The 121896-nt window shown below is 35.1% G+C and overlaps 11 protein-coding genes and 1 non-coding gene across 27 annotated transcripts; 6 read left to right on the top strand and 6 right to left on the bottom strand.

Annotated features, from left to right (window-relative positions):
* The first annotated feature begins 1731 nt into the window (after window positions 1–1731).
* On the top strand, window positions 1732–13909 carry LOC100242719 (uncharacterized). Of its 4 annotated transcripts, none has more exons than XM_010650841.3 (26): window positions 1732–1962; window positions 2448–2609; window positions 3738–3903; window positions 4046–4162; window positions 4297–4433; window positions 4520–4679; window positions 6682–6749; window positions 7110–7217; window positions 7365–7480; window positions 8561–8735; window positions 8816–8926; window positions 9010–9088; window positions 9183–9326; window positions 9485–9598; window positions 10422–10543; window positions 10627–10709; window positions 10785–10909; window positions 11006–11126; window positions 11219–11356; window positions 11924–12020; window positions 12135–12260; window positions 12657–12749; window positions 12845–12950; window positions 13058–13200; window positions 13278–13364; window positions 13472–13909. In XM_010650841.3, the coding sequence occupies exons 1-26, from the start codon at window positions 1807–1809 to the stop codon at window positions 13598–13600; spliced, it is 3183 nt and encodes a 1060-aa protein (XP_010649143.1). In that variant the 5' UTR covers window positions 1732–1806; the 3' UTR covers window positions 13601–13909. The 4 variants fall into 4 exon arrangements, with proteins under 4 accessions (XP_010649143.1, XP_059592400.1, XP_010649142.1 ...); XM_059736417.1 differs by having other exon boundaries at window positions 13058–13204; window positions 13282–13364; XM_010650840.3 differs by having other exon boundaries at window positions 10776–10909.
* A 369-nt stretch (window positions 13910–14278) lies between these two features.
* LOC100252991 (ADP-ribosylation factor-like protein 2) lies at window positions 14279–18476 on the top strand. Of its 4 annotated transcripts, XM_010650843.3 has the most exons (7): window positions 14442–14596; window positions 14690–14803; window positions 14911–14983; window positions 15066–15176; window positions 15546–15708; window positions 16905–16985; window positions 18222–18476. In XM_010650843.3, the coding sequence occupies exons 3-7, from the start codon at window positions 14919–14921 to the stop codon at window positions 18357–18359; spliced, it is 558 nt and encodes a 185-aa protein (XP_010649145.1). In that variant the 5' UTR covers window positions 14442–14596; window positions 14690–14803; window positions 14911–14918; the 3' UTR covers window positions 18360–18476. The 4 variants fall into 4 exon arrangements, with proteins under 4 accessions (XP_002267002.1, XP_010649145.1, XP_010649144.1 ...); XM_002266966.4 differs by lacking the exon at window positions 14690–14803 and having other exon boundaries at window positions 14279–14596; XM_010650842.3 differs by lacking the exon at window positions 14690–14803 and having other exon boundaries at window positions 14838–14983.
* Window positions 18477–19074: 598 nt separating this feature from the next.
* Window positions 19075–20175, bottom strand: LOC100247870 (large ribosomal subunit protein uL6m). Of its 2 annotated transcripts, none has more exons than XM_002267008.4 (2): window positions 20042–20175; window positions 19075–19624 (listed from the first exon to the last, which is right to left on the bottom strand). In XM_002267008.4, exon 2 carries the CDS (start codon window positions 19603–19605, stop codon window positions 19297–19299), a length of 309 nt encoding a protein of 102 aa, XP_002267044.1. In that variant the 5' UTR covers window positions 19606–19624; window positions 20042–20175; the 3' UTR covers window positions 19075–19296. The 2 variants fall into 2 exon arrangements, with proteins under 2 accessions (XP_002267044.1, XP_010649147.1); XM_010650845.3 differs by having other exon boundaries at window positions 19075–19614.
* A 1185-nt stretch (window positions 20176–21360) lies between these two features.
* On the bottom strand, window positions 21361–25923 carry LOC100242728 (uncharacterized). The gene is made up of 9 exons (XM_003631830.4): window positions 25750–25923; window positions 25323–25394; window positions 25154–25228; window positions 24625–24708; window positions 23502–23571; window positions 23330–23421; window positions 22591–22632; window positions 22403–22483; window positions 21361–21782 (listed from the first exon to the last, which is right to left on the bottom strand). Exons 1-9 carry the CDS (start codon window positions 25774–25776, stop codon window positions 21711–21713), a joined length of 615 nt encoding a protein of 204 aa, XP_003631878.1. The 5' UTR covers window positions 25777–25923; the 3' UTR covers window positions 21361–21710.
* A 6908-nt stretch (window positions 25924–32831) lies between these two features.
* TRNAQ-CUG (transfer RNA glutamine (anticodon CUG)) lies at window positions 32832–32903 on the bottom strand. Its single transcript has one exon. It is a non-coding gene; the product is annotated as a tRNA-Gln (tRNA).
* A 136-nt stretch (window positions 32904–33039) lies between these two features.
* LOC100265006 (uncharacterized) lies at window positions 33040–45199 on the top strand. 3 transcript variants are annotated; one of them, XM_002266701.4, is made up of 16 exons: window positions 33040–33420; window positions 33592–33753; window positions 34705–34884; window positions 35097–35154; window positions 36213–36263; window positions 36891–36973; window positions 37645–37732; window positions 37870–37911; window positions 37996–38070; window positions 38215–38283; window positions 40321–40436; window positions 41056–41168; window positions 43091–43170; window positions 43471–43591; window positions 44320–44386; window positions 44473–45199. In XM_002266701.4, the coding sequence occupies exons 1-16, from the start codon at window positions 33164–33166 to the stop codon at window positions 44606–44608; spliced, it is 1698 nt and encodes a 565-aa protein (XP_002266737.1). In that variant the 5' UTR covers window positions 33040–33163; the 3' UTR covers window positions 44609–45199. The 3 variants fall into 3 exon arrangements, with proteins under 3 accessions (XP_002266737.1, XP_019074999.1, XP_059592397.1); XM_059736414.1 differs by having other exon boundaries at window positions 33304–33510; XM_019219454.2 differs by lacking the exon at window positions 34705–34884 and having other exon boundaries at window positions 33041–33420.
* LOC100259816 (uncharacterized) lies at window positions 44478–60812 on the top strand. Its single transcript, XM_002266752.5, has 16 exons — window positions 44478–45592; window positions 45700–45861; window positions 46090–46269; window positions 46491–46548; window positions 48069–48119; window positions 49438–49520; window positions 50469–50556; window positions 51178–51219; window positions 51311–51385; window positions 51522–51590; window positions 52768–52883; window positions 58753–58865; window positions 59439–59518; window positions 59719–59839; window positions 60442–60508; window positions 60617–60812. Exons 1-16 carry the CDS (start codon window positions 45336–45338, stop codon window positions 60750–60752), a joined length of 1698 nt encoding a protein of 565 aa, XP_002266788.1. The 5' UTR covers window positions 44478–45335; the 3' UTR covers window positions 60753–60812.
* An 841-nt stretch (window positions 60813–61653) lies between these two features.
* On the bottom strand, window positions 61654–65440 carry LOC100254708 (AP-3 complex subunit sigma). Of its 2 annotated transcripts, XM_002266796.5 has the most exons (8): window positions 65193–65440; window positions 65050–65092; window positions 64784–64845; window positions 63988–64084; window positions 63175–63245; window positions 62408–62499; window positions 62202–62271; window positions 61654–62111 (listed from the first exon to the last, which is right to left on the bottom strand). In XM_002266796.5, exons 1-7 carry the CDS (start codon window positions 65388–65390, stop codon window positions 62208–62210), a joined length of 627 nt encoding a protein of 208 aa, XP_002266832.4. In that variant the 5' UTR covers window positions 65391–65440; the 3' UTR covers window positions 61654–62111; window positions 62202–62207. The 2 variants fall into 2 exon arrangements, with proteins under 2 accessions (XP_002266832.4, XP_059592398.1); XM_059736415.1 differs by having other exon boundaries at window positions 62202–62499; window positions 65193–65423.
* A 929-nt stretch (window positions 65441–66369) lies between these two features.
* Window positions 66370–67425, top strand: LOC100249590 (uncharacterized). The gene has a single exon (XM_002266832.5). The coding sequence runs from the start codon at window positions 66512–66514 to the stop codon at window positions 67322–67324; it is 813 nt and encodes a 270-aa protein (XP_002266868.1). The 5' UTR covers window positions 66370–66511; the 3' UTR covers window positions 67325–67425.
* LOC100265014 (vacuolar sorting protein 39) lies at window positions 67387–85539 on the bottom strand. The gene is made up of 12 exons (XM_002267478.5): window positions 84886–85539; window positions 83733–83944; window positions 82631–82762; window positions 82387–82530; window positions 81260–81372; window positions 80266–80701; window positions 79845–80174; window positions 78694–78915; window positions 78259–78501; window positions 77065–77517; window positions 68448–68546; window positions 67387–68022 (listed from the first exon to the last, which is right to left on the bottom strand). The coding sequence occupies exons 1-12, from the start codon at window positions 85319–85321 to the stop codon at window positions 67822–67824; spliced, it is 3021 nt and encodes a 1006-aa protein (XP_002267514.1). The 5' UTR covers window positions 85322–85539; the 3' UTR covers window positions 67387–67821.
* A 25264-nt stretch (window positions 85540–110803) lies between these two features.
* Window positions 110804–113730, top strand: LOC100259830 (protein AE7-like 1). Its single transcript, XM_059736413.1, has 5 exons — window positions 110804–110958; window positions 111214–111317; window positions 112141–112240; window positions 112445–112490; window positions 113319–113730. Exons 1-5 carry the CDS (start codon window positions 110845–110847, stop codon window positions 113417–113419), a joined length of 465 nt encoding a protein of 154 aa, XP_059592396.1. The 5' UTR covers window positions 110804–110844; the 3' UTR covers window positions 113420–113730.
* A 384-nt stretch (window positions 113731–114114) lies between these two features.
* On the bottom strand, window positions 114115–118577 carry LOC100244435 (uncharacterized). 6 transcript variants are annotated; one of them, XM_010650849.3, is made up of 8 exons: window positions 118305–118577; window positions 118082–118141; window positions 117608–117693; window positions 117299–117377; window positions 116730–116906; window positions 115110–115208; window positions 114766–115011; window positions 114115–114541 (listed from the first exon to the last, which is right to left on the bottom strand). In XM_010650849.3, coding segments are annotated over exons 3-8 (891 nt in total). In that variant the 5' UTR covers window positions 117610–117693; window positions 118082–118141; window positions 118305–118577; the 3' UTR covers window positions 114115–114253. The 6 variants fall into 6 exon arrangements, with proteins under 6 accessions (XP_010649151.1, XP_059592394.1, XP_002266907.2 ...); XM_059736411.1 differs by having other exon boundaries at window positions 117632–117693; XM_002266871.5 differs by lacking the exon at window positions 117608–117693.
* Between the last annotated feature and the right edge of the window lie 3319 nt (window positions 118578–121896).

Below are 121896 nucleotides of genomic sequence, written 5' to 3'. Positions count from 1 at the left end.
TTCATTTTAATAATTTAAGATGGTCCAAAAATCATAAAAAAAAATTTAGAAAACATGGGTAGGTGCGCAGGCCAATATTTCATCAAATGTTTTTGGTCACAATCCAACCGGATGAGTCATTAACAACTTGATCAAACAATTCGGATACCATTCCATCAGTTTTGAAAATAAAACATGAAAATAATTGGTTAAATATTTCATCAATTTATTTAATTTACAATAAATTTATAAATTAAAAATCCTCCTCGTGCCCACGATCTTAGGCCCTTAGCTCCGTTGTGAGGCAGTACATTAGGAGAATTGCATCTCGTTAATTAAGAAACCAGGTCACCAGCCACATTCCTCAGAACTCGATATTCCCGATGTCGTTTCAAGTTTCAATGGAGAACAGAGAGCTCCTCTCACAAGTGCAAGCGCCCATTCATTCGTTGAAAGCTGGTGACTTCATAGTCGTAGGGCAGGCGCTCCAAGTAAAGTAGAGCCACTGTTTATGTTATTGAACCGCGCGCTTGATCCATGAGACAGCCTCTGGCTCGAGTTTACACCGACACACACAGAGCACCCGCTTTTAGCTTCACAGCATGACACGATGGAGGACAGGAAAGAGGAAGTTGTTGTTGACTCTGTGGCCTGTACAACTGACTGGATGGATTCGCCTGTAAAATGGATATTATCGAATCACAAAATGATGCGGGCTATGCCTGAACCATGGTTTCAAAGATACGTTGGAATACGTATTAATATCAAATATCATAAAATGTGCTATTTAATTTTTAGATGAATTACTTTTTTTTTTTCCTAAATAATCTTATGCGATTATTAATTTATTGGTGTGACAAAATTCACGTGGTTTAATGTTTTTGGCTGTGCATGTTACCTTAAATGATAATAAAGAATTGTAGTTTAATAATATGACACGAGTAAATAAAGATTCCGATGATAATATGAAGCGTTTTTAGTTAAAATAATATTTTTTTTAAAATAATTGTTTAGCAAAATTTGTGAAATATTTTTAAAAATATGAAAATCACTCATATAATTAAAAAAATTAATCATGGTATTTTTTTTAAAAAAATTCTTATAAGTTATGGTTTGAATCACCTCTCCCTAATTTTCATATTTGTTTTCTCATTTGATCTCTCTCTTTCAATAACAAACAAAATGTATAAAGAATAAGATTCAACTAAAAATAAAAAAAATAAAAATTCAAATTTAATAGTTTTTTTTTTAAGTTTTAAAAATTTATTTTTTGTATTTTTTATTTTGTATATATATATATATATACATGTTTAATAATTTTTATTTTATTTGAATTTTTATTATATTTTTAACAGGAAAATGCTACATCTTCTAACTATTCTCTCAACCTTTCTTCTTTAAACAGTCTTATATAGTATAAACATATTTATAAAAAAAGTTGGTTCTATATGCCAATAAATCAATGAATCAAATGAGACATATTTTAGAGGATTAATCATTTTGCCTTCCCAGAATCCCCACCACCTCTATCTATATCAAATTTAGGTTTGTTTAACAATGATTTGCCCAGCTGTACCCCATATCATAAGATGGCCCACTTAGGCACTACCCTTAGATGGGCTCATGCAGCCCATCCATAAGATAGATGGAGTACACCGACCCACTACAATGCCGTTTAATGGGCCTGAGAATAGGTGTCACAAAAATGAGAGGGTGGCCCATCTCCATTCATGGCCTTTTGAGAAAGCCCTAGGACAGTCTCCGCTTCGTCTGAGGGTTTGAGCCGCTAAAACAGTTGTTTGGAGACTTGGAAAGTAGCAGAGAAGAATGGATTCTGATACGATTATGGAACCGATGGATTTGAAGGTGCGAGAGCTGTTGAAGGAGGTACAGCTCGACTACTCTTCTGCAACAACAAAGCTCGTCGACGACACCGTTTCAGCCATTAAACAAGCCATCGATACAATCCCTGAAGACTTGAAGGTTTATTTCTTTTAAGCTTTTTCTTCTTCAAAAACCCTAACCCTCTGTTTGTTTCTGAAAAAATGGTGGAACTTTGATAGTGAGTTTTCTATTGTTTTGCTTTCTGAAAATTCTGACTAGTCATTGAATGTTTCTTGATCAGTGGTTTTACCTTTGTCTGCTTCAAAATAATGAAAAATCGTGAAACTGGAAGTTTTGTTATGCTGTGTGCTACTTGGTTACAAATGCGGGGAAAGAAAAATAAACTTGAATTTCCTTTGTGACCCGAGAATCCACTAACCTCCACGTATCTCGAGCTTAATATGATTAGTTCAGTTGAATTTTTATTTTTTTGGAAATCAAGACGACTTCAAAAATTACAGTTCTCTTGACTCAGCAACCAAACCGGGTGTTGTTATGTTTGATTGTTTGGTTTGTTGGTGCCCCTTTTTTTTTCTTCAATGCTATTGTCTTGGACGCTTATTGTGTTGTTGACATGTGAGCAGGTTACAGCAGATTTTGCTCCACAATTTGTCAGAGACATTGGCGCTGATAAAGTTGAATTCAACTTCAAGAAGCCAAAATTATTCGAAATTGGTGGTAGTTATTCAATACGCTGTGTGGCAAAGCCTGATGTAGATATTGATCTTTTTGTTAGGTTGCCAAAGGTATGCAGTGGACTCTCTCTCTCTCTCTCTCTCTCTGCACAAATTGATGCTACCCTGACCTCACAGTTGTATTTATTACTAAATTGATTAGATTGATGTGGTAATGGTACAAAACCTGTGGCACTAGGATCATGAATAGAATGACTGCAAAGCAGGTACATTTTCATATATGCTATGTAATATGCAATTTAAGTAAGTCAGATCAATCTGGAAAAGTGCAGTGAATAAAGTATTTAGATTATGAATTTTAATAGAAACACAATGGTAAAAGGATGAATGCCATTTTTTCTTTGTTATTTTCTTGTTTGATTCATTTTGCGGTTTTGTTCCAAGAGCATTGAAAATGAGGTTTGAGATCTAGGTCACGGCCACCATGGATAACTCAACAAGAAAACCTTTTTTGCCTTGACTTTTAAGATTTTCAAATGCCTTGTTTGCATCCCATCATCTTATTTTTTATGGGATTTTAAAAAATATTTTTTTGATGGGCAATTTGCACCCAATTACCTTATTACATACTTTTCCATGTGTAGTTTGTGAATTTGATAATGAATGTCAATATTAGGAGTGATGAATTGGTTGTGAGGGTTGCAAATAGGGAACTAATGGGTTCCCATGCTTTTACCAAACTTTCTTGTAATCCATGATGATATCATGCATGCATTGCATGCATTGAATTGTCGAAGCCAGCTTTTAGATTTTGATGGAAAAATGATCAATAATCATTGAAATGAATTTTTGGGGATTCAGGAAGATTTTTCAGATGCAAAAGATGGTTAGTACGGGTGATTCCTTAGAGCTAATGGTCCATGTGCTCGAATTGGTTGTTGATCTAATTGTCTATCAATGATCATAACAGTTTATTCAGAAGAATCTTAGGCCAGTACTGGAATGATATTTTCTAAAAATAGAATTTGGAGAAGATGAAATCTACTTATGGTCACATTACAAAAAGTTAGGTCATTACAAAATGATTGCATAACTTGATATATAAATTTTGAGATGATAGTTACAAACTTATGATTAGCAGAAAGTTATTTGGTGCATAAATCCATAAACTGCTCAATGGTATCATCTTCAATCATTATAATTAAGTTGTATATCTCAACATTTTCTCCTTCATGACAGGAGTGTTTCCATGAGAAGGACTATTTGAATCACCGTTACCATGCAAAAAGGTTCCTCTATCTCTGCATAATCAAGAAGTATTTGAACTCTTCTTCCTTCATTCGAAAGGTTGAATGGTCCACCCTACAAAATGAGGCTCGAAAACCAGTATTGGTTGTCTATCCAGGTCTGCTACTATGCCAGATTTTTATCCAAAGTTCTGCTCTTTTTACATTGAAGAATTGTGTAAATGGTCTCATTTTGTTTTGCATCTCCCACTAATTTTAAATCTGCTTCCTTGACTGAATTTTTCCTCTGGGGAATTGTAGCTATGGAGCTTGCTGAAGTTCCTGGGCTTTCTGTGAGAATAATACCTACGGCAACATCCCTGTTTAGTATTTTGAAGTTAAACTTGAAGCGGAACAATGTTTGTTCTTTGAAGCAAGGTTGTATGTTGTCTTCAATTCAAGCATGGTTCTAATTTTAAAGTTTTTTGGTTATATTTTTCATTTTTGTTTATTTTAATTTCTAATTTTGGTTGCACTGAAAGAAATTTGTTCTCTTTTGTGGAATTTTTAAGATGAGAGTACTCCTCAGGCTACACCAAAATACAATAGTAGTATTTTGGAAGACATGTTTCTAGAGGACAATGCGGAATTTGTGAAGCGAACTTTTCTTGGTTGGAAGGAGTTGGGGGAGGCTTTAATTTTGCTTAAGGTATGGTATTATAAATTGGCCATTTTAAGTTGATTCTGTGGCATGATTTTGGACTTGGAAAATGAAGATTGGTTTTATTGATGCAGGTATGGGCTCGGCAGAGAAGTTCGATATATGCTTATGATTGCTTAAATGGATTTCTGATCTCTGTCATAATGTCATACCTTGCAACGGATTCTGGAAGGAATCTCATTAACAATTCAATGAAGCCAATGCAGATATTTCGTGTGACCTTGGATTTCATTGGTATGTTTAGTTTTTCCTCTTGCATAGCAGTCAATAAATACCGCTGACGAGTCAAATTTCCCCCTCTTTTCTTGTGCTGTTTTTGTATGCTGTGAAAAGTTAAGAGAAGCAAAGAAATGAAACTAAGAGCTTGAATTTTGAATCTTTCATGCCTGGAACCAAGAAAATGGAAGTTTCCTCCCAACTGATCATGATACAACTAGTTTAGCTTAGTTGAGGTGATTTTTTTTTCCATTATTTAAGAAAAAACAAAAGCGATATGGAGCATAAGATCAATCTTTTTTCTGTGCATTTACTTATCAAAAAAAAAAAAAACATAGAGCATAAGATCAAAACATTTCCTTTCCTTTTCTCTCTTTTATTTTTTTTCCTTGTTTTCATGTTTTCTCTACAACCAAGGGAGGGTTAAGTTTTGTGAAAGATGTTTTAAGTGAATAATTTGTATTTTTAGAGGTATGGCTTATGAACAATGAAATTTGTTCAATAGTTGGACATGAAACTACAAAAGTTTTTGTAAATTTTATAATTTAATACCTATGTGAGAATTGAGATTCAGTAATCAAATTCATATATAGTTTATTGTCTTGGAGTATGATTCTGTTTGGGCAAAGTGGTGTGTGTTAAATGTAAATGCAGGGCTGATATCCATATAATTCATCAACAGAATCAATTTTGGTTGGCCGGGATTGTGACTTAGAAACCTGAAGTCTCAGGTGAAACCCTAGCAGGTAGGCCTGTGAATGCTTTGTAGTTGTGACCTGGGAGAGACATAGACAAGGAAAGAAAGAAAAGAATAGAAAAGAAAAGAAAAAAGAAGAGAAGAAAAGAAAACTCTGTAGTCATGACCCAAAAAAAAGAGAGGACAAGAAAAATAAAAAAGGAAGAAAATAAAAAGGAATCATGAATGTTCTTTTCACATTGAGGCATGAGAACTGAAAACTTGGTGGTTTGTCTGCCCATTCTTACTTCTGTGTGCACAGAAATGCTATTATTTAATCATCATTTTAATGATTCTCAAAATCTTGAAGCTTCTTTTTGTTTTGAGTAAGACTTTTGATCGTTGGTGTGGGTTCCAAGGTTGGAATTTTGGTAGTCAGTTGATTGCTTTTTTGAGAGATGCTTTAAAGAGTGTTAACCAGTCCATCATCCACGTGTATCGTAGTTCACCTAAGTTGAGTAACTGATTTCCCTAAAGTTAAAGCTGCTAGGATTTGGCCCCACGATGTGGCCCCATACCCCGCATGTGACAGGAACAAACAGTGATATAACTGCAGACAAAAAAACTAAGGGGAGAACTTGAACCTGAAACCCGAAGTTGACAAAAGTTCTGAAACTATGTTGAAGCGCCAACTTTCCTACAAGTTTAAAGCTGCTTGGATTTTGGTTCATGTTGTAACACTCCCGCTCATGTGTAGCCTCATACCACGTGGGAGGCACAGATAGTTGTAGCCGCAGATGAATCATAAATTTGTGATGACAATAATTAAATAGACTAATATATGGGGGGAGGATTTGAACCCAAGATCTCCATGTTCAGTGGTTAACTAGAACTCTGATTACTATGTTCAGTAACCAACTTTCTGAAAAGTTTAAGCTCATAGGACTTGGGCTGCCATATTATGCCGTAACAACTTACATATGGAAGAGTAGGCAGAATGCTTTTTTGGTTTCCAATATCTTATTTCTTATGACATCAGGAACACTAACCTGCCTACCATATTTCCTAGTTCTTTAAAGTGAAAATATGAGAAAATTTTGATCTGGAAGAGAAACATAAGAGAACCATTTAGATGTTGTTTGGAAACAGTAAGATCATTCTTCTGTCTGACATTAGCAACCAAATTTCCATGAGTTCTTTTTCTTCTCTATTCTAACTGAGAGCTAGCTGATTGGAGTGTAAGCTTTATTGAGCTGATGGCAAACATTAATTTTTTTTAATCAAGAATAATGTTTATCCTAATCAAAATAATAAAGGTGGTTATCGTTGTTGTTGTTTTTGCAGCCACATCTAAGCTATGGAATACTGGTCTTTATTTCAAGTCTCAAAGCCTACTGAATATTTCAAAGGAGGTGCACTATGTCCTGACCCTTCATGGATTTCATTTATGTTTTTAAATGGATTTAAATATTTTTGGACTAACACACTGTAAGGTCAAACTACAATGCAGTGTAGGCTAAAATAATGTAGTTGATATATATACAAACCTCTCTTTCAGCCAAATGATCCTTTATGATATTGCTTGCTAGACTTGTGAATATTTAATCTTTTCTAATTGGATGAGATAGTTTCAAAATGCCTTCTTACCAAAGGCAAGAAATCATGTTCCTTTATTTCATTAACTGTTGGGTGTTGAACTGTTGTGTGTCCTGAAAGTATTGATTTTCATTCATTTGCATGTTAGAGCTCATTTATATTCGTTATGATCTCAGGAGTTGCTGGAAAGGAAGCAATATTTAAGATTATTTCCTGTAGTTATATCTGAGTCACTTGCTCATTTTAATTTGGCGTTCCGGATTACAGGAGGTGGCTTTTTGGAGGTACCTCTTGTAACCATATTAAATTTGGCTCCTTGATGAATATATGGATCTTCCGTTAGTGTTTGTGCACTTTTTTCAAGCAACTGCAGTTGTCTGACAAATATGTATCTATCTTTTTTTTTTTCTCCCTCTCAAAAAACATTTCAGCTCCAAGATGAGGCTGTTTTGACCCTTAGTTGCATAGGCAAATGTAAAGATGGTGGGTTTGAGGAGCTTTTTATGACTAAGATTGACTATCCAGCTAAATATGACTACTGCATGAGGTACAGCTTCTTTATTTGATGCTTGGTGTAGGTCTCATGATGTTTTATACTGGAAGAGGAAATGCCAAACTGATTTTATTTTGTTTCTGCTTTTTATTTGAGATTCTAATTAGCTCAAAATAAAAGAATTTTGTCCACAGGGCCTTTTTGACTCCTATTTCAATATGATCTTTTTTTCTATTTTTTTTTTCATGTTACTTTATTTGGTGCATTTATATTCATTTTTACAGTAGCAGCCCAGGAGAATATGTTATTATCTTTAGACCAAATGAAACTTTTGGAATTTCACATACATGGAGAATTTTATTGAGGAGTCCTGTTTGTTTTGTGTCTATCATACTTGGTCATCCTTGCATGTGTCCAAACTTTCAATTAATTTTTTGGTTTCTGATACATGCTTTGCATGCAAGCTGACTCTGGTCAGGGATGAAGAAGAAGCATGGAACTCAGCTTTATCATTAAATATAGGGAAAATATCATTTTAAAGAGAAGAACATAAGAAGGATTCTTAAGGGTTTTGATAATGGTAGAAGCAGGAGGGTGGGATAAAGGAGTATGATTGTGTGTGTCTGTGTGTGTGTGTTTGTACGTATGCATACTGTTTTACTTATGTTGTATATATTGTTGTGCTGTTTTATTTTTCTTGTCTTTGAGAATTTGCCATCTCAATATGCATTCATGCCAACTCTATGCATGGTAGCTGTATTCACGTAACATGGTCCATGAATCTTTTAGAGACTCCTTGTCCATTGGAGAGCTATAACCATCATTGCAATTTTTTCTTCATTGTCATTTGAAATATGTGCCAACCATTCATCTTGATTGCACATATGGTTGGAAAAACTCTGTTAATGGGGGTCCCTTTTCAATATTATGTCAAAAATTGAACCTGGAGTAACCTTTTGATTACTTTGTTGGTACTGAAGAGTTAATTTTTTCCCCATAACATTATGTATTTCCATTGTTGATGGTACTTTTATGCACATTTCATTGATCTCCTATTAATCATCAACTTTCTCTGTAATTTTCAGCAAAGATATGTAACTGTTTCCTTTGTCTCTTATGTGCTTGCTCTTTTAGATTGAATTTGAAAGGAAATAGTGATGTTTATGCATTGGGGTTTTGCTTGGATGAGGAATGTTGGAGATCCTTTGAGCAGAAAGTTCATTTTCTTCTGTGTCAAGGATTGAGTGATAGAGCAAAGTTCATCCGTGTTAGCTGGAAAAATGCCACTTCAGAATGCAATGTGGAAAATGTATGAAATTGGTGGACTAAATTTCTATATGGATTCTATGTAATTTCTATCGAATTGTTCTGACCATGTTATGATTCTAGGGTTTATCAATCTTTGATCGAGAGCCATTGCTCATTGGGATTTCAGTCAGCTCTTTAGAGAAAGCTTTTAGAGTGGTCGATGTTGGTCCAAATGCTGAGCATAAAGATGAGGTATTTGACTTCTGTTCTTGATTTTGAAATTCCAAACATGGCAAATGATGTATGAATTGATGTTAATTGGCATTCTGAACTAGGCTCTTAAATTCCGGAAGTTTTGGGGAGAGAAAGCAGAGCTTCGAAGATTTAAAGATGGGATGATTGCAGAAAGCACAGGTGAGGCAGATACTAATGTTTCTGTTGGCTGCCAATATTCAAGGTTATTGTTTTAAGATGATTGGAATGACGACCATGTTATCTCACTTGCTAGTATGGGAAAGCAAGCAATGGGAAAGGCATACCATCATAAAAAGGATTACCGAATATCTCCTTTTGCGGCACCTTTCCTTGTCAGAAAGAAATATCGTGCATATTGTAGATCAACTTGATTTCTCTCTGGTTAATGGTGTTGGAGGTAAAACTAGTTGGTGACTACCTGCTGATAGTTTTTGGACTTTTTTTCTTGTCTGTGCTAACCTATCAAAAAAAAAAAAAATTCTTTCTTGTCTGTGCTATGGCTTTCTTCTCTTCAAACTGTACAGTGATTGAGAAAAGGATGTGATAATTTTTCAGATTCTATCTCATTTTCTGGAAGTTTGCTTGAGGCATTTGAAGTGTTGTCAAAGCGATTACATCTTCTCAAAGACATTCCTTTGAAGGTGTCTAGTGTGCAGCCTTTAGATTCAGGTTTCTTTTCTCATCTGAAATAACCATGTTATACCCTTTTTCTCTTTTATTTTTTTTTTACTGATTTGCTGCATTACTTATGTTCTTCTACAGGAGGCAATCTTTGATAATAGTAAACAAAAGAAATTTTTTTAGTAAATAATAAATATAAAACCTGAAATTTTTTAATCCTTATATTACCATTGTTTTTCATTAGTTCTAATAATTTACTTGTTGATCTCTCATTTAATTGTGTAATTGATTTTAAGAACTTAGCTATTTCAGTAAGAAACACAGTATGATGTTTAAAGAATTTTTTTATATACAATTTAAAGAACATTAATAGTTGATAAGAATTTTTAGAATTTTTTTTTAGATTAAACAAGAGCCAAAGAGCATCCACAGAAAATAGGGAAAAGCGATGGTCTGAGCTTGAAACAGAATAAGAAGCACGGAAAGTATTTTTTGAGGGCAATTCATTCAATATTAATACATTGTAATTTTCTTTGCGATTGATGACTGAGTCTAGCTTAATGGTAAAGGGTTCAATCCTATATCTCCTAGCTTTACACACACAACATATATTATTACATCACAAACATACAAGTTTGTCTAATTTATCTAAACCTCTATTCTAATAATGCATGAATTGGAAGAAGCTAATCAAATATAATATATGTAATTGTATTATATGTACTCTTGTGTAATTGCTCTCTTAATATAGGTTTTTTGCTGAAGCTATGTTTTTTCTCTTTATTAAAGCAAGATTTTCATATTCTAACATGTACACAGAGTGTTTGATTTGCATAAATCATGGATGCTATGCGCTGATCAATATTCACAGCTTTCAGGTTTACATCTGTCTTCCCTCCTGAACCTCATCCCCTAGCCAACGAAAAGAGTGCTGTTCCTAGATTAAATAAGCTCACTTCAACCTGTATTCAACCATTGGAAGTTATGATTCAGGCAAGATTCATGCGACTAGTCATGGTTCGGTTTTTAATGCTATTTAGAGAGTTTCTGAAGACTTGTTTTTGGCTATTATCTAGTTGGAAGGTTCAGGCAACTGGCCAATGGATGATGTAGCTATTGAGAAGACTAAATCTGCTTTCCTTCTAAGAATTGGAGAAAGGTAGGTCAGTTTGATTTTGCTGATTCACAAAAATGACTGTAATTTTTCTTAAATCTGATGATACAGTTATGTCAGTCTCCAGAACAATTGGGGTATGATCTGCACTGCTACTGAGGAAAATGTGGATGTTTTTATGTCTGGATATGCATTTCGTCTTAGAATTTTGCATGAAAGAGGCCTGAGTTTGTTGAATAGGCAAAGTAAGTGTACTTCCCTTTATTCATGATTACAAAGTGTTGGTGGATTGTTCAGATTGTTGTGATGTTGAACTCATTGAACCTATTTTATTGTTGTAGATGGGAGTAATCAACTGAAGCATATTTCTTCTGTTGACAAGGAACTTTTTACCCGTGGCCAGCATTCTAGCATGATTAATGGTCTACAGGGTTGTTACCCAATATATGGGCCAGTTGTTCGGTGAGGATTTGAAGTTCCTTCAAAATAATTTTTTCCATTCTTATCCTTTGCCTGACATGATTGTTTTATTTTATCTTTGTTTCTTTGTGAAGGCTAGCGAAGCGATGGGTTGCTTCGCATCTCTTTTCAGCTTGCTTGGTCGAGGAGGCAGTTGAGCTATTGGTTGCATATCTCTTTTTGAAGCCTTTACCATTTTATGTGCCTTGCTCTCGGATATCAGGATTTCTAAGGTTGAATTCCCTTTAATAACTTGTTCTACTTGTTTTATACATGCTAATCATGAATTTCAAAGTCCATTGCTTTCTTGATTTGTTGAAAATCATGAATATCAGAAGTTTATTCACTGACCCTTGTAGCCTAATGGTATCTCCTGTCTCCCTATAAAGGAAAGTTCTTGGGCTTAAAACTCCAAGAAAAAATGGGGAGGAGTCTAGCCTTTGAGCTAGGCAAATGGACTCTCTTGTACCACCCAAAAGAAAAGAGGAGAGGGAGAATAAAAATTTAAGTCCCAAAGGTGATGCATCTGTAACACAGATCACGGTGATGGAATGAATTGTGAGCGTTCTCTTCCAGCCCTTCTAGGAGATTTCAGGCACATTAAATTTATATTATGATTACTTTAAAAAAAATGAAGCTAATTTTAATTATTTCAGTTTCTTATTTGTTTTTTCTGTTTACTTCATTAGTTTGTTTTTGCCTGATACATGTGCATGTAATATATGAATGGAAAGTAATATTTAGGAACTATTTCACCCAGTCCACCTTGGGGTAACAACCTAACTTAATTTGGTTGACAGGTTCTTACGGTTATTATCAGAGTATGACTGGAATTTCTCTGCTTTGGTGGTTGACATAAATAGTGATTTGAGCCCAAGTGATGAAAAAGAGATTAATGTAAGTGCTGCAGCTTAAAGTTATTGTTTTTGTGAAATCATATACAGTATTTGTTGGTTCTTTCATGCTACCAGTTCTTGATTTATGAGCATCAATGATTTGTCAATTGGATAGGAGAATTTTACTTCAAGTAGAAAAGGTTATGAAGAAAATGCCCAAAATGTAAACCCGGCAATGTTCTTAGCAACAGCTTATGATAAGGCATCTGAAGCTTGGACCAGATTCTCACCAAACTCATCAGTAAGTAGTTTCTTCAACCCAAAGTTGGCTGCATGATCTTTTCTGTGGCTAAGCTGTACCTTGTTTCTTCATGCTTTCTAGTTAATCAGCACAGTGATTTATTTACTGCATTGCTATGGCTCTTTCTAAGTTAATGAGTTTTTTTTTGGTCAACCTCTTTATGGCTGTTTTTTCACCATTAGAAAACCTTATTCAATGTTCTTTGGTTAAAAAGAAAAAGAAAATCAGAATAATTCTGGTTGGAGACAGAGCAGCTCTATGAATATTAAAACATGGCCACAAAGGACATTCTTTTATATCGGCTGGTGATATAAATAATTATGCCTCGAAAAAGCTTCATTAGTATGGGTGTTGCTCTTTGTTATTCTCTGACATGGAACATCTTTTATTTAAAAGGAGCTTAGAAGGTTGGTGGCCTATGCCCGAAGCAGTGCAAACCTATTGACTAAACTTATTTTGGGGGGTCAAATTGATTCTTACAAATGGGAGGTGAGACACATTGCTCACATGTTAATTCATGGTTCAGGTGTTGTAATTGTTTTTTTATGCCTCTGAATTGTTATAACCCAAATTTGCATTTGCAGTGTCTTTTCCGTACTCCCTTGAACAACTATGATGCTGTAATTCTTCTCCACAGGGAGAAAATGCCTTATCCCCAACGTCTTCTCTTCCCATCTGAGATGAACCAAGGTACAATAGAAGGCTGGTGGAAACCCATATTGCCATTTTATACTTTCTCTTCATTGCAAGAGTGCATAATCTTGGTTCTTGTCTCATAATATGCATATCTTGGGCAGGGAAGCATGTTGCTCAGGGCAATGCTAGCAAGGCTTTTCATCCATTTTTGTTGCCTGAACACATGAAAGGAAACTCCCCAGATTTGAAAGATACGCTACTGGTAGACTTTGATCCACTGAGGTGCTTCATTGGGGATTTAGAGGCAAGTTTTTAGAAATCCTCTGGACTACTACTCTTGGCACTTTTTCTCCTTGCTAAAATTTTCCCAAATATCTATAGGAAGAGTTTCCAAACGCTTTCAAGTTGTGGTACGATTCTCTAGGAGGTGATGCCATTGGCATGATGTGGGAGAGATCATCTTCAAAGGTATAGAAGAATATGTTTTAGCAGTTGCCTATAAATGAAAAGATATGGTTAAAGTTTCTAATACTATTGATATAAACATCATCTCTTTGTGGGTTCACTTTTTGCAGAAACGGGGACGAAGTGAAGAGAATGAGGAGGAAAAAGATCCAGTCAATGTGCTAAAAGCTGTCGGTGAGGTCGGGAAAGGGTTTGTGAGGAGTATTTATCTACTCAAGTCCCCAAGGCTCAGGAACTGAGCATTGCACCAAAAGATAAAAAGAAACTGCTAAACACTGTTTTGTTAGCGTATAATTTATATTCTCATTGGTGAGCATTGGTAACCCATTTTAACCACAATGGGGCTCCACGATTTTGAAGAGCTTAGCTTAATGTTAGAGCGGCATGCTGTTTTATCAATTTTTGTTCCTAGTCCAGTTAAGAGGTAGCAAAAACCAACATTGTGTATATATCAATTTTTTCAAGGAGAAGCTTATTTTTGAAATAGCAAACCAGAATCTTGATATTAACTTTGAAAAAATGGCAGGTGATGCCTATCAATTTTTCTACTTATGTGTGACCGTATGAGCTATATTTCTTGTGTTGTATTTTTGTTGGAGACTTGAAGTAGGGATAGGATCATTGGAAGACAAGGAAGAAGCTTAAAATGCATATGGAAGGAATAAGTGGTTCCACATTATCATCCTCCCTTAAAAATGAACTTCCACAAATAAGCCAATTACAACCTTCATATTACCTCTTACATTTCATCCATATAAAATGACTAAAAAGGGTTTAAAAGAATTTAAATTACAAAAATAAAAGTGGAAAAATATGACTAAAAATAAAAATAAAAAAATGGTTAGAAAAAAAGAAAGAAAAAAAACTGAACTGAATGGTGTCTTGACTTACAAATAATACGAAAAAATAAGTATCATATGATACTTATATGGTGAGCTTATGTAACATAGAGTGTTATAATTCTCTGCACTATAATTTTTTAGAAAATAAATTTTTTTAACTTACCAAAAAAAAAAAAAAAATCTGAATCTAAATTTAATAATAATAATAATAATAATAGTTATAATTAATTAGAATTAAAAGCCCATGAATGTGGCGTTGGAGGGCTCCGGTGTTCTGCGAGAGTGAAACGCCGTAGCTGTGTTCATTTCAATTTCTTTCAAAAGCCACGCAGATCTCTACTCTTTCTCTCTCTCTCTCTTTCTCTCTCGTGGGCATATTCGGCAACGAAACAGGTAGTTTCCTCTCGGTAATCTCTCTCTTGGACAATCTCCTTTTCATCTTCGAAATTTCGAATTAAACCATAGTGGTACGACCCCTTATTGCAGGGGCATACCCCAATTTGGAAGTAACCCAATTTGGCCTTGAGCTTTAGATTGAAGTTATGTGACATGGGGAGGAAGAAAACATTGGGTTCTATTTTCTGGATCACGCTTAGTACTGTAATTGAACAGAAAAATTAATCAATATTATCAGATTAGGGGCAAATCGGGTCTGTTTGCCTCCCTTTCCTTCAGCTCAGATTGATACATCTCCATCTATCTGGCAGTTGGAGTAATGGGGCTTCTCAGCATCATTAGAAAAATCAAGAGAAAAGAGAAGGAAATGCGTATACTCATGGTGTATGTTCAAGCACTCCCTGCATTCCCTTTCTATATCATATAATCAGTGTTTTTGTCTGCTTTAATGGGGTATTTTGGACAGGGGTCTTGATAATTCAGGGAAGACTACAATTGTGTTGAAAATCAATGGAGAGGACACTAGTGTTATCAGTCCCACCCTCGGCTTCAATATCAAAACCATCACCTACCACAAGTAAAAGCTTTCTTCTTCTCTTTCCTCAAGTCCACTAATTACTTTTTGCAATCTGGGTTTTGTCACAAATGTGTTGGGTAACTTTCGTTCTGTTTAATTACTAAGAAATGAAAAGAAAAGATATTTGAATGTTGAATCACAGGTTGAAATCATTGAGTTGAATAGCGCGTTATGTGAATTTGTTGAATTCATTTTTGTTCATTTAATCAATGTGTTTTTTTTTCATTGGTATTCACTCAAGAGATTAGTCTGTGGGTCTGCTCCTTTTGTTACAACTGATATGCTTATAGATTGATCCTGAGGTTTTATACCTATTTATTGGGCATTGGGTTGAGACGCTGAAATTCCATTTTGGTATGAATCTGACAGGTATACTCTTAATATATGGGATGTTGGGGGCCAAAGAACCATAAGATCTTACTGGAGAAACTACTTCGAACAAACTGATGGTTTGGTATGGGTCGTTGATAGTTCAGATCTTAGAAGGTTAGACGATTGCAAAATGGAACTGGATAACCTTTTGAAGGAAGAGGTAGGCACCATTTTAGTTCTCTGTTATTTAAACCATTCTTGTATTCAACTCTGATTTATTTTATGCTGTCATTCATTGGAAGTTCTTATTTGTCTTCCTCATTGTTTCTTACATTGGTTTCTTTTTCCTCTATCATGCAGTTGTTCTTTTGCAGCTGTAGATAACTATTTTCCATATTCCTCCCTCTTGTGTTTTTAATAGAATTATTAGGGTGTGTTTTGAATGCTCCTAAGAAAGGGAACTTTATCATTTCATAACATTTGATGGTAGAGATCCATCCGCTTGCATGGGTGGTCACCATAAATTAGAGTAAAACTAAATGATGGTTGACTCCTGGGATTGTAAAAGTGATTCAATCATCTTAAGCTATTCATATGTGAAGATAATTTGATTACCTATTTCAGTTCTGTCCTAGAGGAGGGATTTGCACCATATTTATTTTTGAAAAAAATAAAATAAAAAAAGAGTGCCTTTCCACAAGATATCCTGTATTGTTTGAGGATACTAGTATAGTAATGGAGCAGAGAACCTGGAAGCTAGGGTTCAAGATTGTGGCTCATTCATTTCATTAATAAATGTTTTGACTTGTTAGTGAAATTTATACATTTCACCCTGCATTTCCTGCATGTTTTCATGATAACCTTTTCTATTATAATTCTATATAATTCAGTGATTTACAAAATCATTTCAGCATCCTTCAATATTTTCTTTTGGGCTTCTCTTGTGCATTAATTTATCCTGCTTGTTGATGTAGTTGCTTGTCGTTTTTTTTTTCTTTTGTAGCTACCTCGGTATAGGGACTTAGGACCCAAGAATTTGGCTCTGATGCCCCACAAATCTTATTTTATTGATCACTAGCCCTTGCAACCTAATTGATTAGTGGGGAAAAACCGGGCCAGGATTCAAAAGAATTAGGTTTCCAGGTTTCTTCATCATTACTACCTCCACTACCTTCTCTCTCCTGCATTAATCATTTATTCTACTTTTTGTCTAGTTTATGATTCTTTCTTGCCTATGCCATGACCACCTCACTGTTAAAATTAAAAAAAGGAAAATGGAACTGAAATAATTCTGAGTCTCATAAAAGGTAGGAATGTATGAGAAAAGGTTTTTACAGCAGAATTTTCTTACTCAGAATATAGCCCTGCTTATGGCTGAAAATGTATAACAGAGCTCCTTATTTTGCCTTATGACAGAGGCTGTCGGGAGCATCCTTGCTGATACTAGCAAATAAGCAAGATATAAATGGAGCTCTTACACCAGCAGAAATAGCTAAGGTAAGGGTGCATGGTGATGTTATCTTTTTAGTTTCAAGATTCTTTAATGTAGCCTTTCTTACCTAGTATGTGAATTTTCAAATATTTGTAGGCCTTAATATTTTTCGAGTGATTAAGACAAACATTATTCATTAATTAGAAAGCTGAACTTCTTTTTCTTGTTTTTGAGTTGTAGTTTTGGCACTTGCTGCATGATTTTCTACAATGACATGTTCTGTTTAGTAGATGGAAGTTAGAACTTATTCTTAAGCTACAAGTGTCTTTTATAACTTCATCATATAATTTCAGTGGTCAAACATTCAACTCAACCTAACATAGCCTTAAGCCCAACTACTTAGGCTTAACTATATGAATTCCCTTTTTTCCATTGAACCTTATTTAAAGTTGCATCCTCTGATAAATACTTGGTCAAGTATTAGTTTGAATCAAAGAACCATTTTGATATTCCTTTGGGATGCCACCAAGCATGCTTGCTTTAGAAATCTTGGTTTGTGAAAGAATGTATGCTCCATGCTCTGTAATAGGACATAAATTTGCCTTTATGTGTCGGTTAAAAATTTATGAGTTTACGTAAAACTGATGGGAACTATTTTCAACATTAGTCCTACAGCTTATACTTTGGTTTCCACCTCCATGACTTGTTATTTTTTCCTTGATACCATGAGTGGGCATCGATCATTTTCAGTGAAAAACCTAGCAGATCTCTGCATATTTATTGGGCAATCCAAATCTAATCGAGATGATTGAAAGTTCTAATCCATTGGACTTCTCTGGAATGTTGTGGTTGCCAAGAAGCAATTAATATGATTGCAAGCATAATTGGGTCAGAACCGATAATCTATGTATCTGAAATGGAGTTGTTGCTTTACCATGTGTTTGTCATCTTATCTTTTGGACTCATATGCCTTACCTGAGGATTGTCTCTATTTCGCAACACCTATACCAATACTTTTTGGATGGTTTTAGAAAAAGTGATTAAATATAAGAATGGCATCGTATGGAGAAAACCTGTGGATTGAATCAAGAATGTTGATTTTGACCATTTACTAAATATTTCTTAGATTGTTAATCCATGGATGAGATCACATAACTATTCAGTTTGTTTGGTTACCTTTTCCCATTTTTCTTCTTGGGTATGCTCGATCTTTTAGTGAATTATAGCCATATGTATTTAGATGAAAATGACTGAATTCTCCAGCATGCAATTTTAATCAGGTCTACATTATACTCCTGCAGGTCCTCAACTTAGAAGCTATGGACAAAACCAGGCATTGGAAAATTGTGGGCTGCAGCGCAATCACGGGTGAAGGGCTTCTTGAGGGATTTGATTGGTTGGTCCAGGATATTGCCTCTCGAATCTATGTGCTTGACTAACTAATGTTTTCATCCAAGACATCTCTATTTGTACGGGACAAGTTTCTAAATGCCATTTACAACAGCTAAACAGATTTTGAGAGCATTTCATATATAAGCCGCCATCTTATTGGGGAATTTCCTTCGTGTCCATGTCGGGGCCGCACCATTTGTGTTGGCAAAGTGGCAGAATACATGTAAAATATAGAAAACAAATGCACACGCCATAATGCTTCCGGCAGGTTTCATGATCAGTTCACAGGAGGTGAAGCAACAACATCTTTTAGAGCTCGATTGACATTAATTCTAAAAAGTATTTCTAATTTTTTTAATATTTAAAATTTTTTATTAAGTTGTTTTCAAGGATAAAAAGATAGAAACGTATCTTAAAATCACTTTCAAACAAACTCTAGATGGAAAAGCCTAACCTAAATCTCAGCAACCTTTTGCCCCCACCTATCCTGCTCATCGGAGACTCTGGGCTCAAAAAACAGTGTCCCTGCTCCATTAAACCAGTGAACGATTTTTAGCAGTGAATTACAAGTCCCCCCCATGTATAGTTTTGATTCCTTCCATGTGAATGAGTCTGTTGGCAGGTAATTACTTCCAGAGTGAAGATTCATTCTTGAGAATATCTTGAGTCGTCTAGGGCAAACATCTATGGATCACTACCAGCAACAAAGGGTTTAAGAATTGCGTATGCTAACTTGATGTTCTCCTTCGAAGCTTCCATGGATTTTTAACAAATTTCCAGGAACTGATTTATTCCCAACTGGAGAGAACCAATGGAATGGTTTTCCTCCAAAAAGCTCGTTGGATGAATGCAGAGACTCTCTGCTAATTTAGAGAAAAACAGAAAATGTTCAAAAAGTAACTAATTCTTCAGATGATTCCCAAACTCCTAAAAAAACATCATCATGCTAGAAATTGAGATCGAAAAATGTGGAACGTATCTCAATCATTTAGATTTCTTTCCCTGTTTCTTCTTGATAACTTCATCAATGTACATGATACCCTTGCCTTTGTAAACTTCCGGAGGCTTACAACTGCGAACAGCAGCAGCAAACTGGTGCACCCTTTGCTTGTCAATCCCAGTGCAGCACACTATGTTTGGTTTGAAGCAGAACACACGTACTGCGGGAGGTACAGTAAGTTCTACCTCGTGGCTGTACCCCAATTTCAGAAACAGGAGGCGACCCTCCGATTCAGCTCTCGCTTTGAACCCCACGCCTACTATCTTCAGAAACCGAAAGAATTTGGCCTCCATTCTCACTCACTGCTATTACCTAAACAACTCACAGAAATTAATATAATAAAAAAGATATCTACATATTGTAAGAAGTAGATCATGATTATACATTCGTCCCAAGAATCACTTTAGAGGAATAATCAAATTTAAGCTGAAGAAAAAAAGGAATCGAAACTGTTGTCAGATAGTGGTATGGGACAATCTCAGCGTTCAACTTAACTTCTAGAATTTTTTATTTTTTATTTTTCCTAAGAAATTTTCTCTAACTTTGAAAACATGGGATTCTATCATAGCATCGTTGAGAAGAAAAACACGAAGAAGAAAGAGGGTAGTGCTAGGGTTAGGGTTAGATTTGGGTTACCTTTTTATTTGATCATTTGTTCATATCAGAAGGGCAAGATGGCAGTACAGAAACAAGAAGAAGAGGAATAAGAATGAGAAGAGTTGAACGAACCTGGATGGTGGCCGCCAGAGCCGATCCCAACTTGTCCTTCACCGCTTCTGTAGCAACTCACCGGTCACCACTACACTTCCATTTCCTCCCGAAACGACGCTAAGTGCAAATTGACTCGCTTTCCCACTGTTTGGCTGCAAGGTTATCTATTTCACACACCCATGATAAAAATATATTTTTCTAACATATAATTGTTTTATCATTTTTAATCAAATAACTCTTTTTCTCAACTTGGAAGTCATTTTTTTATATTTTAATTTATTTTAATAATTATATAATTTTTCTTTAAAAGTATTTAAAATTAAGTATTTTTCTAAAAATATTTAAAATTAAGTTTTTTTTTAATAAATTTAGTTGATTATACTTGAATCAAAATCAAACATTATAGTGTTATGCTTGAATCAAAATGGAATCAATCTTTTGATGATGAAAAAATTGAACAAACTTACTTAAGGTCGGTATAATTTCATTTAAATAATCAGATATAAATTAATTTAGGTTTTAAAGTTTAATTTGATTTTTGAAATTGACTTGAATTTGAAGTTCATATATATATATATATATATATTTAAATATTTTTTACTCAAAATATAATGAATGCATTTAAGAGTTAATTTGACCATTATTCAAGAACAATAAATTGCTGTAAAAAATCTAATATAAAAAAATTATCAAATATTTAATTTAAAAATCGTATAAAAGTTTTACCATGTTGGTTTAATTAAGAAAGAAAAACCGAAAATAAACCTGAAAAAATCATGTTTCAAAATTTACGTTTCTTTCAAACTAATTTTATTAAAAGTATTAATTTAATGATAAAAATAAAATGATTATTGATTTTGTGCAAAACCCTTTTGTAGTCGAGTTAGGAGAAATTCAAACTAAATAATGATGTGATGGACGATAAATGGAAACATTGTGACCTTTTTCAAAATTGGAAATGAAAATCAGTATTTATAAACCAATATAAATAAATCATTATACCACATCAACGTGATACAAACAATAGAGGTAACAATATTTACTCTGAACATATTTATCATCCAAATCCAGAGTTTGGAAGCATTACCAGAGTGATTTTGATGTGAAAAATACCCAATCAATGGGTTTCCCTCAATTTTGCTTTGCAAATAAATAAGCAGAAAGTTACAGCCAATACCTACTTCAAGCTGTGTAGTTCTGATTCTTTCTAAACGAAATATGGATGGATACTGCTTTCCAGGGAAGCACGTCCCAAATTCGATTTGAGAGTTCACCCCACTTGGCCCAAGTGAGGATGTCTTTACTGCTGCAACTGAGATAAGAAAACAAAGCATAACTTCTTATGAAAGCAACTCATGCATTATCACAACTTCATAATATGGTGCACCAGATTCACAGTGCTCCATGAATTGACTAGCATATTTTGAATCTTATGAGCTCCTTGGATGTGGGAGTCGTCAAAGAACATCATCAAAACTGTTTGTTTTTTATGAAGTTGATGATTGAATCAGTTGTGATCTAATTCAATGTAAACAAGAAACATGGGCTAGACAGAATTAACTTGCAGGTGTATGTAATGGCCAGTCTGCTGGTAATTTCAAAGCGATGGTTCAAAATTTTGAGTTCATAGACTCATCTCCAGTTGTTTTCTGGTTCAATCAAAATGATGGTGAAACGATTACAGCTGCTAGAGGGCTTCCTGGATGAGGGATTCTGTTAAAGCTTTCGGAAGTCCCATCACACAATCAGTGCTCCCAACCTGCAGCAGGACACCATAAAATTGATTCTGTTAAAAAAAATGGAGGGAAGCAAGAATGTCTAGCAAGTTTGTATGACATAACCAACTCATCTATCCAAATTGACTTCAGCCACACCTTCAATGGAGCAGTAAGAAACCATATCAATAAGGTGGTGTTTTTTTTTTACCTTAATTCTAAATAGAATTTAAAATTAAATAGTGTTAAGTATTAAATTATTTGTTTTTTTTAATATTTTATTTCTATTAAGTATTAAAAAGTAAAGAAACCAACATGTTACATTTAGTATTAAGAAGTAAAATATTTTAACCCTTTCTATTTGGTCAAAAAAAAAAGAAAAAGTAATAGGTTAATAAAAAGTAAAGAAGCAAATAATCTGAAATCTAAAAGCAAGTTGTTTTTAGCAAAAAGTAAAAAAAACACACAATACCTAAGGCAGTTTTTCAACAACGGCTAAGCTACATGATTCTTGGGACTAAAATATTGATGCATTAATGTTTTGGGAATGGCTCAAGTACTAATAGCTTAGGTTCAGTGCCTGGAACCAAATGCTATGTGTGTGCGCATGCGTTTGTTTGTGTGTGTGTGTGTGAAAGAGAGAGAGAGAGAGAGAGGTGCTTACCACAGATTCGACAAAAGGCAACGTTAGTGGATGTTCGAGCATTAAACCCCCAGCGACATTTAAAGAGATCCCCTCCTCAATCTGAACACAATTCACCATCATAAGCGTGACCCAGGGAATAATCAGCATGTAAAAGAAGGAGCTCAGCAGAAAAGTATAACAGAGAATATCCTTTAACAAACTTTTACCATGTTATCAATGACTTCGTCTGGAATGTCATAAAAATAAACCTGAAACAACGAATGTTAGTCTTGGAAATTTGACCATTAACCAATCAGCTCAGATAAAGCAATGTGAAGTCAAACCTTCAATAAGTTACCACTTGACATAATATTATAATATCTTAATAAGGCAATTTTCAGAGTGAAAGACCCAACTTCTCACCCTTATAAAGCATTGAAAATTCAGAACTGTTCTTTGATACACAGGACAAAACAGGTCAATGAAGCAAAATTCTGACTTTCCACTTCACACTTAAATAGTGGATTCCCTTGTAAGAATAAACATTTATTTGAGTAAAACAAATCTGGGGCCTACTAGAGTTCCTTTCCTTTTCTGTGAAATGTTAAGCAGTGTCATTTTGACAAAGAGGAGATGAGAAAATGGAAAATTGGTTAACCGGGTTCACGCATATAGTAAAACCTAATTGATAAATGTGTATATTCAATTGAGATTGAATTGATTGAGAAAACCTTATCGACCATGCATTATACTGTATTATTAACCATACACACATGAATTTGAATGTGGAAACCTATATTGGCTCCAAAGAGGAAAATCAAAAGAGAGATAACATGTACTTTCAACTTCTCCAATTTAAAATGATACATTTTTTTTATGCAATTGAAGCCCCATGGGCTTGAATTTGACTGATGGTCACTCTTAGAGCAGAGCACAAACTAGCTTTTAAGTATGAGAAAATTGCACCTCTGCTCTTTCCCATCCTCCTTTTCTGGTTCCCGTCTTAAGGTTGGTTACAAGTACAGATCCTACAACTCCTCCATGACTGCCAGAATAGCCTGAAATCCATGAGGATGTGACATTGAGTCCAACTAATTCTTGTAAATGGAAGAGATAACAGGGAAGTCATTAAGCAAACCTTTGACAAATTCGCGTGCTTCTTCCTCACTGGACGGCTTTTCTCTAATTGTTCCTTTATACTCCACCACCTCAAAATCAATTGGATGCAGCAGTCAGATATGCAAATAAATAATCCCCCAGTGAAGACCAAAGTGTTATAAAGGTTACATGAATAAATCTTTTCCCATCTCCACATGTAACTTGCTTAATTAACATCAAGCCACATGGATGCTATGTATATGTATATGAGGGAAACGACAGAAATGCCAACCTAACAAATGCCATGGGCCAGACAGATTTGTACATCAACAAAAAAAAAAAAACCTTCTACCTGACTGCTGTGTATGCTCATGAATTGGAAGAAATCATTAAATGAACTCCTCTGATAAGATCATCTAGTGTGATACAATCAATGGGGCAATGATATCCATCAACCTATATATTATTCCTGAAATATTTTCATTAATTATTTTACCATCAAATAAATGGGTATTAGAATGTAGAGTCATCTGACAACTCTAAATTCTTGGCCTGGTAGCACTCCTATGTGGGTTGAAGGTTTCGACTTCCTCCATTGTTGCCATGTGGAGAACGGGACAACCCATGAAACATCTTGCAAGTGATAACATGAATATTAGGTGGGTAAGTTACAAATAATTTAGGTACACATGACAAAGCATATCTAGGTTAGTATATATCCAAAGATGTGTCTTTCATGGGGCTACAACAACAAACCAGGATTAATGTTGTATGGCCAGAATTATGACTTTATGGGCAATATATTAACTATTTAGGTATATTTTTTCTAGGAGTGTCACCATAAATAAGAAGCACAATTTCATTGGTAATGCTTGATAGTCGCATCAAAGAAGTGGGGAGATTTTGCTCTCCTTCTTCCATCTTTCAAAGATTTGGAAACAAAAGCTCCAAGTACATAACATAAAACACATTTCTTTTATCGTTCTTGCAGTAATAGTAACACAAGTGACCAAAATGTCATTAAGTCCAATGTTGACATATAAATGCTAGTATCTTCTCGCTGAAAATCATAAATCATTGGTGGATAGATGGCCATAAATTTTATCAAAATGAAGTAACACAAACTCATAACAGAGGAATAACAGGAAGAAATTAAAGCTTACTGTGTCTGCTGTAATTAACAGTGTTGGAGGCAAATCCTCCGCTAAATAATCCTTAATTTGAAGCTTTGATAAGATGGCATCTGCCTGAGAAGAAATTTCCATTCATACAAAGTAAATCAAACCTCCTGTACATAACTCTACAGAACCCAAAATAAAAAATGTCAAAAAAAAAAAATCTGGGAAATGGTAAGGGGATACACTGGGGGTCCAGCTTAGAAGATATATGTAAATACAGCATTTCACCACTAAAGGAGACCTTGCTGAGTCATTGAAATTTGTGACATTTGTGACATCTGTAACGACAATAATCACACACCACTATAGAACCTGACAAATTATAAACCTAATTGATAACTTCTATCTCAAGGCTTTCCATCACAATAATTTTTTATTTCACTACCGACAATTACACAAATTACATTGCAAGTCCTAACAACACTACCCATCAAAACAAGCAGGCACGTTGAAACTCTAGAAAGACAAGAGCAACAGAAACCAAATATGAATTAGCTGTTAAGAGAAGTCATACCTTGGCCTCAGCAAGAGCCATGACTAACTCCTCCGGCGTTTCCTTCCTGATACCTTTCTCATCTATGTCTGCAGTCTAAATCAGAACATAAAAGAAAATATAATCCTCTAATCTGTGATATCACATCAAAGAGAGTAAGAGACTGATAAATGGTTGAGAGACAACGTACCACAATTGTGAATTCATATCCCATTTCCGCTAGAATCCGCCGACGAGCCACTGACGACGAGCCCAATATTATCTGTCATGAAAAATCACATTCCAAAACAGAAACCTCATTCAATTAGGGAAAAAAGAAAAATTGTTCCGATGTAACAACTTATCTTGTCTCACGAAAATTATTAGAACGAAAACACTTCTGATAAACTTCGATTTCGGAAGAATCTATTCCATTCGTGTCATTTCAAGCACAAAATATTAAAACCATTTCTTTCCAAAAGTATGGAAAAAGGTCACAAGAAAAGCTACACTTCGCATACAAATCATTAAAGAAAAGAAAGTTGTATCAAAAAGTGGTGAAAATGACTTCAGAAAGCAATCAAACAGAGTAGAGCAGTGGCGATACAACACTAAGCGCCCCAGAGTATGAACCAGACCTTGAATGAGGATCGCTTGGAAGCCATATCTCTTTCTTTCGGCGCTCCTCTTTCTCCGGTACACCTGTCCGATAAAGCTGCGTGCGCGTGTAAATAGTGGGTCCATTCGCCGAATTTGAAAACAGGACGCCAAATTTTGTATATTTGCCAGGAAGGACTTTATTGTTATCTACAAATACGCTTCCGTCTGAAAATTAATGTTCTTTAAATATGGAAATCATGAGGATGGCATCGTGTGGAATAAAGTGTGCTTTCTTTTCCTAAATAGATAAGATTTATCTCTGAAAAGTGATTCATTTTTCTTTGGTATTGTATTGTGTTCTAAAATCAATCCAGCACATTCACGCTTTATTCTTTTGATAAGGCAATTTGAAAGATTTTTCTATATATATGAAATGTAATTTTTTTACAAAAATATCTTTCATTAAATTTTTTACCCCAAACACTATTAAAAAAATTTGTAAGGAAAATTATGTTGAATTAAAATTATATTTATATGTGGACCCGTATTTTTCACATATACGTGTTTTATGTGAAAATTTAATTTTCTGAAAAAGTTATAACCATTATTTTTTTTTTCTATTTTTAGAACAAATGTAATTATCGTTGAAATCTAGGGAAATCCAACTCAAAATCAATCTAAAATAACTTTTAGACAAATTTTAGAGCCATTCTCCTAATTCTTTAACTTCAACTTTTATATATTCTGTTTTTTTTTTTCCTTACTCTTCCTTTTTTATCTTCAAATATCACATTTATTTCACCTTTTTAATTTCTTTTCTAAAAATAATTTAATATTTTATCATTTCTCTTTTTATTAAAATAATTAGAAAAAGAAAAGCACAATATATAGTAATATAGATATATTAATAGACTTTTTAAATTTTAATTTTTCTAATTTAATTTTAATTTTATATTTTATAATTGAATAATTTAAATTTTAAGTAAAAACAAATATTTTTATAATTTAAATTTATTTTTAGTTTTATTTTTATTTTCCTATTTTATTTTATTATTAATAATATAACATTTTAGTAGTGTTGTTGAAAGTCATTAATAAAACTTTTCTTAAAATTTAATATTATAATAACATTTTTAAAATGTAATTTTCGTATATTTGAAATAGAGCAATAATTGTTTTTTTAGATTTTTTGTATATATTTTAGAATTTTCATCCTATATATATTGTTGTTAAGAATTTGAGGCTAATCCAAACTATGGTAATCACCCTAGAGGGGGGTAAATAGGGTGATGGTCTCTTTTTCACAAATTTAAACTATGCAAAAATAAGAGACAATTATATGCAAGTATATAATAAACAAAATAAAGACAATTGCATATAATTTAAAAGAGTTAGGGAAGAGAGAGTGCAAACACGATAGTTTATAGTGGTTCAACACTTCCTTGCCTATGTCCACTCTCCTCAACCTCCTAACCGAGTGAGGGTTCCACTATCTTGAAGTTTCAACCAAGTTTCCAATCTCTTTACAATTGGATTATGGTTCCAATTCACCCTCTTGGACTTTTGGCTTCAAACACCCTTTACACTTCTTAAGAGTTATCCTACTCTTAAACAACCTCTCAAGTGATACCCCTCACTTGAGAAAATTTCTCTCAAAGAAATATAAAGATTGATCTCACAAAAATCCTAGTACTAGAACTTTAGGCTCAAAGATACAAGAAAAACTAGGATTGAATGGTGCACTAAAAATATGCAAGTTATGAAATAATGGTGCACTCAAAAACACTATTCCAAGGCTCAAATATATTCAAGAATGATTTGGGAAGGTTAAGCTTATGAAACAATGAAGATTGGAACCTTTTTATAGAAAAAAAAAGCCAAACTAGCCGTTGGGGGTTCGACAGGTTGAGTTAGGGGTCGACCGGTTGACTAGCCGTTAGGAAAGTGATCGTTGGGCCTCAACCGAACCTCAACTGGTTGAGGTTCAACCTTGACCGGGAAGAGAAGGCCACTGGGAGAGAGAGAAACTTTTGGCCTCCCTCAACCGGTCGACCGGTTGAGCCATTTTTTTGGCTTAACACTCAACCTTTTTCAACTTAAAATCTTTTAACACAAGTTTGAAAATCATTTAACACAAGGTTTTAGTTGAAAACATGAAATCATCCAATTCTTAAGATATTTAAAACAATAGTACTCTTGGATGATTTTGGTGCATAAATAAAGAATGAAATGTATGAAAGTCCTAGTGCACCAACAACCTTACAAAGAGATCTTAAAAAGCTTTGGTATTGAAAAACTCTTCTCTTTGAGGTGGTCTTCTTCTTCATGATTTCTCCTTGGCTTAATTTGTCTTTGTAATTACCACTTTGGAAATCGTCTTGCCTAATCACACTTAAAATATATTCATTAGTTCTAAACCTTACTTTGTTATCATCAAAATCAAGATTAATCAAACCTTGGTTTCACAATTGTTATTATATGAAATAAAAAATCAAATTGAAACCATTCAAAAAATAATTTTAATATTTTCATTTTAAATTGTATTTTGAAAAATAATTTAAAGTTATATATTGATATAAACTTTTCAAATCAAGATTTTATTTTTCATGTGTATTTATTTTTATCATTTTAAAAAATAAATTATAGAAAATTAGAAACCTAAAGAAAAAAAAAAGTAGAGTGCATTGTAGATGATACAACATAATAACACAATTTAAATTTATTTTATACAATATCCATATTCTTTGAATATTTTTGGCATTATGAAAAAACCAAATCCTTCAATTCAATTATAAATATTTGTTGGCCTTTGAGCTAAATTTTACATCTTTTGTGAAGATTACGCCCATTATCAGTTTTATCTCCCCCTAAATCATAATTATCTCTATTTAGAGACAATTATTATTTAGGGTTAATTAAAGTTGATAATGGATTTGACTATTGTAATTGTATTAACTATTGTTTAATAATGTAAAATAAAGGTTTAGTTAGACTTGTTTTTAATGATAACAAAACTAACTTGGATATGATGGTTATATATGAGTGCATTAGGTAATAAAAATTTCAAATGAGACTTTCAAGAAGATATTTTAAAAGAAAATTATGAAGCATAAATAAATAAACATTAAAATCAAAAGAAAAACACAATATGGGTGATACTAAAGAAAATCATCTCTAACTTGCACTAAATCTTGGACAACTTCTTGTAGTACTTACAAGGCAAGCTATGTATGGTTTCTAAAAAGAAGATTTGGTTGAGAAGCAAGGTGTGTTGCAGTTTCCCAAGAATTTGGTTCTTATATAGAGAGTTGTCGAGAGTAAACGCCTCAATCAAATGGTCAATAGATTGTATAGTTTTTGTATTCCAATGGTCATTTACACTTGGCACAATGGTTGGTTAGATGGTTGATTGAGTGGTCAATCGAAGCTTTTGGAAAATCTTCATAACGATCTGTTTGCTTCACATGCATATATGAAGGACATTTGATTTTCATTATTGTTTTTTCACAAACCTAGCATTGATTACTAATTATTATGAGAATGCTTTTGAGTGCACACTCGTTCAAAATCTTGTATTTTCGATCAATTCATTTCAATCCTCTCTGTTTCCCCCATTCCACATCACTTGCATGGATGAAGAGGTGATGTATGACATAAAAAAATAATAAAATAAATAAATAAATAAATAACAACAAAATCCTCTAGGAGTTAAACTGCATGGAACACATCTCTAAAAAAATCCCATTTCAACCTATCAAATGTTTTTTAAGATAAACTTTCACTGCAAACATTCTTCTTTTTTCTTTCTTTCTTTGCATAGAATGAATCACCTCTTGCAGAATAACTATGTTATTAATTATTTGGCGTCTAGGCACAAAGTTACACTGCGTGGGTGCAATGATAGTAGGTAGCAGAGTCTTCAACTGATCCACGATCACCTTAGTAATGGTTTTGCAGGAGACATTGCATAGGCTTATGGGTAAGACTTTTTAGATGGGAGACCTTTGGAATCAACTTGATCAAAGTAGGATTGATCCCCTGAGGTAAGCTTGTATCACGGAAAGCCCTCAATGCCATACAACACAAAGAAGGACCAACTACATCCCAAAATTGATAAAAAAAAAATTGAAATCCATTGTCTCCTCCCATAGAAAAAAACACATTATTTACATCCCTAAGAGTCACTAACTTCATCAAAGAAGCAATTTGCTCATTAGTAAGACGAAAAATAATTGACAAAGTTAACAGGCATACCTCGATTTTCCTCGTTTGCATAGAATTTAAAAAAAAATTGAACCACCATATTCTTCAACAGGTTTACATCCATGATCCAATTTCCATCATCCCCTTTTAAGCTTCTAATCCTTTTTTTTTTTTTCCTTCAAACTACAGTAGACGCGTGTAAAAATTTTGTTCCAATCCGAAAAGGTGCACCGAATTTCTTTCCACTAGGGCTCTTTGAATACCACCCAATCTTGTCAAAATTCTTTTTTTTTAAATGAATTTTCCTAAACACCTATTTATTATGTACTTTACCTTTTCAGTAAAACTTACAAGGGCCTCATTGAGAGGGAGACTATTCTCCCAACTATTCATAACAGAAAAAGGTCAAAATTCCAAATGCGTTAACCACACTACTTAAAACCTAAAAGGCCTTTTCAAAATCAAATCAAAATTGGAAGAGGAATACACCAAGTAAATCAATCAGTAACGAGGTATGATCCAAATAGATACTCAAGAGGTGTGAAATTGTCACTTCTAGAAACAAACTTCTCCAAGAGGCATTCACTAATGCCCTATCAAGTCGGATGCTAATCTTTCTTAAGCCATACCCTCTTGACCATGTAAATATAGATTCAGAAAAACCTAGATCAATAAGCTTGCAATCATCAATCTATCTAGCAAATCAAGCACACTTACGATACACATTATCGGAATCCCTACTTTTCTCCTAAGCCGACTTGTAGGCATTAAAATCTCCTACTACTAGCCATGGCCTATTATGTATCTTCATAAGTTGATAGAACACCTCGTATAAGCGCTCTCGTATTGTAGGGATTGGGCTAATATATACCACCGAGAAAATCCAATGCTCATCCTCAATATTTTCAATGAACAAGTTCACACACTAAGAGTCTTTAAAGAGAATTTTAACTTGAACACACTCAGTCATTCAAGCCTCCACTAAGCCCTTAAGTTTTCATTCGTGTTGAACTAGAGACCCAATCATAGTTTTTGTTTCGAAACTATAAATTTGTTTCAACAAGTTGCTTATATTTTTTTGAGAAAAAAAAAATTCTAAATATGAGGTATCACCTAAAAATTCTCAAGCATGTAGTTTCACTTAATAGATTTTTCAACAATGAAATATCTCATTGACTTGTTGATAATGAAACTCTCATTTGGTTATATTTGAGGAGAGTAAACATAGGCTGAGATTGAACTAAACCACTATAAAATTTGGACTTTGTATTTTCTATTAATTTTCTATTTACTTTAAGCAATTGTGTTATTTTAGGACTATACATAGGAATGAAGAGTAAAAAGGAACATTTCATTTATTTTCTTCTTCATTTTCATGTTCGAATAACTTAAATGATGATAGGAATTAAATCAAAATTGATTCCAATAAAAATGAAATTCCACTTATAAGTGGAATTTCAATTCATCTCAACTAGGAGGTATTTTGATTTTTAGTGTAAGTTATTTTTATAAATAATTTTTGAAAATTATAAAGCTAAAGACTTTTTTAGATAAGTTGTTTTTAAAAAATATATATATTTTTATTTTGTAAAAAACACAAACCGTAAATTCTATGTAAACTAAATTTAATTCACATCTCATTAAAAATAAAAATACATTTTTAATTGAAAATAAATTAAAAAATAAATAGTTTTTAATAAAATATTAACATTAATAATACAATAAAAGTATAAATTATATTTTTTTATAAATATTATAAAAATGTAGATATTAATATTAATTGATTTCTTTTGTTAAAAATAAATAATAATAATTTAAAATTAATCATTTCTAATATATTTTTATGATTTTATAAATATTATAAAAATATAAATATTAATCTGTCTATAGCTCTTATACTTCTGATGGAACACTTGATTATCTTATTAAAGGAAATGTGAGTTTTTTTTAATTAAAATAAAAAATCACTTTAAATCATATCTATGGATATTATTGACAATTTATTCCTTTTTTTACTTAACATTAAAATAAAAATAAAATATTCATTCTCATTCTCAATTCTCACATACCAAACACATCGTTATTATTATTATTTGTTATACCATTGTTTAAATTGTCCTTTGATTTATATCCGTATAATTTGTAAAAATAAACTAATTTATTAGGTGATCCATAGGACATTCATTAGACCATCAAAGTATCGAAGAGGAAGACTGAGAAAATAGAAAAAAAATTTAAAATTTCCTTACAATGTTAAAAGGTGTAAAAATATGAATTTTAAATGGGCAAAAAGGCATACGACTTCTAAATTATATTAATTTTGTATCTTTATCATATGTGGAGAGAATTATAGTAGATGCACCATATATAAACTAAAAATTAATATGGATAGCTATTTCGTCATCCATAAAAAAAAATAAAGAAAAAAAAATAGATTAAAAGTTTATAAATTATTTTTATTTCATATTTTAAAGTTATTTTACTTATTTTAACTCATCGATATAAAAATTTAAAAATTTTAAAATACATAAGTTTTTAACTAATTTTAATTATATTTGATTTTTCTTGATATTTTTTATAAGACAACCAAACATAAAAAAAATTATTTTTTCTTTGTTTTATTTTTTCTTTCATTGGTATTTTTCGAGAACGAAAAATAACTTAAAAAGTATCACATTATGATTTATGGAAAATTATGTGGTCAACTATAAATTTGTTTATAAATTTTTATTCAATGAAAAATGATTATGAAGTAGAATACCAATAAATTTAATTAAAAGATTTGTAATATCCACTTTATATTATAAATACATTTCTTAGTTATATAGTCTACTATTCTATTGGTTTTGATATAAAAGGAATGAAAGACATAAAACGAAATAAAATGTAAAAGGAAGGAATGGCAAAATAAAATAAAAGGTCCCACCGAGATTTGAACTCGGGTTACTGGATTCAGAGTCCAATGTCCTTACCACTAGACCATGGGACCATTCATGTTGCAGTTGGCCTGAAAAGTATAAATATATAATCTATAAAGAAAACTATGTATATATACACGTGTATATTTTAATTAATCATTTGTGTTTTGGACGTTGACGTGGATGGAATGATGGAGAAGAGAAGGGACTTGCTTTGTTGAGTCATTGACTTCAAACCTGGGAGGGGGTGGGATCCACCAACAGTCGTTGCCTGCTTCCTGAAATTGCCAAACCAGAAGAAGCTCGGTGACTCAGCTATAATCACAAAGAAATGTGGCGAAGGTATTTCAGTAGCAACATCAACTCCACGCGCACATTGAAGGAGAAGAAATGGGACGCTCTGGTGATCGGCGCCGGCCACAACGGCCTCACAGCCGCTGCTTACTTGGCTCGCTCTGGCCTCTCCGTCGCCGTTCTCGAGCGTCGCCACATCATCGGCGGTGCTGCCATCACTGAAGAACTCGTTCCTGGCTTTAAGTTCTCCCGCTGCAGCTACGTCCAGAGCCTCCTCCGCCCCTCCATCATCAAGTGCCTCCCACATTTCTCTCAGAGTTTTATTATTCATGTCCTTAGATTGATTATCTACCGCTCTTTACAACGAGACTAATCTTTCTCGATGTAAATCTTCATTGCTCATTTTGTTTTTGTTTTTTTTTTGTTTTTTTTTTTTTTTGTTTTTAATGGAATTTGGGATTGAAGGGACTTGGAGTTGGCAAAACATGGGTTGAAGTTGTTGAAGATGAAAGCGGCTACGTTCACACCCTGTGTTGATGGTCGCTATCTTCTTTTGACTTATAATCAGAAGCAAAATTACAAGGAGATTTCCAGGTTCTCAAAACGAGATGCAGATGCTTTTCCAAGGTCCCATTCTTATCCTACTCATCTTTCTGATAAAAATTATTTATGCATTTAGATGCTTGTTCTAAGATTTCTTGTTATTCTATCCGCGAAACCTGAACAAATTCATGTTAGGACTGCTTTAAACTCCGATCAGTGTGAAGAAGATGCATAAGGAACTCATAAGATTGTGTTTGTTTGATTGAAATTGGAGTTGAAGCAATTCTATCCATTGTTTGCTTGGTTTTTATGTCAGTGAATTTGAATTGAATTTATCCCTGGAGTCTACCAAAAGGAAAAAGAAAACAGCAACATTTCGATTTGCAAATTCCATATAATTAAAATTCCAAATCAAATCAAATTCTTGGCAAGCAAGCATGATCTTTGCATGTCCTTAAACCATTTCAAGATTTTGTTTTGTAGGAAAACTAATGAATAAATTTGATGAGGTGGTGATTAACAGTCATTATGTATTGGAAATTTCTTATTTAAGGTATGTTTTGAGAAGGTCTTAAGAATACAGGGAGAGAGGGTCAGTGGTTACTCTTGATCATCTAAGAGGGCTTGGTGATAAACCTTTGATGCAAGTAGTAGGATGGGATCCAAACACCTCAAGTATATAACCACAAGATACCCTCAGGCATTAAGCACAATATCAGCAATGGTACCCCATTTAAATAAAACTGTACTGTTGCAAGCCTAAAACTTTGACAATCTCATATTATGAATGTTTTAGTTATTTGAGTTCTTTAATTTCATGTTTAAATCATCCTCCCTTCAATTTTTAGCAAATCAAAATAGTATCCCTAGAACATTAGCTTTTCAGCTCCTTCAAAGTTTTGAAGATATCCTCCTCGCCTCCAAGCCTAGTTTATTTCAATTACAAATCTATTATCTCTACTAATGATTTTTAGCACCATGAGTTTGTTATGACTGATTTTTATTTCTTTTCATGCATTGTTTTTCAATTTATAGATATGAAAGTCAACTAATTAAATTCTGTGAAGTCATGGATTTTCTTTTGGATTCACTTACTCCCGAAACATTAAATCATGATTCATCTTTTACCGATCGGCTGAGAGACAAGTTGAACAAGTCAGTTTTTTGGGGTCGTTTTCTGCATCGGGTTCTCTCACTGGGGCAGAAAGATTTGGTGTAAGGACTCCTTTTCTCAATCATAAGCAGGGCCCTTTTTCTGGGATTCCATTCTATTGATTTTTATTGATGGAAGCATGAAACTCACAAACTGATAAAACAGACACAAACATCCTCTTATAATACCATGTCAATTCCTCTCTTGAATAACTTATGGCTGAGTATTTGTAGTTACTTACTCTTTCTTAACAACTTACAATTTATTTTGACAGGGACTTTGTGGACCTTCTGTTGTCCCCAACTTCAAAGGTTTTGAACTACTGGTTTGAGGTTGTCATATTATCTTAATCACTTTGTTTAATCATAGACTTACATTGTTTTTGTTGCTAGGTTGAGATGTTGGATGATTGGAATAGCATTGGTAATGAAATCTCCTTGGCTGCTAGTTGCTTGGGTCTGTGGTTTTGTAAACTACTTCAACATTTAAGACAATCCAATTATAGTTCATCGAGAAAACTGAACTTGTGTTTAGCAGCATGGAATTGGGATTCTGGGATTAGTATTAGTATCCCTGGTTCCAATTCCACTGTTTGGTTGCTTAAAGCATAATTGAGTTTTAGACTTATATACCCCAAATCCACCAAATCCACTTGGTAGCATACAGTGAGATTTTGTCCAGATCAAATGAACCTTCTTTGCAACCAAATGCAGTTAATGTTCAATTTCTTTCCAGATTACTCAAATTTAACTTTTTTTTATGTATGCAGTTATTGCTTTCTATATAATTCAAAATTATGGGTTTGAATGAAAAATTTAATAATTAATTTTTACTGAATGGTAGTTTCTAGCTCTTCTCATTGCTAATAGCTGCTCATTCTACCGCTTTTCCTTTATGTTAAAACTTTGTCTATTTTGAACTTTCAAATTCTTTCCTTATGATGCTGTAACATATCATTGTGTTCTGTTATCTTAGTTTCTTCTCATTCATTAAATTTTACTTGGTGTTTTGTAGCAGGTTTTTAAGAGTTCTAATTCTATTTACTTGATTTTGTGGGTACCCTTTATTTTCTCCTAATTTAAGTTAAATTTCAATCAAGGTGGACCTCATCTGCCTTTCCTATTAAAACATATGAACTTAAATATCCATACCTTGCAATGCCATTACATGATGTATTAATATGCTGCTTCTGCGACACTTCTAATCTTTTGGTAGATTGAAACTGCTCTCTTTAAGTGTTGATTGTTTATGCTGAAACTTTTCCTGCACTCCCTTAGAAAGTTGATTTTTGAAATTTTTTCAAAACAGGTGTTCCCGTGTTAAGATTAGTAAAATTTTTATTTTATTTTATTTGCAAAATAGTGTTTTCCATTTATTTTTCTATTTACAGACAGATGTGCTGAAGGCAACACTTGCAGGGGATGCTATCATTGGGAGTATGGTAGGACTTCTACTCTAATCGAACTCTGAAAATTTGTATGTTACAATTTCCAGCTTGATCCCTTTTGTGTGGCAGAAACTCAAAACTCATATTGTGAGAACATGCATTATTAGCTTCAGGGGCATTTCTAGGAATCTTCAACAAAGATTTGAGAAGTTAAAAATACCCTTTATTTCATGATATAAATGAATATCTAAGGCAAGGTAGATTTTAATTTTCAGTTCCTCATTTGAAATGAAAATTTCATTAATAAAAACAAGGGTTTTAAAAACAGCAGTCTCTTTGCATAATGAGAACTACATAATATAAGCATATGCTGCACTTAACTAATTTGGATTGGAATTTGGAAATGAATATTCACTCATTTGATGAAGTTGGGTGGGACACTAGTATTTAAATGGATAAAAAACAAGATCTTGCTACAAACCTTGCTGATTGAAACAACATGGGAATCATAACCCCACCTTTAAGTATGAAAATTGCTGTTATTGATATGATACACAATATTTTTATGGTTTAGTACTAGATTTGTATGATGGGGTTAATGATTATTTGATTGAATTCAGACTTTTTTGCTTTTGAAGAAATAATATTTAATTACTTGGTCTTTTCTATCTTATCTTACAGGCAAGCATCCATGCACCTGGAAGTGGATATGTTCTGCTGCATCATGTAATGGGCAATACTGATGGTGAACGTAATGTTTGGTCGTAAGTATCTCCACTTTGAAATTTATGTAGAAGATGATTATTTGGGCTGTTGTCCATGCCACTCAACTTTTAGAAAGTTCAGAATGTTCTACCCCACCACAATTTCTATGGATTATCATATTCTGCTATGAAAAAGATATATGACTTAATGTGACTAGTGTGGAATCTATAAACTACATTACTATACAAAATATTGGTTATAGAGAATGGAAGGGACAATAACATGAAATATCTGACCTTAAGGCTTGCTCTTGCAATTAAGAACCTGAAAATTGCAATATCTTCAGCCATTAGTTTACTTCTGGTTTGGTAGATCTTCTCATGATTACTTCTCAACCAGATGATATAGCTCACAAGCAATCTTAACGACTCAAGGAAGAACTGGGGCATTATGCTATTGGGTTGATGTAACCTTTTTAACACTATCATAATAATTTCCCTGGAGTGTGTGCACTGTCACTATTTGGATTGCTTCTAGTGTAATACCAATTCATATAACATTATTACTGTGGCGTGAGGATTTTCAGAATATATTATCTCCTTGCTTGGCAGACATTGATATCAAATTCTAGCTGGCATTTTTTGTTTCTTTTTTTATTCCCATTTTATAAGTTGTCTCAATTTTATGTTTCTTAGAGTTAGTTGGGCATGGGTTAATAATTTTTTTTTAGGCATGTTGAAGGTGGCATGGGTTCAGTATCATCAGCTATAAGTAAGGCTGCTAGGGAGGTTGGGGCACATATTGTGACAAATGCAGAGGTGGTTTATTTTAATCAGTCCACTATCCCGATATGGCAACTTTCTGCTCATGAAGAAACAAAATGCATCTTTTTTCTGGAAGTTTGGTATCTGGAGTTGTTCTCTCTTGACTTTCGACTGTTCATCCTGTTGTTTAGGTTTCACAGTTGATGATTGAAGACTCTGGTGTTGTAAATGGGGTTAGTTCAGACTATGGTTGTTCCCACTGAGTTGAAGTTCTATTAAAATATTTAGACATATTTTTTATCATAATAAATATCTAGGTACTACTGGAGGATGGGACACAGGTGTATTCTTCTGTTGTTTTGTCAAATGCAACCCCTTATAAGACTTTCATGGTAAGAAGTTCAATGTTATTAAAACTTTGGGACGATATTAATACATTAAAAAGAGATGTTTTATGATATATGTAAATGAAAAAGGAAAATGCAGATGAGTTATGACGATTTTTTTAATCAAAAGCTATGATTTTTCTGATTCAGGAATTAGTGCCTCAAAATGTTCTTCCAGATGATTTTTTCCATGCTATTAAGAACATTGACTACAAATCTGTAAGATCCCTCCATTGACAACTTTCTTTTATTGATACATAGCAAGTTCTAGACATATATTTCTTATTGTTCATTTAGAATTTCTGGTCCTTTTCTGTTTCTTCTTCTTCTTCTTCCTTTATATATATATATATATTTGGAACTTCTCTTATCTTATGAAGTAGCATGAATATGCAAGTTGAAATTTCATTTGAACTATCGAAGAAGTCAATCCATAACAAGTGATTTGACAAAAGGTTGGGAGACCATTGATGCATCATGTTGAATAGGGGAATCTTTTCTGAATTGAGTCTCTAAGTAGATGCCAGATCAGAGGTGATGGTTTGATTGTAGCAACAATGTGAAGCTGTATCTGAAGTATTTATTTTCAATCTGATTGATGTTTCTCATCTACTCTCCATTACTCTAAGTTCTTGATTAGCAAATCTAATTTCCTTAATTTAATTCTGATTTATTAATACATTAGACAAAACCTTCAACTTGTCAGCTTGAGGAATAGAGGAGGAAAGAGAGAATGGATAGGCAAGATGAATCCACCAAGTGTCTTATTATTCTTGGAGGACATTTTGAGAGTAAAATCTTCACTAACCTATCAAGTATCTTGACATTACACATGATAGGAGATTCTACTAGACAAATTTTGCATCGGTTTGACCATTTATTGAAAATCCAAGAATAAGACATATTGTCAAAAATTGTAGAAAAGGTGGCAACTAATAAGTTAGGGCTTGCATTTGGATATTACCAAAATTAGTGATAGAAGACAATCTTACTCCTTGTGATTTCAACTTCATTTGCTTTAACTTGTTTTGGTCCTTGTTATCTCCTCTCCACCTTCTTAGAACCTTAACTTCTGCCGCAATCTCACTGATCTAGAAATTGAAAACCTTGAAAGACTCATGTCTTCACTCACTCCCTTACACTTGTCTCCATCTGCCGCAGAATCAAGAGCTTGGTCTTTATCCTCTTCAGGTTTACTCTCAATAAATTTTTATTTTCTTACCCTTGTCCAATTTATCAAATTCAATCCCGTTCTTCCTAGTCAAATTTTTGTGGAAATCAAAAGTTCCATTAAAGGTCAAGGCCTTTGCTTGGTTAGTGGTGCACAAGAAAGTAAACACCAATGACATGCTATAGTTGAGAAGACCTTACAAGTTCCTTAGTCCCCATTGGTGCATCTTATGCATAGGAAGTAGAGAATCGATTGACCATATCTTTCTACATCGCCTATTAACATTTGGGCTTTGACACAAGTTTTTTAGTCTGAACCAGGATGGATTGGGTTCTGCCTAGGAGTATATGTGACATGATGACCATCTGATTTAAAGGTTTAGGGTGTTCCATTAGACGCAAGACCCTTTGGCAAATTGCTTGCATCATTATGCTTTGGATTGTGTGACAAGAGAGAAGCGTTAGGATCTTTGAGAAGTGGAGAATGGAAGAGATGTAGGATCTACTTCACTTCTATTCCACCTTGTGGGCTTCGTGTACTATCGCCTTTAGAGGCATTCCACTTAATGTTATTCAACTTAGTTGGCTTTTGGTTTGTAATTCAAAGGGGATGGGTAAAAATGATAAGAGTTGAGTCTAGTTTTGAGGAGATGTAATCTTTGTGTATCCTTAAGTGGCCTATACCCTTGTGTATAGTTCTCTTTGTATAGTGGAGATGTTTGGTTTTACTTTGATTAGTATTCTATATTTTGTGGGGAGGACCTCTCATCTTTCTACTGTACTTTTTTCATAATTAATATATCTTTTGTTTCTTATTAAAAAAAGAAAAAAGAATTCAGTCCTATCATTAAATTTTAGAATTTGAACTAGTGATGCTAACCTGAGCAATGAATGCCTTTATATTTGATGCTAACTGGAATTCATTATCTCATGATTCACATATAACTATATTTATTTAAAGAAATTATCTGAACTTTAAGGGTGTGGATATTTGGGTGGAGCAAAGGGAAAAAACATGGGGTTGACTGAGAGAGAATTAGAGTTTCTGTCTTGTGTGGTAACTCAAAACTAGCTGAGTTGTAACAGGGAACCACAAAAATTAATGTAGCTGTTGATAAATTGCCTGAGTTCCAGTGTTACAAGTTCAACCATCCAGAAGCAGGTCCTCACCATACAGCTACCATTCACATTGGTACTGACAGGTATGTTCATATGCTCCTAAGCCCTCTCTCTCTCTCTCTCTCTTTCTCTCTCTCTCTCTCTATCTATCTATCTATCTATCTATCTATCTATCTAGAAGGTTGGTGGTGTTCCTTTTATCCTATAAGCTTTTCACTTGGTCCTCCGTGGTCTAGGTATGACTTCTTTAGTCTTGACCTTGAAGTATTGCACTGCTCATGCAAGCACAGATAGGAGGGAATGGTGCATTTGGGTAATAGATGGCTAAAAGCCTTTGTTAGCTCTCTTAACCTTTTTTTTTTCTCAAGTAGATTGGAAAGACGGACATGAAATACATACTTGTTTCTGTTTATGCTATTACTATCAATTTGGATCACATTTTAAACATATGATTTTTTTTTTTTTGATAAGCTAACATATGATTTACCTCACCTTCTTGTATAATTGTTACCAGTTTGTTATTTATTGCTGGGGTATTCTATTCAAATTGATTAGCAGTATTGCTTAACCTAGAAATTTAGGAGTTAAACCATTTCCTAGTTTCCAATTATTAGGTCCTGTGCTGTTTCATGAAACTCTGTTTGACATCCAAGATGATGGCACTACTACACCTGCTTACATTTCTTCTGTTGATATTTTAAGTATGGAGGAGATTGGCTTAGCTTGTCAAGATGCTTGGAATGGCCTATCATCACGGAGGCCTGTTATTGAGATGACAATTCCTTCTTCATTGGACAAGACTATTTCTCCTCCTGGTACTATGAACTGTATCTGCCTAATGCATTTATATATTTGCTAATATCATTTGAGGTATGTTATTAGGTTAATGTCTTTTTTATTACTATTGTGAAAGGATGTAACTAGGAAAGATTATAGCTGTATATTTTTGTGATTAAGGAAAGGATTAGGACAATCTTGTAATCAAGGACATTTGATAGAATTAGGTTAGCAAAATTTCTATTCTTTATACTAGGAATATTTGTATAAATATGTGGGTATGTACAGATCGAGATTAAGGAAGAAATTAATTCTCTTACCTCGAGTTCTTCTTCATTCTACAACTATCATACATTTTGAAAGGACATATAGCGTGTTCTCAAATAAATAAAAGACAAGAACGAAAAAGAAAGATGGAAGTAGGTGAACTTGAATTAGCAACCAATTTATTGACCTACCAACTTCTCAATCTGAAAACAGTGTTGCCTGAGCTTCCCCACTTAACTCGTTTTGCATAAAGAAAATTGTCACTAAACCGAAGGAAATTTTTGCTTTGATTTAATGATGACCCTTGAACTAAATGTTAGGGTGTTAGTCTTAAGTTGGCATCCGCTTGATATATATTGTTCACTCATTTCCAAACAGGTTAAGCTTTTTGTAAAATTGTTGGCTTAAAATGGTATTAAAGCCTTTGTTTTGAGGAAGTCATGAGTTTGAACATTACCACTAGTTTATTTCCCTCATTCATTGAACCCATATGCAAGCTAAAAATAGCTTCTTTATTTCCTCCATTCATTGAGCTTATGGGCAAGCCAAAAGAAGACTATCCATAAGGCAGGCTGCCAGCATTTACTAACAACTTAAGTTTTTTAATCAAGTTGGTAGCTTAATGCTAACATATAGAAAGCCTATAAAAACACACATGGACTCTCTCCTCAGGCACAAACATGCATGGAAAGAGGAGGGGCAAGGAGGTGGGAGGGTCCAATCTCCTACTAAATGTGACATGATGTTGTCTTTTATGTTTTATGGCTTATAATACTGGCTTGAGTTTATTTTTTAATTTATCATGGAAATAACATGGGAGCAATTCTGCTGTGAAAACCATTTGACATTCACTATAAGCCAGATGTGCCAAAAACATTAAAGATGCTTCAATTCTTTTTTCAGTAAGATAAGCTGGATAGTCTTCTTCTCCCCTTTTTTTTTTTTCTGTTTTAGATATTGAAGCCTTTTAACGCTGTAGATCATTAGTGCATGCAACAATTTGAAATAAGATTTATTTGGCTTTGAACTAAATACAAGGAACATGCCTGGAGACTTCAAGTCAGAGCTATAATCTTTTGGTTTCTGCTTTCTGTGTTTACTCTGAAGAGGGCAACAATGAAATTCATCTGTTCTAGAAACAGCGAGTTTCTGTCCAACCTGCTGTTTTGCAACAACAAAAGTAAGGAGAAAATGATGTAGTCTTGATGCTGCATTGAGGGCATTATTTACAAAAATGAGAATCTTTTCAAATCACACAATTGATCCTGTTTATTGTGTTACATGCACGCAAATCCAGGAAGTGTAAATCTACTCTGGCATCTTCTTGAGGTTTATTTTAAACAGTGTATGCTGCATCATAAATACTATGCTGAGTCATATATACATGGAATTTTCCAAGTTCAGCTTCCTTTCTCTGGTTTATTCATCTAGATTGAAGGAGAGGGTAGGGGTACAGTGTTAGATTAGCAACTTGAGGGGTTATTGTATGTATTTATGCAAACTACATAGGTTGTCCAAGCAGTTAACATTTCCCTTTGATTTTATTCATAACTTCTGCTATCATGGTTTAATGTACTGTGTTTTATTTTCTTATTCACACAACTTATTGGAGTATGCTAGACTAATAGATTGTGATTTCTCTGTAAAATGATAAATCCATGCATCACATCCAGAGAACCTATCCTTCTTGTAGGTAAGCATGTGGTCAGTCTATTTACACAATATACACCCTATAATCTCACCGATGGTAGCTGGGAAGATCCTGCATACAGAGTAAGTTGGCAGTCTATCTGATGGGATTTATGTGTGTATGAATGCTCTAGGTTCTATAAATAAAAATGAACTATACATTTCCATGTGAGGTGAAACTGTAGTTAGAAGACAACTGAAAAGTTGGTTACTGTACACTTGGTGCTGCTCTTTGTATACATGACATGCTGTTGCAGACCCTGCAGTTTAATGCACTCTATAATTAATCATGTCTCACCTTTGCATCGATGTTTCTAATGTTCCTATGAATATGGAGTACATCCACATAAATTAAATGATAGCTTAAAGACACCCTTTTTGCAGGAATCATATGCAAAAAGGTGTTTCAACTTGATTGATGAATATGCCCCTGGCTTTAGCTCATCTGTCATTGGTTATGACATGCTGGCACCACCGGATCTTGAGAGGGTGATTGGTCTGACAGGTATTACTGCACGACCATTGAGTTCTAGATCACGAAAATAGGCTTTTCTTTCTTTTGAAATTTTCAGCTTGATTATACTGAATATTTGTAGGCAACAAGAGATGTCGAAATGTACATTGAAAATTGAAATCCTGAATATTTGTTTCCCTATAAGCACCAAAATTTAATTCTTTTGGGCATATGGACCAACCGGGTAGTTCTAGAATAATATTTTAATTTTTCTAACATGCATATTAATTATGAGAAACTTTTTTTATTGAAAATAGTTTGTTAAGAATTTGTTTTGAATTTTTAGAATAATTTTAAGTTGTTTTCTATTCCTTTTAGAATATTCTAAGAAACAATTGAAATACAACAAATACTATCAAAACTATTTCACTATATATAAGTGCACAACATTTTTATGGAGACGATAAACAGAGAAAACTGTTTTTAATATTTGGATTCTCAAATAAAATTTTATTTCTGAAAACAACTTAAAACCATTTTTAAGAACTATTATTGAAAACTGTTTTACCAAATAGACCCTTTGACTTACATACTGTGCTTATAACATGTCAAATATTATCAAGTTCTTGACATGTGATAGAAAATTCGTAAGTCTACTTGAGATTGCCAGATTTGATACACTGCTTTGATGTGCCACGCTTGGATGTGAGAAGCATGATAAATAATTGATGGTTTGACTTTGAGCATTGCATATACTGATTTCTGAAGAAATTTGGCAGGGGGGAATATTTTTCATGGTGCTATGAGTTTGGATTCTCTTTTCCTGATGCGCCCTGTCAAAGGATGGTATTTCTCACCACTTATAGTAGTTTTTTTATGTAGATCTTTAGAACTTTAATGTTGAGTAATCCTTGTTATTCCTGTGGATACAGGTCAGGTTATAGGACTCCAGTGAGAGGGCTGTATTTGTGCGGCAGTGGAACACATCCTGGTGGTGGTGTGATGGGGGCGCCTGGTCGTAACTCTGCGCAAGTCGTCATTCAAGATCTTAAAAAATATTACGTATGAGAGTTGGATTTAATGGATGTTATTCTCCACAATATTTTCCTTATTAGTTTCCTTAAGTGGTTGATTTTTGAAATTAATTTAGGAAGATAGCCCTTTTTTTTTGTTTTTTTGGGGTTTGTGTTCTTTCTTTCCGGGTTGAAGGAGAAATATACAAGAACCAATAAAAAGTTCAATGTGAGAGAACACCGTTTTACTTCTGGGTGGTGTTTCTGAGAAAACATATTGGAACAAGGACATGAAGATCATGGTACCAGGAGTGTTCAATTGCCTCATCGACTAATTTATTTATATGCCCTCTCCATAACACCGGGTGAAGCTCCCTCCCGGCACTACGGCGGTGAGATCTCCCAGCTCAATGGGTGCTTGGATTGGGGGGTCCAACCTTCGTCACGGAGTTTCATGCTGATCATCAGTGTGCAGAGTGGCATCCGCCAGTGTTACACAGCTCCCACCGAATTTGCCTGTTCTTGCGTGTAAAGCACAACCCCAATCCATGATGCTGCTCTTTTGTCATATTGGATGAAATTAAATTAAATACTCATCGAATGTATTTCACCCTTCTTTTTATGGTAAACAAATGAAATTGGACAAGGGACACTGGTCACGATACTTCACGCTCTCAACTGAAACCCAAAAAGGAATAATAGAATAAACTATTATTGCCACTGCAGTCCACAACTCAAGGCACTGAAAACAGTGGTGACCGGAGACTGAGAAAGGGAGAAAAATGTGGCGAAGGGGTTTTAGCAGCAGCGCCGGCTGCAGTAACGCATTGAAGGAGAAGAAATGGGACGCGCTGGTAATCGGTGCCGGCCACAACGGCCTAACCGCCGGCGCATACCTGGCTCGCGCTGGTCTCTCTGTTGCTGTTCTCGAACGTCGCCACATCATAGGCGGCGCGGCCGTCACAGAAGAAATTATCCCTGGCTTTAAGTTCTCCCGATGCAGCTACCTCCAGAGCCTCCTCCGCCCCTCCGTCATCAAGTCCGACCTCCATTCCTAGTACTTGTTTGCCTTCTTTCTTTGTTATTTGGAACTTGGCTCACAGACTTTTTTATATAAACCATTTTTTGTTTTCTTGGAATAAAAAGGGAATTAGAGTTAGCAAGACATGGATTAAAGTTGTTGAAGAGGAATCCTTCATCCTTCACGCCTTGTGTTGATGGGCGGTATCTTCTCTTAGGCCCTGATAAGGACCTTAATTATTCTGAGATTTCAAAGTTCTCCAAACGAGATGCTGATGCCTATTTAAGGTGCTGTTGCTTCTTTAATTTCTTTTAGATGATTATATATGAACAGAGGTGACAATAAATTTCTGACTGGACTTCAAATATTCCACTCAGCTGTAAATGTGGAATCTTTTGTTTCTAAATGCTGTACAAATTATACATTGTCCGGTGGTGTTTGCCAACCTTAATTTTGTTTATACAGAATGATTATTTATCTATTTATTTGGTTATTGAATTTGTATCCATTGTTAGATATGAGAATCAGCTAGAGAACTTCTGTAAACTCATGGATCCGCTTTTGGATTCACCTCCTCCTGAAACCATGCAAGGGCTTTCATCATTTAATGACCGCATCAAGAATAATGTACGCAAATCAGTTTTTTGGGCTCATTGTCTGCGTTCGGCACTCTCATTGGGACAAAAAGATTTGGTGTAAGGTTCTTTCTTCTAATCTAAAGCTGGCCATTTTATTTTAACACATCAGTATTTGGTCAGTTACTATTGCAACTACTAGAAACAGTGTAACATATCATAAATGAAAGATACTGAAGGTATCCACTTCAATCAAGTTCACGAATTTGTGTTTGAGTAACTTGATTTTTTGTGAGTTGAAGTCTCAACCTTTGCTAATATTTCTTGGTTGATTTGGACAGGGACTTCATGGACCTTTTATTGGCCCCTGCATCAAAAGTTTTGAATAACTGGTTTGAGGTTGTTATGCAATCTTAAATATTGGCATTTCATCTTAAATATTGCTATTTACTGCAAAAAGTGAAGTTCAAGTTTATTACTATTCTAGTTTGATGTTTTTCCATGCACATCTTGCATCCCTTTGATTCAAAGTTACTTGAAAACTGTGGACTCTTCTGATTTTTAATCCACTAGTATAGATTTAATATTTGATGGAAAAAGAGAACTATATTTACTTCAATCTTTAGGTGGCCTATCTATGAGAACTTCTGTATGAAACATGTTTATATAGATATATTTTAATTTATTTGTTATCTTATATTTCTTTCCCATCAGCTTTACTATTTTAAATTTTTATTTGTTATTTAGTTATAAAAACAAAAAACCTAAAGGCTTCCGCGTATCTTGGAGGCTTAATCTTTGCTTTGGAGGGATTGAGATGCCTGGCATTATCTTTGACAATATTGGGAAGAACAATCAAGGGTTGTCTTTGATGGCCAAATTAAAATATATTGGCTAACATATAAACAAAAGAGTACACGTCCTTGAGCAGTAGAGAACATATGTATCTTTCCATGAATATAGGTACACAGTCACATGTTCAAACAATATTACATTGATGATATAACATTGATACTATAATACTTGTCCTTGATCATAATATAATATGGATTATAAAGAATGAAGTTATAACCCATTGGACTTGCCAACATATTCAAGATGGTCTTGTTTCATTGTTAGATTTTATTGATTGGTTGTGTTAGTGAGAGGGTGTTTTGTGTGCTTGTCTGAGGTGTTTCTGTTTTGTTTTGGCTTCCTTTGTATAATTCTCATGTACTTGGGGTGCGTCCCCATCTCTTTGATTGGCGTCTTTTATATATTCTGGTTTGCCCATCAAAAAGAAAATTAAAAATGAAGTTATAACCTTATTTAGGTCTTATGACAAAATGTATGATGCACAGATTATTCTATTTTAAATATATATATAAAGGAATGACTCGGTTTTTTAGAATTTTCTCTCTGGTTGCCAAGCACGTGGAGGCATTAATGCATGTTGATACTTGTTCAACATACCAATTTCCAATACAGACAGTTATCCTACATGTCTAGGCATCTAGTCTCCATGGCTAACTCACAACAATATTTTTTTTTTTGATAACCGTGGATGTCCGGGCCAGCTTATGCGCACCTCGACTAATCCCATGGAGCCCTGAAGTTAACGACCGGGTAAACCTCCAATGGCCCTGAGGGGTCTCGAACTGGTGACCATTGGGGAGCAAACCCAAGGCCGGACCAACTGAGCTACCCCTCAGGGTTACTAACTCACAACAATATTGGACTCTTTAACTAGTTCATGTTAAATGAAAAAGGAGTTTTCACTGTATTTTCTTTAGTTAAAGGAATTGTGCTTACTGAAATTAAAGAATGATTTCCCTTAAATGGTGAGAAGAGTTTTTGTTGTATTTTTATTTATTTATTTAATAGAGTAGTGTTTACTGACATAAAAATTAATACTCTTTTGCTGATTTTGATATCTACAGACTGATGTCCTGAAGGCAACACTTGCAACAGATGCTGTGATTGGAAGTACAGTAAGAAACTTTTTCTTTTTTTCTAATTTTGTGCATTTGCTTCTTGTATAAGTCATTCTAACCTCACATGCATTCATTTATTTAAGAAGTAATTTTCATTGGTTGCCTCTAGTTTACCTTTTATCTCTGGTAGACTCTGATGTGGTGAGGGATGGTATGTGGAGTTTCTGTGGGATTAAGATTAAATGTGTACAAGTTGAACAAAAGAAAATGGGAACCCATGATGGTAGTGTCTGTTGTCTGACATTTTTATTCTATTGAAAAGGGTTGTGTCTTGTTTTGCTCATTTCACTGCTGCATCTAATGGAATTTTAATATTTAATCTACATTTTTTGTTTGTTTCTTCCTTTCCTGTGAAGGTAATCTTTACCTTGTTCGTTGTATTCTAGATCTTGCTGTGATGTACCACCTTTTCTTATAATTATATAATATTTTCAATCAAGTTTCACTATCATGCTGTGGAAGATTCTGGGAATATTGGGTTCAGGCATACTGTTTTTGGACTGCCCAAGGCAGGTTCATAGGGTGCAGACTCCTCTTTCTTTGCATAATCATTCTTATATAAAGAGGGATTTGGTGGGATTGATTTGAAAAGTTCACCTCTCTCTCCCTCTCTCTCTCTCACACACACATAGACAGATACACAAATTCGCACACAGGCATGCATGCACACACACAGGGAAAGAAGAGATCAAAACAAATGATTATATTTGTTTTATATCAACTTCATTATCACTTAGAGCTTTCAGAGTTTTGTTTTGTACAGTAGACAGTAAAAAATGGCAGCAAGTTCAAGGATTCATAGTAGCGTAGAAAAGAGAATCCAATGCTCTAAGATGGGTTTGTTGTATCCTAGAGACTGCATGTAGGAATCTACTGCACTGGTTTTACCCAAACAAATGCTTAACATTTTTATGAGAGGAACTCAGCCCATGCCTAGCATAAACTATTGAAGATTTTGAGTATTCTTGTATTCTTACTTCTATCATCACTGTCCCATAAGTCCTGTCAGAATTTATTATAAAAACAGAAGTAGACATGACCACCTTTGATAATGCCCTTGAGGCTTGGCTCAAGTGGAAAAGAGTTGGGGAGGGTTTGGGGGAGGTTCTAGGTTCAAGTCCCAGTGGGGACAAAAAATTTACCTATCAAAAAAAAAAAAAAAAAAAAAAAACCTTTGATAACAAGATATGTTGCTTGTTTCAGATCCAATTCTATGAATTTGTCACATTGTTCACAACAACTTGATTAGGTGTTAGACATGTTCTGCTCAGTTATAAGCATTCATAAATCAGTTTGCCTTAATTTTGTGTTGTAGGGAAGTGTCCACACACCTGGGAGTGGATATGTTCTGCTACATCATGTGATGGGAGAAACCGATGGTGATCGTGGTATTTGGTCGTATGTATCCCAGTTTCAAGCTTTATATGAGTATATTTTAAGGTTTTACTGTAAATCATAGAAATAGGAAAATGTAATGCCTATTATTAATGTTTTTCATCATTGGAAAGGTCACTGCTTACAAGAAGTTTGGAATTTATAAAAGCTAAACACTTTGCTTTAGGAATAGCCACTTTGCATGTACAGAATTGTACGGAAGAAAATGGAGTGGTGAACTATGATGGTACTAATCTAAATACGTCAACCTATAAAAAATTGGATGAAAATAATAATGGGCTAATACCGAATCATAATTTCATTATAAATTGGATTTGTTTAAACATGTCCACACAATTCCTACAAGAAAAGGTGGTTTTGACATTATAGGTTAGCCAACAATTTTCTGCCATTTCTTCTAGGCAGGAGTGGAGCCAAACAGGGCCCAGGGAGGCACATGCTCCCCCTGAAAAATGAAAATAAGATAGTGACTCAGGCAAGGATTGAATCCTTGACCTATGTTATGATCAAGATAAGGTCACCACTAGGATAAACTGAGTTGTTTATGTTTAATTTTGGCCCCCTGAAATGAATCTCTTACCCTTTGCATCCCCATAATAAATTCCTTGCTCTGCCACTGCTTGTAGGTATGATTTTCTTTTTTCCTTCTTCCTAATATTTTTTTTTCTTTTTCAGGGGATGTCATATATTCTGTGATATTAGCATTTAAAGTTTGACAAGTTCAATTGTATAGAATGGATTACTATTTCTTCTTCCTCAAGTTCTTGGGCTTGAATACTGATAAAGACATAATTAATTTAATGTCCTCACTTTGATAGAATTCTTCCAAATATCCTTTGTTCTTTTCTCCTATGGATGAGGATGTCTGAGTTGATGTTCTGCAATTTTAGATAAATGTCAAAAGTTCTTGCTTGGAGAACAAGTATACTTGAGAGATGATATTCCTTGTAGGTATGTTGAAGGTGGTATGGGCTCAGTATCCTTGGCTATTAGCAAGGCTGCTAAGGAAGCTGGGGCTCATGTTGTAACAAGTGCAGAGGTATATTCGTTTTGTACTCACTTTTCTAGCTTTCATAATGCAACTTCCTCTCTATGAAGCAAAAAAGTTTGATTCTATGGGAAATATTTACTTTAGTTCCTGTTATTTCATTTGATTGCATCTTGGTCTAAATTTTGCTGTCAGGCACCACCAATATAGACATGCAAACATGAAACTCCAAGAGTTTTTTTGTATTTATTTTTTAAACAAACATCTTTTAATTATATTTTTCTAAAATAATATTCTTTTAAAAAAAATCTGATTAAGGCCCCCCAAAATAGAGCTTATAAAAGAAAAGGGAAAAATGGAAAAGAAATGGCTCAGTACTTAAAACTGCTAAAACTTTCTTGAAGTTTGTTACATTTTTTGAGCAAAGTGTTAGTTTTGAAATCTTCTAATTCTATAATTCTAATAAAAATAATGTGAATCCTGAGTTTAACATGCAGTTTTGCTTTTTAACTATCCTTCTTCCATGGATCACAGTGACTAAGCTGGGATGGTTCATGCTTTGGTTCTGAAACCTTTGTCCTTCATTGATTTCTTTTATATTGTCAAGCTGTTTGCATTGGTATTTTCTGGAGCTATCTCATACTATTGTCAAGTATCCATTTTGTTTTTCAGGTTTCACAGTTGATGATTGAGGACTCGGGCAGAGTAAATGGGGTGAGTTTCGCTTTGCAGGTTCCCTAAATCATGTATTTTGAAGCATGGATGAAACTAATTAGATGTTGGGAACATGGCTGGAATTATTTAGGTATTGCTGGCTGATGGGACACGGGTGCATTCTTCAGTTGTTTTGTCAAATGCAACCCCTTATAAGACTTTCATGGTAAACCTTAGAAGAACCTTTTTTGGTTGACTGGGAGAAGCATGGATAAATATTATTATACCAAGAAACCAATGATCTTCTCAAACTATTGTATTTGGATTTTGATTTTGATCATTGTTATGATTTCCTGATACAGGAATTTGTACCTGAAAATGTCCTTCCTGATGATTTTCTCCGTGCTATTAAGTACTCTGACTACAGCTCTGTAAGCTCCCTGGCTGAATGACTTTCTTTTATTAATAGAAAAGGTTTATGTATTTTGTCTATTAGCTTGACTTTTTTTATTTATTTATGTGACATTGTCTTCACTTAATCTGCTATAGTAGTATTGTTTTGGAAAATCTAGGGGGCATGAATTTGCTTATTAGCTTCATCTATGGTGTTCTATATTGGTGTAGAGTGTTTAACATTCAACTCAGTAATGGTTGGGACACCTATGATTGATAGATCACATAGATGGAGGAATGCATCTCATTTAGTCTTTTTGTTAATTCTGGGCAAAGCTAAGATAATTGGAAATGACATGAGATGATGATTGCACAGTAGGCTGTTTTATTTGTTCGTTTGGCTGACATTTCCCCGCTTTCGAAATTCTTCTTCATCATTAATGAAAGCCATGTCTCATGGTAGGCAAGGGATAAAATTATATGTTTAATGGTTTCCCTTAATTAGTATTTTGACAAATTTTTAGACATTAGTAGATATAAATAGAGAAAATCTTATTAATTCTTCTGTGATTCAAGGCTTTTTTTCATCTGTGAGAGCCAATTCCATTAATCTGTATTTGGGTCTGCCTGTTCTTGTGTTTTCTTACAAAATCATCTTGAGTTTATATGATGTTTCCCGAAAAAGAAATCATGAAAAATTGAAGGCATTTAATAAAAAGGTGGATGAGAATTTGATATGTTGAATGGGGAAAAAACCCTGTGGAATAACCCAAGGATCGTGGGGATTGTGCTAACAACTTGGTCTCTCGTTTACCTATCCATTTTGTGCTGCTTCCTCTGCAAAATGTCAATTTACTCATCTAAAATCAGAATGTCACAGGGGGGACAGCATCAAACTATTTATTTTAGTTGGATTGGTTTTTTTGTTTTTTTAAAGGTAGGGATTGAGCATTGTCAGTCTTATCCAGAGAGGTTAGTGGTGTCTTTTCTCAAGCTTCAGAAATTCAAATCCTTTGAACTTCAGTTGTCAAAAATTAGACAATAGACTGATCTAGGTCATTTTTCCAGTTCTATAATAATACCAAATATGATTAACAAAGAACTGCTTACTGTAGTGGGACAACTTCTTTCCAGTAGTTTTTGTGCTTGGACTGGTTTCTGATTGGCCATTCTTTAGAATATTAGAATTTTATGTGCTGTCATTTGCTGGAACAGGGAACTACCAAAATGAACTTAGCTGTTGATACATTGCCTCAATTTCAGTGTTGCAAATTGAGCCACCCTGATGCAGGTCCTCAACATGTGGGTACCATTCACATTGGTTCTGAGAGGTACGCTGTTAGTTCAGTATGTATTGTTTTGTTGGTTTTGGTTCCATGTGTTTTCTGGTCTGCCTATATCTTGGAAATGTTATCGAAAGAGGGGGAAAAACAGTTTTCAATCTTTAACCACTGTATTGTGTGCCCAATCATAACAAGGGAGAGGGTTGAGTCAGGGAAAAGTTTTCTGCTAATTTTCTGGCCAGTTAATGTAACATGTAGCTGACTTAAAAAATGTTTGAATGATAGGTGTTACTATTTTTGGATGCGCTTTTGCTTCAATTTTTCTAAAGTACTTACTCAGTGGAACAACTACTAAAGTCAGTTGCAATTTGTTAATTGTGACATTTGGATAAAAAGGAAGCTGGCATGAGGTGGAAAAAAGGCTTAATATTTCTGCCATTTATTTCAGCTGTGAGTTCAGGCAGGGAACTCGTATTGCTGCTACAAATAACTGTAGGAATGAGGCTTGAATGATGATGATGGTAATGGTAGTGATGGAGGTGGTTTTAATGCATGATCAGTGAACCACCCTTTTGCTGCTATTTTGCCTTGATCTTCTATAATTTATCATAATCAAATTTTGTATCTCTACTGTTATATTCTTTGTGTTCATCAATGCCGACCAATTTGTTCTCTATTCCCCATGGTTTGAGGATGGATGTTCCCTTTTATCTTTATTTTTTATTTTTTTAGTCATGGAAGCCTAAGCTGTTTTTCGCAAGGTTATGGAGGGTGGTTTCATCAAAGACTTAATGTGGATGGGAGAGGTAGAGTTGGGATTGAGATTTTTCTCCTGTTTTTGCAGATGACTCTATTGTTTTGTGGCGTAGATGGACGTCATAAGACCAAATTTCATTTGCTTTGAGGCGTGAGAATTTAAAGGCTAATTGATTAAGAAAATCACCCAAGAGGGAAGGAGTGGGGGGTGAATTAGGTTTTTGAAAACTTTTATAAGCACACTTAATTTAAGCAAATTATAGAGCGCGATAAATATAAAGTGATAAAAGATAGAGAAAGCAAACGTGGGATATATAGTGGTTCGACACTTTTTGCCTACATTCACTCTCCTCAAGCTCCAACCAAGTGAGTGTTCCATTAAACTGAAGCTTCAACCAAACCTCCAAGTCCTTACAATTGGATTTCTTACTCTAATAGGCACTACAACTTCTTCTTAAAGTATAACCTCAACTTGAAGCACTTCACTCAACCTTACTTCAATACATGGGAGTCAAATGATTCCTCAACCTAGCATAATGAATGTATAAATACAAGGAAATCTAGGATGAATAAATGAGTGCATTAGAAATGGTTTGCAAGTGATGGTTTAATGCACCAAAAGAAGAAAGAGAGTTTTGATGGTGATAAACAGGTGGTTGAGGATGAGGTGGATGAGGTGCACAGATTTTTATTAGGCCTCGATGGAAAGAGTGTTCAGCGGGATGTGGAAGATAAGTTGCTTTGGATAGAGACTAAATGTGGGAAGTTTTCCATTAAATCTCTCTACAAAGCCTTAGTTTTAGGCCCTCTAGTCTCTTTTCCATTGAATGTTATTTGGAAAGCTTATGTGCAAACCAAAGTGAGTTTTTTTGGGTGGGAAGCAACATGAGGAAAAGCTCTTACTTTGAGCCAACTTCATAAAAGAGCGACCTTTAGCGAATAGATGCTATCTTTGCCAAATGCATGAAGAATTGATAGATCACATCTTCCTCCATTGTGCTAAGATAAGGACTTTATGGGTGTTGTTTTTCTCTCTTTTTGGGGTGCAATGGGTGCTGCCAGCCATAGTTAAGGTGACGTTTTTAGCCTGAGATGGGTCATTTGTGGGAAAAAAGAGAAAAAAAGTTTGAAGAGCAGACCCCTTATGTATTTTTTAGACAGTTTGAAATGTAAGGAATAGAATTGCGTTTGAAGATGATGTGCTATCAATCCAAAGACTTAAGAGTTCTTTTGTTTTCTTTTTTTGGTTGGAGACAAAATTGTTCATAAAAGATGGTCCTTCAACTTTAGTTGGTTTCATTGATTAGGTGGGTTCTCATTGAGGGTGGGGTTTTTCTTGCTCCTCTGTGTTTGACAACTGTTTGTTCCAGTTGGGGAGGGGGGAAAGGGGAGGGGAGGGGGTCGTGTTTCTACTTTGTACACTTTGAGTTGCTGTTTTGGCGGTTCTTTTCAATACAATTTTATCTCTTTTATTTATATATATATATAAAAGGTGGTTGAAAAGTTAGATGCAAGTATTCTCTATGCAATAAATGAAGTAGACCTTTCAATTTATAGGTTTCTAGCCGCAGGCACCAAAAAAGGCACCAACGAGCCTTTCTTGGTCAAACTCCGATTTGATCGGTTGACTAGCTGTTGGGCATTAAATGCACTACAAGTGACCATTGGGCTTGACTGGACCTTGACCGGGAAGAGGTGTCCCTCAACTAGGAAAGGGTTTCCCTTGACAGGGAAAGCAACCTTTGTAGAAAAGAGAGAAAGTTGGTGCACCATTTGATTGGGAAAGGGCAACCGATTTGACCGATTCCCAACTGGCCTAGCCAGTTGGGCCTATCCTTGACCAATTGGCCACTTTTTGCCCGAAAACCCATATTTTTCAATTCCTTTTTCTTCTAACACTTAGGTAAGGTCTTTAAGTATCTTAGTAGATCAGGTTTAAATAAAGTGAGAATACTTGGGTTTTAAAAAAAAATAAAAAATTTAATGCATAAATCAAGTATGAAGTGATGCATGATTTAACATAAAAATCCTAGGTGCACCCACATATTGACCTTACAAAGGATTCCTAGGTTTGAATGGTCTTCATGCACAGTTGAACTTGCACTCCTTGGATCCTTTGATGATTATCTTAATTTTTCATTCAAATTTCTAAAATAAAACCTGAAAACTCATCTTGATTTTAGTCATTAGTAAATTAACCATGATTTGTTATCATCAAAACGTGCTTAAGAGAACCCTTGGGCTAACAAAGCGGTTTCTGGAGTTAAACTTAATTTATATAAGGGTGACCTCATCCTGGTTGGGAAGGTGGCAAATATAAAGTTGTTAGTTGCAAAGTGGGGAAATTATCTTCCATTTATTTAGGATTGCCAAAAATGTTAGGTGCTCCTTTCAAATCACTATCTATTTGGGATCTAATGGAGGAAGGTTTAGTTGAATGGTAGTTTGTTGGAAAAGGCAATTTTTTCCTACAATGGAAGTCTCACCTAGATCAAAATAACACTTTCCAGCCACCTTATTTACTTTATATCAGAGCTTTCGATCTCATGGGTTGTCAAGACTAGATTGAAGAAGATTTAGATAGATTTCCTTTGAGGAGGTAGTAATTGTGAGAAAATGTGTCATTTGGTTAGATGGTCAATTGTTTGCTCAAACAAAAGAGGAGGCCTGGGGGGATCATAAGGCTTGTAAAGCTCAAAAAAGCAGTAGTGGGGAAATGGCTTTGGAAGTACACAAAAGAGTAGGATTTTCTACGGAGAAGAGTCATCCAAAGCAAATATGGGGAGGTGGAAGGAGGTTGGATCTCAAAGGTACATGGTAAAAGGTATGAGATCAGTCCCTGGAAGGCTATATGAAAAGGATCCGAAACATTTCAAGCTTGTATAAGCATTATTGTTGGTGATGGATCTCAAATGAGGTTTTGGTTTGATTCTTGGTGTGGGGATCCCCTGTTGAAGGAATCTTTTCCAGTTTTATTTGGTATTTCCTCTTGCTATGATGCTAAGGTAGCTGATTTTTGGGAGAGTGAGAGTAACCATATCATTTGGTTCCTTTGTTTTGGGAGAAATTTTCAGGAGAGAGTTGGGATTGGTGCATGCTATTCTTCAGTGCATTCAGCCTGTGGTAGTGAGGGTGGTTGTGCTGATAGGTTGGGATAGAGGCTAACTAGAAATGGAAAGTTTTTTGGTAAAATCTTTGTATACAAATTTTGAGTCCAAGGGTGTAAGGCTCTTTTCCTAACAAGGAAGTTTGGGTCCCTTTGGTGCCTTGTAAGGTCAGTTTCCTTGCTAGGGAGGCTACTTGGGAGAGAATCTTACTTCTGATCATCTTAAAAGGCAGGTTGGGAGGGAGTTGGTGTTTCCCCTGCAAGCAAGATGAGGAATCAGCCAATGATATTCTCATTCATTGTAGGGTGGTCCATAGTTATGGTCCTTGGCGTTCTCTCATTTTGGTGTATTATAGGTGTTACCTCATTCAATGAAGGAATTGTTGTTAGGTGGGTCTGGAAACTTGTGGGAAGGGCAGGAAGAGGTTTTGGAGGATTATCCCTCTGTCTGTTTTGAATCATATGGAGAGATCATGATACAAGCTGCTTTGCTGTTTTTGGAGAGCTTGAAACTGAAAGTGAAAATCTCTTTTCTTGAACCTTGCTATCATGGTCTAATATGGTTTCAAATTGTAACTTCAAATCCCTTTTAGATTTGGTTGACTGTTTAGGTGAGGTTAAAGATATTGCTAGTGCCTTTGGTCATTGCATACTTTCCATCTACATAGGATGCATCCCCTATTCTTAGGTGCTTTCCAATAAAATCATTATTGCCTATCAAAGAAACTAATTTACTGCAAAATCAGATCTACTATATCCCTAACCTCAGCTGTTGTCACCCTTGTTAACCTTATTTGGCATGGCAGCTAGACGTACTTAAAATTCCCAGCAAGCTGCCATTCTTCAATAATTTGTATCTTTAAATAATCTACTCTCAAATCCTAGCTGACCATAAGTCAGACATAATAATACCATGCCACTACTTGATTAATTAAGCCTTTGTCCAGATCTGCTAATGCCACGATCTTGTTTAGTCCTTACTAAATTCTTTATACAGCCCTAATCCCCCTCCTTAGGCAGCCACAGATTTTACTCTAACAATACATGCATTATTAGGCCCCAGTTGAATCCTTGTTTCTTGGCTTCAGTCTTCAGTTGCCCCCGTATTTTAATCCTTATAGCTATAAAAATTTTATCCTTTCAACTTTAAATTCAAACACTTGGCATATCCACTGTAGTTCTAATAATCTTAGAACTTAATAAATCCTGACTTTGGTTCTTAGCTGTTGTTTGGTGACCAAAATAAGTGCTTTAAAGTGAAAAAAATAGGTGGTCCCATCCATGGAGCCTCTTTGGTTATATGAATTGTTTGTCACATAAAAAATAAATTTCAGCTGAAAACATCTGAAACTTTTTAGAGAGACAAACCTGGTTTCAGACTAAGCGCAGAACACGCCAAGTGAAACGTTTTATCTTTGAAATATCATTTCTACCATCTTTTTTTCACCAACTCTATGCATACCTGTCATTAAATAATAAAACAAAATCCCTATCTGTTTGCTCATGCTACTCTGATATACTATTTTGGTTGGTGAGGCTGTAGATATGTGATTGGGAAAAATGATTTCTTTACAGTTAGCTAAATGACTGGAAAAAGATTGATTTTTGAAATAATACCTTTTCTTTGACCTGTCAATATTCTTTTTTAATCTTTTGCTTGTCCAAAATTATTTGTCTTGAGTCCAGCAAGACCTTTGTGTCTCCATTCTTCTATTGGTATTCAGCCTCTTTATTTTCCCTCTTGTTTTCTTTCCTTTAGTCTAACCGATTTCTTTGCCCAATACAAATCCCATGATACAGGAAAAGTGAGTAAACAGATTCCTACTAAAGGTCTTCAAAATATTGAATTGATGTTAAAAATATATTTAACATTTTTATTCACCTCTCAAAAATAAATAAATAAGTTGATAATTGGCAGTAATAATTTATGTTAAAATTTCAGTACTTATTTTGATAAATACAATCCTTTGGTTTTCTTGTGAATTCCTTAATCTCCTTCCTACATCCATAATTCAAAGATAATCCCGTGCCTTATCATTTCTCTCTTCTTTGAAGTATGGAGGAGATTGACTCAGCTAGTCAAGATGCTACGAATGGCATACCATCACAGAGACCAATTATCGAGATGACAATTCCTTCTGTATTGGACAAGACTATTTCTCCACCTGGTAAAACCATCCTCCTGATGCATTTATGATATTTCATTTCCCATAGCATTTTGCTGTGTTTGTTTGATCTTTTTTTTTTCTAACCTTTTCTGGCATTGCATTTTCTGAGAACAGAAAGTGGAACGAATAACTACCAGGATTTCTGGAATTTGCTCCCATGTTGCAGCAAACTTGCTGAAAAAGTCCTATTAACTGATAATCATCCAACTTTACCTGCATTTGCAGCTTGTTATTTAAAGGCATAAAATACACGAGAGAGATGTTTGTGGGTTGTTTGCTAAATTTTTTCCTCTCTTCTGATATATCAATAGCTGTTTTGTGTTCTTGCCCTGTTATCTTCATATGAATCTTTGAGCAATACTGTATTAAATAGTTCAATGTGTAGTACCTGAGAGGATCTAGAGTCATCCATTGTAAGGTCTTTTGTGCTTGCTTAAATTTGTTTCCTCTCTTTTAATTCAGCAGCTGTTTTTTCTCTGGTGTATAAATATCTCCCTATTTGTCATTGCTTAGTTTCTAACAATCTGACAATCAGCTATATGAGTATTAATTGATAGTTAAATTTCTTTGTAGGTCAGCATGTGATCAACTTATTTATTCAATACACACCCTATAAACCTTTGGATGGCAGCTGGGAAGATCCTGCATATAGAGTAAGTTGAATTTACTAGTTGCCTTGTTCCACATCTGAGCATAGCATGTGAAGCATTAAGATTTTGTTACATTGGTTCTTCAGCCATTTTTAATTTCAAATGTAGCATTATTGTGTTCTATGCTATTGTTGATCCTAATGTTTGCATCAAGTTGTCATAATGGAGTGCAGATCCTTTGTAACAAATAATGGTCTTTGCAGGAATTATTTGCACAAAGATGTTTCAACTTGATCGATGAATATGCCCCTGGTTTCAGCTCAACAATACTTGGCTATGACATGCTGACTCCACCAGACCTTGAAAGGGAAATTGGTCTCACAGGTATTTTTACTCGGTTGGCACAGATTTCTGCACTAATCTTGGAAGGGAACAACTCCCCACCCAAAAAAACACACACACATGCACACAATAAAAAGGAGAAAAGAATGCACAGCAGGAATCTTTTCCTTGTGCATAAGTTTCAGCTTTCTCATTAATTGTAAGTTTATTTGCAAAATGAGTACCAGCATATATAAGAATTGCAAGATGCTTCTGGATATTTATTTTGTAGGAAAATAACAAGTTTCGGTATGAATGGGTATACGGAAGAGACTTGCATCCTATTGAATTCAAGTTTCATTTCTTTATACTCATATCCTAGAATATGTCCAATCAGGAAAAAAAAAAACCTAATTTTAGATTCTTTCTTACGAACTTGAACGTTAGGAGAAGAGGGGTATGAAGGAAATGCTTGTGTGGTATTCTTCACCTTAAATATCCAAGTACAGGTGTTGGTGTTGTTTCTTTGATTTTGGAAGTTCCCAACCTCAATCATTAAATTGTCCACGGGGAAGTAATTTTATTTGACAAGCATGAAAACTTGTTAGCCTGTTAATGTGATGCTCTGTGGGGGCAGTCTTAGATTCTTGAATGATTTTTCACAGGAGGGAATATCTTTCATGGTGCCATGGGGTTGGATTCTCTCTTCCTCATGCGACCTGTAAAAGGATGGTAATTATTTTTACTGAATTGCAAGTTTAGATTTTTCCTGTTCCCCCGTGATTGTGTGGGAAAGTAAGAAACAATTTATGTCTTTGTTTTGGTGAAATTGGAATACAGGTCAAACTACAGAACTCCACTGCAGGGGCTTTATTTGTGCGGGAGTGGGGCTCATCCTGGGGGTGGTGTGATGGGTGCCCCTGGTCGTAATGCCGCGTCTGTGGTACTTGAAGATGTTAAGAAATCATTCAACTGATAATGCTCATTACCTAAAGATATCATTGATATAATAAAATTGGGATCACCTTCTCAGGCCCCCCTGTATCTCTAGTTATTTTTCTTTTATACGTGGGTTGTATGATTATGGACGTAAAATGGGCTCACATGGGGCTGGGCCCACTATTCTAATCTCTCTTTTTCTCAGCAAGATCAATGCCCGATGCTAACGAGGGCACAAGGCCCGAAGCCCAGGGCCCACAGCCCATGACCCGTTTTGCAAGGCCTTGGACTTGGGCTAAGACTGCAAGCCTCATGCACCCAAGCCCAAGATCAAGACCATTACTAAAACTTCAGCTCACCTTTTCTTTGGGCTAAGAACAGTTCAATGTCTAGATCTGTGTCTCAATCTCGCGTGCGCTCTGTTCTCACTATGCATTAATCACCCTTGGTCTTGCCCTAGAGGGCTTTTGGTTTTTAAATTTCTATTATCCATCCATAAGCCCTCAGGCCAAGTTACTTGGTCCAATGGATCTGTCGTAATAACTGTCAAAAAACAGACACAAATAGCCAATTGGGCCTAGAACATTGGGCCAAGCCCAAATAGCCACATTTACACGCTCATGAATTGTAGTCCACAAGCTTTACTATTCGCCGTTAGAAGCACCCAACCAAGTTAAATATACTCTCCTCTACGTGCCTCGCAATCAATTGTCAGTTTCTTACTCCCGCGCACAAGACAAATTGGGCTTGTCACTTGTGGAGCAGGCCCAAGCGACCCAGCTTATACATCATTGTACAGGATCGATCAGAAGCGTTCATTTCAATTATTAGTTTTGTACCCTATGGGCCCAATATCAAGCCAGATTATGGATGTCCACTCACGTTCTTGTGATTTTCAATCCTATGGTCACTCCTCGACTGATTTGACATCCAGCATCTGGCAAAATTTCTCTTGATAATTCATGCAACAGAAGCACCATAGAGAACCCATAACAGCAGGTTCATCCTAAAAATAATCTACAAAAATTAATCAACCTACATGAGCTTGGAATAAAGGATGTCTAGAAATGATTGAGAATATGCTCACAGTTCTCTTGGTAAATCAAACTAACATTCTGACAAGGACTTTATTACATACAAAAGGTGGAGCACGCCATAGCCCTGGCCTTCACCTCTTCAAATCTTGCATCCTTAGGCAGACCCAATAAGCGCAGACATACCAGGTGGTAAACAGCCCAGCAACCAATGTTGATCGCTCACGAATAAACCATTTTCTTGGACTTAAAAAGGTGTGAGGGGAACTACCCATACTGCACATCTATGAGCCATCAACTTATCCGAGGTAATGAAAAACACGTCCACCGTCACTAGAGCATCCAATGACTTCTATTCATGCCTACACCAGTATAACAATCAATTATCCCCGTTCAAATTTATTTTCAATGTGTAATGCTGGGATGATCACAACAAGGTCTCTTAAACTCACATGCTATCAACTTCGCCAACCAGAAATGGACTTAGGGACAAGTGTGATAGTATTTGAGGCTGTTTCCAACCTGCATCAGGAAGGTAACAGTATTGATACACAATTCCAGTGTTACACCAATACAGACAGAAACAGAAACACAGAAAATTCCATTGACACCAACACACACAAACAGAAACAGACAAAAGCAGAGAGAGAGAGAGAGCCTTGATATTTCTTCAACAGCCTTCATAACTTCTGCAGAACTTGTTTCTAGCACTTGACCGCCAAAAATGATCTCATCCAAAATAGTATGCAACTGCAAAACATTAAAAATATTAATAGCAGGCAAAGCAATAACAAGAAAAAGCACATTTACTGAAAATGTTTAGAATTTGCACAGGAAGGCCTCAGTGAAGATGCAACTGGGTGGAGCTGTGTGGAAGGGTAATTATTTAACCTCTTATAGCAGACAAAAGAAAAACAAGAAAATGAATGTTACCTGAAAATGTTTAAAATTTGCATCTGGGGGCCTCTGTGAATATACAATTTGGTGGGCCAGTAATTATAAAAAGAAATACCAAATAGTATGGTAATGATGCCAAAACAAGTGTATCTTGTGACCCTTCTAAGACAACATTTAGGCGTTGGTAAAGAATCACACTTCTAAGTTACAGGTTCGAATTTCAAGAATTACCAAATAACTTATAGAATTGGTTCAGTTCATTCAACTAGGAAGTTGGAACAGAATTAACAACTATCCAAGTCAACCCAAATAACTTGAGTTAGTCTTCCAGGATGGTAGTGCAAGATAGGTAGTATATTTAATTTTATAAGTGAAGTACCATCATGGGCTCAACCATTGCAAAAGGTTTGTGATCATTGTACAGCAACATAGAAAATAATGTTAGTCAATATTTGACCTGCTAATAAAGTACCCATTTCCAAGCATTAAAAGTGACACCAAGCAAAATGAGGGAGGAGAAAATATCACCTTGCTATAATTGAACACTATGTCAAGCTCGCATACATTTTTGAAGCACTTGTCCAATGTTTCCACCAGAACTGAAGGCAGAAGAGTCAAGAGTAAACAAATGATATGACCATTAACAAATATCAAAAGCACTGTTGTATTTTAGCTTATTTGATATGAAGATGATATGCTGAATGAACATGGTCTTTCACCCTCATCAAGAGCTCCAAACTGTTAAAACATAGAGCAACTAGACATGAATCCAGATAATCTATGAGGTAAACAACCTCCTAAAGTGGTCATAAAACAAGTTCTCAATTGGAAAAATTAAGCTGCCAACTGAGAGCAATAAAGGTTAACCTTCCCAACTGAAGCAAAAGAAATTAGAGGCTTAAAGCATTCAGAAAACAAACACTTAAGATATCCAACTATTCTGGTTGGGCCATGCCCAACTAAAACTGCATACAAAATCTAGTGAACGTCAACCATGATGAATATCAGTTTCTTCAAGTCCAATATCAAAGACAAGAGCATGGACATACTACAATTATTGATTTTGTTATTCCTTTTTAAGTGGGTAAAATGTTAATCAAGATAGGTGAACCTTGAAGTTCCTTCCTAGTCCGTCAAGTTTACCCTCTTCCAAGTCAGGTAAGTAAAGCTAATCAAAATAAGATTGCAAATATCTAACAGTCAATTTTTTTTCACGAGTCTTCCTATGTTCAGAGAGACAACTTTTTCCACAGGAGAGACATTTGACAACTTTCTTTCCATATATAAAGACTTGAAATGGTGCATGGTTTCCAGTAGACAACAAAAAGTTTTAGCACATACCTTGTATCAAATCAAGCATGGCTAACTCATTTTCAGAACTATCAAATACAAAGACAAAATAGAGAGTTGCATAGTGCTTGTACACAAGACGAGTATCCTACAGGACAGAAGATAAAATGTATATAAGTTTTAGGTCAGAGGAGTTATGGAATAACAAAACATAATGCCAGGTATATATATATACATGAAAAACTATGCCAATATAAATGTTGCTTTAAAGTGTTATAGATCATATGGACTTCAAAGACAAGATAAGCTACTCATAGTTTCAAAACTAATTTTGGAAGTCATGACATTGGTGTGGACAACAGATTTTAACCTCAAATTCTCTGTCCAGATTTGTGAACTAGAGAAATCAGAGACGAGATTATGGCTCAACCAAAATGGGTATGATAAATTTTCTAGGAAAGAGGATAAAAATTGTTTAGGGTTTTAGAGAGGTCAGATATATGCAATTCCTCATCCACTGCAAGTCAATAAACCTGTGAAACTCCACTACACTGAACCATTTGCCCTAGCTAAGGTAAATTTCCTAAAAATGAAATAAAATAAAACTGCAACCTAATTATGAGGACTGAATAACCAAACAAAGGTTAATTGTATAAAAGCATCTTTGGCAGGGATTTTCCATACACGCATAGACAATAGATTTTATAGGTTGATTTAGAGACGAATAATCTACCGTCATAGACACATCAGAGTTCAAAATCAACACATAGAAATAACTAGAAGAAGTCGAGGATTAATTGTTCTCCTCCAAAAAGGCCAGAAGAGAAGAGTAAGAAGAGAACAATACCGGACCAAAAACCGAATCCGCCTCCACAAAATTGCTGACGTTCTCAGCTCTACTGCATAAGACTGTATAGAATTAAAAACAAAAGAAGAACAAATGAGGTAAGGAAGTCTTCAGGAGTAATTGATAATTAAAAAAGAAAAAGGAAAAATCAAAGCCAAAGCACAGATAGATCCTTGAATGAGATCGAAATAGAGGAATGTAACAGAACATCTAATTTAATATACAAAGAAATTCAAGATCAATCAGAAATGAGAGAGAGGAGAGACCTCCAAAGACGCGCCGAATGAGTTCTTGCTGCTTCTCCGGAGGCTGACCTCACAAAATCAAACTCAAAAACGATTAGGAAAAGGATAGATGAGATAGAATCCTTAGATTGAGAAATTCATTCGAAAAGAAGAGAGAGAGGGACCATGTAATCGTAAAATTTGGTGAGGCGGGGCTTGCCCTGTGTGTTCATCACTATCACCGCCCGTATCATGTCTTCCTCGCTATCCCCTCTTGCTACGTACCCCACTCCTCCTCTGCCTCTGTATATAGATTTTGGGAGAGTTATCGCCCAAACCAACACTACTCCCTTGTTTATTCCGGATGGGCATTTTCGTAACATAATCTACTTTCAGAGGGCATTTTAGGCTTTTAGTCTGCCTGTAGCTGCATTGCAGGTGTTAAATGGAGGAAAATACTTCTTAAATACACCAGCCTAATCGCTTGTACATGCCTATAAGATTTTTAATTGTTTTTAAAAATAAAATTCTTACAATATTTTTAAAAAAGTAATTAAAAATATTTAAATTTATTAAAAAAAATTGGATAAATTCTTAAAAATTTATTTTTATTTTTATTTTAAAAAAGATTAAAAACTGATTTTAAGAATAAAGTACAAACAACATAATACTTTTATTTTATATAATAATAATATAGATAGTATGAAAATTCTAAAATATATGCAAAAAAATCTATAAAAAAAAAATTGCTCTCTTTAAAATATATGAAAATTTCATTTTAAAAATGTTATTATTAATATTAAATTTTAATGAAAATTTTATTAATTACTTTCAACCAAATTCCTAAAATGTTATATTATTAATAATAAAATAAAATAGGAAAATAAAAATAAAACTAGAAATAAATTTAAGTTATAGAAAATATTTGTTTTCATTTAAAATTTAACTTATTCAATTATAAAATATATAAATTAAATTAAATTAGAAAAATTGAAAATTAAAAAGATATAATTAAAAGTTTATTAATAGTATATTGTGCATTCCTTTTTTAATTTTTTTTAATAAAAAAAGAAATGAAAAAATATTAAAATATTTCTAGAAAAGAAATTAAAAAATATAATTGTGACACTTGAAAATCTAAAGGAGAAAGTAAAGAAAAAAAAAAAGGAAAGAATATAAAAAAAAATCAAAGAACAAAAAAGATGAGAACTATGAACACATTCATTTTTTCTCAATTTTTTTTAAGAACATTTTTGCCTTTCATATTTTATATTTTTAGCATCAATTATGATAGATTTGTGGTCTTACATCCATTATTTGCTTTAATTAATCCTAAATCAAAATGATTGAAGAATATTTTTTAAAAATAAATTATATTTCATTATTTCGAATTAACGGCCTTTTAGTCAAACAACCCTAAGTACAACTCACTACGACCTCAAGCACAACCTCTGCAAACTTTCAGACCTGCGCCGCTCCGGTGATCCGAACGTCGCCCTTCAAGATGGTCGCTGGAGAAAGCGACGAAGACGAAACTGATCCCATGAAAGTCCTTCTACCGGATGAACCAGAGGTTGAGAAAAGATTGACTAGTGCAGATGAGGATGCCCAAAAGCAGCGACTGCAGGACAACCACATCCATTCTATCGATACAACGGTGGTGATCAGGCAGCTCCCCTCCCAAGGTCTCTCCTTCCAGCTCTGGCCTGCAGCCACCACCCTTGTCACCCTCCTTGATCAGCTCCGTTCTCACCCCACCAACAGCCCACTCTCTCCCATCCTCTCCGCCTTATCCAACGGTCAAGATCATCGCCCTCTCCGCATCCTCGAACTCGGATCCGGCACTGGCCTTGTCGGCATTGTCGCCGCCGCCACACTCAGCGCTAATGTCACCGTCACCGATCTCCCTCACGTGATCCCCAACCTCCAATTCAACGTCCAGATGAACTCCCACATTTGGGGCCCGCATGGTGGAACTGTTGAGGTGGCACCACTCAGGTGGGGAGAAGCTGATGACGTGGAGCTGATTGGGCGAGAATTTGACCTGATACTGGCGTCAGATGTCGTGTATCATGATCATTTGTATGACCCCCTTCTCCAAACCCTACGCATGTTGATGGGGTTGGAGGGTGCTGACAACAAGAAAATGATGTTTGTGATGGCTCATTTGAGGAGGTGGAAGAAGGAGTCCGCTTTCTTCAGAAAGGCCAAGAAGCTTTTTCAAGTTGAGACGTTACACGTGGATCGCCCTACCCAGGGATCTAGGGTCGGAGTTGTCACTTACAGTTTTAGAGGGAAATCTCAGAATTTTGAATGATACCTCGCAATTCTACTGATGAATGCAGAATTGCCAATGCCTTTTTCCTCTTCCATGGGAAATTTGTTGAAGAAATTCAGTTGCTTTATTATGGATTTTTAGTCGTCTTGGTAGTTACAAGCATAATACAAAATATAGCCTGGAGACTATAAAATTTTAATATCAAGAGGCTGACTCTTAAATTTCAAACTCTCTTTACAAAAGCAGCCTCACAAAAAAAATCTCTCCTGAAAATGCAAACATTACATTCCAATAATCTAACAAACAACAAGTGCTCCCTTTTTATAAGTTCATTGTTGCAAGTCTTCCACTACAAGGTAGTGTTAACTTGCATGCCAAAGGAAGAGGAAAGCCCGGTAGTAACAAACGACAATGCCGTAAAGCCAACTCAAGCGTCTCCAGGGACAACTTCTACAGTTCAAATTCATGCACAAAAATCATCACTTGCCATGCTTAAAGTGGAAAGGACATTTGTTTACTTCCGTATGAATTGAAATTTAACGCTTTCTCAGTGGAGAGCTTTTAACCACAGCCTTCATACTCTGTGAGTCTCTAAAGCAAACGAAATGCACCAGTGTCTTCCCATTGGGGTAGACAGCGAAAACACTTGTCCCTATCTTCTTGTTGCAGAGAGAGCACATACTGTCACTGCTGATCCTCACAACCGTTTTCCTCTGGTTGTGGAGTTCATCCTTTACCTGTTTTACAAAATTAGTTGTTCAGAGAAGAATACAATGAGTCTTATCTCGAGGTTCACTGCAGCATGTACATTTTGCCTTCATGCATACTGACTTGATCTATAGTAAATATAGAACACCTCAAAGACTTCATCACAATGTTGTTAGAAGTTTTAAGGAAAATGTTTGCACAGGCTGAGAGGTTTGAATATGCACTTTGCAGATTCATTTGTATATGAGATACAAAAAGCTATGATCCTAAAAACCAGATCAGCTTTCGTTACAAAATATACTAGCTGGAGCAAATTAAGTGGTAATTCCACAATTTGCATGTGCTTTTATGTCCTTATGCCAATGGAAGAATCTACTTGCAATCACATAATGTTGTGTAAGGTCATTTCAGCACATGGCCCTAATTTAACTTCTATACATAAATACACACATACCTGCAAATTCTCACTCTGTCTAAGACTCTTGATCACTGATAGATTCCTGTATGCTTCACTGGATTTCCTCAGGAGGGGCCCAAGAAATGGAAGCAAGTTCTGCAGATTCATGATAAAAACATGGAGCTTAAATTAAAACTGTAAGGCCTAAGAAATCAGATTTAATTAACTTAATGATGTTGATGAATTATATAATATTTTAGAACAGAAATAGGAGGTTTTTACTTCTCCAAAGTATTCATCAAGTCACACATTGCGACTTCCATGGATTATGATAGGTATCTAACGGAGAAATATTATTGAATTTCAAGAATTTCAAGAAAAAGGAGCAAACTGATACGAAGATAACTATTCGAGAGGCTATCACTCTCCCACCAGACTCACAAAACAGTCAGCTGTCAACTAATTTCATCTTTTTCCTATTTAAGCTATTCTAGCCTGTACCAAGATTGTTACACAGCCTATACTAAGACTGTTACAACTAACTGCCAGATGGCAGTACACTTCTGTTCCCTTTTCTGGAATAGGAGGCCTATCAGATTATCAAATAAGAATGCTACATAGTTGATGACCTCATCAAATGCCTTGTGTGATCTCATTGTATAAAATACCCGAAGGTTGAATGGTATATCTTGCTCCTGCAAAATAAAGAACACAGTGACAGGAGAAATTATCACTACACAAACTATGCTTTTTGGGACCTCTGGGTTAAACTGAATTTTTTATACATCACCCCTATCAATACCCATGGAAAACTGATTAATTGTTCTGATTGCTTGCAGGAGACGAGCATGCCCACATGCAACAAGAAACTCAAAAAAAGAAAACGCTAAGCAAAAAGGATTTAGATAAGCCAAAATGGTGCCCCTACAGGATACCAGGTAGAGTTATGGCAGCAATTATGGCCTCACAGAGTCCACCGTACCAGAGAAATTTATTGCAAATTGACCAAATCCAGGCAAGTTTGAACAGAGTGAAATCTGTATAGGTTACTTATTAATAAATGAGTACCATAAATTAAATGCCATATACAATGCTAATTATGATAGACGGGAAGAAGCACTATTTCAGAAAATAGTTCTAGATTACACTGTCAGCCATCCACCCTCTTTCACCGTAGCTTTGCCTCACTTCATTTATAAATTTTATAATTATCTGACTGAACTCACCGGCCATATGTTGAGGGATATACCAAGAGAAAATTTCCAGCCCAATAGTATATAATCATTTGAAACTTAAAGAAAATAGAAAATTTCCAGCTCGATGGTATAGAATCATTTGAAAAGAAAATCTGAATGCTTTTGAGGCTTAATCCTTCAGACTCACCTCAAAGCAATACTCAAGGAAAAGGCCAGAAGGCAGAACCTAAAACTTAAAATCTCCACCCTTATCATATGCTCAGTCGTAAAATGTGAAACAACCATGCAATACACATTTCAACCTTGTGGGACCATCCTACTTCTGAAAATTGTCTCTCATACAAACACAAAGTAAGACAGCAATTAACAAAAACTTTAAACTTCTTCATTTTGTTAAACTTTCATAGTTTCCTTTTAACTCTCATCAATTATTTTGTTTGACACACTTGTAGTTTTTTTTTTTTTGATAAATAAACGCACAAGGATATATTAGATAAAGAGTGCTTGAAAGGCGACCCAAAACATACAGGGAGTATACAAGCATCACCTAAAAAATAGGAAACAAAAGGGACAAACACTCACCGGCCCTCAACAAGAACCCAACCAGTCTACAAAGTTAAACAAAGTTAAGGGGCCTACAACTATAGAAGATTTGGCCCAGGAAAAGAGATTACAAACAAAGGAATTTTTCAATCTTTGAATCGACAAGACCTCATTATAAAAAACTATCCTATTTCTTTCCTTCCAAACCATCCAAAATAAGCAAAGAGGAGCTGCCCGCCAAACCCTTCTATGCTTCTTGTCCTTAAAGGAAGCATACCAACCTAAAAGAGTGTCTCTAACCGTAAACGGAAGGACCCAATTAACACCAAATAAAGAAAACACTAGATCCCACAAAACCTTCGCCTTAGAACAATGAACAAGGATGTGATTTATCGTCTCCTCTTCAGCACAACACAAGGAACATCTATTAGCTAAAGTCCAGCCCCTCCTCTTGAGTTGATCTTGAGTAAGAACCTTCTCCCATGAAGCTTCCCAAGCAAAAAAACCCACCTTTGTAGGAACATACGGACTCCAAATAATGCTCCACAGAAACGAGACTGCACAGCTATGATCAAGAGAATTATAAAGGGACTTTACAGTGAAAATCTCATTTTTCGTCTCTTTCCACACCATCCTATCCTCCACATCAGCATTCAGCCTCTTTCCTTGAATGGTCGAAAGGAATCTCTCCACCTCCTCCACCTCCCAATCATTGAAAGGTCTAAGGAAGCAGGGAGTCCACCCTCTCTCTTCCCCTATGGAATCCTAACAGTCCGCTACCCATGCATATTTAGAAACCACTAAATCAAACAAGGAGGGAAAGGCCTCGCAAAGGGACATGTTCCCGCACCAAATATCTTTCCAAAACCTCACCCTTTTACCATCCCCCACCGAGAATGAAACATTGTTGAGTAGCAACAAACCTTTCTTACTGATTTCCTTCCAAAGCCCCACCCCATAGCCCTCCCTAACCCCGCGAGTACTCCACCCTCCTCTTTCAACCCCAAACTTCGTACTAATTATAAGCTTCCAATAGGAATCCCTTTCAACCGCAAAACGCCAACTCCATTTGCACAAGAGGGCCCTATTGAGAGTAGAAAGATTTCTAATCCCCAATCCACCCTTCTTTTTATGAGAGCAAACAACAACTCACTTTACAAGATGGGGCCTCTTCTCCAACGCTCCCCTTCCCCAAAGAAAATCCCTTTGAATTTTCTCAAGTCTTAATTTAACCACTCTTGGCATACGTAATAAGGACATAAGGTAGGTTGGCATGCATGCCAAAGTGCTCCGAATGAGAGTGATTCTTCCACCCTTAGAAATGAACTACCTCTTCCACAAGGCAAGTCTCTTCTGCATCCTCTTTTCCACTCCGTCCCAAACCATCACCGACTTATGCGAAGCACCCAAAGGGAGCCCCAAATAAGTGGAAGGGAGAGATCCCACTTTGTAGCCAAGCTCAACAACCAATAACTCAGCATTCTCCACTCTACCCACCGGCAAAATTTCACCTTTGTTCAAATTAATACACGGACCAGAAATGGCTTCAAACCACAGTAATAACCAACTTAAAAAACCTAATTGCTCTTAGGAATCCTCACAAAAAACCAGCATATCATTAGCGAACAGCAGGTGCGAAACTTGGATCACAATGCCTTCCCTTCCCCTTATTTTGAAGCCTGACAGAAAACCCCCTCTCAGTGCTCTGTTAATAAGGCTACTTAAAGTCTCCATTCCTAAAACAAAAAGGTAAGGGGAGAGGGGGTCTCCTTGCCTTAAACCCCTAGTGTTTCGAAAAAAACCAGTTGGAGAACCGTTAACCAAAACAGAAAACGAGGCAGTGGATATGCACCATCTAATCCACCCAGCCCATTTCTCCCCAAAACCCATTTTTTGCAGCACTGATAGCAAAAAATCCCAATTAATATGATCATAGGCCTTCTCTAAATCCAATTTACACAATACCCCACTTTCCTTTTTTTTCAGCAAGGAGTCTATGACCTCATTGGCTATTAACGCAGCATCGAGAATTTGCCTACCTTCAACAAAGGCAATTTGGGTTGAAGACACCACCTTTCTCACTACCTTTTTCAATCTATTAGTTAAGACCTTTGCAAGCAGCTTGGAAAGACCTCCTACCAAACTGATGGGTCTAAAATCGCTCAAATCTTCACCCCCGCCCTTTTTTGGGATTAAAACTAGGAAGATGGTGTTCAGGCTTCTAACAAATTTTCCTCTCTCAAAAAAATCTTTGAAAAAACCCATAATCTCATCTTTGACGAAATCCCAGCAGAATTGCCAGAATGCAAGGGAAAACCCATCCGGACCAGGGACCTTGTCCCCATTCAGTTCTGAAAGAGCCGAAGACACCTCTTCCACAGAAAACATGTCCAACATGGCTGCCTCCTCAACCCCAATACTGTCAAACTCAAGACTGTTCAAAGAAGAGCGCCAACCACCTGGATCCGATAATAGATTCTAATAGGCCCTCACCACTTCCCTTTGAATATCATGATCTTTTGACCACCAGGTGCCGTTAACTTTAATTTTTTTCAAGCAATTCCTCCTTCTATTAGAATTTGCCATCTTGTGAAAAATCCCGTGTTTTTATCGCCTTCTTTCAACCAAGTTTCTCTTGATTTTTGTCTCCACGAAATCTCCTCCATAAGCGCCCATTTCTAGAAATCCTCCCTAGCCTCATTTCTCGCTTCTAACTCCTGCTCGTTTAAAACTCTTAGCCGCTTCTAATTATCCCAGTAAGACACTTTGTCCAGAGCCAACCTTTTGTTCACCCCTACTTTACCAAACACTTCCGAGTTCCAATCCTTCAACTTAATTTTTAAAGCCTTTAATTTTTCTGTCAGTATAAAACTATAGGACCCGATATAGTTGAATCCTTACCACCAGCCCTTTAACAGCTCCTTAAACCCCTCCTCCTTCAACCACATATTCTCAAACCGAAACGGAATTGGACCTCTCCTCACCCCACCCCCATCTAACAAAATTGGGAAGTGATCAGACACCGGTCTTGGGAGAGAACACTGGATCGTCCCACTGAAATGGTTCTCTCAATCCTCCGATATCAGAAAGCTATCCAGTCTAGACCTGGAAAGACCATTCAGCCCTCCACTCCACGTGAACGACCCCCCATGGAGAGGCAAATATCTTAAAGCCAACTCCTCAATCACCTTCGAAATCTTCTCATGGATCCAGTCAATCTTCCTTCTCTACTACGCTCGCTAGGAAATTTGACCACGTTAAAATCCCCACCAATACACCAAGGATCAGACCACAACCCTCGAATGGCACCTAACTCTTCCCAAAACAACTCTCTGTACTGTTTCATGGTAGGTTCGTACACTCCCGTAAAGGTCCACAAGAAGCCATCCTCGCAATTTTTAAAACGACACAAAATTGAGAAAAGACCCACCTCCATACCTACTAACTCCAAAACACTACCACCCCACCAGCAGCCCCCCTTGCACCCATAGCACCCCAGCCTAAGAATCTTCCCACTCCAAGACTCTGAACAATCCCCCTTGGACATATCTTGAATTTTGGTCTCCTGCAGACACACCAAATCCGCTCTTTGCAACCTGATCAAAGCCTTAATAACCTTCCTTTTAACCCTATCGTTGGCCCATCTTACATTCCAAGATAAAATCTTTATCTTCATCTAAGGTTCGAGATTCTATCCCCACCATCTCTAACCAGAGGTTTCTCCTTCCTCGCACCTTTATAATTGATGGAACACTCCAATTTTTTCAATTCACGATCAAACTTAGCGGATCTCGAAATATCCTTCTTAATATTCTGCTCTCTTCTTCTCTTGGTCCTTAGAAGCAGATTCAATATTTCGCCTTCAAAACCTTCCATCGAAAAACCCAGGAACTTACTGAACCTCGCCAAGCAGCTATCGTCCCACCGACATCCTTTTCCTTCTAGATCCTGCCCCCCCCCCCCCCCCCCCCCCTCCTTCACCACCCAAGGATTTCTCCCCCTTAGAGCCCAACTCTCCATTGCTGCCATCTGGCATAATAATGCTCAGAGGAAGCTACTCCTCTCCCTCAATCACAAAGACCAAACCAAACAAGGCCCCCTCCTTCTCCCCAGCCTAGTCAAACCCAGAAGAAAGAGTAGAAGAGAAGAGAGCTCCCAACCCCCCACAGAAAGCGAAGAATTTTCGACATACTTGGAAGCTTCAACGCGCAACGCTTCGTCAGTCATCGTCCCTCTTTTCACCACCTCAGAGACTTCCATCGGCATCGCGACTCTTGTCATGCCGACAATAGGGTCATCGTCTCCATTTATACCTCTCTCCATGCTTATCGTTTGTGCCCTAGGACGAGAGGCCGAAGGTTCTTCCCCTAGGACAAGAGGGTTGGTGTCTCCATATACGCCTCTCTCCAAGCTTAACGTTTGTGCCCTAGGACGAGAGGCCGAGGATCCTTCCCCAATTAAAACCCCTCCATCCACTGTGTCAAGGCCTTCAAGCCCACGACCCACGCCCTTCTCCCCTTCTCTGCAGCCCTTCACGACATAAGGGTCAATGGGCCTAGAGTCTTGGCCCATACCCTCTTGGATTTCTTTAAATGGGCCCTGGATCTCCCCACTTTCTTTAAAAGGGCCCTGAGTCACCCCATTTACTAACCCGTTAGGCCCAAAACAAGGGCCTTTTGGCCCAAAAACAGAGTTGTCCATCCTTTTAAAAGAAAACTCCCTACCCCCTTTCACACGTCCATCAACAGTGCCTACCCTACCCTCCACTGCAGTCCCTGCTTCAAAGTTCACAGCAGGAGGGAAGGAAGGAACACCTCTAGAAGATGACACGTCAAGCACTCCCTGTTGCATCCTCAACTACTCCACCTTCTCCCTTTGACTTCCACAGCAAAGAACACATGATGTTCCTCCATCTTCTTCTCCTTCCCTTGAGCCACCCTCCCTGCCGAAGCTTCCCGCTGGCACCACCTGCGTGAACCAAGGAGAGGATTCCCACCACAGTTGAAGGGAATAACATCCTGACCCCACAACAATGTGGATAGTGCTGGGAAACTCCTTGTCCACGCACTTCACAAGGATCCGAGCCCACTGCAACTCAGACGAAGAAAACGAGTTTTCATTCGCTACTACAAATCCTCCACACCCATCACCAATTCTTTTCAACACCTCCGTGCTCCACAAATGAAGGGGGAGCCCGACCACCCTTACCCAAACTTCGTTAGCACTGGAATCCTTGCAAAGACACCCCACCTTAGGGTTTCATCTATCCAAAATAATCACATTCTCCTTAAAGTTTCTTAAGCTTCTGGCTAAAACACATTCAGCCTCACTTGATGACTCAAAATCAAACAACAAGAAACCTCTGCTTATCACAGCAACCCTCAGATTCCCCTTTAAATCCCAATGTTGCAGCGCCCAACTCCTTACGTACTCCAACTCAGGAAAAGGAACTGAGTTAAGACCCCACCAGCCTACCAGACATTGTCTCAACTGAACTAACCTTCCACGCACTTCTCTTTCCCCCACCTCTAACCAAACTGATTGGCCTACCCTTCCCGGGCTTGTCTTAACAGCATCTGCATATGATTTCAGCTCCACCCCTTTCTCCCTTCACTAGACCTTCGAGCCCCCTTTCGCCCTCAACAAATCCTTTGGCCCTTTGGAAACCTGTAAGCAACCTGATGGGGCCACACCAAGACCTCTCAACCTCACAACCAATGAGTTCCAACCAAAAGACTGTCCCTTCCCCTCTGGAAAAATAATGCTATACTTTTTTGATTCAATATCACGAACTGAGCAGAGGATGAACCTTCCTGCCTCATTCAAGCGACGCTCCAACCTATACTTCCTATTCCCCTCCTCTCAGCCAATAGCCCAATCTCGATTATTAACCTCTCTACAACAAGCTTCTACTCCATCCAATAAGCACCGTAAACTAGCCTCCCCGAATCTAATCCAAGAGGAGACACCTTTGCTTCTCTCCCAAATGCAGCCTTTCAGCTTTCCTCCCAACTCCTCAACCAAAATCTCGAAGGATTTGGATTCCACCACAAAACAACTTCTTCCTCCCCTGGCAACACCAGCTTCACACCGTGTTCTCATCTCTCCAAGCTAACTACTCACAACAATGTTACATATTTGGCTTAATGAATGCTCTTTTATGACACACTTGAAGTTCATCAAAACTCATTAACCCTTTACCTAAAGTTAAGTCATTCAGTATTAGAGGTTCAATGAAAAGTGAGATTTAGAACCATTGACCTACAAATCAATTTCATTACAGAAACTTATTGCAATCCAAACATGTGGTGAATTGATAACCAAGAGCTCTAATGAGACATGTAGCTTCCTAAGCATTTAGCAGCTATTTGGAAATTTCTCAAAAGGTGAACCAGGTCAAGTCCGTGTGTTTTTAAGCTATTGGCTTGACAGAACCCAACTACAGGCTGGTTTCTACTTCGTCACCTTTTTTAGGCCTGAATTTCAAACAGGGCTGAGACTTTGTCTGGTAGTGAAGTAATTAGCAACCAAAGAAATTTACAACCACTAGCTGGACTTTTTGTTGTTTAACAGCCAATTAAACTTGCAAAATGGCTTGTGAAAATACAATGGTTCGCAAAAGGTTGAAGAAACACATTGAACAGAAGATATATTTAACCCTGTGACTTCAGGCTTTAACTTTTAGAGCATGTAACACATGGATTTCTGTTTCTATTTTCTCAATTCTTTTTTTTTTTCCTTTTAAATTTTGATTCAAAAGAAATTTTAAGGCAAAATCATAATTCCATTATTCTAAGATCTTGCACCCTTCTACAACATTTTATCTAATGATGAGATTAAGAGCTTTGCCTTCTCTTCTTTCCTTCCAAAACTATGATAAGCAAATAAAACTTTCAGACAGAATCAAATGAATTCTCTATTCATAAAATTGATACCTGCAATTTAGTTTCCCTCGGTAAGAGTTTGAGGGCCTGTGCTCCATGGATTCTATCCCACCTTCGGCTCAACAGATCAAGGACCTCATCAAGCATGATGCTAGAACCTCCTTCCTCACTAGGTTCATCTGCATCACCATCACTCCTCCCGCTATCAGTGCTGCTGAGACTAACTCGCATGTCTTCTGCACCCTCAATCTCAGCAATTTTCTTACCCAAGCGACCTCCTTTAGCTTTAACTGATGTTCCTGAACTGACCTTCGGAATGCTTGTATTCTGAGATGATACTAGACTAGTAATTCTCTTTTCAAAGTTCTTTGTTGTCCTTCGAGGGTTCAAATAGATTTGCAAAAGAGTGAGGTATATATTGCCAGAAGTTTTTCCTGAAGTTTGATGAAGTACGGACTCATATACACGATCACAATAGGACAGTGCCAGTTCAGGAACATGAAGCTACAAAAGTTAAAAATTGAATCAGAGACTCAAAAGTACCCTATTATCATCCTCTCTCTCTCTCTCTCTCTCTATATATATATATATATATATATATATACACATATGTATATGAAATTTATTTAACTGATACTGTAAAATATGATTTTTTTAATTATTGAATAAATAATTTAATGACATCTTTAATGATATCGTGAACCCATGACAATCTTTTTAACTATAACATGAATGTCAAAATGAATAATTGTCAAGGGTACATAGTATTAATACTATAATTTTATTAAAGATACACCTAATATAATCAACCAATGAGCCCAAAGGTCAATCAAACCTAGACACTACTGCAAATGACCTGACCCAAACCTAGACCTTGTGTCTGAACTTTTTTTTATCAGAGACCTTGCATCTAAATAGGAAAAAAGACCCAAAATAAACCTGGAAAATGTAGGATACTTGAAAGATATGGCTAAGAATTGTCAACTAGAATAAGAAGCAATGACAAAATGTAGCCCGTTCAATGGTCAATAATCCCATCCGGCATAATGAGATTTCCTATTTGAATACATCAAAGGGCTAAATCCAAATTTACTAACTGAAACAATGGTCAAATGTGTCACAGGGTGCCGAAATTTCCTTACACAAACCTTTTTCCCTCATTTCGTCTTGGCTTGTAAGTGGCATCACATTGATTAACCATCTTAGTCATAGGAGGAAAAAAGTTAGCTCAATGGCAAAGAGTACCTTATGGACATACAGAGATAAGGCAAACTCATGCAGGTTCATTTTGCCCAGCAAAATTGCACGCTCTTCATATAAAGCATCTGGGGGAAGACGCTTCAACAAACCCTCAGGGTTATAACCTGAGATACTTTCCAAAGCAGACAATAATTTCTTCCTTGTAGGGGAATAAGCTTTCTCGTCCCATTTCCCCTGAGCAGATAAATCTGCATGCCATTCAAGTACTTCCGATAGATAGATTTGCACCTACCAAACATAAAATTAATTAAGTAAAAGCAGTTCTGGATTAATAAAACATCAGCCTAACCACCGCCAACATCAACTATTTTTATTCCCAGGCAAACAGGGTTGGCAGCACATGGAAGAAAGGTTACTCAAATCAGAATTGCACATTCTTTTCAAGTTACTGAAAGAAATGTGAGAGAGAAGTTCCTTCACCATCTCATTCTGCAGATTTCCAGAGATCCCATGTTCATTCATGGCAAGCATAAGCTCTAAGTACATGGCTTGCATGTTTGGAGCATGCTGTTTTAAGTAAGAGTTGACCAAGTCCGCCGGAATATTTCCAGACAAAAAGAGATCAATAGTTTGTGATGGACAGCTTTCAAGAACAAGCATTGAGAACTCCAAGACAAGCATAGGTTCGGTTGCACACAGAGGCTGCATAAAAAAAAAGAAATATTTGGTTAAAAGGGATGAAATAATCCTCAAATTAGAAATCTAACTCTTCCCATGTTTTTTCTGGAAAAGTAACCTATTTTTGACATAAATACCCTTTTCTATTTTAAGTATTTACATGTGGGTTTTAAAAGAAAGGGTTATTTTTACAAGAAAATGATGAGGGCATTTTTGTTCAAATGATGTAAAAAAAGGGTGAGAGGTTAAATTTCAAAAATTGTGTTTTGAGAGGCCCTTTTAATCAAATAACCCTAAAAAAAATCTACCAAATCTCATTGGATCTTCAGGATATAATGGCTCTAGTCCAACTAAACTCAACTTAACAAGCCCGGTCCAACCCGTTAAGAAAATACCCAAATTTTCTAAAAACAAATCACCATATTCTAATGCAATTTCTAGACAGCTTGAACACCAGAAAACTCATATATTGCTTGGGTAAGGCATTAGAAAAACATAAGAAAAAATGTTTCTATATCTTTCAGACAGCTAAACTTCAGACATTACCACATTTCCTTAGTTATTTTATAGATAATAAATGTCACAGGTGAGAAATCAAGAGAAGAAATATTCAACTGCATATGGAGATGGAAGAAATCACTGCTACAATTCAAATTCCACAGAAAAGATTCTAATTCATAAGACCATAAGCTGAATTGAGCATAGGCTGGTGAAATAAATTTTGAAGGAAGATAACCCCCATCTGCAGTGTCCAATTAACCCTGCATTGGCATGCCCCACATAATTGATCAAATCATAGAAAACCACCATGGAACATTCCATACCTTAGAATGTAGATGACTTAGACTATCTAATGCTTCCATATCATTAACATTTTTAAAAATCTATAAATTTAATAAAAACTCTCAAACTGTAATCAAGACAAACAGCATCACACCACATGACAAACCAACCTTGAGATATTCAATTATCATTTCAGGCTTGAATTTTTGGCTTAGTTCAGCTTGTGGTTGGTCTGACTTTGAATCTTCTACCAATTGATGCAAAAGTTTGAGAGCATCATGATGCATTCCATTGCACTTGTAAAGTTCTAACAGAGCAGTGTGATGATTTCTTTTCTGAAGAATCTCTTCACATATTTTCATATCGCAATAGTTAAGACTTTTCAGTAATTCCAAAGCAGCTGAAGACTGTCCAGTAAGAAGCAGGGCTTGGAGTAGTGCTGTATCTAGTATTGCTGCTGTCTCCCTAGCACCTGAGCTGATGGCAATGTTAACACGCCCCTGATGGGCCAACTAAGTTATAAAAAGATCATGGAATAAAACTTTAATTATAGGTGTCGATAAGGCAACCAATGTACAGTCAGTGGTTTACCTTGTTTGATTTTTTAGACCTAGTTGAATCATAAGATGCAAAATTATCTCCAACAGCATCTAAAACAACCTCCTCCGTTCTCTCAGCAGTGGCTTTCTCAATTATATTGTATCTCTTCTTTTGCAAGAACTTGATAAGAGCCATGAGAGTGTTGTGGCTCATTTTCTTTGACTCAAGTACTGCATTTTCTTCAGATTCCAATAGCTGTGGAGGAGGTGAGGATTCCATATCATCTGAGACACCAGATGAACCTCTTGAGAGATGTGAAGCATCCCAAACATTCTCCATCAGCTTCTCAGGCTCAGGAAGCACAACTGATTTGGGAAGAACAATGGATGGATACAAAGAAAGCACATAGGTGATATCTACTTGAGATGCCAAAAACTGATCCATGGCCTCTTCATAGCTCCCATTTTCAAACAGATAGTGTGCATACCTATAATAATGTACATAAAGTCGTTTAAAAAGTTTATTCTAAAAAATGTATTTTCAGAATAATAAACTTGATTGATGCATAAATTGATGAATTGTAGGAAATCAACTAACTGGTCAAAGTAACTAAAAAATGTCATATAAATGTATAAATTATATGGTGCCTTGATCTATAAAATAGTGTCATTACAAGAATACCTATCAACTCAGTAAGAAACAGCACCAAATTGTGAGAAAAACGAAGAAAAATCATTAAGATGACTTGGTCTTGTGTAATGAAGATCTATAGATTCATCAATACAAGAGAAATTTGATTCAGGTTGAAAGTACCAAGAGATGAAGAGGAAACCAGAAAGGACATGGATGGTAATGAGAAACAACATGATGACAAAAACTTTAATGGAAGGTATAGCTTTACTGCTCTAGATGGAGCTAAATGGAAAAACAGGATTTATACAGTCAACTCCAAGGAGTTAGAAAGCTTCATTGGCTGAATTGAATGGAGTGCCGCCTAATAAGAAATAAGATAAATAAATAATAATCATATGAGGGTAATAATCACCTTATATGAATTGACCCCTCCTTTGCAGCTCGGAGGCTTGCATCTTCTGGTGGAAGCATTTTACACAAAGCCAAAGCTTCCTCAAAATCACCAGACGCTGTTAGTTGTACAATCTGCAGTGAAATTAGAAAATCGTTACTGTCATTTGCACAACTTATGGTTATTGTGTTATTTAGTTAGGGCATGCACTGTACAAAATTTCAAGAATTCATTGTGCCGGCTGTTGACACCATTAAGGAAATCTTCAGAAGGTAATAAACATTTAGCCTTCTTCTCTTCAGTTGAGGATCTTTATTTGTTTATTTATTTATTTTTTATAAGAATATTTAATTTTCAGTCATAGTGAGAGTTTTCACTCAAACACCAACAAATTCATCAATGTTCTATTTCAGTGTTGAGAAATAATAGGAAACCAAAAGAAAACTACAAATCTTGTTGCATGGACCCAACCCAAACTTAGTATGAGTTTCACAATTTTTCCTTCTTTATTATGTCAGCTTAGCAATCAAAGGAGCACATTTGAAAATACAGAAGCACACAGTGATGGCTCTGATTTATTTATATTGTTTTGGAACATTATTTTTTTCTATTATAACAAGCACAGAAGTGACAATAAAATTGGTCAAGATAGGCAAGGGCATTTCTTCAGTAGAGAACCATCTTCTCAATGACAAGCATGGATTAACAAAACACAGGATCAACTACACAAAACAACTGGTAATAGCTTTTCCACGATCTCAATCATCTCAATTTCTATCCCAACCTCATACCATAAACAACCTTAACCCAAAAACACATGAAGAGATCAAACATGAAAAAGTTAGGTGGGTTACAGTTGAAAGGACGTCAGTACAAACCTAGTACATACATAAACAAAAAACAGTAAAATCACAAAATATTTTTTTGAATGGCCGGAAAATCACAAAAAATAAAAAATGAAACACACACACACATATATATAGATGGATATATATAGTTTTGACCAAAATTTCAATGACAGAGAGATCTTGTCTTTAACCCCACCTGCCTAACTCATCCATCCGCTTCTCCAAGGGGTGGTCAGGTGGTGTACATACAAGATACAATCAGGTAAGCAGCATTAATCTTTAAAAAAAACCAAGAAATACCTGTGCTCCTAGAGGAACAGGGAATAGCCCATAAACAGAGTTGTCTACTGCAACAAGTATGGCATTGTTACTCTGGTGAAGATGACACATATTGCGGAGAACCACAGTTTGTATCAATGGATATGGAACTCGGAGGGACCGTATCTGAAAATATTTATAAAAAAAAAACTGCATAAATGGAAAATTTCTCAGACAAATACAAAAGAACCAGAAAATTTTCTTGGATAGTAAATGAGCAGGCTACCTCAACATGTCTCTGTAAGAGAGCTATTGCATATGGCTTCTGAATGACAACAACTTTAGGGGCCTCAGACCAACAAATCCTGCCCTCTTGAAGAAGCTTCCCATTTTGGTCCACAAAAACCCCAATGTTGTCCTAAAGAGCAGGGAACACAAATAAGGCAATACTTATATAAGAACTTGTAACTTAAGTAGCTGATTTTATGTTTCATTTATTTATTGCATTCCACAGGGTAGAAAGAATTAAATCAAACTTCTAAATAGCTTCAATATCAAGTGAATATACAGGTTAAAAAGATTGTTTGTAATCCTTATTATTGATGTTGCTATGAGGCTTACGAATTCTGAAGGCAGGGAGATTCTTTTCTGCTTATGATCACTTCTGTTTGTGTGTGCATGTCCATGGTGATGGACTGGTCTATTTGACTTCTATGTTCCCAAATCTCTCTTTTTCTGTCCCCCTCTTCAGCAGGGCTTGAAAAGTGGCTATGGGATATGCTTGATATGGAATTGGGTAAAATCAATTTATATTATTTTTAGGTAAAGGATGAAATATATGCTCCACATGTTTTATAAAATTGAAATAACCAACACCATTACATGTATAAAAATTTGTGGAGACTCCTCAGAGCCCTCAGATAGAACCGAGGATCCTACTTAATCTCTAGAGGATAATCACAGATAGCAAGTTTTTAGCATAACTAGTCTAACTACAAGTTGTGATAAGGACTGGCTGTACATATGCACAATAGGCATGATTAGCAAAATGAATAGCAGTTGGAGCTTAACCATCTGAGTGGAACAAAGTCATTTTAACTCAAAAATAGTTATCTTAGTGCATTGGTTATCTTTAATAGGCCATAAAAACTCCAGCAGAGTGCATCTGCAAATTACATATCTTTTTCAAGTGATGGTAAAAGCATGTCAGAGGCAATTCACTCTTTCTCCAGGGATTCAAAAAGTATATTTTTTTCTTCAAATCAATTACTAAAAATATATGGATGTGCATACATATGTTTGTAGAAATCTAATTCATTGAGTAGTGCTCAACTGCCTATCTTGGAAGATGACAAGTAAATGGCCAACAAAATAGAAGAAAAGAGTACCTTCCCAAGAAGAAGTTCTCCAGAAGGAAGGGAGACCACTAAAGGTGGGGCAATCCTCCCAGAAGGAAATATCTCAGACAATGCACCGTTTGTGGCATTCAATATCATATATTCTCTTCTAATCCCCAAACATATATTTTCACCACACCAAGACATTGACTTCACAAAATCTGGAACACCAAATTCTTTAACCTCCACAAATCCCCGGCCCCCTAAACAACATGGAAAAACCAAATCCAACAGATAATTACAAGATTATTGATGAATGCTTGGAAATGCCATCATTCTTTAGTCAATCACATAAATGCACAATAATGGAGTCAGATTCAGGAAAAAATTTCAGCACCAAGACCGAAATGTAAAGTGCATGGTGCCTATAACATCTGGAAATTCCGTAGATAAACTTGGAAAAAATATTCAACCACTGCTTTACTTGGTTGCTAAGAAATCATAGGAAACATAAAGATAACCAAATTTCTAATCCTAAATATTTCATTATTTGAGGCCTGAAAAATCAAAAACCTCCACTGACTAAGCATAATGCAATTGTTTAGCTTGGTTGATGGTTAAGACAAATGTTTTTAATTATATTTTGAAAGCAAAACAACAAAATGAAAATAATGAAATTAATTTTTTCTTTTTGTTTCCCAAGGCCTTGTTAAGGTGTAAGTCATCAGTTCAAATCCCCACAACAAATAGAGCTTTCAGAAACAAACCTTAAAGATGTAAAATGATCATGTTGAAAGCATTATTGACCCTTCATTTCAAATTAATACCACATGAATTTCATCCTCAGTCCTCGACCTTCCAGCATCTTCACCTTTCAGGTAGAGTTTCTAATTCTCAAATTTAAACCATTCAAACATCTTAACAGATAATATGGTTGCGATTCTAGTTTGGCAGAGGAAAAACAATAGGCTTGTTACATAGGGGCATCTACCTGTTCCTAATAACTGCCCCTTTCAGTTGGGATCAAGACACAGAGAGCATAAAGAAATTTTAAAAAACTTCAAAGCAGTTGAGGGCCCGACTTTGCCTCTCAAAGATACCAATTTTCATATTCTCAGAACCAAACAGACGGTAAATATAAACCCAAATCTCTGAAAGCAAAAAAATAAAAATAAAAATAAAAAACTCAAGTTTAAAAGATTACCATCGTGCCTGAAAATACAGACTCTCTTTTGCCTGGCAAAGGACAAGAACCCTCTCCGATCGTCCCACGAATACACATTAGCGCCTTTTGCCTTGGTGATCACGGCAATTGTCTCTAAATTGGGAAGCCGGTGAAATGCGATCGATTCCGAGAGCGACAAAAGAAGGTCTCTCGTACCCGAGACTTCCATTGCCACCAAGGGCTTCTTCGAGAACCCAGTCACGGTTCTCTCTAGTACATATGGTTCCTTTCGCAGCTCTAAGGCATTGGGATCGGAGGGCGGCGATCTGTCGAAGCTGAAGGATTCTGGACCGTAGATTCGGAGAGATCCGTCGCTGCATCCTAGGAAGAGCTTGGCCCCGTACGATTCGATGGTCTCGATCCTGGTCGGACAATTATTGAGGAGCTCGAAGGAATCATAGGCACTGTGTACCATTTTTCCGTTCCCTCTCTAACTACAAATGATCTCCGAGCTTTTATATCACAGTCTGGGAGTGTCAAGGGAGAAAGCGACGTCGTTTAGCATTTGTGTCCCTCGACGAGTACCTTCGGTTTATTAACGATAAGCCTATCCCGCCCAACGGCCAAAGGAACTTCGGGTGGGTCGCCAACGACTCACCCAAATGAGCCGATCAACATTGTGCAAGAAAATGAAATTTGGAATTTATATATTTTCTTATTCTTAATATATTTTATAAAATGTTTTTTGCAATTGCAAGATAGTTATTATCAATGTTTTTATAACTATATTGGTTACTAAATCAGAAAAATTACTAGTTAATGTTCATTAGTCGGATCGACGATTGAATCATAGTCGAATTGATGACGTTATAAATATATAATTTTTTGGACCCTGCATTTTTCACGATGCTTTCCCACTTAACGGGGAAACTTGTTTTTTTTATTTGTAAAAAAAATTATTTTTAAAAAATACTTGGAATTGCTTATTTTTATTTTATTTTTTTAAAGGGAAAACAAAATAAGGAAATAAAAAACCTCTTAGCGTGACTCTTAAAAGAAAAAATAGATCTGTGAAAACCGAGTTTGAGTCCAAGGGTCAAACTATCTATTAAAAAGGTACGATGACGAGCCATAATACCCTTCTAGGCCCCTAAAAAATGGGTTTCTACTAAATAAGGGTAAGACAGATATGACGATTAATAAGGAAACCAATAGATACCAAGGAATGGTCATACAATGAAAGCAAGTTATACATGAAGAATAAATAAATAAAATGGGAGTGAGAGCGTATCACAATAGCAAATAATAATATGTTATCATAGAAATAAGGTTAACTCAAGTATAAAATAATCACATGCATATCAAATAGCAAGGTAAAAATCAGACAATGTTCATTAAGCATAGTAGTTGATAATCAAATGAGAAAACTCATATGTAGTTTATTTTAGCATGAATTAATTCCATTATTTTGGAATTATGAAAATTCATTCATGTTTATTAAAAATTGAAAAAATTGGAAAATTATTTAAAAATCAAAGAAAATTTGTAAAAGTGCATGCCAGAAGAAAAATGGTAACAAGTTTATTGAAATCGGGATTTTCGGTGACCTAAAACACTAAGCAAGAGTGAAGAGTTATGAAATTAAAATTATTTGAAAACCAGGGTGGAATTAAAAAAAATTTAAAAAGGGGACTTTTGAAAATCAATGTTTGAAAACGTAGATAAAGAATTGAGAAGATAAGCGCGTGTGCTTTAGGGTTTTCATGGCAAAGGTTGCCATGCACGGTGAGCCCTTATGCATGTGGGAAGAGGACACATCAGAATTGTTGTTAAGTATCTCAAATTCAATGGTTGATTTGGGTTAAAACACTGTCAACATTTCCTAATAGGGGTTTCTCTGACACTGCATTGAGTCTACCTATTTCAGTTTCTGCAGCTTGAGGGTTGTCCTGTTTTTCAATCAACTTCCCAATATCAACAGTTTGCATCTGCTACAACTGAATCTACACATTAAAGGGTATCATCTATTCTAAAAAACTGAGGTGCTCCTACTCAGAACTTATGACTACCAACTTTGCCACTTGTGAAGATTCTCATACTACTATCAACTTGTCATTCACCGTTTGCTTGCATTATCTTCTGTGTCATTAGTGAATTACCAGCACCCGAAAATGAAGTAATGAACCGTCACTTTGAATGAGGGCCTAGGTTCTCAATGAATTGCGGCAGCTTGCTGCCTATTTACATCTGGCAGCACATAAGTAACCCATGCAGGACTTCGTTCCAAAGGCCCATTTGGAGTGTTAAAATAGACCTTATATTTGCTTCAATTATGATAGCAATGCCCTTACTAGGTAGTGCTCCTTAAGGAATCTGATTGGAAGATGAGTTGGCTTTATTTCCACTTGATGGCTCAAAACTTTCTCTGGGTTCGTTTGTTTTTTTTTTTTTTTCATATTTAGATGAGGAAAACAATGAATTATTCTCAGCACTTCATAATACAAATATTCGAAGCTTCATATCACATCAGCTTGGGTGCCCTTGGTTACTTGTCCTTGAGTAACTGGGGCATAGAGAGCATGGAGTGGTTAGGGAGTGAGACTAATCTTTAGCTGTTTGGAACAACCGCACTGCATCTGTTTCTTCAATTCTGAAGTAGAATCCTTGTTAAAGTTGTTTATTAGAGTTGTGGTAGCTTTCTCATCCTCATATCATGACACGAAGTCACCTCTAATGTGCTTCAGGAAAACCATGGGAGATAAAACCAAAACTTTGGCTTTAGAGAGGTCGGGCAACGAGAACACAAGTGCTGCCACCAAAGTGAGCACTTGAGATTCAACGAAAAGGCCTAGGAGTTGCGGGCTTTGAAAATGACACACCCAAAGGTGGCCATGCACTCCTATGCACAAGTGGGAATAAGGTGGGAAAAAGCTTAGTGGAGAAATGATATAGATAGGTTGGAGCTAGGGGACCCAAGTTGGGTGGTGTTCCAGGGGTGATTGGTGGGCATGATGATATGGGATAAGTTGACAGTGGTGGTTCTGGTGCTGGAGATAAGTTGAAGGTGGTGGGTATGGTGATAAGCTTAGTGGGTATGAAAGATGGGAAGATGGTGAGTTTGTCGAGTGTGAAGGTTGGGAAAATGGTTTGGCTTGAGATTTGGGTTTGATAGAGGGAGGCTTTGGATGTTGATACTATTACAACATGCACTGGTACTTTGCATGTTCAACGTGCTCTGAATTCTGATCTTCAATGTCCAGGTTGGGCAGTAGGGAATGATGAGATGACTTGTGAGTCCAAGCATCATTGAAGGAAACCAATCATCTTCTGAAGAACACAACAAGAAGATTGTTTAGATAGTTTATAGTGTTCCATCAAGACGGTTTCAGTTTCAGACAAAGGTGCAAATCTTCGTAAGAATCTACCGACATTGACGAGAATTTCTTGACCGAAATTCTTTATTATACCAAACTACTTAGCCTTTTTACGTAGTAACTCTAGTCAAGAAAAACTAGAAAAAGAGTCACTATGACTTTTGTAGTATTCCGGGTATCGTCCTCAAGAACTGGCTTATGAAAATTGTCAATACTAGAATAAATGAATTGTTTTTGTTTAAATCCTAAAGTGAAAAACAATATGTGAATAATGCGAAACTAAGTAATAGAAATTAAATTAATAAAAAAAAATGAATATTGATTTTAAATTCAATTGATTCAAGTTTGGGGTTTTCCACAATCCAACCTAGTGTATAGAAATTAGAGAAAACAATGGTCTTTTAAGTAATATAATCTTAAGGTTTTGGGATCCTTGGCCGCTCGCGATCAAGTTGAGTTCTATAACTCAAAATTGCATCCGAAACCTAATTTTTCCTTTTTAAAACAGATTTCCAAAACCATCAAATGAATGAGATTGATTACCAATTTAAGATTTGGCTGTTTAACCCTTCCTACTCCTTATAGTTTTGTTTAGGGGCAAATAAAGGTAGAGAATACGAGGATAACTAATGATCAATAATTACCAAGAATCACTAGTATCAGGTAATAACCTACAGTATCATCCCCTAAACGAACTCACAAGGATATAATAAAAAATGATAAATTGTCACTTAACCAATAATTAATCTCATTGTTATAATAATTTACCCATTGTCCCTATAGATAATAGCCCTTAGGTTTTCATACTTCAAGCCCTAAGTTGGCTTTTAGCCTTTCATGGGGGTGATGTCACATTCACAATCCATAATAGGGTAAAAATCCATAATTTGAAACAAATAAAACTAAAAACAATATATTTAATAAAGAAACAAACCAAAGTTCTCGTTTTCTTCAACCTTCAATGTCAAAAACTCCGGATAAAGATCCAAGATCCCTAAAACCTAGAATTGAGAGAGTTTATATAATATCATCAATTACCTAACATGTGGCACACTCTCATTGGCCACTTATTACAAAATAATTTCCTAAAACCGATTAAAAAATAATAAAATGTTGATTTATAGTTGTGTAGGGTCCACTTAGGGCGGATGGAGTGCCCTAGATGCAATTCCCGAGGTAGAGGAGGCAAAACATCAAAGTGGCAATGAATGAATTCGAAATTGGTGTCATTTCGAAGTGGATTTCGAATTCATAAGTCGAATTTCGAAATTATAAGTTGAATTTCGAAATCATTTTGAAATGACCCTTTGACTTGGTGTAGTTGTCTTCAAATGGTCATAACTTCTTCATGTCAGCTTCGATTTGCACACCGTTTGAAAAGTTGGACTCCTGACTTCCGAAGCTTCGAAACAATATATAGTATATATATATATATATATATATATATATATATATATATATATATATATATATATATATATATATATATATATATATATATAATGGACTCCAGAAAGTACTCTAAATTATTCCATACATAGTTTCTAACTGGTAGGATCTGGAATCCCTTACTTTTATGACAACATATGAGCCTTCCCAATTAGCTTGAAGTTTGTTGACTCCTATTTTCATTGTGTTCTTGAAGACCCGTCTCAACATAAGGTCTCTTGGATGAAATACTCGTTCTCTTGTTCTTTTATTATACTAAGCTACAACCCTTTGTTGGTAAGATGCTGCTCGGATCGCAAATGCCTTCTTTTCTTCATCTACCCAATCCAAGTGTATTTCCAGATCTTTATTACTACTTCTCGTTGACCGAAATTCTCTATTGTATCAAAATACTTAGTCTTTTTACGTAGTAACTCTAGTCAAGAAAAACTAGAGAAAGAGTCACTACGGCTTTTGTAGTATTCCGGGTATCGTTCTCAAGGACTGGCTTATGAAAATTGTCAATACTAGAATAAATGAATTGTTTTTGTTTAAATCCTTAAATGAAAAAAATAATATGTGAATAATGTGAAACTAAGTAAAAGAAATTAAATTAATAAGAAAAAATGAATATTGATTTTAAATTCAATTGATTCAAGTTTGGGGTTTTCCACAATCCAACCTAGGATATAGAAAGTAGAGAAAACAAGGGTATTTTAAGTAATATGATCTTAGGGTTTTAGGATCCTTGGCTGTTCGCGATCAAGTTGAGTTCTATAACTCAAGATTGCATCCGAAACCTAATTTTTCCTTTTTTTAAAACAGATCCCTAAAACCATCAAATGAATGAGATTGATTATTAATTTAAGATTTGGCTTTTTAACCCTTCCTACTCCTTATAGCTTTGTTTAGGGGCAAATAACGGTAGGGAAGACGAGGATAACTAATGATCAAGAATTACCAAGAATCACTAGTATCAAGTAATAACCTACCGTATCATTCCCTAAATGAACTCACAAGGATAGGATAAAAAAAATGATAAATTGTCACCTAACCAATAATTAATCTCATTGTTATAGTAATTTACCCATTGTCCCTATAGGTTTCCTAGCCCTTAGGTTTTCATGCTTCAAGCCCCAAGTTGGTTCTTAGCCTCTCATGGGGGTGATGTCACATTCACAATCCATAATAGGGTAAAAATCCATAATTTGAATCAAAAGAAACTAAAAACAATATATTCAATAAAAAAGAAAAAGAAAACAAACCAAAGTTCTCGTCTTCTTCCACCTTCAATGTCAAACTCTCCAGAAAAAAAAATCCAAGATTTCTAAAACCTAGAATTGAGAGAGTTTATATAATATCCTCAATTACCTAACATGTGGCACACTCTCATTGGCCACTTATTACAAAATAATTTCCTAAAAATAATTAAAAAATAATAAAATGGTGATTTCTAGTCGTGTGGGGTCCACCTAGGGCGGATGGAGTGCTTTAGATGCAATTCCCGAGGTAGAGGAGGCAGAACATCAAAGTGGCAGTAGGTGAATTCAAAATTGGTGTCATTTCGAAGTGGATTTCGAAATCATAAGTTGAATTTCGAAATCATTTCGAAATGACCCTCCAGCTTGGTGCAGTTGTCTTCAAATGGTCATAACTTCTTCATTTCAACTCTGATTTGCAAACTGTTTGAAGCGTTGGACTCTTGACTTCCTGAGCTTCGAAATGATATATAGTATGTATATAATGGACTCCAGAAAGTGCTTCAAATTTGTCCTCAAAGTCAGAGTATATAATGCCATCAGATTTTTGAGTTCTAAATTTCCATGCAGCTAAATCTTGCTTCATGCCTGATTTCCCATGCTTTATTGCCTTCTTTCTTACTCCATAATGGTCATTTATCATCCTCCAACCTCATGATATCCTTGTTTTTCCTTTCCTTACATTCAATGAGTCTTGACTCACTTATTTCCTCATTTAGCCCTTTCTTGATCTTTCAAAATCTAAAGTCATTTAATTTGCACAATTTTCTTCCCTTGAACCTGAGATAAATCTCCAAAGTATAGATTAAACTCATGGCTAGGGCCTTAGCATTGATTTAGGTCAAGTTGGGTGATTTGAATGTCCTTTGGTGCACAAATCATATAGAATATGTGTCATTAGAGCACATATTTTGGCTCCAATCAACGAGTCCATTAGCAAAGGAGGCGAGAAAATACCCTGCTTTCTCTTTTACCCAAATCCATTTCACATACTAAGGCTACAGTGGGATCAACTTCAACATAGTTGGTGACATCCTCCATCTATGGAGACTTGGCCATACCCATATGCTCTATTTCCTTGTTCGGTTGTTATTTGGAAACCTGTAGAAACCGGAGCATGAAGTTATAGTTGAGACAAGTCACCAGTAAATCCAAACTCATCAGACACCTCCGCGTGAGCATGTTGTCTGCTTTGGGCCTAAATCAATTTCTTAATGAGAACTGAGGAACTTGAGTGGTTCTAACACATCCAGTCCTTTCACAAATAATAATTGTTGTGTGCAAACTAGTTTGCAAATTGTTTCAACAAAGTGCCAGAAATTCTATCCTCTTGCAACCTTAACCAGTGTTCTGTAAGTACAAACCACGAGTTACATAGCCAGGTGAGCCAATATTCCCAGGAAAACATGGAGTGAGAACAGTGTAGAAGAAGCGAACTACAGTGCATTGTGGGTTTCTCCAATAGGATAGATTTTGCTTCCAAAGACAAGTGAGAAGCTAGAAGCTAGTCCAAATATGATTGAGAATACTTTGCTAGGAAGTTCAACTCTTTTGAATCACTGCTTGGTTTTCTATAAAGAGTTTGTCTTAGATATTCTTTAGAATTGATGTTCCTTACAAGTCTAATGATATGCTCCAATCCTAACCATCCACTTCGAAAATCTTTTCTGAATGAAATGAACTAGAGTTCTCGTTGAATGTCACATGCATAGGTAGCAAGCTTGATGATCTAATGAGTTTCAAGAAATCTAGCTTTAACCATTCTGGTTCCATTTTCGCATAAAAAAAAGGTTGAATGTTCTCAATTTCTGTCATTCTTTAATGCCCAACTGTAACTTTTCTTTCTCTTTCTAAAACACAATGGTTATTGCCCTCAGAATTGAGATGTGGCCTACTCTCTTGGTGACTATGGGCTACTAATGGGTGCAAGAAATGCTTTCTCCTCTTCTGTTGCTCTTTCAACTCATAAGTAACATCTAGAGTAAGGTGCAAGAGCGAAAGAAAAACAGACCAACATGACTAGGAATAAGGGAAGTATATGAACCCAAATAGAGCATGATTAAAAATATCAAAACCAATGAATCATCAGATGAAGTTCCATTTCAAACTGAAGGTGCTCCCATGGTTCTTTGAATACCAGCTTCTTAATGGTGAGATTTTCCCGGAAAATGGATGTTCTTATGAGGAACCTTACCATGTATATTTCAGTTTGCACGACCTTAGCCGGAGGTACTTTTGAAGGGACTCCAGCATAGGGCACAGTTGCAGGAGATACAACTGAAGTGGCTCTAGTAATGGTTAGAGATGTCTTGTTGAAGAAAATAAAAAGAACAAGACTGTTGCAGAAAACAAAGTGCAAACCAGAAAAACAATGTTAGAAAATTCTGGATTGAAAAAGTGGAAATGTGTTCTTTCATTCATCATCTGATTACTTTACATGTGTTTTTATATCAAAATTTCTAGAATCTAACTCTAGTTACCAACTAACTAACCATAGTTACAGTTACATAGGTTAGCTAACTTCCTAACTAAATTTGGTTAGCTTAACACTCCCCTCAAGCACAACCTGGAGAGACAACAAGGTTGGGCTTGGCTAGCAGATATTGAAACCTAAGAATAGATAGAGGCTTAGTGAACAAGTCAGCCACTTGTTCTACAGAAGGAACATAAGATACCACTAGTTTTTTATCTAGCACATGCTCACGAACGTAATGAACATCCACTTCAATATGTTTCGTTCGGGAATGAAATACCTGATTAGCAGCCAATGCACCAGCGCCTTGATTGTCACACCATATGACAGGTGTGCTGACAAGAGAAATTCCAAGTTCTGAAAAAAAAAAAAAAAAAAACGTAGCCATGCTACTTCCGTTGATGCATGAGCGAGGGCGCGATACTCTACTTCGGTTGAGGATCTTGCAACCACGGATTGTTTACGGGAGCTCCATGTGAGAAGATTAGTGCCAAGAAACACACAGTAGCTGGTTGTAAAGCGCCGATCATCAATTGAACTCGCCCAATATGCGTCTGTGTATACTTGAAGATGTAGAGATGAAACCGGAGTGAAATGCAGTCCATGATGAACTGTACCTTTGAGATAACGTAATACTCTTACACGTTGTCCAATGAAGCTTAGTAGGTTGCTGCAAGTATTGACTAAGTTTGTTTACAACAAACGCTATGTCCGGTTTTGTGTGAGTCAAGTATTGGAGAGCACCAATGGTGTTTCTATAAAGTGTGAGATCAAAAAATGCAGGGCTGGAAGTTGCATGAAGTTTGAGGGCTACACTCATGGGAGTAGGAACTAGTTTAGTTGAATGCATATTAGTCCTAGTAAGGAGATCAAATGTGTACTTTGACTGTGTAAGATGAAAACCATTTGTTGTGCGAAGAACTTCAAATCCAAGAAAATCTTTCATAAGGTCCAGGTCTTTTAGTGAAAATCTATTCTGAAGATCCCGAATAAGAGTTTGAATAAGTGGAGCATTGTTGCTTGTAATAAGTAAATCATCAACATAGACTAACAACAAAAGAAAATTGTCACTGTGCTTGTAGATGAACAGAGACGTATCTGATTTGGAAGAGATGAACCCCCAGGTATGGAGGGCTTGAGCTTGTGGAACCAGGCACATGGTGCCTGCTTAAGACCATATAATGTTTTCTGTAGCTTACAAACATGTTGGGAATGAGATGTTCTGACAAACCTAGCTGGTTGGGAAATATATATAGTTTCTGCAATTTCTCCATTTAGAAAGGCATTGTTGAAATCAATTTGACGAATCTCCCAATTATGTGTTACAACTAATGTAAAAACGACTCGAATAGTAGAAGCTTTGATCACTGGACTGAATGTATCAGTAAATTTCACACCTGCATATTGTTGAAACCCTTTGGATACTAGTCTAGCCTTGTAGTGTGTATGGTACCATCAGAATTATATTTGACACGAAAAATTCATTTACTGTCTATGACATTCATGGATGGATGAAAGGGAACGAAAGTCCAAATATTGTTTCAAACTAAGGCTTGGTATTTTTCAACCATAGCTGTGTGCCAGTTGTGATTTTTCAATGCTTGATTGACAGTGGTAGGAAGTTAGTCTAAGGGTGAAATGGAAGTAGACAGGTAGGTAATATGATCTGGGAGTAGTTTGGGTTTAAATGTACCCATTTTTGTACGAGTAGTCATAAGATGAAAAGAGGGAGTTGAAATAGGAGGTGAGAGTATAGAGAAGGACACTGGTCTTGATGTAGCTGGACACATAGAAGAATGAGAAGAGGTCTGTGACATGGTTTGTAAAAGAGGTATAATGAAATATGTGGATGAAGTGTGTGAAGTAGGACTGGAACCATCCATTGGTAGAGATGAATAGGGAAATGTTTTTCATCAAAAATAACACTTCTTGAAATATAAACTTTCCCGGAAGGATGCAAAATAGGTATCCTTTATGGGAGAGACTATATCCAATAAAAGTGCATTAAGTAGACTGATATTCTAGTTTATGATTTTTGTAAGGTTGAAGATACGGATAGCAGACACAACCAAAAGTCTTCAAGAATAAAAAATCAAGTGAAGATTTAAACAAGAGTTCATATGGAGTCTTACTATGTAGAACTGGAGTTGGTAGTCTATTGAGAAGGTAAGTTGTTATAGAGAAGACATGTCACTAGAAAGTAAATGGTAGTTGAGATTAAGCCAACAAAGTCAAGCCAATTTCTACAATGCGTCTATGCTTTCGTTCCACCTTCCCATTCTGTTGATGAACATGAGGGCAAGGATGACGAAAGGGAATGTCTTTCTTCTACAGTAGAGATTGAAGGGGATGAAACTTTCCACCCCAGTCAGTTTGTAGACACTTAAGTTTGGTAGGAAATTATCGATAAACCAATGCTATGAACTGCAGGACAATTGATGTTGTTTGGGACTTTTGTTGCATGGGATAAATCCAAGTATAGTTTGTAAAAGCATCTACAAATGCAATATAATATTTGTACCCATCACAAGAAGTTGTATGTATAGGGCCCCACACATTCGAAAAAACTAGTTCAAATGGAACCTGTGTTTTATTAATAGCAGTAGGAAATGGAAACTGTTTTGTCTTGCCTAAATGACAAACAGTACAAAAACTGAGTTTATTTTGGAGCTTGGACTTAATGCATAGTTTGTCAAGTACTAGAGACACAATTTTGCTGTATGAATGACCCAATCTTTGGTGCCATAAGTGTCAAACACCCATGTTGTTGTCTTTTGCACATCTTGTAGATTCAGTTTTATTTACTTGCAGGCTATATTCAATAGATGGAGTAGCTGGTTGCTTGTTGATTAGATAGAGTAGTGGCTAAATGAGGTAGAAACATATTTGCATCTTCAGAGAAACCTACAAACTGCCGGTTAGATAAGACCTTGGAGATATCCAACTGATATAGGCCTTCCTTAAGGCTGCCTTGGAGTAATATCTCTTTGGACTTCTTGTCCTTAACAAAACAGCAATGAGAGTCAAACTCAAGAATAACATCATTATCTTTAGTGAATTTAGCTACACTGATTAGGTTCTTAGTAATTTGAGGTACATAAAGTACATTGGTAAGATGTAATGACTTGGAAGATTTATATGAAGGAAGAGAAGTATGACCAACACTAGATATATCTAGTGTTTGTCCATTTCCCACCACAATATTACCTGTGCCAAAGTAGTGATCAGAGACATCAAGAGTATTGGAATCAGTGGTCATGTGGTGAGTAACATCACTGTCAATGAACCATGAAAAGTTTGATTCAAGATCTAGAGCAACAATATATGCATAAGGAGATGTGTTTTTTGAATCATGTTGTTGTTGTGAATTCTGAATTGGATATGATGGTACCAGCGGCCTTGTTGATTGAAGCCAAAATATGTGCTCTAATGGCACATATTCGATATGATTTGTGCACCAAAGGACATTCAAATCACCCAACTTGACCTAAATCAATGCTAAGGCCCTAGCCATGAGTTTAATTTTTACTTTGGAGACTTATCTCAGGTTCAAGGGAAGAAAAGGGTGCAAGTTGAATCACTTTAGATTTTGAAAGATCAAGAAATGGCTAAATGAGGAAATAAGTGAGTCAAGACTCATGGACCATAAGGAAAGGCAAGACGAGGATATCATGAGTTTGGAAGATGAGAAATGACCATTATAGAGTAAGAAAGAAGGCAAGAAAACATGGGAAATGAGGCATGAAGCAAGATTCAGCTGCATGGAAATTCAGAACTCAAAAATCTGATGGTAATATATACTCTGACTTTGAGGACAAATTTGGAGCACTTTCTGGAGTTCATTTTGTATATACTATATATCGTTTCGAAGCTTGGGAAGTTAGAAGTCCAACACTTCAAATGGTGTGTAAATCGAAGCTAAAATGAAGAAGTTATGGCCATTTGAAGGCAACTACACCAAGCTGAAGGGTCATTTCGAAATGATTTCGAAATTCAACTTATGAATTCGAAATCCACTTCGAAATGACACCAATTTCGAATTCACCCACTGCCACTTGGATGTTTCACTTCCTCTATCTCGGGAATTGCATCTAAGGCACTTCATTCGCCCTAAGTGGACCCCATACGACTAGAAATCACCATTTTATTATTTTTTTAATTATTTTTAGGAAATTATTTTGTAATAAGTGGCCAATGAGAGTATGCCACATGTTAGGTAATTGATAATATTATATAAACTCTCTTAATTCTAGGTTTTAGGGATCTTGGATTTTTTTCTAGAGAGTTTGACATTGAAGGTGGAAGAAGACAAGAAATTTGGTTTGTTTTTTTTTATTCTTTATTAAATATATTGTTTTTAGTTTCTTTTGATTCAAATTATGGATTTTTACCCTATAATAGATTGTAAATGTGACATCACCCCCATGAGAGACTAAGAGACAACTTGGGGCTTGAAGCATGAAAACCTAAGGGCTAGGGAACCTATAGGGACAATGGGTAAATTATTATAACAATGAGATTAATTATTGGTTGGGTGACAGTTTTTCAATTTTTTTATCATATCCTTGTGAGTTAGTTTAGGAAATGATATGGTAGGTTATTACCCAATACTAGTGATTCTTGGTAATTCTTGATTATTAGTTATTCTTGTCATCCCTATCGTTATTTGCCCCAAACAAAGCTATAAGGAGTAGGAAGGGTTAAAAAGCCAAATTTTATACTAGTAATCAATCTCATTCATTTGATGGTTTTAGGAATCTATTTTAAAAAGGAAAAATTAGGTTTCGGATGCAATTTTGAGTTATAGAACTCAACTTGATCGTGAGCAGCTAAGGATCCCAAAACCCTAAGATCATATTACTTAAAAGACCTTTGTTTTCTCTAATTGCTATACCCTAGGTTGGATTGTGAAAAACCCCAAACTTGAATCAATCGAATTTAAAATCAATATCCATTTTGTTATTAATTTAATTTCTTTTACTTAGTTTCACATTATTCTCGTATTGTTTTTCACTTTAGGATTTAAACGAAAACAATTCATTTATTCTAGTATTGACAATTTCCATAAGCCAGTCCTCGATGACAATACCCGAAATACTACAAAAGTCATAGTGACTCTTTCTCTAGTTTTTCTTAACCAGAGTTGCTACGTAAAAAAGTTTAAGTATTTTGGTACAACAAAGAAGTTCGGTCACTTGTGGAATAATATTGAGATTGATTTTGAGATTGTATTTGAGGTTGTAGTGGAAGTGGCTGATGTTGAAGTTGTTGTGGTTGATGAGGAGATGAAAATTGTTGATTTTGTGCACATGGTGGAGATTAGAAGTACACATCAAAACGATGGGAGCACTTCATAGCAGCGTGTCCTATTTTTCCACACAATTGACAAACAATTCTTGAAGCTTGTGAATTACGTACATTTCTTGGACAAGAATTTTTGTTGCTTGAGCCTCTGAACTGTCCATCATTAGTGTTAGAATTTTGAACACCTCCAACTGTAATATGTGTTGCTGGTGGAACATCAATAACATAGGCTGTAGAAAGTTGCTCAAGACGAATCTCATGACTTTGTAGTAGACAATGGACTTCTTGCAAAGAAATTGCCTCAGATCTAAATGTAATATTCACAACAATTGTTTCAAATTATGGTCCTAATCCACCTAAAATGTAAAGAATTAAATCTTCATTTGATACAGGTTTTCCTGAGATAAAGAGCATATCTGCTATGTTTCTCATTTTCAGCACATAATCATTTATGCTTAAGGCACATTTCTTTAATGATTGTAGCATGAAACGTAGTTGAAGAGTTCTTGCCTTTGAATCTGAGACAAAAAGTTTTTCAAGAACACTCCACACTTCGGCCGATGTTTGACAATCAACCACATGACCATACATAGCTCTAGATATGGAAGCAAGAATCTAACTCAACAAGAATTGATCTAAAATTACCCATTGATCATATTCTGGATTGGATGCAAGCAAGAAGGAAAATGTCGCGAAATATCGGCGATATATAGCCGATATATCGTGTATTGAGAGTGGGCGACACGACATTTCGTGAAAAAAAAAATCAGAGGAGGGATATTTTGCAAAAAATCCCCAAAAAATCGACAATATATTGGCGAAACACGATAAATTAGTGATTTTAATGGAAAATCGCCGTGATGTCAATTAATCGCCGATTTTTCGGCGATATATCGCCGATTTTTTGGAGATATATCGCTCCTCTCTCTAGCGTGATTTGACGGCCCAAATCATGCCCGTGTTGATCCGACGGTCCAAATGCGATTCCAACGGTTATAAAGTGATCCAACAGCCAGATTGCTCCCAATTTGTGATCCAACAGCCAAAATTGAATTTCAACAGTAACTTAATGTTCCAACAGCTATTTTGACCCAAATTTCGTCTATAAATACCCCATTTTGCATCAATTTCATCCATTTTTGCTTTCATTCTTCATATGTTCTCTTATTACTCCAATTTTTTCTAAGGTTGCTCAATTATTCAATCATTTTAAGGTATGTTTGTTTTAAATTGTAAATAATTTTGTTTGCAATTGTAATTAATTCATGTATTTTTAACTAATTAGTATGTTTGCAAGGATGATTTAATATTATTTTTACATTCAATTGTAATTAATTTGTATATTTTTATTGAATTAATTTAGGTTAATTTGATTATTTAATTATAAATTGATATATTTATTTTAGATGATTATTTGTGATTTAGATTCACATTTAGAATTAGATTAAACTAGTTAACTTAGCTAAATTATTTAATTAATTTAATTAACATGGCAAATTATTTAATTAATTTAATTAACATGGTAAATTATTTAATTAATTTAATTAACATGAACTAGTATATTTTGAATATGAAATATATTTATTTTTATGATTATTGGGATTTATTTCCATATTCAATTATGATTAATTTTTATATTTAGTAAATTTATCATAGAATTACATTTAGATTCAAAAAATTAACTTAGCTAAATTATTTAATTTGTTTAATTAACATGAACTACTATATATGGAATATCATTATTGTAAATTCACCACATGAGTATTTATATGATTACCAAATTGGTTGCAGCTAAATGGTGGTTTATGTATGGGAATTAAACACCTACATTAAGAAAGTTAGTCATCAAAGTTATCTCACAAACTGCGTCATCTTCTGCCTGTGAGAGAAATTGGTGTACATTTGCTCTCATCCACACAAAGCAATGAAATCGTTTGGCTTACCCTCAATTGGAGCAATTAGTTTTTTGTTACTATAATATGAGGCTAAAGTTACATGATATGGAGACAAAAAATGATCGAGTTGCTAAAAAAGATTACTTTGATCTTCTTGACATTTCAGCCGATGTGGGTGAAGAAGAAGATAATCAGTTGTTCCAATGGGTTAGGCCTATACACTTGGATGATGAAGTTGGAAATCTTGATCCACGAATTGCCGCTCATGCTCGAGAATTTGGAGTTATGTTGAATGTGTGTTGTCCGAAGAAGTTCACTCTGAAAGTTTTAGTAAAGATACTGATGATTCACTTTAGGTGGCATTCAATTCCCACTAAGAGATTGACTCCACAAGTGTTGGCCATAATAGTAGTCCTAGTGCTGCAGGTACTGCTGCTTCTGGTTACGATAGTTCAAGAGGTGGAATTGATGATGGAGATAATAATGCGGGAGGAGATATTGATGAACGTCAACATAGTCAATATCCAATAAGCCAATTTACTTGTGAAAATGATTTCACACACTGCACACAGGATGAAGACCATGGCTCTAGAAGAGCTGGTCCAGGCATAAGAGCTATTGGGAAACCTTATAGAGGAAGAGAACGAATGATGGAACCATATAACAAGAAGTTACTTTCAGGGAGTTTTGAATCTATGAGTATAGGGACTCAATTTAGTGACTCCTTGAATGAGGCTAACGTCTACCCTCCTCATGTGATGAGTTATGGTCAACCTTCAAGTTCAACAAATGAAGAGTATAGTATGTCGCGTTATTCCCCTTCCAAACAAATGTCATACCAAGTTCCATATCAGATGGAAGGAGGATTTGGCATTAACACATGGGTGGACTTTGAGTATCCTATCCATGTAGAAGCAGTGGGCAGGACTCAAGAGATATATGCATGGCATGTTAGAATTTTTAACCAATATTATCGAGGCTCATTGAGTTGGTACCAATATTGTCTCCAACAACAAGTCGGGGTTCCTTCATCTATCAATCCCATTGAACCACATCGATCCTCATTTTGGTACTAAAGGAACATTGCAATGTAATGTGTACAAATTATTGATATTTAATGGAATGAAGTATTCTATGTGACTTTATAATGAGAACAATTACAAAATTAACATTTTTTATAGATCGACATGATATAATTACATCTAATATCGCAAATTATATTATATGTATATAAAATTTAAAATGTCTAATATCGCAATAAAACAACTTTCAAATGTCTATTATACTTCTAATTATATTATTATAAGGTTTTCCTTGCATTTCCATGAGTTTTTAACAATTTTAAGTCTACCGATATTTTTTTCCAAAATATCCGCCGATATATCCGATATATCCGTAAAATCGAAGTACCAATATATCCGTGATTACCGATATTTTCATCTTTGGATGCAAGTTGAGATGAATTAACTGACGTTGATTAAGAGAATCTTGGAATTTTTGGTAGTTTATCGATGAGAATTTGATCTAGTCGATGTGCTCTAGTTGCTGGTAATACCTAAGATCGTCATATTGTGTAATTGTTCCTCTCTAGTTTCATCGAGATCAGATGAAGTATAAAAGAAATTTGTCCCATAAGAATTGAGGAAATTGTCGACGAGTTTCTTACCGGAGATTGGGGTCCTTGTGAGAACACATTTGGTATAAAGAGATCGATGTGATTAGTCACCATTTTGGACGTGTGTCAATGAAGCTCTAATACCATGTCTTATTGAAGAAAAAAAAAAAAAAAAAAAGATTGCTGCAGAAAACAGAGTGCATACCAGAAAAACAGAGTGTTAGAAAATTCTAGATTGAAAGAGTGGAAACGTGTTCTTTCATTCATCATCTGATTGTTTTACATGTGTTTTTATATCAAGATTTATAGAATCTAACTCTGGTTACCAACTAACTGTAGTTACTAACTTACCATAGTTACAATTACAGAGGTTAGCTAACTTCCTAACTGAATTTGGTTAGCTTAACAGAGAGTGACCCATCTTAATTTCTCAACTATTCCGCCAACATTTGTGTCCTCTGGGAAGCAAACTAATGAAGTGTTGACAACCTCATATTTTACATACATATCTACTAGTGCATTCCCCAATAACAAGCCCGATACCTTATTCTGATTGATAAATCCATCAACCCACTTTCCCAAATCAAGTGTATCAAAAAAACTAAAGAGAAATAACAGAGACTAGAACATAGGAGAACCAGAGAAAACAACAAAAAACAAATAAACAATACAAGAACCAAGAAAAGCCACATCTCATGCTCTTTCAATGGGCTTGGACTGGTGAGAAAAGTACTAACAGATTCAAACAAGAAAAAAGACAACCAATATCTCCAAATAAGGCAAAATGAGACAGAGTTTCACTGTGTTCAAGTAATACTAAAAAGAACGGTGATTGAAACAATAACAATGAGCACATGAACAAATCAGAAATCAGCAAAACTCATATGGCCTCTGTCATCCACAACCAAGCAAGCAAACAAAGCCCCAAACAACAAGAGGAGAAGATGAAGAACAGTGAAAGTGAAGATGAAACAAGAGATACACCATGAACTTACCTGAGAGCTCCTCCGAAGCAAAGATTGCTTGACTTCTCAATGCTCCTCCTCCACAGCTCCTATCCAGCCAGAGAATCTCTCTTTTCTCAAACAAAACTTCTCTTCAATCCTCTCTCTATGAACTTTTCTTCTTTGTTGAATGCTCTCCTTCCTCACAGCTTAGTTCATTCCATCTCCAATTCTCCTCAAAAACCTTTATACTCCAATCTTTCCCCTTCTCTCTAAAACCAATCAAAAATCACCAAGTTTCTCTCATCTCTCTCCACTTTAAAACCCAAAAAGTCCCAACTCCCTTTTACTTTTCGTTTTCTTAGCAGATCCCTCACATTTTTATGTTCTCTCACATCTTCTTCTCAAATCTCCTCTCAACTCACTCTCTAAAACCCAGGAAAGTCGGTAGGCTCACTTCCTCTCTTCACAGCTCAATCACCATTATAGAGAATATCCCTCCTTTGTCCTAACCAACCTCCTATTCTATGTAGAAATTGTCTTTTGCCATTCTCCTCTCAAAAACGTGCTCCAAAAAGATGGCCCCAAAAAGGCCCTTGTACAAGGTTGAATTCGAAGACAAAAGGGCGGGTAGGATGATGACATGTGTCCTCATCCCAACCAAGTTGCCCAAAAGAGCCCTGTACATAAATGATATTTTGGAGTTAAGAAAAAAGATAAACAAATGTGAGAAGGCTTAATGCTCAAAGCAAATGGTATTTTTAATAAATAATTTAAAAATATAGTTAGATTATTATATAATTAGAATAAATAACTTTTTTGTTTTCATTTTTTATAATGACTTAGGTTTTTTAATGTCTAATTTTTAGTTTTATCAAACAATAATTTTTAATTTTATTTGGAATCATTATTATGTTAGAAAAAAAATAAAATGAATATATTTTTAATAATATTATTTCTAAATATTTATGTATTTATTTGCATAGGTAAATATAATCTTAATTGAATATAAATTTGTAAATTATATAGATATATTTTTAGAAGTACTTTACTGTCATGTAAAAGGTATTTTTGTTATAAAAAAAAATGGAAGAAAATTGAAGATTATCTTTCTAAATGAAGGATTATTTTAATCCTTTCAAACAATGACACTTTTAATACTAATAAAAAAAAAGCAAATATTGTTTTCAAAAAATGAAAAGTATTTTAGAAAATAAAAATTGAAAATGAAAACTAGAAAATGTTTTTTAGATGAAAAACAACTTTAATTTCCCATATTGAAAATCTCAAAATTAACTAATTAATTTCAATAATTTAATATACATAGAAATTAAACATAATTAAAAATTCTAATTACTATCGACTTAACAATTTCCTAATTTATTGCATAATATTCATTATAAACATTTTTTATAATCTATTTTGGTATTTTGTCATATCTATATATATATATATATAATGAGATTATGAATGAATTGGGTACCTAATATCTTAGGTAGATCATCTATTCCAACAAGATTAATTTCTTGATCACAAGGAGTGATGTTTTCAACAGGATTAGCAAATTCAAAAAGAATTTCCTTATCAAAAAGCTTTGTTCTTATACCTTGGTTATCTACCCACAAAGGATAAATAGAGCTTAAGAAGGGTAATCCTAGGAGGGTTTTTTCCTTAAGATCCTTAACAAGGATAAAGGTTTGCTTAATACAGATGTCATGGTTACGAATATGAACATCTGTTAATTTATACTTAATGACAAGTCTTTTGCCATTGGCTCCAAATAGAGTTTAAACACCTCTATTGTCATGTGTTTAAGGGATAATAGGCATCTCGAATATCGAGATTCTATTATAGGCGCAATCCAAGCTGGATTGAATAATGGCCCAATTTATTTCCAGTGTTATCCTAACTTCACAGTTAGAATAAGAGATGCAGACATCTTAGATTCTGTTGTCCTGCATATTAAGACTCATGACTTTAAGATCTAACCAGGAAACAGTCATGTTTCAATCATAACCAGGTTTACCTATAAGAGCATGAACACAAGCGTTGGATCTGGGGCTCTTTGCACCAGCCCTAAGGGTGAGACCACTTACTTTCACTCAAATATGCTTGATAAGTCAGATTTCATCATCCCTAAGAAGATTTTATGGAAAGATGTTGAGTTTCTTGAAAACTGGCATTTTGCTAATGCCGTTCCAGCCATTGCACATCGATCTGAAAGGATTGAACAAATTGTTCAATATCCTGATGGAGGAGGAGATCTGATTTCCTCCAACTCTTTCAGACATTCCAGTAGTCCTAGAGTTTCAGTTTATGAACCCTCTAGAGCTTCAAGCTCTTCTATCCCAGTTAGAACCACTAAGGAAGAAGAAGGTTCCAGCTCAGGAAATCCTAAGACCATTAAGCTAACAGGGGTTAAAAGTCACACCAACGTGGCTAGACCATTTTACATTGAGGAAAATGAGTCTACTCAGGAATTCCAACAGGATGAGTCCCCTGTTATGTCTTCTACCTATTCCCAAATGATTAACACAATAAGCCTAAGTGATGAGGACTTTGAGATCAACAAGGATCTCTTAAGAAAGGACTTCTATTCTGAAGTCAATAAACAAAGAAATGATTGATTCTTTAGCACTATACCTAAAGTCATTAGAGCCATTTACCAAGAAGAATTTTATGCCTACTTAGGACAAGAAAAGAAAAATATTAAGTTTTGGATTTGGTTTGAACTCTTCAAACAAGAGGAATATCCAGATTATCCTTATAAGTGTGTTAATAACACTAAGAGCATTGATAAAATTAAGTCTTTTGAATTTTCTAAGGAATTCCAGGAAAATCCCCAAATTAACCAGGCTTTTGTTGACAGGATTAACCAGAAGATTAAGGATAATCTTATTGCCCCTTTGACTGTCCAGCCTCATAAGAGAATCAATATGGTTAAATGTGATATTAGTTCAGAAGAATAAGCTGATGATCTAATTAAGATGTTTGAGGAACCCCATAATCAAACTATTTCAAAAAAATTAACAATTTGGAAGCCTTTAAGACTAGGAATTACTATCCTAGACCTACCTTTCCTGACATGCAGTTTGAGGAAAAAAATCAGTATACTCAAGCCTCATACACCAGTGGTACTATCTATGAATGGAACATAGATGGTATGACCGAGTATAACATACTCACTAAGCTTCAAGAAATGACCATGGTAAGTATAACCTATAAATTAAACAATAGACTGTCAGATCATGTTGTAGCTCAGACCATTGTTGCTGGGTTTACAGGTGAGCTTAAGGGTTGGTGGGATAATTATCTCACTTTTGATGATAGAAATAGTATCCTAAAAGCCTATAGGATTAATGAGAATAGTGAAATTGTTAAGGACGAAGATGGCCAAGATATAGAGAATGCAGTGGCTACTCTAATCTACTCAATATCCAAGCACTTCATTGGAGATCCTACAAAAATTAAGATAAAACTACAGATCTCTTAACCAACCTTAAGTGTCCTAAGCTTCATGATTTTAGGTGGTACAAGGAAGTCTTCCTAACCAAAGTCATGCTAAGATCAGATTGTAACCAATCTTTTTGGAAAGAAAAATTCATCTCAGGATTACCCAAGCTTTTCTCTGAGAGAATTAGGATTAAGATAAGGGAACGGTATAATGATCAAATCCCTTATGATAAGTTAACCTATGGTGAGATTATAAGCATTGTCACAGCTAAAGGGATTAAGTTGTGCAATGACTTCAAGCTTAAGCAACAAATGAAGAATGAACAAAAAATCTACAAGAATGAATTTGGATCATTCTGTAGCCAGTTTGGTTTCAGCCAAAAGAAAACTATGCCTCCCTCTAAGCAAAAACCAAGCAGGAAGCCTAGCAAAGATAAGTTTTACCACAGTAAGAGAGGTACCTATGACAACTATATGATGAATGATACTAAGCAGTCAAGACACATCCAAAAAAGGGTCAACAAAGATACCCAGAAAAAGGTAGAAACCCCTTTAGATGTCAAGCCAATTATCTGTTTTAAATGTGGCAAGGTTGGCCATTATAAAAAAGATTGTAGAGTTAAGCAAAAGATTAATAACTTAAGTGTCTCAGATGACCTAAAAAATATGCTTTGTAAGGTAATGTTAAACTCCACAGATTCTAAATCAAGGACTGATTCAGATAATGAAGATGACATTAATCAACTAGACAATAGTGGTGAAGTTTCTAGCCAATCTTCTAGTGACCAAGCAGAATATGTTAAGGGTAATTGTAATTGTTGTCCTAAAACTATAAATGTCATAAGCCAAGATCAGGAATTTATCCTAGATACTTTAAGGAAAGTTGAAGATGAAAAGACTAAGCAAAATCTTTATGAAGTTTTTAAGAAATCTGTTGTTAAGATAGAAGCTAAGAAGACTATAAATCCTTATAACCTTAATGATATCTTAAACAGGTTTGACCAACAGTCTCCTAAGGAAGTTAGCATTAAGGAACTTCATGATGAAGTTAGGTAGTATAGAAAAGAGATTAAGGAGTTAAGACAATTCATAGGTTTTGGTCTCTCGGATCTCCAAGAACAAATCAATAGAATTGTCAACCAAGGAAACCTTATGGATATTCCAGAATCTTCTCATGTTAATGATAATGAGACATATACTTTTTTTAATACTGTGAGTAGGGTTATCTTCCAGAGGTGGGAAGTCTCCCTTACTATAGTAGTCAAAGATAAATTTGTCTTTGATATTATTGCTTTGATTGATTTAGGAGCAGCTAAAAATTGCCTTCAAGAAGGTCTTGTACCTATTCGGAATAGCTCAAAGCCATTTAGGATGGGCTTAGGAAGAATCTTAATAGTTGGACCATAATAAGTCCACCAACAATGGAACCAAAATGGGAAAGAGGAAAGTTGATTCTTAGATGGAAAATAGAACATCCATGAATGATGGAAGTCCCTATTCTGGATTAGAAAAGCATTGAACCATACTCTCTGATAATCCCAATAATTAAAAAGAAGAGGGTTAGAAATCAAACAAGATAAATAACCAAAGAAATTTAAAAAGAGAAAGAACCACAAACTTTTTAGTTCATAAATATAAAACCATCCATGATAGAGGTAAACTGGAAACATAAAACAAACCATCCATGATAGGAGGTAAATCATTTTGCCAATATCTTGATTTTGTTGAAAAAGGTGTGGGGTTAGCAGCCACCACAATTTGCTTGTTTGAAAATGAGGAGCTTGATGCTAATTCATTTTGAGAGGGATTAGCCTTAATGACTTGCTTGAAGGTCTGAGACCCTGAAATGGTTGGGTATTGGGTGGCCTTGACTGGATTAGCTGGATCAGAATGATCATAGTACAAGGTCATCATCTTATTAGGCATAGGGTTAGAAGAATGAAGCCTTGCTTCTTCTTCTTCAACTTGTTGGCTCCATAGCATTTTATGGGGAGAAGGAGCTTGACTGGATTAGGTTTTCTGGTTAGGAGCTTGGGTATTCTTTTTAGGGGTCATGGTCTCGTGAACCCTGCAAATTCCATGAGTCTTATGACTTGGTCATCTTGTTCTAAGCTGACTGACATTTCAAAGGTCTTGATGGTATAATCTGTAAAAAAACTTAAAGGTTCCTTTCTTATAAATTTCTTGATTAGACACCTTGGGTAACTTCCAATCATCTAAATCATTTTGGATCTTAGGATAATTGATCTCTTCACTATTTACAACAGTATCTTGATAATCACTGGATCTCCTAGACATGGTTCTGAAAATTGAACTCATTTTAGGGTTTTGATCTAGAGCCTAATAGCAGATTGACAAACTTTATAAGACGTCACCCCAACCCTCTTACAACCTAACAAACGCCTATCCACGGCTAACAACGGCTTATATATATATATGCAGCATTTGAAGAGAAAATATTATCCTTAGTCTTTATTAGGCTAAAATATTTTCGTATGCGAATTACAAACCACAAAAGTTAAAAGCATTTTTCAAATAGCTTTTATTCCAAATGCTAGTAAGTGTCTATGTGTTAAATACACTAGGAAAATCCATAAGAAAACGGAGAGAAACGAAGAGATTAGAATAGTCTCACTTAAAACCTGTTTTCCTTAAGTTCTTATCTGCCTTTTGATAGAACCTTCCTAGACATATACTAATTACACAAGTAAACGACCTAGGTTCTATTGTCTTAAACTTAGTTTTGATACCATTATTATGAAATGATACCCACAATAATAATTTGACAACAAAATAATAAAAGGAAAATAAAACAATTGATAAAAGTATTTACATGGTAAAACCCTCATAATTATGAGGGAAACCTTAATGCGACAAAATCGAAAAAATATCCATAATGAAGATAAAACGACAACCTCTCTCAATAATATAAAAGCTTATAAAATGATGAAAGCTCTTTTTTAGATGAATGGTGTAGGGGGTGGAGGCCTTTTTTTTTTTCAAAAACTCTCCCTCTTTGACTCCTAACCTATGCAGGATGATTTCAACCTTGACATAAAATTTATAAAAGGATAGTATTTTTAATTTTTTAGTTACATTAGTTTTACCATTTGATTTGATTCATGAATGAGTTAAGTTTAGTAAACAATATAAATGAATGTCCAAAAATATATGTATAATTTGATTTTTAGAACGATGTTTAGTTTATCCATTACCATTTTTCTCTCAACTAGTAAGTTGTCCATGTTTCCAACAATAAACAAATTTATGATAATTGTGAGCTATAAAAAGTAGATTTTTCATCAAGTAAAATTTTAGATTTTAATTCTCAAGTGTGTACCTCCAAATTGGTTAGATTGGATATATTAGATTTTTTTATATCATATTAGATATATAGTATCAAAAAACAAATAGAAGAAAAAGACTTGGGTATTAAATTTCTAGGTATCAAATTTTGCATGTCGATCATTTAAAGTATAAAATAAAATTCAAGTTATTAGACATTACACTATCATCATTTACAAAAGATAATAATAAAACATTCTATCGATTGATATAAAATAATGGATAGAGAAAGTGTTAAGAAGGAATAAACGAGTTTTAGAGTTAGTCAAACGTCAATTGATCAATGATTGGATGAAACCGTCTATCAAATGTTTCAAACTATACCAACCTACCTATCTTGAACTTCTTTTATTTCTTTTCCACTTTACTCACGAGTTAACCATTCCAATATTAATAGAGTTTAGTGTTTAGGGTTTAGGGTTTCTTTGTTTGATCGTGCTCTCTCCGTAAAACTCATGTTCTTATTGTATTTGTGACTCTTTTTTATAACTAGACTCTACCAATTATTGGTGTCTGATTTACTAAATTGTTTATTTTTTTTATAAAAGTTATATGATTAAGTTATAAAATAATGAAAGTAAATTTGGTTCAAACAATGAAATTAAAATACATACCGGATTAGTGTTACCCTGCCCCCAATTATACTTTTTTTTTTTTGTTTTTTTTGTTTTTTTTTTTTTTGTTAATTGAGTCGGTCCGTGAATGAATAAATGATTGGATATGTCTCAAGTGAATAACTCGAAACAAATTGAAGGAATGTCTAAGGTGATTTAAGATATATCAATTTACCAATCAGAAACACCGAGGTAAAATCCTCCACAAATAAATGCGCGGCACGCTGTGATTGGTGAAGGCCACAATATAAATATCGACTCAGTAGACAGCCGCCCGTGAGAGACGCGGAGAAGATGACTTTGGGTCTGATCAATGCGAACCCAGTGGTTCACGCCAAGAAGGAGAGGGTCGCTCGAACCGAAGACCTCCATGGCGACGATGCCGTCGATCCTCTTGAAATCTATGATATCCTTTTTCTTCTAATCTGAATTATGTTTTTCGTCTGTCTTCTGTTTGGCTTCCGGGAAACTAAGGGAAATTAAAAAGAAATGAAAACTTGATCCGGAAGGGGGAAAAGAGTAGAGTCGAGCCTATTAGTTGAATTAGGTTTACTTTCTCGGCTACCAAACGGGGCGAGCCTGAGGTGTCGTGTTGTTTTACTGTTTGCTTCTGACTGTTAACTTGATCGAAGTTGTTGCGATCTTTAACTAAAATCAATACATTTTGTGAGGGACATTAGAGATCCGGAGCATCCGTATTCACTAGAACAGCTTAGTGTGCTGTCGGAGGAATCCATTACTGTTGATGAGAAGCTTGGGCGAATTTTGTGAGTATTACCCATCTCCATTTTTTTACGGTACATAGTACACTCAAAATTACTAAAATATGAGCTTTGTTTTAGGCGTAGAATGTGTAGTTGAAGATTTTTTTTATGTTAGCATCAAATTACAATTCTGTTTAAAGAAATTATTTATCACCACTCACGGTTTGATCCATGATCCGAAGAAAGTGCCTGTGAAGTAGCAGAGTAGAAAATAAATGGCTATAACTCTTAACGCTTGGGAGAGATTGATTCATATAGTGGCAATTAGTTCACATAGTGTTAAAGAGATACAGAAATTCAAAAAATGAAAGGGAAGGTAAATAGCATCCCTTTATGTTCATTAGATTGATATGTTTGTGATAATCATAATTTTAGGTCGGTTTTACTTCAATGATTTAAAGCTCCATACCAGTTACCTTATCAATCAATATTGATCATTTCAAGACGAAATAGGACCCAAAAGATCCTTTCTTATTAATGTATGTGAGTAAAAATTGGAGAGGAAATATGAAAAAGAAAAAAAAATGTGTTCAGAGTTGTTCTGTTTCCATTTTAGAATGTAATCTGTAAAGTCACAAGTGTTGCCTCTGCTGGCTGATACTAGAAATGCATAGTTGAGTGTCTTGATTTCAGAGGTTAGCCAATGTTGAGTGATATTTATAAGCTTTCATAGTAATTGGTTGCATGAGGACCATGGAAATCCTAGCCCTATTATAATCATCAATTATTCTGTTTTTTTTTTTTTTTTTTTTTTGGCCAGATAGTTCCGAGCTTCCAATGAGAAATCATAATCATTTTGTGGTACTAAAGTTCCATTGCTTTGTAGGATAACATTCACTCCAACGATCCAGCATTGCAGCATGGCAACAGTAATTGGCTTATGTCTGCGAGTTAAACTAAAACACTATTTCCCTCCACATTTCAAGGTCGGTTTTTGTATCTGCACTGTGTTCTTTGTGAAAAGGCAGGCTAGAACCTATACTAATTGGCTACTGAGTAATTTAGTCACTAACTTATCATCGTACCAATTAATGAAGCATATAGCCTTCTTTTCAACTTAATTGTGGTGTTCACCACATAATGTATCTGATTTCTGATTCATCTATATGTTCAATCTTACATCTCCACAGGTTGACATCAAAGTATCTCCTGGATCTCATGCAAATGAAGAATCAGGTAATGTTGAAAAGAGCCTAGCCTCTGCTTTGCAGCAGACATAATACTTCCTTCTAGTTTTTGTTGGATAAAAAGGATTGGTATTTTTAATATTTTCAGCAAATCAATATTTTCATGAGGAGAAAGTCCTAAGGAGAACCTAGACATACCTCTTTGTCATTTCATGTGGCCCACATGCAGGGATGGAAATATTTCTTTCTTTTCCTTTTTTTCTTCTTTGTCTTTTTTATTCTTTTATTTATGGAATAAATGGCAGTGAAACTTGCCATCACATGTTATGCATAATACATGTCTCATAGACCCAATTCGATCAGATTGGGTTTTCCATTCTCTTCTCTCTCTCTCTTGTTTTAGGCAATACAGAGAGCAATAGTAAAACTATCTAGAAAGGAGGAAAAGATGTATATTAATTCGTGTATTTGATATTCTTAGATCCATCATTTTCCCTATAATATATTTGCTTAGATCAATGTAAGGGCACATTTCAAACTTCTTGAATAGGAGCCCCTGGAGCGTAGCTCAGCAGCAGTGCCCTCAGACAATGAACCAGAGATCACAAGCTTGAGCCTCCCTAGTATTTAATTGGTGTAAGGTATTTGCCTTGCAGTAAGTTGGAATAAATGCTTCTCCATTGAGGTGGATTCCCATGATAAAAAAAAACAATAGTGGGCAAGGAGAGTTTACCTTCTTTGGATGCTCTTATCATTCCAAGCATATTTAGTATGCAAAAAAACAGTTTCATCTTCCTCCTTACTAACTGCTTTCCCTCATTCCCCTCTTTAGTCACCATAAAATAATTCTGTATCATGCTATTTGTGGATTTTGTAGTTAATAAGCAGTTGAATGATAAAGAAAGAGTTGCTGCTGCCTTGGAGAACCCCAATCTTCGCCAGCTTGTGGATGAGTGCCTCTACTCCAATGAACTCTAATCAAGTACTGTTGACCCATGTACAGTAATAACTTCCTGCAGGGTAATGCTATCAGAGATGGTTTTGGTTTTTTGTAATATGAATTTGATTTGCTGAAAGTTGGGTTTGCTTTGCGAGTGTCCTTTCTAATTATTAGCTCCCATGGATGCATCTATGAAAATGAAGAAAAGCAACCTCATTCCATGAAAGATATATCATGCAACTTTTGTGGACCTAGCTGTATCATTAGATTGGTAGGCCAATATTTAGATGGATGGTAACCCTAACAGGCAATGGTACCTGGAATAATTCCAATGGAAGATTGTTTTTCATGTGAAGCTTTATGATGCATGATAATTTCCCTTCTGGACTTGAGTACATTTAAGTTTTATCTTTTTTATAATTTCATTTTTCTACCCTATCCAAAGAGCCATTTAGAAATATCTGGAAGTGGATCAGCTTGACAATTGTTTTAGAAACCAAACTAGTTTTGTTGGAAATCCAAACTAGCTACAGCCTATACCATGGCTTTTTATAATTCAATCACTATCCGTCTTAGGACCATGTATTTGAACTAAAAATCATCAGACTTATTAATTAGAGATGAATAATCTTTACAGTTTGTTCATATTGAAGGGGAGGGATGCACCATGATGATAAAGTAGATGCCTTCTCATAGTTTATAGTTAGATGAGAGCATTGCAAATAGACGTACATTCACCTCAAGAAGGAAACTTTATTCCAGTTCCTATTAGAAAATTTCATACTAGAATCTGTATCAACGGTATCAGTCTGGTTTGTAGTTTCTTTTTCCTTAGTTTCTTACATACTATTGCAGGCATTAGGGAGGCTCAATTAGCTAGCTGGAGGTGCAAGGGGCATTGTTTCTGCTCCTGAATACCCATTAGTAACATGGCAGGGCTTGCTATCAAGTCCCCAGTAACTGGCAGTTTTCACATCATCCTCTGCCATCATCCTCGAGAACTCTTCGTGGTCATATTTCAGTGTGGCTTTTCCTCCAAACTCACCTGGAAGGTTCTCCACGTCAAAAAGTGACTTCATTACCTCCAGACTCTCTTTATTCTTTGGGTAAACAAATTTCACCTTCTGAAATGTTTTTGGATCGAGGAAGTACTTGACAACCTGTAGATACATAAGTGGGGTAAATTCACTGGTAAGGAAACCATTGCTAGAAAGCCACATTAAATTATATTCATGCCATAAGCCATAGGAACTTTATCCAAGAAGAATTTTCAAATAGCCTATGGTTAAATCTCATGTATCTTACATCTAGAAGAATTTACTAAAATATTTGGTCATTTCAATAGAGTAATTAACCAAGATGTATTCAAGGCAGGAGTTCAGACCTTCCAAAATGCCACAAAAATTCTGGGAGGATTATAGAGGATGCATATTGCAAGTCTCTCAGGGTAGTGGTTCTGTAAAATGTTGATGATATCTCGGGCTGTCTTGATAGGAACGTTAGTGTTCAATGACCATCCTGTAAAGTCTATCAACCATGACATTTGTTCTTGACCCTCCCGTAAGTTAAGAATACTATTCTCTATGAGATAGACTAGATGGCGGATATTATTTTCTGCTGATGTTGTATTCTGAAGTAACAAAGGAAAGAAAGTAACAGGTTAATACACAAAGCTAAGTAATCAAGAGATCAACACCTAAGGACAGAAACTAAACTTCAAGCACAAACCTGCATCCCTGGCCTCATTATAAGGACTGTCCTCCCGAGTCGATCATGAAAATCAGCTCTGGACACTTTCCCAGTCTCACCTTCATGCGCTACCTCATGCTGGTAAGAACATGGATGTATACTGTTAGTGCAGGTTTTGATGGATCCAGCTCACTACAGATATAACATAAAAAACATACTACAGTTAGCAGCCCCAGATATCACAGTACACTTAGTGAATTTGCACGTGCCAAGTATTTAACTAATAATCAGAATTTCTAAAATTTCAAGATTTCTTTCTGTCTGTGTGTGTATCAAGATTTCTTCCTGTCTGTGTGTGTATCAAGATTTCTTCCTGTCCGTGTGTGTATGCGTGTCTGTATGAAAAATAAAATTTCAACCTATATTAATATAATGTATGAAATTTCAAGAAATGGGATTTCATCCAAATTCTAGTCAGGGTTGAGTTTGGTCCAAGACCACACATCTTTTGCCCAGTGAGATCGTTGAGCTGATGTTTGGCTACTGTATCCATTTTCCAATTGACTATATCATGAGTGCAAGAAGACAAATGCATATGATGCAAGGGTTTTGAAATGTAAGTTGTATTTCTCTTAGACAAAGCATTAGTGAGTTTAATATACATTTTGATGTGAAATCACAGTTTGATCAAAACTAGAAGGGTTACAAGTTTGGATAATGATTCACATGGAGCCTTCTGGAGGTGCATATTAAGTGTCTAGAATCCGTAACTTCGGTTCTCAGAATGGCAACACTCTGGGTTGTTCTTCATTCTTTGTGTTATTAGAGAACATGTTCTAGTTTAGTGTAATTTAAGGTCTAACAAAATGAAAGAGGATTGATCTAATATTTGTTTTCTTCCTAAAAGCTATCAGCTGAAGCTGAGAAATCAAAGAGTTACAGAATACATATGTAAATAAACCACAAGCCTTAGATAGGCAGAATAATCCTATAATGCACGGCAACTGCATGACTTAAATCACCATATAAGGAAGTGTGAAGAAGTTTCTAATAAAGAGACTACAGGTTAGTTCTCCTTCACAGATTTTTGTATGAGATTTTTTTTTCCAATGGTCATAATCTTTCTTTCCAGAAGATTCAACATCAATTAGATGGTAGTTGGGTACTGTCTATTACATATCTAATCATGTTTGGAATGGTTTGTAGATTATGAATGGCATCAATGAAAGGTTATGTAGTGAATGGGGATTTGCAGAAAATGAATGAGAATTTAGAAAGCATGGTTTTCAGTTCTAATTTGTTACTTCCAGCCTTTGCTGGATATACTGCATGCAATTGATCATTATCCTAGGCCTGAGGTTTATCACATAGCACTGACATGCCTTAATAAGTAATATTGAAAATTCTCTGCTTTTGAAGCTTCCCCTGCATCCAGAACAGTATACTATGGAATAAAGAAGATAGCAGCTCAGTTCATAAAAATATTAACAGTTACCTTGAGTGAAGAATCAGTTTTGATAATCCAGCAATAACTTAAATATATGAACAAATTAAATCAAATTTAAAAGAAAAGGAGGGAAAAAAAATCAAAGAATTGACAAAAATATTTCTATTTTTGCATCATTATTAAAAAAAAATAAACACATTTATCCAACTTACCCAACGAATCTCCTCAGGCTTATAGGTTGCCCTCCATTTGAGTGTCTCTTCCAACATTTTCTTTGCCTTGTCAACATTCCAGTTCCGAGCTTCCAAGTATCTCACAAGGCATGCATCAGTGCAGTACTGTAAACTACGCCCAGATAGAGGCCCAAGAGCAGCCCTGAGTTCACTCACCTGGTTGAAGAATAAGAATTCAGTGTCAATTTTCCAGTCAAGCCATCTAAAACGATCTCATTATAAGGAACATGCAAAAGGAAACAATTACAAGGTTTAATTTTTCTGTCATTGTTCTCAGAACTCCCTCCTATGTGAACTATAAAAAAATTGTGAGAGCATTTCGAGTTCTTTCTACTACTATGATCAATGGAAAGATAAAAATTTACTAATGTTACAAGCCAGTTTCGATACCTATTGACTTCTACAATATACTGCACAGTTATAATCAGTCACTAACTGAAGCATATTAAAAAGGAAACAAGAAAAATTGCCGCAGACCACCTTAACAGAGCAAATCCGCATCAAGAAAGGACATGTTTCTGTTTTATATGATCAAGGCTTCTCATTACCTTTGCACCTCGTTGCAAAGAATCGTTCTCCTCGTGATTATGAGATTGCCTTCTGCGAAACATGGTGATTGAGCCCAACCTACATCAAAGAATATTAAACTTGGCTATGTAGAAAGTTTGAAGACACTTTTCTTCTCTTTCTTCTTCTGTTTTTTTCTTCTTCCCCAGAAAAACCAAATAATTAAGGATGTACAATAACCACATTCAGAGTGATCTATTTTCGCCACAAATCCACTGCGATTCTTTTTCTTTTTTTTCATAATATTAAAATTGATAAACAAACCAGGTCACAGTGATGATTTCTATTACATCAAATTCCCAACAACTGCTAACCACTTTTTCAGAATAACAGCAGGATCCCAATTAAGCGGCCGTCCCTACCAGCCACCTAATGGCTGCAAAATTTGGATGAACAACTGAAGGTCACATGACTCACATGAGTCAACTTATTCAATTTATTCTATTTATAATTTAAAATTGAATTATTCACGGTATTCTATCTTAAAATGGATCAAGAATCCTTTCCATAATCAACATATTCAATGGCTTTATTTATTTATTTATTTATTTTATCAACTTATGAAATTTGCATCTCTATTTGTTAAATATATAGAATATGTTCAAATGATCTCAATCATCATTTGCTGCATACTATGATCAGCAAGGAAAAATGGACAAAAAATAAGCGATCAGAATTCAGATCTTCCAAAACCAAGCTCTACCGAAAAGCATAGAAAGGTTATTTGAAAATAGAGATAAAGAGTTTCAAGAACTGTATAGTACATTACTGAACCGGCTGCGCGATCCACAGAGGAAAGGAACAGAAAAGATCTAATTTCGACTCTGAAATTTTCAAATATCAAAAAAGAAAAAAAAAACGCATCACAAAGATAGCAATTGCGAGTAACAGATCAATGACAAATTCGGATATGCGGATTGGATGATTAGAACAAAAGCACATGGATGTTGTGGTTGTCGGAGATGGAGACTTTGACTCTCGGCATACCTGGAGAAGCAGGAGAGTGATGGAAGGCTCTTCTATTCCGACTATGCTTCAGCCTTTCAGACAAACAGAAAGGCGATCTTTGTATGGACGAGAGCAATAGATGCGCCTCCTTTGTAGCTGTCCTAAAATAATTCGGCGTTTAACGCTTCTACGAAATCTGGAGACGCGCGAGATATCAAGGTGGAGGACAGAGTTTATTTTACTTTTCCTTCATTTATAGTGGGAAAGGCGAACAGGGTGCTCAGACAACATTGTTAGACTTCTATTTTGGTGAAAAGCTTGGGTACGTTTGAAGACTTTATAGTCAAATCTCCATCTGATGACGTGATTATGATGTTGCGAAGATCATAGCCGTTGAATTTGTTTGGTCACAGTGGAGATGGCTATTATCTTCGATCACTATCAGAATTCAACTATTCATGAGCCTTGTTTGGTCATTTTGACCTTGGAATGGGAATTCATTCACTGTTGCTGTATTCCCTAGGCTTGCTTAATTAAAAAAAGTAAAAAAAAAAACAGAGCCGGCCTAGGCACCTATGGGTTGCTGACTGGTTGCGTTTGTATTTACAATGTAGACAGGGAATCTGTACTTGAAAGGTGGCTGGAATTGAACCATACTATGAATATGGTCTCAGCATGAATGACATTTTATTTTTCAAAAGTCATTCTTCATGTAAATTTTAGATTTACCAAAAGATTTTCCCAAGTCTTCATGGCTATGCCCTAGGAGGCTGGTTAATGAACACTACCAAACTCCCGTCTTTGCTGACTATTTCTTCCCAAAATGGTCGTTTTTCTCCCTCATGTATTATATTTATATTGTTTATATCAATTGCTTTTCCTGATTTATTATATTTATGTTATGTATATTAATTGCGATGAAAAACAAGTCCTGACATGATCCAATGTGGGACCACTGCTTTGAAAGTTATACCGCTGCCACTCCACCATGCATCTTCTTTCCCAACCACGTTCAAAGGCTGAAACCCTTGAGTAAAATGTTTATGGGATAATTAACGAACAGGGGAGACTGAAAAAAATAATTATTATAAAGGCTCACTCTTAGAGAACAATATTACTATTAAATATGTTTTTTTATATTATTTATAAATAAATTAAAATTGTCAATGATATCGACGTATATACGATTATAAGTATAGATTGAGAGGTAATCAATAATACATTTCTCAACTCGAAAAAATTATTATTCACTTTTGAATAATAGTGACCGTTTAAAAAATTGTTTTTTTTTTTTCAAAAAAATTGAGATTTTTTAAAGAACATTGCAAAAAAAATAATTTTCAATATCTCATAAATAAAAACCATATCCTAAAGTTATTATATCGTTTTATATATAAAACATACAATTAAAAACTTTAGTATCATAATATAATTAATAATTATTTTTTATGAGCACTCATCAATTGAATAATATATAAATATTCAATTGATTGACACACATCTATTAAATAGAATAACTCACAATTATTCATTGGGTAATATAGCACGTGAAAAAATTAAATAAAAATAAATTAAATTATGTTATAATAAATTGTAATGATGGTGTATTTATATTGTAAGTATAATGCATTTATGTCGTACCTAGTAATAATTTTAAAAATGTTTATTCATACCCTATTTGTATTAACACATCGTATCAATATGTTAATAACATTTATTTAGTGTTTTGAAATTATTTAATAATTTTCATATATATATATATATTCAAAAAAAAAACTACGAGTCTCGTGAATTCAAATTAGTATTTCATTTGGTTTCATAAATTATTTATGATATAGATATGTTATGAAATATGGTATGATTATACAGAAATTATCATTTTTATAAAAAAAATTCATAGATTTCTTAATTAGGTTTTATTGTAATGTATTGTAACGTAAGTATCTTTATATTGTAATTATAATATATTTTTGTTGTACCTGTATTTTATAATAAAAGTAATAATCTTGAGGATCACCTTTTATACCTTATTAATATTCAACATATCAAATATATTAACATCATCCATTCGATGCATTGAGGAAAAAAAATTATTAGAAAATTAAATATAAAAAAACACTATGCAAAGGAAAAAAAATCATATAAATTTTTTAAAATTATTTTATTATGAAAATAAAAAAATGATTAAACCTTCTCTATCATTTTCTTATTCTTTTTAGAGAATCTGAATGAAAAATTAAACATTTTATCTTCCTTGAATTTAATACAAAAACATAATTTATCAATTTAAAATTATAATATATATATATAAAATCATCATTTATATTATATAATTATAAAACTTATTTTTTTCTTAATAAAATTAAAAAATTAGAATAAAAATAAAAAAATGTAAAAAAAAACAATAAATGATATTTTGAAAATATTTTTTAAAGTATTTTTGTTTTAAATAGTAAATTTAAATAGAAAAAAATTATATATAATTGTAAGGGTTAAACCCAAAATTTTGATTTAAAATTTGAATATCAATAATTATAATAAATATGGGACCCATGTACCATAAATGTATTGACAAATTACTTTAAATGCGTTGAACTTTAAAAGTTTTAGTTAAAGGGCAGTTTTGGTATATTAAGTATATTAAAGTCCTCCCCAATAATTATTAGAAGAGATGCTTACCTATTTGGTACCTATTTATAAAAACTATTTTTTTTTACAGTAGTTTATTTTTATTTTTATTTATATATAACTAAAGTAATAAATATCACCATATTAATGATAATAAATATTAATTAAATATTATTTTTTACTTTTATTAATACTCGTTCATAAAAACCATTATTTATGAATTCCATCAATATTCATTAATGAAAGTTATTTGAAAAACCTATAAAAAGGTTTCTCATCTCCAATAATATGCATCTTTAAGTAAGAAAGAAATTTCTTATTTTCTCTCATTCTTTGTCTTTCATTCTCTCAACTTTCTCAATTTTTATTTTTATTTTTTTTGTGATTTCTTTTTCCCTATGATATATTATTATCAAAGTAATATATAATTTATCTTTACTATTTTATTTACATTGCATTTATCCTTATTTTACAACACGTTATCAACACGAATTGCTCTGAAATTATTTGACAATGTCGAATCTCACAAAACTCGAATTTGTGGCACTTGACATTTTGGGAAAGAACTATCTATTTTGGATCCTTGATGTTGAAATATATTTTGATGCAATGAATCTTGGAGCTACAATCAAAGAGGAAATCAAGCGTCCCTGCAGGATCACACAAAAACGCTGATTTTCCTTTGGCATCACCTTCATGAAGGTTTAAAAATGAGTATCTTATGGTAAAGGAACCTTTTACTCTTTGGAGTAATTTGAATAAAAGATATGACCACCAAAAAACTGTAATTCTCCCAAAAGCTCGATATGATTGGATGCACCTGAGATTGTAGGATTTTAAAACTGTTTGTGAATATAACTTCGCACTTTTCAAAATTAGCTCTTAATTAAAGCTGTATGGAAAAAAAATCACAGAAGAAGACATGTTAGAGAAAACTTTTACTACGTTTCATGCCTCAAATGTGCTCCTGCAACAGCAATATCGAAAGTGTAGATTTACAAAA

The sequence above is a fragment of the Vitis vinifera genome, chromosome 4 (genome assembly GCF_030704535.1).
Source record: "Vitis vinifera cultivar Pinot Noir 40024 chromosome 4, ASM3070453v1".
NCBI lineage: Eukaryota > Viridiplantae > Streptophyta > Magnoliopsida > Vitales > Vitaceae > Vitis > Vitis vinifera.
This window is presented reverse-complemented; position numbering and strand designations above follow the sequence as displayed.

What these genes read in the sequence shown, in the direction of transcription:
- LOC100242719 (XM_010650840.3), top strand. Translation starts at nt 1,807, where the DNA reads ATGGATTCTGATACGATTATGGAACCGATGGATTTGAAGGTGCGAGAG. An exon ending in CATTGGAAGTTATGATTCAG is followed by an intron (nt 10,544 to 10,626) that starts GCAAGATTCATG and finishes GCTATTATCTAG; the next exon opens with TTGGAAGGTTCAGGCAACTG. An exon ending in CGGATATCAGGATTTCTAAG is followed by an intron (nt 11,357 to 11,923) that starts GTTGAATTCCCT and finishes TTTGGTTGACAG; the next exon opens with GTTCTTACGGTTATTATCAG.
- LOC100254708 (XM_059736415.1), bottom strand. Translation starts at nt 65,390, where the DNA reads ATGTTACGAAAATGCCCATCCGGAATAAACAAGGGAGTAGTGTTGGTT. An exon ending in CATGCTTGATTTGATACAAG is followed by an intron (nt 63,246 to 63,987) that starts GTATGTGCTAAA and finishes TTCTGCCTTCAG; the next exon opens with TTCTGGTGGAAACATTGGAC. An exon ending in TAGTGTTCAATTATAGCAAG is followed by an intron (nt 62,500 to 63,174) that starts GTGATATTTTCT and finishes AATGTTTTGCAG; the next exon opens with TTGCATACTATTTTGGATGA.
- LOC100249590 (XM_002266832.5), top strand. Translation starts at nt 66,512, where the DNA reads ATGGTCGCTGGAGAAAGCGACGAAGACGAAACTGATCCCATGAAAGTC.
- LOC100259830 (XM_059736413.1), top strand. Translation starts at nt 110,845, where the DNA reads ATGACTTTGGGTCTGATCAATGCGAACCCAGTGGTTCACGCCAAGAAG. An exon ending in GAGAAGCTTGGGCGAATTTT is followed by an intron (nt 111,318 to 112,140) that starts GTGAGTATTACC and finishes ATTGCTTTGTAG; the next exon opens with GATAACATTCACTCCAACGA. An exon ending in TCATGCAAATGAAGAATCAG is followed by an intron (nt 112,491 to 113,318) that starts GTAATGTTGAAA and finishes TGGATTTTGTAG; the next exon opens with TTAATAAGCAGTTGAATGAT.
- LOC100242728 (XM_003631830.4), bottom strand. Translation starts at nt 25,776, where the DNA reads ATGGCTTCCAAGCGATCCTCATTCAAG. An exon ending in TGGCTCTTGCTGAGGCCAAG is followed by an intron (nt 24,709 to 25,153) that starts GTATGACTTCTC and finishes ATTTCTTCTCAG; the next exon opens with GCAGATGCCATCTTATCAAA. An exon ending in TGTTAATTACAGCAGACACA is followed by an intron (nt 23,572 to 24,624) that starts GTAAGCTTTAAT and finishes ATTGATTTTGAG; the next exon opens with GTGGTGGAGTATAAAGGAAC.
- LOC100259816 (XM_002266752.5), top strand. Translation starts at nt 45,336, where the DNA reads ATGTGGCGAAGGGGTTTTAGCAGCAGCGCCGGCTGCAGTAACGCATTG. An exon ending in GATGCTGATGCCTATTTAAG is followed by an intron (nt 45,862 to 46,089) that starts GTGCTGTTGCTT and finishes ATCCATTGTTAG; the next exon opens with ATATGAGAATCAGCTAGAGA. An exon ending in ATGCGACCTGTAAAAGGATG is followed by an intron (nt 60,509 to 60,616) that starts GTAATTATTTTT and finishes ATTGGAATACAG; the next exon opens with GTCAAACTACAGAACTCCAC.
- LOC100244435 (XM_010650849.3), bottom strand. An exon ending in CTTTGCAACGAGGTGCAAAG is followed by an intron (nt 116,907 to 117,298) that starts GTAATGAGAAGC and finishes TTCTTCAACCAG; the next exon opens with GTGAGTGAACTCAGGGCTGC. An exon ending in AGCCTGAGGAGATTCGTTGG is followed by an intron (nt 115,209 to 116,729) that starts GTAAGTTGGATA and finishes TGTTCTTACCAG; the next exon opens with CATGAGGTAGCGCATGAAGG.
- LOC100265014 (XM_002267478.5), bottom strand. Translation starts at nt 85,321, where the DNA reads ATGGTACACAGTGCCTATGATTCCTTCGAGCTCCTCAATAATTGTCCG. An exon ending in CTGTTCCTCTAGGAGCACAG is followed by an intron (nt 81,373 to 82,386) that starts GTATTTCTTGGT and finishes ATTTCACTGCAG; the next exon opens with ATTGTACAACTAACAGCGTC. An exon ending in GACAGAGTGAGAATTTGCAG is followed by an intron (nt 68,023 to 68,447) that starts GTATGTGTGTAT and finishes TTTGTAAAACAG; the next exon opens with GTAAAGGATGAACTCCACAA.
- LOC100265006 (XM_002266701.4), top strand. Translation starts at nt 33,164, where the DNA reads ATGTGGCGAAGGTATTTCAGTAGCAACATCAACTCCACGCGCACATTG. An exon ending in CTGGGGCAGAAAGATTTGGT is followed by an intron (nt 34,885 to 35,096) that starts GTAAGGACTCCT and finishes TTATTTTGACAG; the next exon opens with GGACTTTGTGGACCTTCTGT. An exon ending in GGTGAACGTAATGTTTGGTC is followed by an intron (nt 36,974 to 37,644) that starts GTAAGTATCTCC and finishes ATTTTTTTTTAG; the next exon opens with GCATGTTGAAGGTGGCATGG.
- LOC100247870 (XM_002267008.4), bottom strand. Translation starts at nt 19,605, where the DNA reads ATGGAGGCCAAATTCTTTCGGTTTCTGAAGATAGTAGGCGTGGGGTTC.
- LOC100252991 (XM_002266966.4), top strand. Translation starts at nt 14,919, where the DNA reads ATGGGGCTTCTCAGCATCATTAGAAAAATCAAGAGAAAAGAGAAGGAA. An exon ending in ATAACCTTTTGAAGGAAGAG is followed by an intron (nt 15,709 to 16,904) that starts GTAGGCACCATT and finishes GCCTTATGACAG; the next exon opens with AGGCTGTCGGGAGCATCCTT. An exon ending in CACCAGCAGAAATAGCTAAG is followed by an intron (nt 16,986 to 18,221) that starts GTAAGGGTGCAT and finishes ATACTCCTGCAG; the next exon opens with GTCCTCAACTTAGAAGCTAT.